A 133,515-nucleotide genomic window follows, 5' to 3' on the forward strand; every position below is an offset into this window, starting at 1 on the left:
ATTTCCTGGCCGAAAAATAGGTGCTCCAGGATTGAACGGGATCCTGAATCCTTCCGAAAAATCAATCAATCAGCCGCCTCAGAATCTTGGTATCTACTTAAAAACGGAAGCATCGTTGCGACTTTCACCAGAGTCCTCCCTCTTTCCAGTGCCTTCATCTGACTTTCCCTTTCCTCGTTTGAAGCATCTGCTGAGCCCGTGACCACCCCCACAACCAGAACACTCATGTTTAAACTTACATGTTGCCCCAAACTTGCACTGCCTTTCGTTAAACTGTCAACAGAAACCTTTCTTTTGGGTCGCCGAAGATCCACTGGCTGAGCTAGAAAAGCCGGCACCCCTCGAAAGGGCTGAGACGCGAGAGCTGCCATCAAATGCATCCATAAGGAGATATCCTTATGATCCCATTGCATGCCAGGTCTCATGGCCTTCTTTTCCCTAAACTTCTCATCATACCTCAGACACGCCAACCCACCGTAAACCCTATAAGTCTCACCTACCGTGTCCATATAACCAAAAAGAGCCGAGCAGTGCTCTGGCTCTTTCTTCCTAATCACACTCACCAAAATTGCAAACGCCTGTAAACAATTTGCAAATGTCCTCAGGATTAAATGACACCAATGTTTTTCCTCCTTGTCCGTTTCCTTTCTTGAATCACTAGGCTTAACCTTATCAAGATTGAATTTTTCTAGAGGCAGTAACAAGTATATTTCCACATATTCCCCTTTCCAAATCTCCCTAACCTCCTTCTTTATATGTGCTCCCAACGGGTCCTCAAAGGATACGTATACCTCACTCCTGGACTTATGGTCCAAACACACAACATCGTCCTCCTTTTCACTAGAACTTTTTACACTACACCTGAAGAACCTCTCTGTTGCTCCACCACCGCAGTATCCTGCGTGACTACCCCAACCTGTCCAACTCCTAGCCCAGAAACAACGGAGTGTACTGATGCCCCTGCCGAAGACCTCAGATCACTAACTACAGCCTACTGAGATGCTAAACCTTGTAACATCCCCAACAACTGACCCCATAAATCAGGCCCTCCCATATTCATCCCTTGACTATCTCTCGCAACTACCCCAGCATTACTAACCCCCAACACACCCTGAGGAACACCCACAACAGGTAAATTGTCAACAATCGACATCTCCTCACCAGGCTACCTCGGAGAGATTCTCAGCTCCGCCTTGACATCCCAGGATGGAACTTGTTTGTTACCAATTCTCCAGTTGAAATCTCGCCTTCTTCCCCAATGGAATCACGGCTCCTCATAATATTGTCTGATCTCAATAAGGTCGCAGAAGGGATCGCATGGCGATACCTACGGTCCACCTCCATGATCATCCCACCTTGCTCATCTTCTTTCACCGTCCATTTCTCTCCCCTGACTGATGGCCTGTGAAGGGCCCTGTGGGACAGCACGCCCCTGTGAGACCTTGCTGTATCCAAGGACTCCTGGAATTCCATTCCTACCTCAGGCACTTCAGCTGACACCTGACTGTAGGAGGACCGCTCATTCTCCTTCAAGAGCCTGGAACTGCCTCCAACTATCACCTCTGCAGTTTTTTCAGCCATGCTAGACTGAAGCCCAGGCCACAACCCTCCCTGCCGGCTGCAGGAAGGATCAACACGCTCTCTCCACCGCTAGGTTCTACCCCACGACACTGCTACTGCTACTCTCCGCAGGCCCTGGCAGGCCGCACTCCCAAAGAGGGCCACAACCCCCCTTGCTGACCTCCGGGGAACTCATCAATGATCTCTCGCCGCTGGGTTCGACCCCCATCCAGCACGTCACCAGGGGTCACCGCTACGCTGGTCCGAGGCCTAGCTGGCCGCAAACCGGAATTAGGGCCCAACTCTGGCACACCCATTTCCAGTAGTCTGCGGCTCCGGTGAGGATTCCTCCTGGGGACTGGAAAAGGAGCCGCAGACTCGTGTTGCACCCCCTGGCCACAAAGGGCCCCCAAGGGGGCTCCTAGAACAGCCGAGACCACAGAGCACGCGCTGTGGGCAACAGTGGGCCCGTGTCTGCAGCAGATGGGGAAGCACAGGCTGCCTGCAGCTGCTACCGCACCAGCCTGGGCCTGTGGATCCCCGTGGCAACCCTCACCAGATCCATCAAGGCTGCAAGGTCCGACATGGCTCTTCCGTCTGTGGTCCTGGATCTGTACAGCTGCGTCCCAGGAAGCAAGAGGAGGTAACTGTCCCATACACCTCCATTTATCCCCTCTTAAATCTTCCCCCAAACCCTCCCCGCCAATCACAAATGCCCACACGTGTCTCTACTTTTCCGATTCAAATTCCTTATTTCTTATTACTCCCCACCCTCTGTATTGTCATGTGGCCTGTACGCCCTATGGGGCTCCTTGGCCTTTCTTACTTGTGGTCTGTTACACACCTGTCCGGGGTCTGGGCTCTGCTCCCCTACACCCAGTTCTGCTAAACTTTCTTGTGCTCCACGTTGGGCTTTGCAAGTTGCCTGGAGCCATGCACGCTCCCATGTGTTGAACGTCTTAGGCCTATGTAAGGCCTGCCAAGACACACACCTGAGTCTTGGTATTAAGACTTTTTAGTAAGATTTTTTAGTTTGTATGTGCACAGTTCCTGTTTTTAGTCTCCATGACGTCGTTTGGCTGCCTCTGGTTTCTAGTCCCTGAGGTACCTGTCTGCGATTGCTGGCTTCAGTCTCCAGGACGTCTCCTGTCTATCAGCAGCTTCCAGGGTCATGGTTCCTTGTCTGCTATGCTCAGGATGAGTCCTGTCTGCCTGTCCATGGTGTTCAGACTTTCTAGTTACTTCAGAGTTTTTTCTACTACCTGTTGCCGGTCTTCTAGGACCTCTGCTATGTGTCCACTTGTGGCTTCCAGGATGTCTTCCAGGATGTCTCCTGTCCACCTGCGGCTTACATGGTATGAAGACTTTCTAGTTACTCCTTAGTTTTGTCTTCAACCTGTCTGCGGTCTCTTGGACATTTTGTGGCTGCCTGCGGCTTCCAGACCCTCAGTTACTTGTCTGCCTGTGCCCTTCAGTACCTCTGCAAGCTATCTGCTTTCTCTAGAAGAACGTCTCCTTGCTGCATGTGGCTTCCAGTCCCTCAGTTAACTGTCTGCGTGCCTCATTCGCCTGAGGCACTAACGCTCATGTGTCCACATGGATCTTAGGCTTAGAGGATCCACATCACCTAGTGAGCCCTTTGTGACACGTGCCCGAAAGTGATGAGTGAGCGTGCTCGTTTAACCCTTTCACCGAGCATGCACGGGTGCTTCCCGAGTATCTCCGGTGTGCTCGTATATTATATTCGAGTGACTGCATCTGCATGATTTATGGCTGTTAGACAGCCTCAACACATGCAGGGATTGCCTGTTTGTTAAAAAATCATCACATGTGTTGAGGCTGTGTAAAAACCATAAATCATGCAGACATAGGGCCTCCAACATATGTCTGCATGATTTATGGTTTTAACACAGCCTCAACACATGTGAGGATTTCTTAACAAACAGGCAATCCCTGCATGTGTTGAGGCTGTCTAACAGCCATAAATCATGCAGACACAGTCACTCGAATATAATGTACGAGCACACCAGAGATACTCGGGAAGCACCTGAGTGTGCTTGGTGAAAGGGCTAAACGAGCACACTCGCTCACCACTAGTGGCCGCTGCTTCAGGCACAGGAGAATCCTTACAGTACGCAGGGAGGAGTCACAAGTATGGAGTCAAATAGTGACTGCAGACTTGTAGGCTAAGGCCAGATGATCCTTTTAATGCTTTCACAACCAGTGACTGACCGCAATGGTCACGTGGTAGGTATGGCACATTATCATTGGAATGATAAAAATAGAAGCTGATACAGGACCAATCTGCACTACAGAAGCTTTGTTCATGCTTTTTATATGTTTTCTTTCTGGTCTTTATTGAGATAGAAATCAGCTCTCCATACACTGAGATGGGATCAAACATAAACATAACAGTCTAGTCTAATAAAGCAGAGCTGTAGTGTAAAGCATGGCAAGAGAAATGTCTGTTATGAGAGAAGCAAGTGTTTTTTTTACTCTAATTATCCATTTCCAGTGTGGCTAAAAATCTACTCTAATGGGGGTTGGCTAAATTGCAGTCAGCATGGATAATCATGGGTAAGTGTAAGGACACTTTCACAAGGGCAAATTTCCCCAGTATTTTGCATCAGTATTTTGAAGCCACAACCAAGAGCTTCTCCACAACATGGAAAAAGTGCAGCTGTTTTCAATAAACCTCCTCTCTATGTAGGTTCCATTATAAATAGTGGACCACTGTCAAGTGAAATGATGCCATGTAGCTGTAGAAATGTGGCAGCAATATGGCAAAAAATGGCAACCAACTGCATTTTGCCACACAGTATCAACAAAAACTAAAACTAAATCAGTCTAGTTTTATATATACACAAAATTGTATGTAAAATGAATACTTTTTATTTCAATCCAATTAAAAAAATAGATTAAAATCCAGGTACTTTCAAGTTCAAAAGTCGACTATCAATCACAGACCTATATCATTTTGGTAAGTTTCCTCATAAATACGATTAACAGTGATAAAATATTGAAATATCAATTTCCATTGCACCAATTCCCTAATAATAAAGTGCTGGTGCAAAAAATGTTTTTAAAGACATGGTTGATTTCAATATTATTATAGCCTAGTATTCAAAAAATATAAAGTGCTAGTGCCAAAAATTATATTTGTGCTATGAATAAGTCTCCCATGTATCATTGGCTATATTCAAACAGTACAATATGAAAAGTCAGGCTTACTTGCTGTACTTTAGCTAAACCCATTCCTATTTTTGCCATCGACTCAACGCCACTTGCACAAAAAGCTGTAATTCAGATTGTATATAATGTAAGACCGAGGGTGATGTCTATTCATGTGAGATAATTCCTTGTTATATCCTGGACTGCCTTCGCCCTCCAATTGTACTTGGTCTTACCCTGGTTGGTGAAACATAATCCGATAGTGGATTGGCAATCCAGAGAGATTATTGAATGGGGAGATTACTGCCGTGACAACTGTTTAACCTTACCTGCGTTTTTGTCTGGTTTTGAGGATGTTGTTTTGGAGAAGGGGTGTCAGGATTTGCCCCCTCATTGTGCATATGACTGTCCTGTTAACCTGCCCCCGGAGCTAAACTACCAAAGTCCAGACTGTATAATCTTTCTGGCTCTGAGAGACAAGCCATGAAGGATTTTGTTGAGGAAAGTCTGGAGAAGGGACATATCAGACCCTCATCTTCACCTGTGGCGGCAGGGTTCTTCTTCGTGAAGGAGAAAGATGGCAGTCTCCGTCTGTTTAGATTTCTGGGAATTTAATCAAATTGCCATCGACTCTTCCTCTCATTCCAGATTTGTTCAGCCAGGTTGTGAGACCTAAGGTGCTCTCCAAGTTGGATTTAAGTGGAGCCTGCAATCTTGTTAGAATCAGAGAAGCGGATGAATGGAAAACAGCATTCAATACCCCTGAGGGGCATTTCGAGAGTTTGGTTATGTCTTTTGGTCTGACCAATGCACCTCCGGTGTTCTAGCATTTCATAAATTATATTTTCCATCATTTGGTGGGCAGGTTTGTGGTGGTCTACCTGGATGATATTTTGGTTTACTCACCTGATTTTGAGACACATTGGGGGCATGTTAAACAGGTGCTTCAGAAACGAAGGGATAACAAACTATATGCCAAACTTTAAAAATGTGTTTTCACCGTCCAAGAGGTGCAGTTTTTGGGGTAACTGTTGTCATCTTCGGGTTTTTGGATGGATTCGGAGAAGATCCGTGCTGTCCTTGATTGGGACTGTCCTGAGAACCTGAAGGCTTTACAGTGTTTTCTGGGCTTTACTAATATTTACCGGAAATTCATCCAAAATTATTCGGTAATTGTGAAACCCCTCACTTACATGACAAGGAAGAGGTCTGATTTTTCTAAATGGTTGAATGACGCCCTGCAGGCTTTTTCCTCCCGAAAGGGTTGTTTTGCCACAGCACCTATACACAGTCAGCCCGATGTTTCTCAATCTTTTATCGCTGAAGTTGATGCGTCGGAGGTGGGGATTGAGGCTGTGTTATCTCAGGGTTCGCCCCCTGGTAAATGGCGTCCATGCGCTTTCTTTTCTAAGAAATTATCTTCAGCTGAGAGAAATTATGACGTGGGTAATAGGGAGCTTTTGGCGATTAAATTGGTGTTCGAAGAATGGTGACATTGGTTGGAGGGGGCTGTCCATCCTATTACTGTTATCACGGACCATAAGAACCTGTCATATCTTCAGTCGGTTAAACATCTCAACCCTAGGCAAGCTGGATGGTCCTTGTTTTTTACTAGGTTAAATTTTGTTGTCAATTTCTGCCCAATGGTCAAAAACGTCAAGGCTGATGCTTTGTCCTGGAGCTTCCCTGGTGGTGGTGACCATGAGAACCCTGAACAGATTTTGCAGAAGGGGGTAGTCATTTTGGCATTGTACCCTGAACTGGAAGATGAGGTGTTGGAGGCTCAGGGGGACGCCCCTGCCTCCTGCCCTTCTGGGAGGTTATTTGTATCATCTAATCTGCACCACAAAGTAATTAGGGAACATCACAACTCTGTGCTTGTTGCTGGTCATCCAGGTGGTAAGGCAACTCCAGACCTCCTTTCTCGTCGTTTGGGTGGCCAGGGTTGCCTCAGTATGTGCTTGAACATGTGTCTGCTTGTAGTATTTGCGCGCATTCTAAAGTATCGCATACCTGTTCGTCTGATAGTCTTCTTCTGCTACCTATTCCTAGCAGGCCATGGACACAGTTGTCCATGGATTTTATTACTGACCTACCGGTATCTGCAGACAAGACTGCTGTTTTCGTAGTTGTAGATAGGTTCAGTAAAATGGTTCACTTCATCGCATTACCGGCGCTTCCGAATGCCAAGACTCTTGCTCAGGTATTTATAAATGAAATTGTGAAGCTTCATGGGGTTCCCTCCGATGTGGTGTCAGATCGGGAGGACCCAGTTTGTTTCTAAGTTCTGGAAAGCTTTCTGTACTCGACTGGGGTGCAGCTGCCCATTTCATCTGTCTTCCATCCTCAGCCGAATGGGCAGACTGAGCGTATTAATCAGAATTTAGAGACTTACCTCAGGTGTTTTATCTCAGAAAACCAGGAGGATCGGGCATCTTACTTACCGTTGGCAGAATTTGCGATTAATAATTATCGCCAATAATCTACCAGCAGGTCAGCGCTCTTTGGTGTATACGGTTTCCATCCACAGTTTGGTAATTTTAGTGGGGGAGGGGCTTCGGGAGTTCCTGAGGAAAAACGTTTTGCTTTGTCGCTCTCCTCTGTGTGGCGGGGGGTTCTGAGTAATTTGAAGTTCATGGAAGACAGGTACAAACGTATGGCTGACAGGAAACTGCTTGCCAGGTCTGGACCTAAGTGTGAATGACTTTGTGTGGTTATCTACCAGAAATATCAAGTTGAAGGTTCCTTCCTGGAAGCTGGGACCTAGATTCATTGGTCAATATAAAATAACCACCGTCATTAACTCAGCAGCATTTCGTCTTGAGCTACCTCAGGCCCTTAAGATCCACAATGTGCTTCACAGGTCTCTGCTCAAGAAATATGTAGAACCTCTTGAGTTGAATTTGGAGTTTCAGATTTTAAGGATTGTGGAGTCTTGCTTCCAGCGTCGTTCCCTACAGTACTTGGTGCACTAGAACGGTTTTGGTCCAGAGGAAAGGATGTGGGTTTCGGCATCAGAGGTGAATGACCCCAGGCTGGTTCGTTCATTCCACACCTCTTATCCACACAAACCTGGTCCTGAGGCCACTTGTAGAAGGGGGGGCACTGTCACAGGTATGTCAGATGTGACAGACAGTCGCTCTGGATTTGACTGTAGAAGGTCACTGCGCTTGGCATTGCAGACACCTTCTTGATCCCCTCATCTATTTAGTACAGTTATAGCCTTCTCCCTTTAGGACCCAGCAGCAACCTCCACCTTCTGCTGCTTATTGACACACCCTTGCTTGGTAGTTAAAAACTCTCAGTTTCTCCAGAGAGTCACCGGTTATAGTTCTATGTACCTCTGTGCAGGCTTGGAGTGCTAGCAGTCTGCTAGTCTCGTCTTTGGTGCCCTTGGAGGACAGTTGGCGTTATCTCTCTGGTGTCTGCTAAAGCTAAGTGTATCCCCTTTATTTGTTTACTTTGTTGTCTTTAGTTTGTAGTGGGGCCTGACTAGTGCTCACCCTCCCAATCTAGGGCCTAGCTCTAGGGACATTCAGGGTTTACGTTCCTGCTCGGCGATAGGTGCAGAACCTATATAGGGACTATAGCGTAGGCAGGGTGATATTAGATCTGCCTAAGGGTCTCCACTCCCCCTTTCCCTAGTTGTTGGTCTCCCTTCCCCCTCTTCCCGTCGTTGTACACTTATTCCTTCCCTCACCTTGCGTGACAGGAGGCAGGAGCCACCTGCTGCAGCCAATGCTGTGTCTGCTGCTAAAGAAGATGAATATTCAGTGCTCCCCATGCATTCTACTTAATAGAACGCACAGTGTCAGCAGCAGCCGCCGGCTCCTGCAGCAGCTCGGCGATCATGTGCGACTGCTTTTAAAGAGCATGAATATTCACTACTCCCCACTCCCATGAGCGCATATACCAGGATAGGGGATATTAGTACAGAATTGGGGGACATTATTCTAGTTATTATAGTGTCAGCAGCAGACCCCCTGCCCCATAACAGTGCATCATGACCACATTTTTTGCTTCAATTTTTTTTTCTATTTTCCTCCTCTAAAACCTATGTGCGTCTTATGGTCCAGTGTGTCTTATAGTCTGAAAAATACGGTAATTTCTCCATCTTCTCCATTGTCTGAGTCCGCGGATGTCGGACTGCACTCATCTGAGTGTCCGTTTCCAGTATGCTTAAAACTAGGTACAGCATAGCACATATTTGTTCTGCTGGCACCATAATAGTCTATGACCCCATTGGCGCATATGTCTGAACCCTGTTTTGCAGGGAGTCTGGATGTAAGCCCCGACAGGGTCATTGAATGGGTGCCTAAATGCAACGTGAAAGCACCCTTAGAATAAACTCATTAATAGCCAGACTGGAAATGTCTTCTCGTTACTATCAAGAAATCAGCACTTTGGCTACAGCATGTTCTTTATTAGTGAACCTGGGCACCGTCATTTTGGCTATATACCTTAGTCTTCAATCTGTCCAATCAGTCCAGCCATTGCTGAAGTGTACAAAGATACAATAATTACAAAAACCCTATAATCCTGGATCAATTACTTTCTATGTCAAGGTTTCTGTGATAAAAAATTGCAGCCGAGTGGAGCTGATGTAGAAGGTTGAGAATGTATGTCACTCGAACAAGTCTGAACCGTTCCCCACATAGCCTCCAGGCAAAAGTCCAAGACATGAAGCAACAAGTGGTGTAACCTCTGCCTAATATGTATATGCAGGAGTTGACGCCAGTTACACTACATTGAAAGGTTTTCCCACGAACTAAAGTTGATTTTAGTCAATACATCTTGGAATAATAATAATTTCCACAATTGGATGTGTTTAAAAAAAATGTTCCTGTGCTGATATAATCTTATAAATGTGCCCCTGCTGTGTATTGTGTAATGGCTGCGTCTGACCGTGCAGGAACATGGTCTGATCATACCACATCTCCTGGGCAGGGGTGGAAGCAAAAGAGAGGATACAGACAGGACAGCATGGGGTCACAGCTGATTCTTTCTGTGAGGTAAAACATTTCACTCTCTGTTTTAAAGAATGTTTTATTTCAAAGAAAGAATCAGCTGTGATCCTGTGCTGTCCTGTCTGTATACTCTTTTGCGTTCTCCCCTGCCCAGGAGCTGTGGTATGATCAGACCATGGTCAGACACAGTCATTGATTAAAATTAACTTATGTTTGTGGGAAAACCCCTTTAAGTAAAATGAATCCTTAAAGAGAGCAGCATTAGAGATCAATTTATGATCTAGATATAATAAGATGCCCAATATGGGACAAGAGTGAAGGGCATATGCTTGTGGTGGGATATACAGTGCATTGAAAAAGTATTCAAACCCCATGACCTTTTCCGTATTTTTTAACGTTACACACACAAATTTAACCCCTTTACTACATCTGCTGTCCGTAGCGGGTTTATGGAGTGGGCTCACGGGATGAGCCCACCCCATACCGGGCAGATGATGGCTGTGTGTTACAGGCAGGACCTGCCTCTAACCACCGCGGGTGGCGCGGAGCTCCGCCCACAATTATTAACCTATTAAATGCTGCTGATAATCTCTTTAACACGTGCCGCAAGGGGCTGCTGATCGGTTGCTATGATGTGATAGCAGGTCACTGATGGATTGTTTTGAAAGCAGGGGGTCTACTGAAGACCCCCCATGCTTGTCATTACAGAGCTTTCTTGATAATCTGTGGTCGGGCTTCACTGAAGACCATGATTTTTACTATATACAGCCATACTGTGGCATTGCTGTATATAGCACAAGCTTTCAGACGATCGCAGCTTCAAGTTCCCTAAGGGGGATAACAAAAACAGTGAAAAGTAAAAAAAGTTTTTATGAAAAAATAAAAAAAAAACATAAGTTCAAATCACCCTTTTCCCTTTTTAAAACTAAAGATAATAAAAAAAAACACGTTGTATAGTCACGTTCAGAAATGTCCAATCTATCAAAATATAAAATAATTAACCCTAATGAAAAATACTGTAAACGGAAAGAATTCAAGGACGACAACATTATTTTTTTTTGATCACTGCAAGTCGACAAAAAAATTCTGTAACATATCTATTCCAAAATGGTATCAATGAAAATGTAATCTCACCCCCCAAAAATAAGTCCTTACACAGCTCCATCGGCCGAAAACCATCAGCCAAAAAATAAAAATGTTACGGGTCTCGGAAAATGGCAACACAACCCCCAAATTTTTTTTTGCAAACTTCTGATTTTTTTTTACCACTAAAACAATAAAAAAATGTTATGTTTGGTATCTCTGTAATTGTACTGATGAGGAGAATAATACTGTGAGGTAATTTTTACCACAAAATGTACATTGTCTATACCAAGGGTGGGCAATTAATTTTCCCGAGGGGCCACAGGAGAGACCGTGACTGTCGTAGAGTGCCGAACCAATAAGCTGAAATTAATTCTGCTCAATATTAACATATTAATTATAATTATTTTATATTAACAGTATCACTTGATATTGAGCAGAATTAAGTAGGCCAACATCCCCCAATATACCATTTGAGCCCCCACATAGCCCACTATATACCATAGGAGCCCCCACACAGCCCTCTACATACAATATGAGCCCCCATATAGCCTCCTATATACCGTAAGGGCCCCAAATAGCCTCCTATATACAGCATGAGCCCCCCCATAGCCTCCCTATATAGACCATGAGTCTCACATAGCCTCCTTATATATAGTTTGAGCCCCACATAGCCTCCCTATATACAGCATGAGCCTCACATAGCCTCCCTATATACTGCATGAGCCCCACATAGCCTCCCTATATACAGCATGAGCTTCAAATAGCCTCCCTACATACAGCATGAGCACCACATACCCTCCCTATGCACAGCATGAGCTCCACATAACCTCCCTATATACAGCATGAGCACCACATACCCTCCCTATACACAGCATGAGCTCCACATAGCCTCCCCATATACAGCATGAGCTCCACATAGCCTCCCCATATACAGCATAAGCCCCACATATCCTCCCCGTGTCCAGTATGAGGCCCCCATAGCCTCCCCGTGTTCAGTGTAAGACCCCATAGCCCCCCTGTGTCCAGGCTGAGACCCTCATAGCCTCCCCGTGTCCAGCATGAGACCCCCACTGCCTCCCCATGTCCAGCATGAGACCCCCATAGCCTTGCTGTGTCCAATATGAGACCCCCACAGCCTCCCCGTGTCCAGCATGATACTCCATAGCCTCCCTGTGTCCAGCATGAGACCCCCATATCCTCCCCATGTCCAGCATGAGACCTTCATAGCCTCCCCATGTCTAGCATGAGACCCCTATAGCCTCCCCGTGTCCAGCATGAGACCTCCATACCCTCCACATGTCCAGCATGAGACCTTCATAGCCTCCCCATGTCTAGCATGAGACCCCCTTAGCCTCCCCATGTCCAGAAAAGAGAACACCACATACTCACCTCCAGGGCCAGCTCCAGGTTTTTCTGGGCCCCGGGCGAAAGAGTCTCTGTGGGCCCCTTTAACACATACACGATTCATGATGCACAGATACCGCAGAGAAATATATATATAGTACACAGGGCCCAGCCTGCCACCTCATCCTTTACATATGCAGACATGCGCACGCGGTATGCAGACATGTGCACGCGGTACGCAGACATGCACACACGGTATGCAGATGTGACACCCCAGGGGTCTGGTTGCCACAGTGATAGAGATATTACGTCTGAGAGCAGGTGGGAGGTCTCTTGGTCAGGGATCCTATGCATGCCACACCTCCTGCCCAGTCCTGGGAGGGGAAGAACTTCCCCTATATAAACCTAGGGCTGAGGCAGGGTTAGGGAGTAGAGAAGAAGTAGAGAAGAGAAGCAGCATAGGAAGAAACAACAGGAGCTCTGTGGGAGCAGTGCTACAAGGAGTCAGGGGCTGGCAGCTGCAGAGCTCGCCCTGACTGAGAAGTTATCACCGGACCCGGAGTCCGAGGCTGTGGGGACTAACTCCTATCCAGCAGCAGAAACCGACAGGCAGGGGATTGCAGGTCCTCTGGCCCAGAAACCCGAAGGCACGGTCACACGCGTGGGACCAGCACCGCCGTCGTGGAGCGAAAGCTACTAGAAGGCCCCGAGTCACCGGCCATACGGGTGAGCACCACACGGTACACTCAGGGACGTGGGCTACTTATACCCGCCTCTAGCAAGGTAGCCAGAAGAGTATCGTTAGTTTGGGAGGCCTACTACTCCGCCTGGCCAGGGGAGATCCCATCTGCTCAAGGACTGACCAGGCCCCAATCGCTAGCCAGTACTCCGGGAGGGTCTATCTTTGTCACCAGTAAAGACCCTGAACTACACCGTACCGTCTCCGAGTGGTTCCTGCTGCCCCCATCATCCACGTCGGCTGCCCTGAGGCCATACCCCTCCCGTTGGGGGTTATACTATCACGCTGCACAATCCTACCACCGGCCTCAGCGGTCTGCCCTGCAGCAGCAGCTCCTTAGCTGTACTCAACGGGTGGCGTAGTCGTCCAACATCTACCGCTGATACAGCGCCACTTAGTCTGACTCCCTGGGCACGGACCGGATCACCGCCACGAGACTACAACCCTCAACAGATCCGGCTCCGGGTAAGCTCCCGCGTGCGCAACGCTGCGCGACACAGGCCCAGGGGCGCGTCAACTTTTGGCGTAGTCGGCAGGATCTCGTGCCCGCAACCACCGGGTACTGCGTGCCTGAAAAAGACTGTTCAAACTTACCTGTGGTGAAGATTCCCGCCATCCGGCGCCATCTTCCGCTTCCTTCCCGCCATCGGTGGAGTTTTCCCGCCATCCGGCGCCATCTTCAGCCTTCTTCCCGCCACACGTGGAGTTTTCCCGCCATTGGACGCCATCTTGAGGACGCTGCGCGGGAAGAAGAGGGGCGTGGACTCCGAAAGCGCGCGAGAACTGAAGCCCCGCCTCACGTCCGGACGTTGCGTAAGGTCCTGGAAGGAGCCCAGCAGACGCCGACGTCACAAGAGCGCGACGGAAGGTCCTCAACCCTGACGATCCACTGCGGAGCCGCGGCCTACGGAAGAGGATCATCGCAAGGTAGGCCACGGTCCACTAGGGGGGAGAAGGATGTCGGATACGGAGGAGAGCTTCACCGCTTCAACCCCCGCCAGCGCCACCGCTGTTGCGGTCATGCCTTTCACCATGCCCTATATCCCGGGGGCAGCCTGGCTACCCCAGTACTCAGGGGAGTCACATACCCTGCATGACTTTAGAGAAAAGCTGGATAGCCTCTTCCAGGTGTACCCCCTCACAGAGGAGCAAAAAGTGAGCATCCTGGTGGCCCAATTGACCGGGGCAGCCCAAAGGGAGGTAAAGTCCTGGCCACCTGGGGGGAGGACTGTCGCAGGGATACTAACCCGGCTGAGGGACACCTTTGATACCCGCACCTCAGCCGAGATCAAGCTTAGATTCTACGGGTGCAAACAGCGGGCACATGAGAGTATAAGGGACTATGCCCTGAACCTACAAGAGGCCCTGAGAGCCATTAAGCAGACCGACCCTGACGGCGTGGGAGACGAGGACAGGCTGTTGACTGAACAATTTATAGAGGGTTTATATTGCAATGCCCACCGAACCCAGTTGCGGGCAATGGCCTTACAGGACCCTCATCTGGGATTTGCACAGTTCAAGGACAGAGCCATCCGGGTGCTTCGAGAACCGGCACCAGGTGGCGTTGTGACCCACAGACGCCCCACTACCACTTACCACCAGGAGGCGGCGCCCTTGTCGGCAGGGCCTGTGGGAGCTGATGCGCAGGCTTTGAACAATGACCCGGCTCCAGACCTGCACCATCAGGTCCAAGAGCTAGCTAAAAGCGTTGCTGCGCTAATCCGAACTGTGCAGTCTTTACAGGTTTCCACTCCAGGGAAGATCCAGCTGGCATCCGGACCGGAGGACATCCCGTGGCGTCGACCAAGGAGGACCCCACCGGCCAGAGGAAGACCCAGCGACCGATACAACGAGGACGGACGACCCATCTGCCGCCGCTGCAATCAACCCGGACATATGGCAAGGTACTGTCCTTTAAACTGGCACAACCTGGGGTAGAGGGCCAACCCCCAGGAAAAAGATCACCAGGCCCATCGAACTGGCGCGACAAATATGTGGGAGGACGTCCAGTCTTACCCGTGGTACTGGATGGCATTCCTATGAGTGCCCTACTGGACACCGGGTCACAGGTCACCACCATCCCGTACGTGCTCTTCAAGCAGTACTGGAATGACTCGGATATCACCCGCTACCCTGACGACGACTTGAGTATCATCGCCAGCAATGGTCAGCCCGTGCCACAGATTGGATTTAAAGAGGTGACCATTAAAATCGGTAGAGTCGAATTGGCAGCACAGGGACTGATCATTGTAGACATTGACAAACACGAGAGTCACCCAAAGATAACTCTAGGAACTAATGTAATTGAAAATTGTCTTGCAGAGGTGATTTTCCTTTTACAGCAGGTTGCCAAGAACGCCAGCTCCGGCCATCAGCGAGTGCTCCAGAAAGAGATCCGGGCACTGATGCGACGGCAACAGCTAGAACTCTCCGATGGTGAGATTGGTAGCGTGCGAATGTGTGACCCTTTCCCTATTGCCATGCCCCCGAAAAGTGAAATGATGATTTGGTGCCGGGCAGCTATTGGTCTGAGAGGTAGAGATTACCAGGCAATGGTAGAACCAGTTTACTCAGACAGTAGGCCCACCATTTTGACAGCACGGGGGGTGGTCAATGTACGCCATGGGAGGGTGCCCGTTCGCATAATAAATATCGGGAAGAGGGAAGTGTACCTGCCCCGGTATGCCACGCTAGCCAAATTGTATACCATCAATCAAGATTCCATACAGTCCGTAGAACCCTTGCCTCCATCTTCCCCGGAGGAAGGTAACGGCTCTAAGAAAACAATGGAGGACTGGTGTCAGCAACTACATTTGGGTACTGACTCCACTCCCTCACACCAGAAACAGGGAGTCTATCGGGTGGTTCAAGAGTACGAGAGAGTGTTTAGTAAACACCCGTTAGACTTCGGGCGAGTCAAGGGGGTAGAACACCACATCCCCACGGGAGACCATCCTCCCATAAAAGAGAGGTATCGAACCGTACCCCCTGCACACTACCAACACGCCAAGGGGATGCTTAGAGACATGAAGGAGGCTGGGGTGATCAGGGATAGCTGTAGCCCCTGGGCAGCTCCACTAGTCTTAGTCAAAAAGAAAGACAACACCATGAGGATGTGTGTAGATTACCGGAAAATCAACCGTATCACACACAAGGATGCGTACCCCTTACCAAGGATAGAGGAGTCTTTGGCTGCTTTAAGATCTGCTAACTTCTTCTCTACCTTGGATCTCACTAGTGGGTACTGGCAGGTTCCTGTAGCAGAGGCGGACCGGGAGAAGACCGCATTCACCACCCCGATGGGACTTAGCGAGTTTACCTGCATGCCGTTCAGACTCTGCAACGCACCAGGAACCTTCCAACGATTAATGGAGTGCTGTCTGGGCCACAGAAACTTCGAGACGGTCTTGTTGTACCTGGACGATGTCATCGTATATTCCAAGACGTATGAGGACCACCTGAAACACCTGGCGGAAGTGTTCGAAGCTCTGGCAAGCTACGGCCTAAAGGTGAAACCCTCCAAGTGTCACCTCCTGAAACCAAAGGTGCAGTACCTGGGACACGTGGTGAGCGCTGATGGAGTGGCTCCCGACCCTGATAAGATCACCGCAATTAAGGAATGGCCAAGTCCCTCCAGTGTAAAGGAAGTGCGGCAGTTCCTCGGGTTGGTAGGCTATTACCGCAGATTCATCCCCGGTTTCACCAAAAAGGCAGCTCCTATGCAGGACCTCCTGATAGGCCAGTCCCGGAAGGCCAAGAACCAGAAGCCACCCTTCAGATGGGAGAAGTTAGAAGAAGAGTCCTTCCGCCAGCTGAAGATGGCCCTCACGGGGGATGAAATCCTGGCGTACCCTGATTACAGCCAGCCCTTTATCCTCTACACCGACGCAAGTAACATCGGGCTAGGAGCCGTGCTGTCCCAGATCCAGCAGGGGAAAGAACGAGTAATCGCTTACGCCAGCCGAAAACTGCGACCCTGAGAATTACAGCTCATTTAAGCTAGAGTTCCTGGCAGTGGTGTGGGCAGTCACCGAACGCTTTAAGCACTACCTCGCTTCTTCCCGGTTCACCGTGTACACGGATAACAACCCGTTGACACACCTGGACACGGCAAGACTCGGTGCCCTAGAGCAGAGATGGATGGCCCGTCTGTCCAACTACGAGTTCACAATCAAATACCGGGCAGGACGCTCCAATACCAACGCGGACGCCCTGTCCAGGATGCCAAACCTACCGGACGTAGGAGAAGATCCAGAGGGACTGGAAGAAGTTGAACTCCCCGCGTTCCACCGTCATGGGACTATCCAGTATTCCCATCGGGTAAGGAGTAAGCAAGCCGCTACGTTTAACCCCTTGCCTCACTACAACTGGGAGGAAACGCAAGACAGTGACCCTGCCGTCCGACTGGTGAAGGAGATGCTGACTCGGCCAGAGGCTCGCCTTGACCCAGACGCTCCGGAGGAAGCCAAGCAACTGTGGGCTGAGAAGAGTCGACTGTTCCTTTACAAGGGGAAGTTGTGCCGCAGAATGGTTAACTCCCGGACGCATGAACTAATCTGGCAAGTAGTGGTGCCACGGAGAGACGCAGCCATGGTGATGGAGGCATACCACGACGGGGCTGGACACTTCGGATGGAAGAAGCTGGAGTTCCTGCTGCGCGGGCGGTTCCACTGGGTAGGCATGAGGGGAACCATCGAGAGGTGGTGCAGAGACTGTGGCCCGTGCAACCTAAGAAGGAAGGACCGTGCCAGTCAGAAGACTCCCCTGCAGTCCATCGTCACCCGGCAGCCGTTGGAACTGGTAGCCTTGGATCATGTAAAACTGACCCCAAGCAGAAGTGGCTACGTTTACGCACTAACCATCGTGGATCACTACTCCCGGTTCTTGGTTGTCGTCCCCGTCAAGGACTTAACAGCTCGAACAGCAGCTAGAGCCTTCCAGCAGCACTTCTGCCGTCCACACGGGTACCCGGACCAAGTGCTGACGGACCAGGGACCTGCCTTTGAAGCGGAGGTCTTCCAGGAATTCTGCAATCTGTATGGCTGCCGGAAGATAAGGACGACACCCTATCATCCGCAAACTAATGGACTTTGTGAGAAAATGAACCAGGTGGTAATGGATCTTCTGAAAACGTTGCCCCTGGAAGAACGCAGTCTGTGGCCTGAGAAGCTGCCCGATCTGGTGGACCTATACAACCACATCCCGGTAGGTTCCACCAACTGTACCCCGGCTTACCTGATGAGGGCAAGGCCTGGTAAGCTACCTGTTGACCTGGAGATGGGAGTCCTGACACCCGAGGACACTTCACCAGAAGCAGACTGGGACACAGAGAGGCAGCAGCAGTACCGGAAAGTACAGGAGAGCGTGGAGCGAAGTCTCTGTCAAGCTAGGGAAAGACAAGAGAAAACTTACAACCAGTATGCTCCCGCTGTTCCCCTGGTACCCGGAGAGCAGGTCTTGAAGAGGAAAAGGCGGCTCCACAAGTTGGACGACCAGTGGGAGAAGGACCCGTACATCGTACTGCCCTCAAGCCACGACAACCCAAAGGTCTGTACCATCAGTAAAGACGGAGGGGAAACCACAACCATTGTATCCCGGGATCACCTGAAGAAGTGTCCCGAACAGCTACGGAACCCTGAAGAGGAACAAGAAGACCCTCGACCCGTAGAGGAAAGGGAAGACATGGTTAGTACTGTGCTCGGAGACTTCCCTCGGTCTTGGACTCAAATCAATGGCGCAGTTGTGGTACCCGTACTCACCTTCCTCCAACCAGCATCCCAAGCACCTACGGAGCAACAGGTAGAGCTGGAAGAACAGCCGGTCCAGGAGGCAGAAGACTCCACACAAGCAGAACAGGAGGATCAACCCTCTGCTTATAGTGAGCCTGCCGTACCCCTAGTGAGCCAAAGAGCCGGTAGACAGCTGCCCAGTTTACCCTTGACAGCTCCTACACCCTGTAGTTCAGGGCTAGACAGTCAGCTCCGTAGGTCCACTAGGGCCACTAGAGGCCAGTTACCCGCACGTTGGAGGATTTAAAATGTATAAATTGTTTTATTTGTGGTTACCTGTTTTTCTTGTTGCTTGTAAATAATTATGTGTTTCTAGTTATTTTTAGGAGTCCTTGGTGGATTTACCGGGAATCCTTGTACAATTAGTTGGAGCGTAACCCAGGATGGACTAAAAGACTGATAAGGACTCGGGGCAGGACAGACCCCTACCTGGTTACGTCTCCCTGTTTTGGTGAAATGGACACCTTTGTTTTCTTCAAAACTGCACCCGGTTGCGGACACGCCGTAACCATCTTTATGTGTTTTTCTTATTGTATTATTATTGTTTATACCTTGTTATGTTTTTCTAAAAATATGTTAGTCCCGGAGTACTAAATTTCACTAGGGGGGAATGTGACACCCCAGGGGTCTGGTTGCCACAGTGATAGAGATATTACGTCTGAGAGCAGGTGGGAGGTCTCTTGGTCAGGGATCCTATGCATGCCACACCTCCTGCCCAGTCCTGGGAGGGGAAGAACTTCCCCTATATAAACCTAGGGCTGAGGCAGGGTTAGGGAGTAGAGAAGAAGTAGAGAAGAGAAGCAGCATAGGAAGAAACAACAGGAGCTCTGTGGGAGCAGTGCTACAAGGAGTCAGGGGCTGGCAGCTGCAGAGCTCGCCCTGACTGAGAAGTTATCACCGGACCCGGAGTCCGAGGCTGTGGGGACTAACTCCTATCCAGCAGCAGAAACCGACAGGCAGGGGATTGCAGGTCCTCTGGCCCAGAAACCCGAAGGCACGGTCACACGCGTGGGACCAGCACCGCCGTCGTGGAGCGAAAGCTACTAGAAGGCCCCGAGTCACTGGCCATACGGGTGAGCACCACACGGTACACTCAGGGACGTGGGCTACTTATACCCGCCTCTAGCAAGGTAGCCAGAAGAGTATCGTTAGTTTGTGAGGCCTACAACTCCGCCTGGCCAGGGGAGATCCCATCTGCTCAAGGACTGACCAGGTCCCAATCGCTAGCCAGTACTCCGGGAGGGTCTATCTTTGTCACCAGTAAAGACCCTGAACTACACCGTACCGTCTCCGAGTGGTTCCTGCTGCCCCCATCATCCACGTCGGCTGCCCTGAGGCCATACCCCTCCCGTTGGGGGTTATACTATCACGCTGCACAATCCTACCACCGGCCTCAGCGGTCTGCCCTGCAGCAGCAGCTCCTTAGCTGTACTCAATGGGTGGCGTAGTCGTCCAACATCTACCGCTGATACAGCGCCACTTAGTCTGACTCCCTGGGCACGGACCGGATCACCGCCACGAGACTACAACCCTCAACAGATCCGGCTCCGGGTAAGCTCCCGCGTGCGCAACGCTGCGCGACACAGGCCCAGGGGCGCGTCACAGACGCATGCACGCACACACGGTACGTAGACATGCACGCACACACGGTACGCAGACACATGCACGCACACACAGTACACAGACACATGCACGCACACATGGTACGCAGACATGCGAACGCACACGGTACGCAGACATGCACACACGGTACGCAGACATGCGCACACACACACACGGTACGCACACACAGTACGCACACACGGTACGCAGACACGGTACGCAGACACATGCACACACACACGGTATGCAGACATGGTACGCAGACACATGCACGCACACACGGTACGCAGACATGGTACGCAGACATGCGCACACACACATGCACGCACACACGGTACACAGATTTGTACACATACAGACATACACACATTTTTACACAAATTCTTAAAGACATATATAAAACAGACAAATATATATACACAGTCATACACACTGACATTCACATACATGCACTCACACAGACCCATTACAAATATTTTTAATATGGGGATTGGGGAAGCCTCACTCACCTGTTTCCGGTCCAGTGTCCTGTCCAGCAGCTCCTCAGGTATGGGGCAGTGCAGGGCCCCCGGCGTGTCACAGACTTCATGGCCCTGGAACATCAGAGGGGCCCACTTGCGGTCGGGTCCGGGCCGCTCCCCCCCATCTGTGCAGGACCTCCGACGGTGTTTGATTGCCGGCACTCCCCCAGACATGCAGCTGTGTCTGCTAGTAATGACGCGGCAGGGGCGACACACAAGCACAATTAAAGGTGCAGTGCCATCGATCCTGCCGTGTCATTACTAGCAGACACAGCACACTGTGCGCGGCCATGTCCGAAGTGCTGGCAATCAAGCAGCGCCTGCGTCACTGAACAGGTGCCGAGGAAGCGGCCAGGGCCCCGACAGTGAGTGGGCGGTGGGCCCCGACAGTGAGTGGGCGGTGGGCCCCTCTGATTTTCCATGGCCCCGGCACTTGCCCGGGTACGCCGGGTGCTGACGCCGGCCCTGCTCACCTCCCTCCCATTCCCCCAGCGCTCTGCTTCTGTTCCTGTCTCTGATGCACTGACTCTCCACAATGCACTGCTGACGCGATGAAATGATGTATAGTGAACATGGTAAATAGAAAACCCAAAAAAACAATTGTAGAATTGCACTTTTTTGCAATTTCAACACACTTGGAACTTTTTGCTGCTTTCCAGTGCATTACAAGCTAAAATAAATGGTTTCATTCAAAAGTACAACTTGTCCCGCAAAAAATAAGCCCTCATACGGCTATGTGGATGAAAAACATAAAAGTTATGCCTCTTGCAAGAAGGGGAGGAAAGAAATAAAAAATATGGAAAATCGCCTGATCATGAAGGAGTATATGGAGGATCTTATTTATAAAAAACAAAAAAAACATTTTCCCCCTTTTTACCTTATATGATTTTAGTGCTTTGTTGTTCACCATGTCTTTTTTTTAATCAGATACATTTTTATTAAACATAACAAAACTTGGAACAGATATTACATGGCAATACTCGTTTTACAATATTACAGTAAGTTCCCACTCTTTCCTTACACCCCCATGGAGACTTTTCTTTCTTTTTTTTATTTTATTCCCCCCCTTCTTTCCTTTCCTTTTCTTCCTTACTTTACTTCTTTACTTTCCTTCCCCTACTCCCTTTCCTTCTCTTCCCCTTTTCTTCTTTCCTTCTTCCCTCTCCACTCCACCATGCAGTTTACCAAGAGTTTTACTCTACAGTAGTATATATAGGTGTACTCTAATTAATCCTATCCAACCATGGCTGCCATAATTTATGGAAGTATTCCTGCTTATTCCTCTTGGTGTAAATACTTTTTTTGAAGTTGAATTATACAGTTCGTTTGGGCAATGAATTCGCGTCTGGACCGGGGCTCCTCTCTAATCCAATATTTTGCAATCAATTTTCTGGCAATAAACAATAATCTCGCAATTGCTATTTTGGTCATGTTGCCTGTTTTTAGTTCCTCAACGTACACTAATATACATGTCAGTGGGTCCCTAGGGACAATACACCTATACACCATTCCAATATGGTTCAACACTACGATCCAAAAGGAGGACAATCTAGGACAATGACAAAGCATATGCAGTATGCCTGCCTGAGATTGCGAGCACCTTGGACTTCAACTCTGCTTTAAATAACATATCAGGGGTTCTATACGCCCTGTGGAGTGGATCACATAGAGCTGTAACATTCTCCCAGGCTCACTCATGGATAACTTGGGTGTTATGCACACGCCCGGGCTAAGCGGCGTGTGCGTGTGATTGGTAGTGATTCCACTGGACCGTGCCGGAGAGTGAATGCCTGGAGGGGCGTGACTAAGTATTCACCCGATCCGACCAGGGTCGCACGACGGCATACGACGCCAGTGCACCAAGGAGGAACCGAGCAGAGGGACCAGGTGCTACTCCAGGACAGACCCCGGACACGGCTGTTGACCCACACAGGGGAATACAGGAACAGGCTGGTAGGCTGGCACACAGACTGGTGGGTATAGGCAGGCACGACTGGTATGCAGGCAGGCGGGTATGCAGGCAGGGGGGTAAAGGCAAGCACAGCTAGAGTGCAGACAGGGAGGCACTAGCAGGTAGGAACACAGGTGGGATAGGACCCAGTACACACCGGGACTCAGGAACAATACAGGCAGAGGGTTACAGGCAAGCACAGCTAGAGTGCAGACAAGGCTGAGCAGGGAGGACAGGGCTCTGTTCACACGGAACAGACAGGAAGGGAAAGACAGAGCCAGATACTCACACAGTACTTGCAGAGACAACAAGCAGGAGTTAGGTACGAGTTCAGACTCTGCAGAAAAAGGAAGGGAACAGACATAGAGGCAAAACAGGTAAAGGACAGGAGAGAGTTCAGACTGGAACTGAGTGTACGGAGGAGACCGACACTGCAGAGGGATACAGGAGCGGGTCTGGGAATACGGCCCCCAGAGAGGCGGAACGAACAGGCAAGGAGCGTGTTCAGACAGGACAGACCAGACACAGGAGCGGGTCTAGGAAATCGGCCACTAGAAGGCGAGAGGAACAGGCTAGGAGCGAGTTCAGACAGGTCAGACAAGATACAGGAACGGGTCTAGGTAATCGGCCCCTAGAAGGCAGGAGGAACAGGCTAGGAGCGTGTTCAGACAGGACAGACAAGAGAACACAGAAAGGACTCAGTTCAGACACGGGAGCTGATACCGCAAGGCAGGAGACATACAGGACTCAGTTCAGACACGGGAACTGATACAAAAAGCAGGAGACAAGAGACGGGACCTGGCACCTTCAGAGTGCAAGCACACACTGAAGGAAACACTATGCTCAGGCAGGGATAGAAGGGAGCTGCTGAGCTATATACCAAGTGACAGACAGCAATAGGCTGAGGACGCACAAGGGGTGTGACCCACAGCAGGTACAAAAGGCAGGAAGTGATCGGGCGCCGCCCTTAAGCAGCAGAAACAGACACAAACAGACAGCATGGAGAGAAGCCAGAGAGACATTCTGGACAGGAGATCAAGTGCGCCCTCTTGCACAGTGGGAGATGGACCACCATGCAAGGACGCCGCCAGGTATGTTACAGTACCTCCCCCCTTACGCCCCCTCTTCTTCAGGCCTGCCAGAATCTTCCGCAGGGAATTCGAGGGCCAGTCGTTCACTGGGTTGGAGGGGGACAGAGACTTAAGGGTAATCTCTGCTTCGAGGTACATCTTGTCAAGCTCACAGGAAGAAATAGACGGGTTATCAGGTACATAATGAGGAAAAGTCACTGTCTCTTTGTTATCTGGTGGTATCCCGGAGGATTCAGGAAACAACTGGAGGTCCTCCGCCGGGTCAGAAGAGTGCAGAGGCTCAGAGAAAACAACTGCTTCAGAGTACACTAGGTCGGACTCACTGGAGGAAGCAGGCGAGGTATCGGGTACCGAGTATAGGAAAGTCTCTGTCCATTCACCACCAGGTGGCACCCCGAAGGGTTCTGGAGACAGCTGGCGGTCCTCCGCCTGGTCAGAGGGGTGTAGAGACTCACGGGTAACCTCTGCTTCAGAGTAAACTAGGTCGGACTCACTGGAGGAAGCAGGCGAGGTATCGGGTACCGAGTATAGGAAAGTCTCTGTCCATTCACCACCAGGTGGCACCCCGAAGGGTTCTGGAGACAGCTGGCGGTCCTCCGCCTGGTCAGAGGGGTGTAGAGACTCACGGGTAACCTCTGCTTCAGAGTACACTAGGTCGGACTCACTGGACGAAGCAAGCGAGGTATCAGATCCAGGATATAGGAAAGTCTCTGTCCATTCACCACCAGGTGGCACCCCGAAGGATTCTGAACACAACTGGAGGTCCTCCGCCTGGTCGGAGGGGTGTAGAGACTCAGGAGTAACCTCTGCTTCGGAGTACACTAGGTTGGACTCACTGGACGAAGCGAGCGAGGTATCAGGTACAGAGTATAGGAGAGTCTCTGTCCTTTCGCTACCAGGTAGCACCCCGAAGGGTTCAGGAGACAACTGGAGATCCTCCGCCTGGTCGGAGGGGTGTAGAGACTCGGAGGTAACTACCACTTTGGGGTACCCATTGTCAGGCTCACAGGACGAAGCGGAGAAAGTATTGAGTACCGGGTATAGAGAAGTCTCTCTCCATTTGTCATCGAGTGGTATCCCGGAGGGTTCAGGAGGCAACAGGGGATCCTCCGCCAGGTAGTAGAGGTGCACAGACTCTGAGGTAACCACAGCTTTGGAGCATCCTTGGACATGCACACCGGTTAAAGAGAAAGAAGCATCTGATGCCGGGTGCAGGAAGTTCTCCTGTGTGGAGTCTGGATGGGCAGAAGTCTCTTCGGCCAGGAGAACTGGTGCACTACCCACGCACATTACCCATTGGGGTTTCTCCGGGATACAGGGAGATGAAGCTTCAGTAGGGACTTCAAGGTTGGGGTCAGGAGGTCTCAGGGAGGACAGACCCTGGCGTGACGGCTTGCCTCTAAGTCTAGCACGTCTGGACTGCCTCTTGAGGTTGAGAGAAGTATTCCGGAAAGCGTAGTCACCCTGTCAGGTTTCTGGGTGGGCAGTAGTCTCATTGGGCTGGAGGACTATTGCGCTACCCACACACATTACCCGTCGGGGCTGCTCCGGGATATTGGGAAGTGAAGCTTCAGCAGGGGCTTCAGAGTTAGGGTCCTCGAAGACCATACGAAAGGCCACCAGGAAGGCCTGCAGGTCAAGGATGACAGGATCCCATGCTTCCCATAGGGGGGTGACCCATTTCAAGGCATCACCCGCTAGGTAGTCAATCATAAAGGCCACTTTAGCCCAATCGGAAGGAAAATAGAGAGGGTAGGCCTTAAAGTGTAGCATGCATTGCTCCACAAATGCATGACACTGTCTTGGATCCCCATAGTAACGTGGCGGATCCGCAGGAACGAGGGCTGATAGATCCATCTGGACGGGTGCGTAATTCGCCTGGAACTCAGCTAAAGGGGGAAAAAAATTTATTTATTTTATTTTAATGCATGTATTCGCTGGAAAAACTTCTCAAAGAGCGAAGGCCGTGGGGCTCAACGGGAACCATGGCCTGAGCATGCTGTTATGCACACGCCCGGGCTAAGCGGCGTGTGCGTGTGATTGGTAGTGATTCCACTGGACCGTGCCGGAGAGTGAATGCCTGGAGGGGCGTGACTAAGTATTCACCCGATCCGACCAGGGTCGCACGACGGCATACGACGCCAGTGCACCAAGGAGGAACCGAGCAGAGGGACCAGGTGCTACTCCAGGACAGACCCCGGACACGGCTGTTGACCCACACAGGGGAATACAGGAACAGGCTGGTAGGCTGGCACACAGACTGGTGGGTATAGGCAGGCACGACTGGTATGCAGGCAGGCGGGTATGCAGGCAGGGGGGTAAAGGCAAGCACAGCTAGAGTGCAGACAGGGAGGCACTAGCAGGTAGGAACACAGGTGGGATAGGACCCAGTACACACCGGGACTCAGGAACAATACAGGCAGAGGGTTACAGGCAAGCACAGCTAGAGTGCAGACAAGGCTGAGCAGGGAGGACAGGGCTCTGTTCACACGGAACAGACAGGAAGGGAAAGACAGAGCCAGATACTCACACAGTACTTGCAGAGACAACAAGCAGGAGTTAGGTACGAGTTCAGACTCTGCAGAAAAAGGAAGGGAACGGACATAGAGGCAAAACAGGTAAAGGACAGGAGAGAGTTCAGACTGGAACTGAGTGTACGGAGGAGACCGACACTGCAGAGGGATACAGGAGCGGGTCTGGGAATACGGCCCCCAGAGAGGCGGAACGAACAGGCAAGGAGCGTGTTCAGACAGGACAGACCAGACACAGGAGCGGGTCTAGGAAATCGGCCACTAAAAGGCGAGAGGAACAGGCTAGGAGCGAGTTCAGACAGGTCAGACAAGATACAGGAACGGGTCTAGGTAATCGGCCCCTAGAAGGCAGGAGGAACAGGCTAGGAGCGTGTTCAGACAGGACAGACAAGAGAACACAGAAAGGACTCAGTTCAGACACGGGAGCTGATACCGCAAGGCAGGAGACATACAGGACTCAGTTCAGACACGGGAACTGATACAAAAAGCAGGAGACAAGAGACGGGACCTGGCACCTTCAGAGTGCAAGCACACACTGAAGGAAACACTATGCTCAGGCAGGGATAGAAGGGAGCTGCTGAGCTATATACCAAGTGACAGACAGCAATAGGCTGAGGACGCACAAGGGGTGTGACCCACAGCAGGTACAAAAAGCAGGAAGTGATCGGGCGCCGCCCTTAAGCAGCAGAAACAGACACAAACAGACAGCATGGAGAGAAGCCAGAGAGACATTCTGGACAGGAGATCAAGTGCGCCCTCTTGCACAGTGGGAGATGGACCACCATGCAAGGACGCCGCCAGGTATGTTACATTGGGTATATATTCTAGAATAGACTCCCACCTATCGTCGTTTATCTCTCCCAAGTCTGTCTCCCACTTCCTTCTAGCTTTGATAGGGTGTCCTCCAAGAAAGGCGTGCAGCAGGTCTCTATACACTTCAGATATTGCCCCTTTTGTTCCTCTGTTTATAAAATCTAACATCAGATCTATTTGGATTCCAATAGGCCCTCTTCTGCTTTGGGTCTGAAATGCGTGCTGAACCTGTCTATACTGAAAGAGGTTTAGCCTTGGGAATTGAAATTCTTCCTGCAACATTTCATATGATTTAAGCTTCCCACTGTAAAACAACTGATAGATCAGGCCAATACCCATTTCTTTCCACTCACCAAACCCCTTCATATTACTGAACTCCTGAAAATAGATGTTATCCCAGATAGGTGAAAACTTAGTGAAGTGAGTTACCCCCCTAATCTGCTTAATTTTCTGCCACATCTTATGTATTAGATTTATGGTATGGTAATGTGATCCCCATTTCTTGAAGATTCCCGCCTCCAGTCTCATACTTAATGGCGAAATCTTAATTAAGTGCTCCAAACTGACAGGTACCTGTCCCTTTCCCATAGTCTCCCCCCATCCCTTGAGGTGTTGGCTTTGTGCAGAAATAAAGTATAACCAGGGATTAGGAAGTTCTAGGCCTCCCTCCTCTTTCGGTCTCTGCAGTGCTTCCTGTATAAGTCTGGGACTCTTCTTACCCCACACTAATTCTCCAAATAGTGATTTTATCCTGCGGAACCTGCTCATTGGGATCCAGATGGGGGAATTATGCAGCACATATAACAGTTGCGGCATCACAATCATTTTGAGGAGATTCACTCTGCCCACCACCGATAAATGTAACTTATTCCACGGTGTGATTTTAGTGCGCAGTCTTTGTAATAAAGGGCATATATTAAGCTCCTCAAATGTTGTCAATGGAAGAGCTATATGAATCCCTAAGTACTTAAATTTTTGGACCACCTTTAATTTGGTGAATAGTTCCACCTCCCCGGTAGAGTCACCCTTTCCATCTATCAGCAGAACACACGACTTATCCCAGTTAATGAGTAGTCCCGATATCTGTCCAAATCCCTCAATTAGTGTCACTACATTTCTCAAGGCTTCCCCAGGATTTTCCAAAAATAGTAGAATATCGTCGGAATGTAATGCTATTTTCTCCTCTGTTTTCCCATATACAAACCCCTTTACATCCTGCGATCTTCTTATTTTGGCAGCTAATGGCTCCACAGCTAGGGCAAATAGCAGCGGGGACAACGGACACCCCTGTCTCGTACCTCTAAACAGAGGGAAGCTTTCCGACAGTTTGTTATTCACTTTAATTCTGGCTGTTGGAGAAGAGTACAACACTTTTACCCATGAGGTAAACACTGACCTGAACCCAAAGCTACTCAGCACCGACCACTGGTAGTTCCATTCCACACTGTCAAAGGCTTTATGTGCATCTAGAGATACCACCACTCTCTTTCCCGCATTTTCAGCTGGAATTTGCATATTTAAGCACAGCCTCCTTAAATTGACAGGAGTGGATTTATTCGCATGAAGCCAGATTGGTCCGAGTGGACTACCTTGTCTATTTCCCGGATTAATCTGTTCGCCAGAGCCTTGGCCAGTATTTTGATATCTGCAGTCAAAAGTGATATTGGTCTATATGACTCTGGCAGCTGTGGATCTTTTTTAGCTTTGGGAATGACCACAACAATGGCCTCCTTCATAGATGCGGGTAACACTCCCCTCTCCAACGCTTCATCAAATACCCCTAACAATTTAGTTATTATTTCCTCATTGAGTTTTTGTATACTTCAGCTGGGATGCCGTCTGCCCCCGGTGCCCTGTCCCCCACCATGGATGCCAATGCCTCTCCCAATTTCTCCACTGAAAGCGGTTCATCTAGCTGTTTTCTGTCTTCATTGCTTAACTTAGGTAGGTGAGCCTCCCCTAGGAAAGCATCAATCTCCCCTTCCACCTGCTGCGACTGCAACTTCCTGTAAAATCCCCTAAAGACTTCCAAAATTTGCTCCCCCTGAGTAACTACACTGCCATTCTCTTGTTTTAATGCATATATATGTGCCGAGTCCCACTGCGCAGAAGCCACCACTGAGAGCAGATGTCCTACTTTTTCACTCGCTGCCTAGAAAGCTTCTTTTTGAAATGCCCTCAACCTTTCTGCCTTGTGCAAATGTAGTTTATTTACCTCTTCCTGAGCAGCCTTCATGCGGTTTTGCGTGTCCTGTGAATTCTGGTTACTCAGCGCTCCCTTCGCTGCCCTCAATTCTTCCATTACTGCTATATCCTTGTTTCTGGATGTAGTCTTATGCCTTGATATGTCTCTGAACAAAATCCCCCTTAAATATGCCTTCATAGTGTCCCAAACAATGTGTTTTTCGTACCCACCATAGATCTGTCAAGGCTACTTCCTTTAAATAGTTACCAAACGCTGTCTCATTCCTCAACAAGGCATGTCTTCTCTTATCCCAGTGGTCATTGACAATATTGTTTACATCACCCACTATAAGCATAGGAACCCCTACCCATCTACCCGATATTTCTAGAATTTCCTGCATCTTTTTCCCCGAGTATGGCGGAGGGATATATACAGACACAATGCATAATAGTCTATTGAAAATCTTACACACTACAAATACTTATTGACCATCTTTGTCTATCGACACCTCTACAAACGGCTTGCTTGAGTGTACCAGTATTGACACCCCTCTAGCGTAGGCTGAGAATGTCGAATGATATGCCTTCATCACCCATCTCTTCTGTAGCACAGCTATTTTTTCACTAATCAGGTGTGTTTCCTGAAAGCATATCACCGAGGGCCTCTGTTGCATAATATATTGCAGTATTGCTGTTTGTCTCGTGTTGTTAGATAGGCCTCTAACATTCCAGCTCAAAATTTTAACTCTTCCTCCCATCATAATCAGTGCTATCAGTATTTCCCCCCCCCATTGGTCTCCATCCCCCCCAGTACCCTCCCTTCTCTAACACCTACCGCCCCTCGATTCCCCATTTTAAAAACTCAACCTAAACTACCCCTCGAACTTCCCCAACCCTTTCCCCACAGGAACTTTATCAGCCTTTTGTTTTAATACCTCTACCACACTCTCTATACAAGAAAGGAGAACGCCTTTCCACAACCTAGCAATTATTAAGGTCTGAGATTTCGGACACTTTACTACTCTTCTAGTTAACTCTCTACCCCTTCGTCTCTCCTGCCCACCGATGACAGAATAAAATGCCTGTTGCACCGCCGAACACAACCATTATAAACATTTTTGTCCCGCAGTACCAAAAGACAATTATCCTATAACCATTCAAATTTTACAATCTTAATAACAATTAACCCTCGAACAACCAGAGCCTTCTTCAACGGGCCACATCTACTCTGATACGTTTGCCATTCTGATCCAGCCAAATTGTTGCCTCCTCAGGGGTCTGAAAAAAGCGTACCCCTCCCAGAGCCACCACCCTTAATTTGGCCGGATATAACATTGTGTAAGCCAAACCCAATCCCCGTAGTCTCCTCTTGACCTCTCCGAATTTCATTCTGAGCTTTTGAACTGCCGCGGAATAGTCTGGGTATATAGATATCCGGTTGCCATCAATAGTTAAGTCTACCATGTCTCTGGCCCTTCTAAGTAGAAGAGCGCGGTCCCGGTAGTTTAGGATTTTTGCCAGGATAGATCTCGGGGCCGACCCTGGGGGTAAGGGTCTTGATGGTACTCGATGAGCCCTCTCCACTGCGAACAATTTTGTAAGGCTGTCTCCTCCCACTTTGGTTTTCAGCCATGATTCGATATAATCTGTGGGGTTGTTTCCTTCTACCTTTTCAGGCACTCCAATTACTCTTAGATTGTTCTTAAGGGAACCTTTTTCAAGATCGTCTGTTTTAAATTCCAGCTCCGAAATGCGCTGGACATATTTTTCTCCCTTTTTAACAGTTCAGCAATCTGATCTTCAGCACTGTCTACACGCTCCTCCACTGCCTCCACCCTCTCCTCAGCTTTCTGCATGGCAGTACTGAATTTAGCCATTTCACCCTTTAAGCCATCAACCTGCAGGGTCAGGGCTGTGAGTGCAGATTTGCAAAATGTCACTACTGAGAATACATCCTTCAGTGTTGGTTCATTCACAGCTGCTTCACATGAGTCTACAGGCTGTTCACTGTGTGCAGGGGCTTGTGAGGTAGCTGAAGTGGGGGATGAGTCACACTTATCCTGTGAACTATCAGCATGCATGGGGATCTGCTGAGTAATGGGGCTGTACTGTGCCTGGGACTGCTCTCTGTTCAACTCCCCTGTGTCCTCTACACCTCCAGCCTCCTCACCTCCAGCTCCCTGCTGCTGCCTCTCTGCTCCCTCCACTCTGGCAAACTTCTCCAGCTTGGAGATCACCTCCATCTTCCTCCTGTATGCAGCACTTGCCTTGGCTGCCTTCTCCTCTGCTGATCGAGCTCCATCTTGGGTTCGGGTACTCCCCTCTGTCCTCAGCTCTTTCTGCCTCCTGCGAGTCATCTGGATCTCAGATGTAGCCTCCAGCAGGTTCCTCAGGCTCACCTCAATCTTGGGAACCAGAGCAGCTATCTCAGGCGTTCGGCGGCGCCTCCGTTCAGCCCTGTATTCGGTATGTGCAGCGGGAGAGCTCCAACACACGTCCTCTCACATGCCCTGCTAGGCCACGCCCGTTGTTCACCATGTCTAATAAAATATTTCACAGATTTTTGCAAACAATGCTGTCTCATATTTTCATTCCTTTTTGGGTTGCTAGTGTCTTTTGCACACCATCCCTTTTCTTGTTACAAGTCCCATATGGGGGCATCTCGGGTGTGTTGAATTTTCTTCCAGGATGTCTGCCTACAAATTTTTTTTGCAGTATGCAAGCTCTGCAGAAACAGCTGTGTAGTTTACATTCTGTCAATGACACCAGTATCTTTTTCTGCCCCTTAGTCCCCTATGCCACACCACAGAACTCTAGCTGCTATGGCATTTAACGACCTCTAGTCCATGCGTTGAATGAGAGGAACAGGCAGCATTTGGACTTGGATGAGATGTGAGCGTGTGTGGGAATTCTTTTCCACGTTGCTAGCTGATATCTCTTTTGCGGTGTGCAGGAGGAAAACAGTGGACATCTTGGCTCAAAAAGACTAGGAACTACGGCTTTTCATCATCACAGGAAGTGGCATCACCTGCTCACATGAGAAAAGCAAATTGGCCAACAATATGAGCAATGCTCAGCTGTCCTACGCCCCCTTCTCTTTTGCACTTTTCTTTCTGGTGGCCAGGCCTCAAATAGTACCGTATCTGTGTCATCATCCTCTGGAATCATATTCCTCCTCTTTCCCTCCTCTGTCGTCTTGTCAGATAGTCATCTCTCACTGTGTGGCTATTACACAGGTATACTCACCCACAGTCATCTGCTTGTGTGCCAACTCAACTCTCACCTGGTCAAGTTGCTGTTGGTGAAGTAGCTGCCGTACCACTTTTAAGCCTCCATTGTCTTTAAAAGCTGTACTTAGTCTCACTGGAAGATACACAGGTGCCATCATTTCTCACAAAAAGGGGAGCCCACAATGTGCTCTCATGTGCAGGAGTATGTGGGCTCCTCACTGTGTCAACCTGACACACTTCAACAAACAAAGACACACTACCGAAACCATTAGGTTCAGTCATTCTTTGACTGTGTCCTTTCTCTAGTAGATACCCTGAGCCCTGACTAAATGGACTTCTTGGCCAGCAGATTCGAATAGTGACAATAACTTTGTGGAATGATTGTAATATGAGAGTGGGTATTCCACATAGCAAGTGGCTTTGTCACCCCCAAGTGTACCAGATTGTCCTCTGTAAGTGTAGAATACTTTACATTTGTCAAAATGAATCAAACATAGATCAGTAAAAATTTTTATTCATCTACGACTAATGTCAATGATTAGATTGGCCATAGAATCAGTCTGTTATGCTGCTGCAAATGCTGATGCCCCTGTCCAGCCAGGCATTTCCTACCCAATCATCATGTTATATCTACACTGTGCTACAGATGGGGCTGCCAGTGTTGGCCCTACACAGACAGACATCTTGCATGTTTTATCATATTCTAAACTGTGCGGCCGCTGTCCATGTGGATAAATAGCCAAAATCTGTCTGTCTAGTGCTGGTCGTACAAAGCCAGGCAGAGAGGGAGCTCGTGAATGGAGCAGGGGGTCTAGGTGGCGGGGATTGAGCGGGCGCATGGAGCGGAGGGCTAGATGGCGGGGAGGGAGCAGGCACATGGAGCGTGGGGCCTGGGGAACCCGAGGGTTGGGCACTAGGGACTTGGGGATGAGCGCTGAGCACAGCAATGAGGGCTTGTAGCCAGAGCTGCAAAGCCTCCATAGCCTGAGCTGAAACCTGCCTTACCATACCGGACAGTGATGGAACCACACTTCCAGGACCCACAGGGGAACAAGCACTTCCAGGACCCACAGAGAGAAAATGAAGGAGGCTGGGTCATCATTAGGTTTTATACTTATGGGATGGCCTGTGCCAGCTGTCCCTTTTATTTTATTGGTCCCTGCGGGGACTTCCCATTACCCAATGGCAAGTAAGGGGTGGTGGAGGGGGACACCAATCGTCAGAGCTGACTGGGGAGGGGCACTGCAATCAGAGGCTCTTTCCTTATTTAGTACAGAGCCTGCCAGACTGCAGCGATCTAAACCAAATGCCGACGCGTGCTTAATCCCCCCACCACTCCTTTACCTCACCAATAATACACAAGGTACAACTTGATGGGTGAAGGTTGGTCACAGCTTTATTAATTATCCATTTACTTTTCCGTTAGAAAGGCAATTAACTTATCAACATGCTCATCGCCAAATGCCCTGTGTCTCATTACAGGCAAGTCAGCCAACATGCGGTACTTTACAACATATCCTTTCTTTATTTCCAGGCCATGGAGGATCCTGCATACTCGTATGCAGGACTCCGACCCCACCCATCGCTTTTAGTGCTTGTTCGATTCCGTCTTGGAGTCCAGACAAGAATATGTCAAGTCCAATGTCCGTGAGGTGCACTCCATCAGGCCTCAGAAGGTTTGCGTTATCCCCTACTAGTTGACAGTGCCGTATCACTACTCCGCCTCTGTCCCTTACGAATTTGGACATCCGTGCATTGATTGTCCGCCTCGTGCGTTCAATGGCCGTGCTGTCTCGTGCTCCTTGACAAATTGTTCTCGGCACGATCTCGGACTACACTATTGAGTTTTGGGAAAAATGCTTTGAAACGCTCCGTATCTAATTTCATCATTGTAACCAATTCTGCGATCTGGTAATGGCAGAGGTCGTTTCCCCTGGCATGTATGACCAGACTGACCGGACCTCTTGCTTCTCTCCCAATATCGATGACCTCCACCTCCATTGTAGGCCTCTTAAGCCTCTCCAATTAAATTTGATTCCCCAAAAAAAAACAAATTCCTCCTTCCTGGGTGGCATTTTGCCCATTGTTCTGCCCAGTATATAAATTATTATTTATTTATATAGCGTCATTGATTCCATGGTGCTGTACATGAGAAGGGGTTACATACAAAATAAAGATATCACTTACAGTAACAAATAAACAAGCCTTGCGGGCTTACATTTTACAGGATGGTGGGGAAGGAGAGAGTAGATAAATGAATGGTTTAATACCCAAACTGTTGGCTTTGTGGCACCTGGAAGAAAATAAACCGCGTTAAGTTAACAAGTCCGGTCTTATGTATCTCGCAAACCATGCAGAGCGCCATCGACGTCCTTTTCTGGCAATCCTGCTTTTGCTGCTTCCGTTGCTGCGCCTATGCGAAATGAGTGTGTCCTTTAATCTTTGGGGTGGGTCCCTGCTGCTGTTAAACATTTATTAAATATTGATTAGAACTGGTACCTCGTTAGTGGAGAGCCGTCGAGGTGGGATAAGAAGAAACTGCCTCGTGGTCTAATGGATAGATAGCTTTTGAACTAATTTGCTGATGCATAGCGCCCCAAGGAAGGCGATCCCAAAGGCAACAGACAGGATTGTCAACTCAAATTGGGAGTGGCATGTTACTGCCGTTAGGGATATGATGTGAGTAAGCAGGCTTATCAGAATGGGGCGTCTACATTCCTTGATGGCTGAGCCCATTTCCACCCTTTTAAGGCTTGTCTAATGATGAATCTTTTTGTCACGTCTTCCCAATTCAGTAATTGGAAATGAAATGCCAATCCAGCCAGCGACTGCCACGCCGACGCCTCTGATATGCCTCTATTCACTAGCTGGTAAAGAAATTCGATGGTGATGTCTAATCTGGCTTGGTCACACCTGTCCACTCACTCGCATACCTGCTGCTAATCGTAGCCACTCTTCCCATACCTTACCATATGCTTGCCATGTAGACGGCGCGATTGAAGCGTGGACTAATGGCATCAGTTGTTTGCCACTAGGTCCCAGAGGGAGGGCAGAGGGAGCCAGATGGATGGGCGTTGGGGAGGAGCTCTCTGAAAACCTGCCAATTAAATTGTGATAGTGTGTTAGCAATGGCATTATTCACTTCCGGGCCATGGCGAGCGCGGATCCATACATTGTGGTTTAAACATAGCAGTGTTAACCGGCGCAGGAGGCCTAGTACTGACAGGGACGACGATGTCATCTTGTTTATGCAGTGCGCCAGGTTGGCGTTTTCTGTTTTGAAAAGAATGTTTTTGTTAGCCAGGTGCGTGCCCCATTGTTTTAGCGCTGCTACTATCAGAAAAGAGTTCTATGGTATGGTTTTTGTCAGTCCTTGCTCTTTCCAGTAGGACAGCCATAGGCCTGTGCTCCACTGGGTGTCTAGTATTGCTGCGTAGCCACCGGATTCTGTCGCCCCGGTGAATAGTTTTAGGTCATGGTTGGATGTTTCTGCTGACATGAAGAATGTGTGACCGCTGAATGACTGAAAGAAGGTTTTCCACACTTCTAAGTCCGCCCGTAGCTACCTGTTGATTCTGATTTTATGGTTTGGATGTGCCTTTTGTTGCGAGTGATAAGCGACGAGAGAAAACTCTGCCGACCGGCATCACCCGACTCACGAACACGAGAAGCCCTAGTAATGCTTGGATCTGCTGTAGCGTTACTTTCCGTACCGTGCAAAATCTTTTGATCAGCTGTATTGTTTTTTGTATTTTTTCCGTCGGGAGGCGGAACAACATCGCCGAGGTGTCAATTTCTATGCTTAAAAATGACAGCTTTATTGGAGACCTATGGTCTTTTCTGGGGAGACTGGAACTCCGAACCGTCGCGAGATGTTTTTAAAGTCGTTCAGTAGTGATTGGCATAGGTTTGAGTTTTTTTGGTCCAACCAATAGGAAATCGTCCAAGTAATGGGTGACGGACGTAGTGCCGGTTTTGTGCCTTAGTACCCACTCCAGGAAGGAACTGAATAGCTCAAAATAATAGCAAGAGATTGAACAACCCATTGGGAGGCAAGTGTCGTAGAATTAGTTGTTGTCCACCTGGCATTGCAACAGGTGGTACCAATCATGGTGTACTGGTAATAGGCGAAAAGCGGATTCTACGTCGGATTTTGCGAGCTGCGCTCCTGGTCCCACGTCCCGTACTAGCGTTACTGCTCTGTCGAAGGACGCGTAGAAGACCGAAGCATCTTCCGACTAATCCCATCGTTCACTGAATCTCCTTTATATAATATATAAGCTTCTTTGGGGTATGATAGATGGTGGATCAGGCGGAATGTACTTGGGTATTTTTTGAGGATAATTTTATTCCTGAGGATTTCGGGGTGTTCCCTTGTGGATTTTAGGTTATTTGCGAAGGTGGGCGATTTATTGAACTTGAAAGGAATAAAAAAAACGTATGTAAAGCCAAAACGTAACTGTCCCACCGCATCCTTCTTAGGATATCGGTCTAACCAGGGGCCCATCGCGGTTACGCACACAGGAGTTATCGGATTCTGACTGTGGGTGTTTGGTAGATAATTTGCTTGTTGGACGAGAACATCCCGCAGGCTGAGCATTTGTGTTTGAATTTGCATTGTCTGAAAAAATGACAGTGTCCCTCGTTATACAGCCAGCAGACCTCGGGTCTACGTACGAACACTGAATTTTGGCCTGCTGTTGTCCAGTAGCCGCTGTTGAAAAGGGGTGGTGGTTTTGCGACAACATAAGTCGCAGCCAAACGTCGGTTGCTTTTACCCCCCAGCCTAATAGAGGTTGCAGGGCCAACCGCCTCTAAAACTCTTCGTTGTAGAGCCATCATGCGGAACCGTCGTGGACTTTGTAGGAGTTGTAAACCATATCTTGGTATATGAATAGTTCTGAACAGCGTTCCAGATGATTTTGGCCCATAATGCAACCCAGCATAGAAAACGCATATGACCAGTTGTTGTTTTTGCGACCTTTTGTCTGTGCTTTTCGAACGGTCTGTCGGCTGTTTTTCTCTGTCGATCGTATGCTGGTCAGCAGATACTAGTGACCACATGTCAATGTACTCATTATTCCATATCTTAATTTTGGTTTACTTTTCTATATGAGAGCCCAATGGGCTAGTCCCGCAAAAGAATGCATCTTTATGCACGCCGGCTAAGGGCAGTGTCACTTTCGTGGCATTGGTTACTGTGCTTCATGGCGCGGATAATTGGTCCACTAGGGCCTTAAGGGCAGTAACCAAGTAGGTGTTACTAATTCCCGTTATATCGCACTCACCCGTGCCTTCGGCTTGAGGAGGGACTCCGACGTATGGAGGAACTCCGGCACCAGTATCGTTTGACGTGTGTGGCGTGCCTCGGCTTGAAGTCCTGGATGATGTTGGTGGCTCGAGCAGGCTGGAAGCATTGGAGGGTGCCCTTGTCTCGCTTCTGTCCCCCGAGGGATGGGATCGACGCCACCGTTTGTCAGTGCTGTCCGATGTGCTCGACATCTCGGATGGTGAAGATGGAGAGCACCACCCCGAGGACCGAGATCTATGACCCCTCCTGTGGGATACCGATCTCCGCTGTGAATGTGAAGACGGCTTCCCTCGCTGGCTTGTGTGCCGGTGTCCGTGACGTATGTGAGAGGATGTGTAAGTAGACTCAGAGGAACTGTGACAAGTGTGCCTGTCATGTCTCTCTCTGTGCTGAAGGGCATCTGTTACGTTAACGGCTATTCTGTTGGGGCTTGTGGGAATTGCGGCGAGGGGGGTTAATAGCTGTAGCCAATTTTGGGCTGTCATGCTGTAGGGCTGTTCTAGTGGGTGCCCTACAGCAATGAGTGCTAGCGCTCGCCCCGTGTGCTAACCCGGCGCTCAAAGTCTCCATAGCCTGAGCTGAAACCTGCCTTTCCATACCGGACAGCGCTGCAACCACACTTCCAGGACCCACAGGGGAACAAGCACTTCCAGGACCCACAGGGGGAAAAGGAAGGAGGCTGGGTCATCATTAGGTTTTATACTTGTGGGATGGCATGTGCCAGCTGTCCCTTTTATTTTATTGGTCCCTGCGGGGACTTCCCATTACCCAATGGCAAGTAAGGAGTGGTGGAGGGGGACACCAATCGTCACAGCTGACTGGGGAGGGGCACCGCAGTCATAGGCTCTTTCCTTATTTAGTACAGTGCCTGCCATACTCTCACTTCTACTGCCGATAACAGCCACACACATCTCCTCCTTGTACATTGTGTTTTCTAGCTTTACTGAACTGTTGCTGGGAACTCTACCTTACACATGGTAAATTAACCTAAATTTTCTCCGAAAATGGGGATCATTTTTATCTGACTTTTTAAGAAGCCATTGCTTTTTCACTTTCTAAACAACAAATCTGTTGCTACTCCCAAAAAAAGGAATACTTTTTTATACAGCTAATTCATTTAAGAAAACAAAAAAACTGTTATTTTCCAAATAGGGATAATTTTTGGACCACCACTTGTCAAAAAGCCATGGCTTCTTCCATCCACACTGTCTGTGTATAAACACTCGCACAGCAGTGGATTCCAAATGGGATCATTTTTTAATAAGTTTTATTTAACATTTTAAAAAGCGTAAAAAGTCAGTGCATTGGCTTTTGGTTATCAGTTTTAACTCATAGACATATCTTTGACAATATTAACCCCTTTCCAACCATGTCAGTAATAGTACGTACAGTAGCTGCGCCCTGGGCCTTATGGACCAGCTACATATTATTACGCGTGATCTTTAATGCGGTCCCGCGACCGAAGTCGCTGTGATCGCATTAAATTTCCGGCGCCATCTTACCTCAGGGTAGATGGCGCCGTCATCCCGGGGTGTCGCCGCCCCCCCGCTACCACGATTGCTGTGATTGGCTGTTCAGCCAATCACAGAATTTCTCACTATTTCCGGCAATCAGATTGCCGGAAACAGTGATGTGCAGCCTAGGATCGGTGCTCCTAAGAGCACCGATCCTAGGCTGTTGCTAGAAGACCCCAGCCCTGGTCCCAGACTGCTATGATCGGTGCGATCGCCGATCACATCGATCGCACCGATCACAGCGGGACCGCGCGGTAACAGGGCGGTGACTGGCTTGTGACCTGCCTGTCACTGCCCCATGACCCCCTGTGATGTCATAGAAGCCCCCAGCCAGCTCTGATTGGAGCGATCGATGATGACATCGATCGCTCCAATCAGAGTACCTGAACACAGGTGACATAGCGGTCACAGGACGGTGACCGGCTTGTGATCTGCCTGTCACCTCCCTGTGGTGTGTGCCCAGGCCCCAGCCATCTCTGATTGGTGCGATCGATGTCATCATCGATCGCACCAATCAGAGTACCTGACCGGGAGGTGACCGGCCTGTTACCTGCCTGTCACCCCCCTGTGACCGCCCTGCAGATCCTCACACTTGGTGAGGATTTCTACAGAGCGGTCACACTGCTGATCTCTCTGTGCTGTGCCTTGTAGTGCCACAGAATCTTCTGTGACACTACAAGACCTTTCTCCTACTTGCTCCAGTCGCTGCTGCTCCGGCGTCCTGCTGCGGTCTCCAGGGTCCTGGATCTCCTGCTCTGGCATCCTGCTGCTGTCTTCAGGGTCCTCGGTCTTCAGCTCCTTATCCTGCTGCTGCACATCCTGCTCCAGAGGCTCTTCCAGAACCTGCTGCGGATCCTGCTGCTGAAAGAAGAACAGAGAAGACTTTGGTAAGTCCATCTCTGTTCTCCCCTCATCCACCCCAACCCCCCTCCCTCCCTTCCCCCCTCATTTTACCCCCACTCACCCCTCTCTTTTTACCGCCCTCGCCATCCTTTTTTTGTGCCACCGAGCGCATCTTTTTTCGTGCGTCCTGCAGCAGTCGAGCGCTGACCAGTGACTACATCACTGATCAACGTCCGTGCTCAGTTTTCCAGGACTTTTTTTGTCACTGTCCATTTTTCTCCCGCCCTCCCACTTTGCACCACCTCCGTGCGTGCATCCAGCAGCCACCGAGAGTTAATCGGTGACACAAATCACCGATCAGCACTCGCGCTTGCTAATTTACACTTTTTTTTCTCCACTAACCTTTTTTGTTTTTGTAGAGAGTGATCGCGCTGTCTGCCGTGCTGTGCGCCGTGCTGTGCCACATACGCCTGTGACACCACAATCGCCGCTCCTGCTACAGAAGACATCTGACAAAAGACATCTGACAGAAGACATCTGAAAGACGACAACTGTAAGTAGGATTTTTTGATCCGTCCTCATCCACCCCAATCCGGCTCTCTCCCCTCTCCTCTTCCCACCTTCCCATCCGCCTTTCTGCCACCAAGTGCTGATCATTACTTGATCAGTACTTGATTGCTCGACTTTTGTCTGCTTTTTTTTTTCGTGCTTTCTGCAGCGGCTGAGCGCTGATTAGTGACCACAGATCACTGATCCACACTCGTGCTCGCAGTTTAGCACTCCCCCTCATTTGCACCACATCCGCGTGCACACCCAGCAGCTGCTGAGAGTTGATTGGTGACATAGTTCACCGATCCGCACTCGTGCTCGATATTTTCACCACCTACGGTTGTTCCTTTTTTTTCCAGATAAAAAAAAAAGTTCACACCAAGCACACTGACACACACACACTCTAAATAAAGTACTGACACACACGCACCACATACACAACAAAAAATGTCCCGCTCATCCCAAACTCGCTATTCAGCGGAGGTGGCATACGCTTTCCTTGCCTCCGACACTGACAGCGAGGGCGAGGATTCCACATTTCTTTACTTTTCTGATTCCTCGTCTTCTTCTTCCTCCTCCTCCTCAGGTGCTGCTGGACCGCCATGAAGACGCCCCAGGATAGAAGATGAACCAGCGTCCCCCATTACTGACCCGTATGGACCTCGCCCCCCGAAAATTATGAGCCCCTGATTCCTGATTTCGTGGCGGAATCAGGAATCAAGTTTGACACCACCGGCCTCACAGAAATAGACTTTTTCAAAGTCTTTTCTCTGAGGATTTCGTAAACCTCATGGTGGGCCAAACTAATTTGTACGCTCAATTTTTGGAACAAAACCCCTCTTCATCATTTTCTAACTGGTCTCCTGTAGATGCAGAAGAAATGACGAAGTTTTGGGGCCTGGTCCTTCATATGGGGATCCTGAATAAAACAGAACTTCGGCAATACTGGAGTGTTGATGTTTTGTATAACTCTCCAGTGTTCCGAATGGTCATGACCCGGAGACGCTTTGAGGCCATCCACAAGTTCTTGCATTACAACGATAATGCAAGGTGTCCTGCACGCGATGACCCGAACTTTGATCGTCTTTTCAAAGTTCGGCCGGTCATCGAACACTTCAACAATAAGTTTGCTGAAGTGCACGTGCCCCAAAGGGACATCTGCGTGGATGAGTCCTTAATCCATTTTAAGGGGCGGCTTGCATTCCGGCAGTACCTGCCCAGTAAAATGTCCAGGTACGGAATCAAGCTGTATAAACTTTGTGAGAGTACTTCAGGGTACACTCACAAGTTTAGAGTTTATGAAGGGAAGGACTCCCGGATTTAACCCCCTGAATGCCCCCTGTCCTCGGAGTGAGTGGGAAAATTGTGTGAGATTTGGCGCACCCACTGCTGAATAAAGGTTATCACCTGTACGTGGATAACTTTTATACAAGTATCCCACTTTTCAAGTCCCTCTCTGCGCGACGTACCGCAGCCTGCGGTACTGTCCGCAAAAATCAGGGAGGCCTCCCTAATTGGGGAGCTGCTCAGAAGGGGTGAGAGCAGAGCCCAATGTAGCGACCACCTGCTGGTGGTCAAGTACAAGGACAAGAGGGATGTCCTTCTCTTGACCACCATACATGGTGATGGCAGCACCCTCAGCACTGTACGAGGTTCCACTACACAGGTAGCCAAACCAGACTGTGTAGTGGGGTACAACAAGTACATGGGGGGAGTTGATCTCTCTGATCAAGTCCTCCAGCCGTACAGTGCTTTGAGAAAGGCCAAGGTATGGTATAAGAAGTTGGCGGTGCACCTTGTACAGATGGCAATGCACAACGCTTTCCTTCTGTCACAATGTGCAGGCCAGAATTCTGCTTCGTACCTTCACTTCCAGGAGACAGTTATCAAGGCCCTGATATTTGCCAGTGGTGACGGAGCGGGCCCCAGTACTTCTGTAACTGAAGGACCGAGAATTGTACCACGCCAGCATTTCCCGGGAGAGGTCCCTCACAGCGGAAAAAAAGGTAAGTCACAAAAGAGGTGCCGAGTGTGTTCCAAAAGGGGAATACGCAAGGACACCACTTACCAATGTGACACCTGCCCCGACAAACCTGGCCTGTGCATGAAAGAATGCTTCAAAAGGTACCATACTTCCATGCACTACTAAATTAATTTCTGACGTATGACAACCTGACGAACACTACACAACTGACGTAGTGTTCGTCAGGTTGTCATATGTCAGTTGTGTAGTGTTCGTCAGGTTGTCCTACACAACTGACGTATAACACTACATTATAAAATTCACAAATCGGGTATCAGTTCCAAAAAGGGGGCACTTATTGGGCATTTCCACTGTTTAGGCACATCAGGGGCTCTGAGAACGTGACATGACGCCTGCAGACCATTCCATGAAAGTCTGCATTCCAAAGCGTCGCTCCTTCCCTTCCGAGCCCTGACATGCGCCCAAACAGTAGTTTACTCCAACACATGGGGTATCAGCGTACGCAGGAGGAATTGGACAACAGATTTTGAGGTCCACTTTCTCCTGTTACCCTTGTGAAAATATTTTTTTTTAACATTTTTGTGGAAAAAATGTGTTTTTTTTTATTTTCACAAGTCAACGTTATAATTTTCTGTGAAGCACCTGGGGGTTCAATGAGCTCACCACACATCTAGATAAATTCAATGAGGGGTCTAGTTTCCAAAATGGGGTCACCTGTGGGGGGTTTCCACTGTTTAGACACATCAGGGGCTCTGAGAACGTGACATGACGCCCACAGACCATTCCATGAAAGTCTGCATTCCAAAGCGTCACTCCTTCCCTTCTGAGCCCTGCCGTGCGCCCAAACAATGACTTTCCCCCACATATGGAGTATCAGCGTACTCGGAAGAAATTGCACAACCACTTTTGGGGTTCAATTTCTCCTGGTACCCTCGTTAAATTAACAAAATTGCGGCTAAAAGATCATTTTTGTGGGAAAAAAATGAATTTTTTTTTCACGCCTCTACGTCATAAAGCTTTGCGAAACACTTGGGGGTTCAAAGTGCTCACCACACATCTAAATAAGTTCTTTAAGGGGTCTAGTTTCCAAAATGGGGTCACTTGTGGGGGGTTTCCACTGTTTAGGCACATCAGGGGCTCTCCAAACGCAACATGGGGTCCGCTGTCAACTCCAGCGAGTTTTGCATTGAAAATGTCAAATGGTGCTCCTTCCCTTCCGAGCCCTGCCGTGCGCCCAAACAATGGCTTTCCCCCACATATGGGGTATCAGCGTACTCAGAAAAAAATTGCACAACAACTTTTGGGGTCCAATTTCTCCTGGTACCCTCGTGAAAATAAGAAATTTGGGGTCTAAAGTAAAATTTTAGTGAAAAAAAGTTAAATGTTCATTTTTTCCTTTCACGTTCAATTAATTGCTGTGAAGCACGTGAAGGGTTAATAAAGTTCTTGAATGTGATTTTGAGCACCTTGAGGGGTGCAGTTTTTAGAATGGTGTCACTTTTGGGTATTTTCTGTCATAAAGACCCCTCAAAGTGACTTCAAATGTGATGTGGACCCTAAAAAAATGGTTTTGTAAATTTAGTTGGAAAAATGAGAAATCGCTGGTCAACTTATAGCGCCCTAACAAAAAAAAATTTTTTTCCGAAATTGTATTGATGTAAAGTAGACATGTAGGAAATGTTATTTATTAACTATTTTGTGTGACATATCTCTCTGATTTAAGGGCATAAAAATAAAAGTTTGAAAATTGTGAAATTTTCAAAATTTTCGCCAATTTTCCATTTTTTTCACAGATAAACGCAAGTGATATCGAAGAAATTTTACCACTATCATGAAGTACAATATGTCACGAAAAAACAATCTCAGAATCAGGGGGATCCATTGAAGCGTTCCAGAGTAATTACCTCATAAAGTGACGGTGGTCAGAATTGTAAAAATTGGCCTGGTCATTAAATTGCAAACCAGCCTCGGGGGTAAAGGGGTTAAGGCTGTGTTTATGTTAATGAGCTTGAAAGGGGTTCATTACAGTCCTAGGAGACTTCAGAGTGTTACTCATGTGCTTTCAGGATTTTTGGGAAAAACTCAAAGAACCTGGCAAACTCAAATTTGAAAAGACTCACTCATCTCTAGTAAATATTAATTCATGTGGTTGGAGCAGAGAAGTTAATTGCAATTTAGTATTACCTTAAGATACAAAGCTAAGTCTATTTGGGGTGGCCAAAGTGTCAACGCACACACGGCTCCACCCCATATACAGTACAGACCAAAAGTTTGGACACACCTTCTCATTTAAAGATTTTTCTGTATTTTCATGACTTTTAAAATTGTACATTCACACTGAAGGCATCAAAACTATGAATTAACACATGTGGAATTATATACTTAACAAAAAAGTGTGAAACAACTGAAAATATGTCTTATATTCTAGGTTCTTCAAAGTAGCCACCTTTTGCTTTGATGACTGCTTTGCACACTCTTGGCATTCTCTTGATGAGCTTCAAGAGGCAGTCACTGGACATGGTCTTCCAACAATCTCGAAGGAGTGTGGTCCCTAGTTATGCCCCTCCTGGCTCTCCTCGCACCATGGAACAGTGGTTTCACCACCTGCCCCGTTACAGTTTGCACAGGCCATGGAATTCGCTGGCTCCCAGGCTCCTTCCATCTCGGACCTATACCAGGAGATCTCCCACCAGAGATCCCAACAGGACACAATCCTGTCCTTTTTGCGGACTGTGAACACCCGCCTGGACTCGCCACCGGCTGCACCCGCCCCATTACAACATCTCCCCTCTCCCTGGCTGTCACCACTCACCTAGCTAAAATATTTAATCTTTCTCTTTCATCTGGTATCTTTCCCTCCACCTTAAAACATGCCACCATACACCAATTACTTAAAGGGAAGTTGCAGCAATTTTTATTTTTGTATTAATAATTATTGATGATATAATCAATTATTTGTAATACAAAATTAAATTTGCTTTTTTAACTTTTTTTTTATTTTTTATTATTTTTTCCCGCATCCACAGGGGGCTGCCATTCGCATTTGCTGGTGTGTAATGACACTTGCACACCTCAAATACACCTCAGCCCTGTACATAAGAGTCTGCGGTCGCTGTCCGACTACATCTCCTGCACTGTGGCTGCCTCTCTCTGAAGGAGGAGATCGGTGCCATTATTCCCCGTCACTGCTCAGCGGGAGCCAAGCGGTGACAGGAGATGTTAGGCTGGGAGTGGGGACAGGAGATGCAGGGAGCAGAGGTGAGCATCTATGAGGTATCGGCAGCGGGGAGCGGTGATTGCAGCCTGAAATCAGCTGATCACCATTCACCACTGTGTTCTGAGCACAGCAGAGAAATCATCATGCTGCTGTGCTCTGATCACACTGACTCAGCTCTGCTATGTCACTGTAAACTGACATAGCAGAGCTGTGCATGTAATGCCCACCATGATGCACTATGAGGGGCCATTATGCTGTATGGTGCCCTAAGTGGGGCACATTATATTGTATTGAGCACTATGTGGGGTGCATTATACTGTATGATGCACTATGTAGGACCGGGCCATTACACTGTATTGAGCACTATGTGAGACCATTATACTGTATTGAGCACTATGTGGGGCCATTATACTGTACTGAGCACTATGTGGGGACATTATACTGTATTGAGCACTATGTGGGGCCATTATACTATATGGTGCACTATGTGGGGCCAGTATACTGTACTGAGCACTATGTGGGGTAATTATACTGTATGAGGCACTCTGTGAGGCAATTATACTGTATGGTGCACTTTGTGGGGCCATTATACTGTACTGAGCACTATGTGGGGCCATTATACTCCATGATGCACTATATGGGACCATTATGTTGTATGGTGCACTATGTGGGGCTAATATACTGTATTGAGCACTATGTGTGGCCATTATTCTGTATGGAGGACTATGTGGGACCCATTATACTGTATGGAGGATTATGTGGGGCCATTATACTATATGGTGCACTATGTGGGTCAATTATACTGTATAAAGCACTATGCGGGGCCATTATACGGCATATCTAATCCCATCCTGTGTGATACATTCTGCTGGGCCCTATATCTAATCCCATAATGTGATGCACTACACTGAGCCCTGTATCTAATCCCAGCATGTGTTACTCTAAGTGTATCTAATCACAGCACACAATACACTCCACGAATATAACCCCAGTTTATGACACAGCGAGCAGCACCAACTAACAGAATCGGTATTGACAGCCATCCTCGATGACACTGTCTATTTGTCAGTATCACTTTGCAGTCACCAACAAAATGGCTCTGCACTGTAATCCTAAACTTCATCATTTCTTATCCTTTTGCAAATAGCCAGAAGGGGGAGGGATGATGTCACAGGCATGTGAGCAGATACCACCCACATACTGCAGTCCTAAAATGAGCTAGCACTCCACTAGGTTTTCATGCCAAATTTCAGCAGCTGCTCCCCCTAGTGTTTAAAAGTGGAAAACATCAAACCCTTTTAAATTATTTTTCAATCTCAATGTTACAAGTGCATTTCCAGAGATCTTGATGTTCCTTTGTCCACAGTGCACAACATAATCAAGAAGTTTACAACCCATAACACTGTAGCTAATCTCCCTGGATGTGGACAGCAGAGAAAAATTGATGAAAGGCTGCAACGCAGGATAGTCTGGATGGTGGATAAGCAGTCCTAATCAAGTTTCAAAGAAATTCATCATGGTGCATCAGTGTCAGCGCAAACTATCCATTGACATTTGAATGTAATGAAACACTATGGCAGGAGACCCAGGAGGACCCCACTACTAACACAGAAACATACAGTGGGTACGGAAATTATTCAGACCCCTTTAAATTTTTCAATCTTTGTTTCATTGCAGCCATTTGGTAAATTCTTAAAAGTTAATTTTTTTCTCATTAAACTACACTCTGCACCCCATCTTGACTTGACATAAATGTAGAAATTTTTGCAAATTTATTAAAAAAGAAAAACTGAAACATCACATGGTCAAAAGTATTCAGACCCTTTGCTCAGACACTCATATTTAAGTCACATGCTGTCCATTTCCTTGTGATCCTCCTTGAGATGGTTCTACACCTTCATTGGAGTCCAGCTGTGTTTAATTAAACTGACAGGACTTGATTTGGAAAGGCACACACCTGTCTATATAAGACCACACAGCTCACAGTGCATGTCTAACCAAATGAGAATCATGAGCTCAAAGGAACTGCCCAAGGAGCTCAGAGACAGAATTGTGGCAAGGCACGGATCTAGCCAAGGTTATAAAAGAATTTCTGCATTACTCAAGGTTCCTAAGAGCACAGTGGCCTCCATAATCCTTAAATGTAAGAAGTTGGGGATCACCAGAAGTCTTCCTAGACCTGGCCGTCCAGCCAAACTGAGCAATCGTGGGAGAATAGCCTTGGTGAGAGAGGTAAAGAAGAACCCCAAGATCACTGTGGCTGAGCTCCAGTGACGCAGTAGGGAGATGGGAGAAAATTCCGCAAAGTCAAAAATCACTGCAGGCCTCCACCAGTCGGGCCTTTATGGCAGAGTGGCCCGACGGAAGCCTCTCCTCAGTGCAAGACATATGAAAGCCCGCATAGAGTTTGCTCAAAAACACATGAAGGACTCCCAGACTACGAGAAATAAGATTCTCTGGTCTGATGAGACGAAGATAGAACTTTTTGGTGATAATTCTAAGCGGTATGTGTGGAGAAAACCAGGAACTGCTCATCACCGGCCCAATACAATCCCAACAGTGAAACATGGTGGTGGCAGCATCATGCTATGGGGTGTTTTTTAGCAACAGGGAAGGACAACTGGTTGCAATTGAAGGAAACTTGAATGCGGCCAGGTACAGAGATATCCTGGATGAAAAGAGTGCTCTGGACTTCAGACTTGGCCGAAGGTTCACTTTCCAACAAGACAATGACCCTAAGTACACAGCTAAAATAACAAAGGAATGGCTTCAGAAAAACTCTGTGACCATTCTTGATTGGCCCAGCCACAGCCCTGACCTAAATCCAATTGATCATCTCTGGAGAGACCTGAAAATGGCTGTCCACCAACATTCACCATCCAACCTGATGGAACTGGAGAGTATCTGCAAGGAAGAACGGCAGAGGATCCCCAAATCCAGGTGTGAAAAACTTGTTGCATCATTCCCAAGAAGACTCATGGCTGTACTAGTTCAAAAGGGTGCCTCTACTCAATACTGAGCAAAGAGTCTGAATACTAATGACCATGTGATATTTCAGTTTTTCTCTTTTAATAGATTTGCACAAATTTTTACATTTCTGTTTTTTTTTTCAGTCAAGATGGGTTGCAGAGTATACATTAATCAAAAAAATGAACTTTAGAATTTACCAAATGGCTGCAATGAAACAAAGAGTGAAAAATTTAAAGCGGTCAGAGTACTTTCCGAACCCACTTTAAAAAGCTAGACTGAAGTTGCCAAAATGTACGTGTCACAACACTGTTTTCGGTGTCCCGGAGCTAGGGGATCCTTCCCTATACCGAAAGCTAGGTACGCCCTAGCTATCCCTGCTTCCCGAATTACTTTCAACGTTGAACCCCTTGGGGCCCAGTGCCTTGCTTGCTGCGCTCCTAAATCAGCCCTTGTCCTTCCTCTCCACCACTAAGGGAAGTGGGGAGTAGTTGTGTATAAGTATACACAAACCAAACTAATACACCTCGTATGCACGCGGCTCCGCTCCGTACACCTCGTACACACGCGGCTCAGCTCCGTACACGTCGTACGCACAGGGCTCCGCTCCGTACACCTCGCACGCACACGGCTCCGCTCCGTACACCTCGTAACACTTGGATCCGCTCCGTACACCTCGTACACACACGGCTCCGCTCCGTACACAGCGTACAGACACGGCTAAGCTCCGTACATCCCGTACATTTGCGGCTCCGCTCCGTACACACGTGACTCCGCTCCATACATCCCGTAAACACGCGACTCCGCTCCGTACATCCTGTACACACACGGCTCCGCTCCGTACACCTCGTACACACACGGCTCTGCTCTGTACACGGTGTACAGACACTGCTCTGCTCCGTACACCTTGTACACACACAGCTCCACTCCGTACGCCTCGTACACGCGCGGCTCCGCTCCGTACGCCTCGTACACATGGCTCTGCTCCGTACGCCTCGTACACGCGCGGCTCCGCTCCATACGCCTCGTACACGCGCGGCTCCGCTCCGTACGCCTCGTACACGCTCGGCTCCGTACAACTCGTACACACACGGCTCCGCTCCGTACACGCTCAGCTCCGCTCCGTACAACTCGTACACACGCGGCTCCGCTCCGTACGCCTCGTACACGCGCGGCTCCGCTCCGTACGCCTCGTCCACGCGTGGCTCCGCACGCCTCGTACACGCGCGGCTCCGCTCCGTACGCCTTGTACACGCGCGGCTCCGCTCCGTACGCCTCGTACACGCGCGGCTCCGCTCCGTACGCCTCGTACATGCGCGGCTCCGCTCCATACACCTGGCTCCGCTCCGTACACCTCGTACACACGCGGCTCCGCTCCATACACCTGGCTCCGCTCCGTACGCCTCGTACACGCGCGGCTCCGCTCCGTACGCCTCGTACACGCGCGGCTCCGCTCCGTACGCCTCGTACACGCGCGGCTCCGCTCCGTACGCCTCGTACACGCGCGGCTCCGCTCCGTACGCCTCGTACACGCGCGGCTCCGCTCCGTACGCCTCGTACACGCGCGGCTCCGCTCCATACACCTGGCTCCGCTCCGTACACCTTGTACACACGCGGCTCTGCTCCGTACAACTCGTACATGCGTGGCTCCGCTCCGTACACCTCGTACACGCGCGGCTCCGCTCCGTACGCCTCGTACACGCGCGGCTCCGCTCCGCACGCCTCGTACACGCGCGGCTCCGCTCCGTACGCCTCGTACACGCGCGGCTCCGCTCGCCTCTTACACGCGCGGGTCCGCTCCGTACGCCTCGTACACGCGCGGCTCCGCTTCGTACGCCTCGTACACGCGCGGCTCCGCTCCATACACCTGGCTCCGCTCCGTACACCTTGTACACACGCGGCTCCGCTCCGTACAACTCGTACACGTGTGGCTCCGCTCCGTACGCCTCGTACACGCGCGGCTCCGCTCCGTACGCCTCGTACACGCGCGGCTCTGCTCCGTACGCCTCGTACACGCGCGGCTCCGCTCCATACGCCTCGTACACGCGCGGCTCCGCTCCGTACGCCTCGTACACGCTCGGCTCCGTACAACTCGTACACACACGGCTCCGCTCCGTACACGCTCAGCTCCGCTCCGTACAACTCGTACACACGCGGCTCCGCTCCGTACGCCTCGTACACGCGCGGCTCCGCTCCGTACGCCTCGTCCACGCGTGGCTCCGCACGCCTCGTACACGCGCGGCTCCGCTCCGTACGCCTTGTACACGCGCGGCTCCGCTCCGTACGCCTCGTACACGCGCGGCTCCGCTCCGTACGCCTCGTACATGCGCGGCTCCGCTCCATACACCTGGCTCCGCTCCGTACACCTCGTACACACGCGGCTCCGCTCCATACACCTGGCTCCGCTCCGTACGCCTCGTACACGCGCGGCTCCGCTCCGTACGCCTCGTACACGCGCGGCTCCGCTCCGTACGCCTCGTACACGCGCGGCTCCGCTCCGTACGCCTCGTACACGCGCGGCTCCGCTCCGTACGCCTCGTACACGCGCGGCTCCGCTCCGTACGCCTCGTACACGCGCGGCTCCGCTCCATACACCTGGCTCCGCTCCGTACACCTTGTACACACGCGGCTCTGCTCCGTACAACTCGTACATGCGTGGCTCCGCTCCGTACACCTCGTACACGCGCGGCTCCGCTCCGTACGCCTCGTACACGCGCGGCTCCGCTCCGCACGCCTCGTACACGCGCGGCTCCGCTCCGTACGCCTCGTACACGCGCGGCTCCGCTCGCCTCTTACACGCGCGGGTCCGCTCCGTACGCCTCGTACACGCGCGGCTCCGCTTCGTACGCCTCGTACACGCGCGGCTCCGCTCCATACACCTGGCTCCGCTCCGTACACCTTGTACACACGCGGCTCCGCTCCGTACAACTCGTACACGTGTGGCTCCGCTCCGTACGCCTCGTACACGCGCGGCTCCGCTCCGTACGCCTCGTACACGCGCGGCTCCGCTCCGTACGCCTCGTACACGCGCGGCTCCGCTCCGTACGCCTCGTACACGCGCGGCTCCGCTCCGTACGCCTCGTACACGCGCGGCTCCGCTCGCCTCATACACGCGCGGCTCCGCTTCGTACGCCTCGTACACGCGCGGCTCCGCTCCTTACGCCTCGTACACGCGCGGCTCCGCTCCTTACGCCTCGTACACGCGCGGCTCCACTCCGTACGCCTCGTACACGCGCAGCTCCGCACGCCTCGTACACGCGCGGCTCCGCTACGTACGCCTCGTACACGCGCGGCTCCGCTACGTACGCCTCGTACACGCGCGGCTCCGCTACGTACGCCTCGTACACGCGCGGCTCCGCTACGTACGCCTCGTACACGCGCGGCTCCGCTACGTACGCCTCGTACACGCGCGGCTCCGCTCCGTACGCCTCGTACACGCGCGGCTCCGCTCCGTACGCCTCGTACACGCGCGGCTCCGCTCCGTACGCCTCGTACACGCGCGGCTCCGCTCCGTACGCCTCGTACACGCGCGGCTCCGCTCCGTACGCCTCGTACACGCGCGGCTCCGCTCCGTACACCTCGTACACGCGCGGCTCCGCTCCGTACACCTCGTACACGCGCGGCTCCGCTCCGTACACCTCGTACACGCGCGGCTCCGCTCCGTACACCTCGTACACGCGCGGCTCCGCTCCGTACACCTCGTACACGCGCGGCTCCGCTCCGTACACCTCGTACACGCGCGGCTCCGCTCCGTACACCTCGTACACGCGCGGCTCCGCTCCGTACACCTCGTACACGCGCGGCTCCGCTCCGTACACCTCGTACACACGCGGCTCCGCTCCGTACACCTCGTACACACGCGGCTCCGCTCCGTACATCTCGTACACACGCGGCTCCGCTCCGTACACCTCGTACACACGCGGCTCCGCTCCGTACACCTCGTACACACGCGGCTCCGCTCCGTACACCTCGTACACGCGCGGCTCCGCTCCGTACACCTCGTACACCCGCGGCTCCGCTCCGTACACCTCGTACACGCGCGGCTCCGCTCCGTACACCTCGTACACGCGCGGCTCCGCTCCGTACATCTCGTACACACGCGGCTCCGCTCCGTACACCTCGTACACACGCGGCTCTGCTCCGTACGCCTCGTACACACGCGGCTCTGCTCCGTACACCTTGTACACACGTGGCTCCGCTCCGTACACCTCGTACACACGGCTCTGCTACATCCACACTGTAAACCCCTCCTGACCCCACACATAACCTTCCCCTCATCCAGCACCATGACAACCAGCACAGCAGACTCCTGCATCCACTGAGGCCCCTGATCATGTGACCCCATGACTCCTCCCCTCCTGTGACCTCATCACAGGTCCTGTGCGCACAGAACAGCCATATATGTGGTGGCGGCTCTGCAGGTGGAGGTATGTGGAGATTCCCCATTACTAAGAATTATAACGCTTTCCTCCCTCTCCTCTGATAGATACATACGACCCAACTATGAAACACCGGAAGTCAGGAAACACATATTGCCCCCATAGTACAGCGCCCCCTGTCCGACACACAGTATAATGTCCCCACAGTTCCCCCATCCCCCACACACACATTCTGATACTACAAGATGCCCCCACAGTACGGTACCCCCCACCCCACTGGCTAATAAATAAATGCCCCCTCTCCCCATTCCTGATACAGAAGACACCGGGACACAGCACCGACCTCCTGGATCAGTTTCCCAGGTCTGGGGATGTGGCTCTGGGCTGTGTGATTTTCATACTTTCAGCCACATTCTGACTAGACGTCTCTGGCCTCGCATAATTCACTTGCATTGAGCACAGCTGCACCCATTTAGTCGGCCCCTGACAGCATGTGTGCAAATCACATACTTGCAGTCACGCTCCTGGTGCCGACACAGTGAACATTGTGGACGATGTGAAGATTCACAAGTCTGCAGTCACATAGAGAGACTGCAGACTTTTAACTGAAGACGGGACAAGCCTATTAATCATTAAAACAAATAAGAAACTTATTCAAATCATTAGCCCCAATTTTTTTATTTTCACAAGGGTAACAGGAAAAATGGCACCCCAAAAGTTGTTGTGAGTACCCCATATGTGGGGGAAAACCACTGTTTAGGCGCACGACAGGGCTCAGAAGGGAAGGAGCGCCATTTGACTTTTTCAATGCAAAACTCGTTGGAATTGAGAGCGGATGCCATGTCACGTTTGGAGAGCCCCTGATGTGCCTAAACAGTGGAAACCCCCTCAAGTGACCCCATTATGGAAACTAGACCCCTTAAGGAACTTATCTAGATGTGTGGTGAGCACCTTGAACCCCCAAGTGTTTCAGAAAAGTTTATAACGTAGAGCTGTGAAAATAAAAAAAACAACATTTTTTTCCACAAAAATGAACTTTTAGCCCCAATTTTTTTTATTTTCACAAGGGTAGCAGGAGAAATTGGACCCCAAAAGTTGTGCAATTTCTCCTGCGTACGCTGATGCCCCATATGTGGGAGAAAACTACTGTTTGGGCGCCTGTCAGGGCTCGGAAAGGAAGGAGTGATGTTTTGGAATGCAGACTTTGATGGAATGGTCTGCAGAGCCTAAACAGTGGTAATGCCTAACAAGTGCCACTTTTTTAAAAACTAGACACCCCCCCCCCCAATGAATTTATCTAGATGTGTGGTGAGCATATTAAACCCCCAGGTGCTTCACAGAAAATTATAACAATGACTTGTGAAAATAAAAAAAATCAAATTTTTTCCACAAAAATGTTATTTTAGCCCCCAAAAAAAATTATTTTCACAAGGGTAACAGGAGAAAGTGGACCCTAAAATTTGTTGTGCAAGGTCTCCTGAGCACGCAGATACCCCATATGTGGTCAAAATTTACTGACACAGCTGACACCTGGTGGTGATCGCGCCCACACAGTCTATGTGCGGGCACGATCGCCTGTGTGTAATAATTCGTACCTGGTCCATAAGGCCAGGACGTATTATTACGCTCAATGTCAGAAAAGGGTTAAAAAACATTGGCTATTTGCCCACTTTTATGCCAGCTCTGCTGCCCAGAACACATTTGGGCTAGGCTGAAGTAGCGGGAATTTGATGCAGGGCATCACTCTGTATGTAATGCTGGTGTGAGATCAGTGGCCCAAAGTCATTTAACTCCTTAAAAACACTAGTTACTTATTCAAATCTGTGAAAATTGGCTATTTACCCACTTTGATGCAAGTTATGATGCCCAGAATCCACTGAAAAATAATCCATTTGGGCCAGGCTAGAGTGACCTGAATTTCATTTGGGGCACCCTGTTCTATGTGTCTAGTGTGTGAGATCAGTGGTCCAAAGTTATTTAACTCTTTCAATAGCGCCCTTCAGTGCCCACTTTGATGCCCATTTTGTGCCAGTTTTATCATTTTTGTAGCTATTTTTAAAGTTATTCACATCAGGGCACCTCGAGGCATTGTATTTTATTATGATATTTTACTTTTGTTATTAAACCTGTAAAAAACAGAAAAAAAATTGGCGAATAAGAAACCAACTTCAGCCCAGAATAAGAAAATGGACGACTAAGAAACTAACTTCATCATTGTAGGCCCGGCTGTCATCGTGATATATTGGGGTGTGTTGATGGGAACAGGCCTCCCCCCTCTGTGCGCCTCCGATGAAATAACAAATAATCACAATTGAGAGTCCTCAGTAGTTGATGCATTTTAATGACTGATTTAGTCAGCTGTTAACCTGTTAAATGCTGCTGTTCATCTTTGACTGCAGCATTTAAAGCATCGGCAGGGGGGCGTGTCATTCCACGGCACGCCCATGACGTGATTTTGGAACGTTGATGGTTTGCCATGACAGCCAGGAATTTGGTGAAACTGCCGTGCTTGTCATGACGATCCTCATGGGAAAGCCGGCGTTTAGCTGACGTACATAGGAGATTGTGATTATTGCTATACAGTGAAGGAAATAATTATTTGATCCCTTGCTGCTTTTGTAAGTTTGCCCACTGACAAAGACATGGACAAGAACAGTCTATAATTTTAAGGGTAGGTTAATTTTAACATTGAGAGATAGAATATCCAAAAAAAAATCAAGAAAATCACATTGTATAAATTACATAATTTTCCTCTGGCAAACCACACTTAATACTTGGTGGCAAAACCCTTGTTTGCAAGCACAGCAGTCAGACGTTTTTTGTAGTTGATGATGAGGTTTGCGCACATGTCAGGAGGAATTTTGGTCCACTCCTCTTTGTAGATCATCTCTAAATCATTCAGATTTTGAGGCTGTCGCTTGGCAACTCGGAGCTTCAACTCCCTCCATAAGTTTTCTATTAGATTAAGGTCTGGAGACTGCGAAGGCCACTCCATGACTTTAATGTGCTTCTTTTTGAGCCACTCCTTTGTTGCCTTGGCTGTATGTTTTGGGTCATTGTCTTGCTGGAAGACCCAGCCATGACCCATTTTTAATGTCCTGGCAGAGGGAAGGAGGTTGTCACTCAGGATTTTACGGTACATGGCTCCATCCATTCTCCCATTGATGCGGTGAAGTAGTCCTGTGCCCTTAGCAGAGAAACACCCCCAAAACATAATGTTTCCACCTCCATGCTTGACAGTGGGGACGGTGTTCTTTCGGTCATAGGCAGCATTTCTCTTCCTCCAAACACGGCGAGTTGAGTTAATGCTAAAGAGCTCAGTATTTGTCTCATCTCACCACAGCACCTTCTCCCAATAACTCACAGAATCATCCAGGTGTTCATTGGCAAACTTCAGGTGGGTTTGCACATGTGCCTTCTTGAGTAGGCTTATCTTGCGGGCACTGCAGGATTTTAAACCTTTAAGGCCTAATGTGTTACCAATGGTTTTCTTGGGTGACTAGTCCCAGCTGCCTTGAGATCATTAACAAGTTCCCCCCGTGTAGTTTTAGGCTGATCTCTCACCTTCCTCATGATCAAGAATACCCCACAAGGTGAGATTTTGCATGGTGCCCCAGATTGATGTCGATTGACAGTCATTTTGCCTTTCTTCCATTTTCTTACTATTGCACCAACAGTTGTCTCCTTCTCACCCAGCATCTTATTTATGGTTTTGTAGCCCATTCCAGCTTTGTGCAGGTCTATGATCTTGTCCCTGACATCCTTAGAAAGGTCTTTGGTCTTTCTCATGTTGTAGAGGTTAGAGTCTGACTGTTTAATTGAGTCTGTGGACAGGAGTCTTTTATACAAGTGACTATGTAAGACAGCTGTATTTAATGCGATTTTCTTGATTTTTTTTTTTTGGGGGGGGGGTATTCTATCTCTTAAAATTACCCTACCCTTAAAATTATAGACTGTTCATGTCTTTGTCAGTGGGCAAACTTACAAAAACAGCAAGGGATCAAATAATTATTTCCTTCACTGTACATAGCAGTGCTGATACACTGCTATGTATAGCACAAACAATCCGATGATTACAGCTTCAAGTCCCCTAAGAGGACTAATAAATACCGTAAAAAATAAAAAAAAATGTTTTTAAAAATATTTTAAAAAAAAAGTCAAATCACCCCTTTTGCCCCATTAAAAATTAAAAAAAATACACATATTTCGTATAGCTGTGATCGTAAAAGTGCTAGCTATGAAAATATAAAATAATCAAAACGTCATAAGAAGAAAAAAATCGAACCGCCAGAATTACGTTTTTTTGGCCGCCGCAACATTGCATTAAAATGTGATAGTGAAGCATCGTATCTACCCCAAAGTGGAATATATAAAAATTACAGCTTAAGGCTGAAAAAATAAACCCTCACACAGCCCCTTATCCCAAAAATTGAAACTGTTACAGGTCTCAGAAAATAGAGAAATATGCAATTTTATTTTTTTTTTCACCACTTAAAAAAAAAAAAAAAAGATACATGTTTGGTATCTGTATAATTGTTCTGGGTAATCATATTGGCAGGTCAGTTTTACAGTATATAGAACATGGTAAATAAATAAAAAAAATTGTGGAATTGCACTTTTTTTTGCAATTTTACCGAACGTGAAGTTTTTCTTACTGCTTTGCAGTACATCACATTATAAAATGAATTGTGTCAGTCAAAAGTACAACTTGTCCAGCAAAAAACGAGCCCTCAAACGACTATATTGACAGAAAAATAAAAAAGTTATGGCTCTTGGAAGAAGGGGAGATAAGAATTGAAAATGGCCATGGCGTGAAGTGTTAACTTTCTTCAACAACCCTCATTATTGCGATCATACTACATACAAGCCTCTGATTATCTTGGTGATGCACTGTACTACTGTAGTGCAGTGTATTATTCCTCCTGTCAGTGTAACACTAATGGCCCCATACACATTAGATAGCTGTCGGCCAAACGATCATGCGACTGACGGCTATTTCTCCTGACTCCCCCATACACACAAACATTCGTACAGGCGGCTGGTGGTGATGTAGTCAGTGACAGACTCTGGCCAGGTATGTTTATAGAGCCTATAGTACATACTAATCATGAGCAGGTAGTGTATATCATACCAAGTGTTTATAAACGTAAAATATTACTATATTCAATACTACCCTATTACTGACATCATAAGACTCCATCACCATAAATTAACGAACCAAAGCTAGAAAAAATGAAAAAGGAGGCCACAGTATTGCAAAAATAATGTATATCAAGATTTATTAATACATAAATTATCAGACAGATACAGGAATCAGTGCGGAAAACTGATGAGGCATTAAAACCCACAACCACCCTCTACACATGGCAAACTCCAATTCAGGACTCAAAAGGTACGAAATTGTATATATATTTAAAATGTCCAAATAATCAAAAGATCATCGCCATACAGAAAATAGTATTGTCTATCCTCTGTATAAAATTTACAGAGAGGGTAATATATAGATACATAATTTCATAGTACAGCGTGTATACTGAACTGCCCACACTGTCCTATGCGTGCTGGGTACAAATTCCCTATCACGTGCTGGATATAACTGTGAGTTACTTGCTGGAGTCACTACTGTATACGTACCAGGGATATCAAACTTCAGCACGGAACAGTCAGGGGATAGTCAGAAGTTTAGAGGTCCGTCTGGGGTCGGCACGTGCAGAGCAGTGATGCCCCGACACGCGTTTCGATGGTTCCCTTCGTCAGGGGGCATGACGAAGGGAACCATCGAAACGCGCGTCGGGGCATCCCTGCTCTGCACGTGCCGACCCCAGACGGACCTCTAAACTTCTGACTATCCCCTGACTGTTCCGTGCTGAAGTTTGATATCCCTGGTACTTATACAGTAGTGACTCCAGCAAGTCATTCACAGTTATATCCAGCACGTGATAGGGAATTTGTACCCAGCACACATAGGATAATGTGGGCAGTTCAGTATACACGCTGTACTATGAAATTATGTATCTATATATTACCCTCTCTGTAAATTTTATAGAGAGGATAGACAATACTATTTTCTGTATGGCGATGATCTTTTGATTATTTGGATATTTTAAATATATATACAATTTCGTACCTTTTGAATCCTGAATTGGAGTTTGCCATGTGTAGAAGGTTGTTCCGGGTTTTAATGCCTCATCCGTTTTCCGCACTGATTCCTGTATCTGTCTGATTATTTATGTATTAATAAATCTTGATATACATTATTTTTGCAATACTGTGGGCTCCTTTTTCGTTTTTTCTTGGTTTGGTTATTATGTTTATAGAGCCGTAGTAAAAAATGAAGATGTCGTCCTCTTCATGTAGTAATTATTTCTCATGTCACGTGTAATGAATATCTCCTGCAGTATTGCTAATGCTGATTCCAGTGTCGGTAACTGGGACATAAATTACCGTTATGGAAGATGAGTCTATGAGAAACATATTCAAATGAAGAGCCCAAGGAAGAAACTGCTTGTTGTGTATGTGGCCTAAAATACACTGCTCAAAAATATAAAGGGAACACTTAAACAACAGAATATAACTCCAAGTAAATCAAACTTCTGTGAAATCAAACTGTCCACTTAGGTTAAGTGCCCACGTAGCGTTTTTGCGGCGTTTTTATGTCTGCGAAAACGCTTGTAAAACAGTATGCCATGCAAAGCAATGTGAATTCTGATGTGCTCTTGACATGATGCGCTGATTTGCGCGCCGAATTCGCATTGCGTTGCAAAATGCAGCATGACCATTTCTACCGCGATTACGCTGCAAATTCGCGGCCATTGAGGAACATTGAAACGCAGCAAACCCGCAGGTATATGTGGATTTGCTGCGTTTCAATTAAATTCAATGGCCGCGAATTTGCAGCGTAATCGCGGTGCGTGTGGTACCCGGTATGAAGAGGAGACTACAACTTCTCTTCATCCCGGCTACCACGCGGTGAAAAAAAGAAATAAAAAAGTTAAAAACAAACAAAACCTGTATATTCACCTCTCCGGCGGCCCCCGGCCACGTCCTCTCTCCTTGGCGTCCCGCGGTGTACTGTCAGGACCTGCGGTGATGTCATTTAGTCACCTGATGGTCACGCGACCGCTGACGTCGGCGCTCAGGTGATGGTCGTCTGACCATCAGCTGACTAAATGACGTCACTGCAGGTCCTGACAGTACACTGCGGGACGCCGAGGAGAGTGGACACAGCCGGGAGCAGACTGGAGGAGACCGGAGAGGTGAGTATACAGTTTTTTTTTTATTTTTAACGTTTTAATACTCTTTTTTTTACTATAGATGCTGCATTTAAAGCATCAGTTGTTCACACATTATAAATCCATGCCGGTTGCATAGATTTATATTGTGTGACCAACTTGTCAAGCACTTTTCCAAGTGATGCTCAAAATCGCTTGGAAAACTGCTTGAAAAAACGCATGCGAAAACGCATGTAAAAACGCTGAAAAAACGCTTCCCTCTGGCAGAAAAAACGCATGTAAATCTGCATGCGTTTTTTTCTGCCAGAGAGAGGTAAAAACGCTCTGCATCAAATCTGCTATGTGGGCACATAGCCTTAGGAAGCAACACTGATTGACAATCAATTTCACATGCTGTTGTGCAAATGGAATAGACAATAGATGGAAATTATTGGCAATTATCAAGACACACACAATAAAGGAGTTGTTCTGCAGGTGGGGACCACAGACCACATCTCAGCACCAATGCTTTCTGGCTGATGTTTTGGTCACTTTTGAATGTTGGTTGTGCTTTCACACTCGTGTTAGCATGAGACGGACTCTACAACCCACAAAAGTTGCTAAGGTAGAGACTCTACCAGGAGACAGGCCAGTACACCAGAAGACGTGGAGGGGGCCATAGGAGGGCAACAACCCAACAGCAGGACTGCTACCTCCACCTTTGTGCAAGGAGGAACAGGAGGAGCACTGCCAGAGCCCTGCAAAATGACCTCCAGCAGGCCACAAATGTGCATGTGTCTGCACAAGCGGTTAGAAACCGACTCCATGAGGGTGGTATGAGGGCCCGAAGTCCACAGATGGGGGTTGTGCTCACAGCCCAACACCGTGCAGGACGCTTGGCATTTGCCACAGAACACCAGGATTGGCAAAGTCGCCACTGGCGCCCTGTGCTCTTCACAGATGAAAGCTGGTTCACACTGAGCACATGTGACAGAAATTACAGAGTCTGGAGATGCCGTGGAGAGCGATCTGCTGCCTGCAACATCCTTCAGCATGACCGGTTTGGCAGTGGGTCAGTAATGGTGTGGGGTGGCATTTCTTTGGTGGGCCGCACAGCTCTCCATGTGCTCGCCAGAGGTAGCCTGACTGCCATTAGGTACCGAGATGAGATCCTCAGACCCCCTGTGAGACCATATGCTGGTGCGGTTGGCCCTGGGTTCCTCCTAATGCAGGACAATGCCAGACCTCATGTGGCTTGAGTGTGTCAGCTGTTCCTGCAAGATGAAGGCATTGAAGCTATGGACTGGCCCCCCAGTTCCCCAGACCTGAATCCGATTGAGCACATCTGGGACATCATGTCTTGCTCCATCCACAGACTGTCCAGGAGTTGACGGATGCTTTAGTCCAGGTCTGGGAGGAGATCCCACAGGAGACCATCCGCAACCTCATCAGGAGCATGCCCAGGCGTTGTAGGGAGGTCATACAGGCACGTGGAGGCCACACACAATACTGAGCCTCATTTTGATTTGTTTTAAGGACATTACATCAAAGTTGGATCAGCCTGTAGTGTGTTTTTCCACTTTGATTTTGGGGGTGACTCTAAATCCAGGCCTGCATTGGTTAATAAATTTGATTTTCATTGATGATTTTTGTGTGATTTTGTTGTCAGCACATTCAACTTTGTACAGAACAAAGTATTCAATGAGAATATTTCATTCATTCAGATCTAGGATGTGTTATTTGAGTGTTCCCTTTATTTTTTTGAGCAGTGTACAGTCATGGCCAAAAGTATTGAGAATGAGACAAATAGTAATTTTTCCAAAGTTTACTGCTTCATTTTTTGTAATGGCAATTTGCATATACTCCTGAATGTCAAAGAGTGATCAGCTTAACAGCAATTACTGTACTTGCAAAGTCAATATTTGCCCAGAAAATGAACTTTAACCCCCAAAACACATTTCAACATCATTGCAGTCCTTCCTTAAAAGGAGCAGCTAACATTGTTTTAGTCATTGATCCATTAACACAGGTGTGGGTGTTGATGAGGACAGGGTTGGCGATCAATCAGTCATGATTAAGTAAGAATGACATCACTGGACACTTTAAAAGGAGGCTGGTTCTTGGTATCATTGTTTCTCTTCAGTTAACCATGGTTATCTCTAAAGAAACACGTGCAGCCATCATTGCACTGCACAAAAATGGCCTAACAGGGAAGAGTATCGCAGCTACAAAGATTGCACCTCAGTCAACAATCTATCGCATCATCAAGAACTTCAAGGAGAGAGCTTCCATTGTTGTCAAAAAGGCTCCAGGGCGCCCAAGAAAGACCAGCAAGCGCCAGGACCGTATCTTAAAACGGTTTCAGCTGCGGGATCGGACTACCAGCAGTGCTGAGCTTGCTCAGGAATGGCAGCAGGCTGGTGTGAGTGCTTCTGCATGCACTGTGAGGCGGAGACTCTTTGAGCAAGGGCTGGTTTCAAGGAGGGCAGCAAAGAAGCCACTTCTCTCCAGAAAAAACATCAGGGACCGACTGATATTCTGCTAAAGGTACAGGGAGTGGACTGCTGAGGACTGGGGCAAAGTCATTTTCTCTGATGAATCCCCTTTTCGATTGTTTGGGACATCTGGAAAACAGCTTATTCGGAGAAGAAGAGGTGAGCGCTACCACCAGTCTTGTCTTATGCCAACTGTAAAGCATCCTGAAACCATTCATGTGTGGGGTTGCTTCTCAGCCAAGGGAATCGGCTCACTCACAGTCTTGCCTAAAAACACAGCCATGAATAAAGAATGGTACCAGAATGTCCTCCAAGAGCAACTTCTCCCAACCGTCCAAGAGCAGTTTGGCGCCCAACAATGCCTTTTCCAGCATGATGGAGCACCTTGCCATAAAGCAAAGGTGATAACTAAATGGCTCATGGAACAAAACATAGAGATTTTGGGTCCATGGCCTGGAAACTCCCCAGATCTTAATCCCATTGAGAACTTGTGGTCACTCATCAAGAGACGGGTGGACAAACAAAAACCAACAAATTCTGGCAAAATGCAAGCATTGATTATGCAAGAATGGACTGCTATCAGTCAGGATTTGGTCCAAAAGTTGATTGAGAGCATGCCAGGGAGAATTACAGAGGTCTTGAAGAAGAAGGGGCAACACTGCAAATATTGACTTGCTGCATTAACTCATTCTAACTGTCAATATAACCTATTGGTACTCATAATATGATTGCAATTATATTTCTGTATGTGATATAAACATCAGACAAACACTAATAAAAACCAGAGGCCAGCAGATCATGTGAAAATATAATTTTGGTGTCATTCTCAAAACTTTTGGCCATGACTGTATATAGGATTTATTAGTAGATAGAAAGAAAAAACTGACTACTGTAAAATAATAAAAATAGTAATAGTCATATTAATGATCCCCCAAAACTCCTGTGCCACCACTGCTTGGGTTCCCCGCCAGTCTCTGTATTTCCTGGTCAGTCTTAACATACATAATCTCTACAGCCAATCAGTGGCTGATGCAATGACCAACATAGCTAGTGATTGGAAGCATGGAGGAGACGTCTTATTCAGCTGATCAACTTATGTTTCATGTTATGAATTGTGATCAAGATCATATAAATCAAAATTCTAAATCACTAAAGCCTCCTCCTCTGTGTGTAGATAAATAAATTAGCGAGTAGCTGATACTTTCTGGAAGAGCAAACCTTTACTCTGTACGTCCTAATTAGCAAATAGGTGCTACATCAAAGATGAAGATAATTGTCCCTGAGGCAGACTGGACGTCTTTAGCATCACATGGCGCAGATCACAAAATACTGATTGAGTAAAAGGGTAATAGCGTAACGTCTAACAAGAAAAACCCTTTGAGTATGACTATAAAATATAATCTTTAATAGTCAAAAATTCCAATGTGACACAAATGTAACATAAAGATGAATACAGTGCAATTAAAAAAAGTGACTCAGTGCAGGTAGGTGTACAGATGTAGACCCTAAGTATGAGATAATTTCCTGGCGCGTGCACAATAGTTACATGGCCAGATCTGCGCTGTGATGGCATCCTGACGCGTGCGCAATAGCACCGTGAGTCGTCTGGGTTGTATCCAGTAGGATTTCCAGACACGCACTGGGGTGAGACCGCATGCACAGTGGCATTGGAAGTGCTATTATGGGCATGGAGCTCCAGACGCTGGTAGGAGGAGGAGACATGCGCAGAATGGATGAGGATACCTCTAGCAATGAGAGCGTTTATGACGCATGCGCAATACGATCAAGGGACAGGAGACTACACCTGCCCCATGGCAACATTTGACCCATGATTAAGGAAGTGTTTTAACCCAAATATGGCGTGGTGAGCCTTTAAATGAAAGGGGATATGAGGAATAAGTGTAGCTCTCTGCAGGATGACTGAATCTTCTCCTGATGAACCATACATTAACGAGGACACGCGTCTAGAAGTATATGGGACACCCCAGCATTTTTGCAAGATAAGTTATCTATTTATGTCTTGGGTTCATTTTTGATTCAGATCTTTCCTTCACTCCTCACATCAAATCACTTGCTCGTTCATGTCATCTACACCTCAAAAACATCTCAAGAATCAGGACTTTTGTCACCATTGACTCAGCAAAAACTCTTACTGTAGCTCTTATGCATTCTCGTCTGGACCACTGCAACTCTCTACTTATCGGGCTCCCTCTTACTAAACTCTCCCCTCTCCAATCCGTCCTTAACGCAGCAGCCAGGATCATATTCCTTGCCAACCGCTACACCGATGCCTCCCTGTGCCAGTCATTGCATTGGTTGCCCATCCAATATAGAGTTCAATTTAAACTTATCACGCTTACCCACAAAGCGCTCCATGCTTCAGTACCCCCCTACATCTCCTCCCTTGTCTCAGTCTACCACCCTACACGTGCCCTCCGTTCTGCCAGTGACTTAAAACTTAAATCCTCCATAATCCGAACTTCCCACTCCCGTCTCCAAGATTTCTCGCTTGCTGCGCCAATTCTATGGAATGCACTACCCAGGACAGTTCGATTAATTCCCAATACCCACAGTTTCAAGCGGACCCTAAAAACCCATTTTTTTAGACTGGCGTATTGCCTAAACACACTATCTGTCCATCCCAGTTTTCCCCCATATTAAAATCTTCTTCAATTTCAGGTTCATACCAACCATGCACTTAATAGCCTCAGTCAGGACTGTACACATACTGGCAGGCGACCAGTCCATGTATTATTATTTATCCTATTTAGTATATCAAGGCTGCATTATACAATATATGTACATTCTACCTTTTGTGTCTCCCCCATTTACTCATAGATTGTAAGCTCGCGAGCAGGGCCCTCACTCCGTTCGATATGAGATATGCTTATTCTGTATTGTCTGTACAAGTCCCCCCTAAAACTTGTAAAGTGCTGCGGAATATGTTGGCGCTATAAAAATAAAAAAATTATTATTATTTATATATGTTTTGCCACCAAAATCAGTTTGAGATATTTATGTGGTAGAAGCATCTGTGGGTTCACTACCTTTTATGACAGTAGCTATATTCAGAACCACAGTATTGCTGCATGTCTGTAGAATATATCGGTATTAAAAGACTGCCATCTATGTATAACTTATTTTTTGGGCTGTGCCCCTGGTATTTATGTGTCTATTATCCATGTAATATAAGTAGGGGGCTGTATCCTTGTGATTTATTAATAATGGATATGACTACGTACCCTCCAACTATTCTTTTTTTTTTTCCAACATCATTTTTATTTGATTTTTCACGACACAAATACATAACATACATCTAATCTGGTACATAGAGAGGTAAGAGTGCCCGTACGCAGACTGGGTCTATAACAACTCTATTCACATATTTAATTGGTATAACAGATATAACAAACAACAAAATGAATTAGTTGACAGCATGTCTTATATCTCCTTGAAGCCATCAAGGATAATTAATGCATTTATATCTATGCCAGAAGTCCTGGCCCATTGATTGTTCTCCTCACCATTCTCTTCATTTTAAGTTAAACGAAGTGGACCTAAGTTATTTTTGAGATCTTCTAGTATATACCATGCTGTAGATGTAAAGGGTTCTACCATTTTCCTTTTGTCCTCTATTGAACAACAATTTATAATAAACTGTTTCCATTTTAGAAGGAATTTGCCTGCTTGCTTCTCTTTATTACATAGGGCGTCCTGTTGTTCTACCTCCATATAATGCTTCATTTGTGCTATTAGTTCCGTAATGGGGGGATATTGGGATCTAGCCAATGTTTTAGGAGCTGTTTTTTCACCAATATAAGCCAGGTATGTAGTAGCTTGGGGGGACTCCCTATTAATTTGTTAGGGTTGTTTGTTAGTCCAAACATGCAGCAGAGCTAAACATGGAGTAAGGACATATCCTGGTCCCCTGGTCCTGGTGATGTTAATCATGTCAGCTACCTGGTCCGAATAGGAAACCGATGCAGGACAAGACCAAATGCCGTGTAGGAGAAAGTGGGTCTTTTTTGGTAGATTAAAGGCGTATATCGCACCATGCATGATTTTGAACTGAGTTTCTCTCCAAGATTCATTCATAATATGTTTCCTGAATAACCTCCAACCCGTTCCAATCTTCTCCGGGATATCTACATCATCAAATTGTTGTTTCCAGTACTTAAAAAAGGTATCTGGGTGTGTTTCCACAAGGTTAGGTTTCATTGATGAATACAGTGTAGATATTGAGGGGGTACCCATTGGAGATGACAGGATATTATATTTCGGGAAGTTTCAAAGGTAGCATCTCTTAAGTTAGCCATGACGGAGAGTTTGATCTGTTCATATTGGAAATAGTGCTGTGGGGGTAGTTCATATTTTCCTAAAGTTTCTGCACATGTTAGCCATCTCTGTTCAATTGAGTGAAGAAGGCGAGATATGTTCACTACACCTGCTTGTTGCCATTTTATAAAGAATTTATTTTAACTACCTTGGGGGAATTCTGGGTTGTGCCACAACGGCAGGTGTTTTGAGATTCTGAATGAAAGGCCGTATTTTTTCCTGACTGCTTTCCATGTAGAGATAGTATCTCTAAAGATCACTGATTTCTTGATTACTAAGGGTAGCGAGGTAAAACGTGAGTGGAGGAGAGCTGTTAAGTTGTAGAGGGATGCGCAGTCAGAATATGTATGTCTTTTATGAAGCCAATCTATTATATATCGAAAAAGGCGAGCTAGGTTGTAATTTCTAATGCATGGAAAGTTGATACCTCCCTCTTCCTTGGAGGCTATCAGTTTATTCATACTTCCAACTATTCTTTTCTGCTGTTTTTAACCAATGGTGGCTTCAGGCCTTAAAGGTGGGTTTGACCTATTGTTATATCTTTAATCATCATAGTCAACCAGTGGCAAGTTACACCCCTCTTAACATGAGATTAGGTTACTTAGGGTCTCCATCTGTACACCTACTTGCACTGAGTCACCTTTTTTAATTGCACTGTATTTGTCTTTATGTTACATTTGTGTCACATTGGAATTTTTGACTTTTAAAGATTATCTTTTATATTCATACTCATCTCATGGCTCAATAGAAATGCAATATTTCGATGCAATATTAATAGTAATCTGATGGCAACACCATCCATGGAAATATCTGTAATCGGGGGACATTATCTCTTCTGAGGGGTTCAACCAACAGGATTTTCAGCCTCGGGAAACTACAGAAATATAATATCAAGTCTTTGGACCATCTTTCTGTGCATACAATTAGCCATCCTCCACTCACCTGAGACCCTTTACAATATCTCCTCTAGAAAAACTCATTGTCAGATCTAGGAGAAACCACATGAATTGTAGATCTGTCCTTATCTTTGTGGTGATTTCCACCGCCAGAAGGTTCAATACGTAAGATGTTTATGTGCTTAACCCTGTCATAGAAAAATTATGATCCATAACATCTCAAGGGAGGGGGCATTAACCCCCACCCCCACCCCCACCCTCAGGCCAAACATCAAGGACATAGAGCTGACACTTGGGACATATGGGGAAGAGGAAGCCAGTTACTGTATGTCTAGAAGAGGAAAAGTAATTAAAGATCATGAAGAGCTAACCATTCAAGTTCCTTTTGAAGCCAGAGACTCCCTGCAGTGCCCAGGGGATTGAAATAGAATATCTATTGTGGGGAACATGATATCTGCTGGGGAAAAGACAGCCAGATTGAAATTTATGTATGCAGTGGGAGGAGAGGTGGAGAGACTGCCTTTGTACAGTAGCATCCTGAGTTGAAATGGTTTGTATGAATCTGCAGCTAGATGGTTCGATTGTGAAATATGAATATTGGGTTCTGTATCAATCCGATATGTACGAGATATAGAATTTTGGTGTCGTAGCGAGGGGACGGATGTGACGCACTCACTCACATCACTGTGGGGGTCACTAGATTCCCTCCAATTGAATAACTGTCTGATAGATGGAGCTATACCTGTCATATTGTAGTATCGGCGTCTCTGCCCCCTGACAGGCAGAGACGCCGTCCCTCTTACCGCCGCGCTCCCCGCCCGGCGTCCTCTGGCGCTCCTGCTTCTGCTTCTGCTGCTGCCGGCGCGCGCAGCTTCCCGGGCACTGTGCTTAGGGCGCGCGCGCTCCCTCCCTCTTAAAGGGTCCGCGCACGCCGTCCTAAGGAGTCACCGGCCAATGGCCGGAGGACCTCTCATATATAAGGCACCTCCTCCAAAATGGAGGTGCCCGTGCAAGGTTGTAGCTTTGTGTGTTAAACTCTGCTTCAGCCCTCAGGTCCCGCTGCTAGCCTGACTACCAGTCCAGCCCGCCGGCCTGACTACCAGTCCAGCCCGCCGGCCTGACTACCGGTCCAGCCCGACGGTCGTTCTATGGGCCCTGCCCGCCTGCCTACCTGGAATCACCTGTCTGTTACCTGCCGTGCCTGCCTGCCCGCTTACCTGGAGGCTCCTGCCTGTTACCTGCCGTGTCTGCCAGTCCGTCTGCCCGAATCACCCGTCAGCCTGCCTGCCGTGCTCATCTGCTGTACCGGTCAGTCCCTGCCTTCTGACCCGTGGGAGTCACCTGCTCTCTTACAAGGTCGGTCCCAGAGTAGCACCTGGTCCCTCTGCTCGGTCCTTCCCTGGTCACGGAGTCGATTGAGCCGCCGTACGACCTTGGTCGGTCCGAGTTGATACCTAGTTATGTCCCTCTGATCCCTCCTTGCACCGCAGCACAGAGGTTCCACCACCCTGATCCGTAACGCATATTTAGGGTCTATGTAATGGTAAAATCATAATAAAAAAGGAGCTTCAGAGTAGAAGATATCTTGTGAGTTAGGAATTTCATAAAATCCAGAAGGGCTGAAATCATCCCACAAATCTGCCTACATGAGGTCATCAAGGGGAGTTGTGTGGGTGTAACTTAGGAGCTAATAAAAAGCAAATGCCAATTATGATATGTGTGCAATGCCGGAAGATACATTGCTGTGTAGGCTTCACCCATGTTTCACCAGACGTTTCTCAATGGAAGCGCTTCCCTTCGCTAAGCTCTGAGCCATTTCTGTGACCAGTGTTTAGTAAGTTTCTTTTGTTAATCCTTTTTATTTTATGCAATTATATATACTGTATTGTTTCATCCCCTTTGTAAAATCTTTGGTATATTTTTATAAACACTGCCTTTCTTTCTGGATTAAATATAAAACTTAATAGTTGTGTTCTTTTTGATTTGTAAACCGCACCTCAAAGCCATACTCTACCTGTAACGAGTCTCCAATCGGCCTGCATAAACGATTAGTAGTGGCAGCGAATAATCGCTTGTGGGTTATTGTAGAGTTGGCAGTGACCGTACCGGGCAATGTATATATTTCAGCCATTGGAATCAGTTGTGTGTGTATACAGGGTTGTCCAAAAGTAGGTGGACAGAAAGTGTAATAAGGTTATGAAGGGGGAGATTTATCAAACATGGTGTAAAGTGAAACTGGCTCAGTTGCCCTTAGCAACCAAACAGATTCCACTTTTCATTCCTCACAGACTCTTTTTTTCAGATAATTCAGATAACACATAATGGCAAATAATTTAAATACAGATCAAAGAAAATGGATTTTAACAGAGTATTGGAAATCTCAAAATTCTGAAACCGTTAGAGCAAATTGGGTTGAAACATTTGGTACTCAAGCCCCAAAGAGACAAACCATTTACCGCATTGGTGACAAATTCAATGCCACTGGCTCAATCCTTAATGCTCCAAAAACTGGTCGACCCAAAACAGTCTGTACAGAAGATAATAAACAACTTGTTGCTGAAACATTTGTCCAGAGTCCAAAAAAGTCCACCAGAAGAGCCTCTTTGGAATTGGGAATTTCACGAGCTTCTATCATGCGAATCCTGAAATCTATTGGGTGGAAAGCTTATCGTCCACGTCTAATTCATGGTTTATTGGAGGATGATCCAGAAAGGCGGCTGCAATTTAGTGAGATTATGCTTAACGAAATTGAAGAAAATCCAGTAATTTTAGATCACATTATGTGGAGTGATGAAGCTTCTTTCAAATTATCCGGTCATATTAACAGACATAATTGTATTTAGTGGTATAATGAGAACATGCATTTAACATTAGAGCAACAACTAAATGAGCCTGGTGTCAATGTTTGGGGTGGTATTTCAAGTTTTGGTGTTTTAGGACCAATATTTTTTGATGGAACTGTCACAGGAGATAAGTATCTCGAAATTCTAATGAATCAAGTTGTTCCCCAGTTACAGCAACAGCCTAATTCAAATGACCTTTATTTCCAACAAGATGGGGCCCCTCCACATTATTCAAGAGTAGTCCGCGAGTATCATGATGAAACATTTCCTAATAAATGGATTGGCCGAAGAGGCCCACTTGATAGGCCGGCACGTTCACCTGACTTGACCCCAATGGATTTTTTCTTTTGGGGAGTACTCAAGGACAAAGTTTATAGTCGAAAACCAAAAAGTGTCAGTGATTTGAAAAATTACATAAGAGATGCATTTCAAGAAATTAATACCCAAAGAGACTTGTGCAAAAAAGTTTGTCGAAGCGTAAGAGGCAGACTTCAAAGCTGTGCAAATTGTAATAGAAAACAGTTTGAGCACCTGTGTTGATAAAATTTAAGGGCTTTTGTATTATTGTTCAGAATAAAATTTAATTGTCAATGTTATGCTTGTGTTAGTAAATATAATTTTATATATAAATCAAAATAAATGTTATTATTTTCTGGCCACCTACTTTTGGAACGCCCTGTATATAAAATACGCTCACTGTGAGTTCCCCAATAAGCGGCCTAGTAGTAGAAACAACCGTGTCCTCCGTTAATCATCAGTCAGTTGCGTAATTGTTCTGACAATAGGCGGCAGCAGAGGGCTGTTTGTGACAAAAAGGTAGCGGGTGGATCTTCCCTTCTCCCCCATGATCCCACTGCTGTGATCATTGACAAATCCTTTAATTGTTGTATGGTTTTTGCCTTGTGTGTAGATCTTGTTAGCATTTCATATTTTTTTCATATTTTTTAAGCACTGTACTTTAATTTATATTTATTAAATCTAAAGTTTAATAAGTTTGTTCCTTGCTGCTCTAAGCGTACCCACAACTTCAAAGAGGACCCTGTGTATGCAAAAGTGTAAGAAAAATACCAATCAGGTGCTTCCATTAGCTAGCAGTGCATGTGTACTAGTGTGTCACCCAGAGCAAGCATCTCGGTGTCCTATCAAAATGGCACGTGGTGGCTGTGAGAATATGGTTGTGAATGTGTGAGCTGGCTGTGGGGTGCACTTAGCTCATTGTCAGTCTATTGTGGAAGTTAAATAGACGAGTGAGTGTGAGAAGCATAGTCCCCCTTTTACCGTCGTATCTGAGTCCCGAGTGCGGAAAGTGGGTGATGTGTATGACATTCCAGTTTATATGATCTGAGAGTACAACATTTACATGTTTGACCGCCCCCCGAGGAAGCCCGTACACGTGAAATGTGCGTCGGGGCGACGATCGTGGACTGATATTTAGCACTCTGCAACCATAGGTAAGTCTTACTTTATATAGACAATTCGAGAGAGGGATTGAGTGTTTACCATATCCCTCCAGTGGAGACACTGCTTCTTTACTATAGTGCACACTTGATATCACATGCCAATTTTTTGTTTGACTTGAGTTCCCTATAGCCACATAGTCCAGAGGATGGACATGGATTAATAGATGATTGTTACTTATGTATCTTTATCATTGTCACTGGACAATTTTTTTGATATACCATGATTGCTGCTTCCGTGTGCGATTTTCTGTATCCTCACCTCATACTTATTCATAATAAGTTACTTGTCAGTCTCTTTTAATGAATTTACAATAAAATTTATAATGTTTTACTTATTGGTTATACAATTCTTTGTTGAGGTTCTAGACTCCAAGCATTTATTGGTTATATGTACTCAGGAAGTAAAACCCCTTTTTTCCCTTATGGGATTATGACATCTATTAATACCCATAGCATTGGTATCGTTTATTTACATGTTATATCTCCTCATATGTTTTCCCATATCTCCTGTAATTATATTATTACACGGGTTTCTTTATAATGTTACATCGGCTCATCTTCCCATTCAGGTGCCTACAATATCAGATCCTCTCTGTGGAGATCTTCTATATAAGAGAATATTCCTGATTGACCCATCAAGGATGGATAGGGACAGGGACAAGATGGTGGAGAGGATATTACACCTCACCCTAGACATCCTCTTCCGGCTTACTGGAGAGGTGAGAGATTCTGATGATGTCACATTACATCATTCTTATCTATGGGAATAACAGATGGACAGAACTGGAGAGGTGAGGACTCTGGAAATATCTGTAGTGAGATTTATTAATGTGTCTCTCCATAACCAGGATTACACAGTAGTGAAGAAGACCTCTAGCGAGCACTGTCAGGCCCCTGTCTCTGAGGGATGGGAAAGGACCCTGAACACAATCACGGGGCCTCCACCTCACCCCCTGATACATGAGGACATTGATGACCAGAAGATCCTAGAACTCACCTACAAGATGATTGAGCTGCTGACTGGAGAGGTGACACTGCTGGGAATGCTGTGAAATTATACAGTAATACTATGAAGGTATCGGGTGGATGACTGTATCATTATATGTGTCAGGTTCCTATAAGGTGTCAGGATGTCGCCGTCTATTTCTCCATGGAGGAGTGGGCGTATTTAGAAGGACACAAGGATCAGTACAAGGACACCATGATGGAGGTTCCCCAGCCACTCACATCACCAGGTAATAGACAGGACTAAATACACACGGCCTATAATTATCTGTATGTAAAGAATGAAATCAGTCCCTGTATGTTTCCTCCAGTTCTATCCAGTAAGAAGACAACACCAGAGAGATGTCCCCGTCCTCTTCTTCCACAGGACTGTAAACCAGAAAATCCCAATGTTCCTGAGGATTACCAGGTAGATGGAGAGAATGTGTTATGAAATCTCCCCTATGATGTGTAGACGGCTATACCTTGTGCTCAGTCTTGTTTTATCAACCTATTATATGTTTTATACTTGTAAAATGAAAATGAGGTATCTGATTCATTAAGGCTTCCATTGCGTTTGCTGGTCTTAATGAAAGGGCTTGCTGGAGTATAGTACACCTAATTTATTACGTTGAGCACTCCACAACCAGAAAAGAGACATAACTTACATAAATTTGATGAATGAGTGTAGTGACGCCCTGCTGCTCCTATGCTATGTCCATATTCGCTTTGCTAGTCAGTGCTGGCGTCTAAGCGCCAAATGTCACAATATTCTTCCGAGTTGCGCAAAAATATTGTGACTTATCAAGGTGCTGTAACAGCTGCAATCGGTACCAGTACTGATCAAAGGTGTTTAATCCCTTAGATGCCGTTGTCAATAGTGACAGCAGTATTTAGAGGGTTATATGAGGGACGGGCTCCCTTTTTGACCTCATAAGCATCCTATCATGGGGATACCGCGACAGAGAAGGGTCAGAAGATTGCGGCGGCTGGCTACACGTGCACCTGCACTGGTTGGATGTGTTTTGCCTTCAAGTTAGCTGTGCAGATTCCTCTGTTCTTGCAAGGATTAAACAGTTCTGTTTGTCTCCTAATGCTCTCTGTCCTGAGTTATCTTAGCTGTTCCGATTTCTCCACTCCCGTCTGGTATAAATACTCACCTCTTAGCTGGAGTAGTTGTCAGTGATGGCTTGCTATAACCTGGTTTGGAGCTGGAGGTATGAGCTGTGTGAAGAGAGGTCATCTAGGCGTAGTCTCTGGAGATATCTGTTTGGAAGTTTGTTTGAGTATCTTCCTTTTCTTTATCTCCTATTTGGTTAGACTCACCTTTTCCTTCCCCTTTCTGTAGTCTGGGAGCATGTTGAGTGATTGCTGTTTCTTTTATCTTTGTCTGTTTCCCTTTGTGTCTTTATGTTAGAGCAGGACCAGCGTTTCTGCTTCCCTATACACTAGTCAGGGTGGGGATAGTCATCTCCCTTCTCCAGGGGGATCCCCAAACATGGGCTTTTCCCCTTCTATCCGTTTCTCAGGCGCTCCGGAAGGTTGAGGAATTTTTTTTTGTGCTCTGGGACGCATTTATGATAAAACTGACCATGTCACCCTGGCTGAATCCAAATTATGTCAGCTTCAGCAGGGAGACCGGTCAGCTGAGGAATTCTGCTCTGAGTTCCGCAAATGGTCCACAGACACCAGGTGGAATGACCTAGCTCTCCGGAGTCAATTTTGTCAAGGTATTTCTGAGAGGGTAAAAGATGCTTTTGTCCTGTATGAAACCTGTTTCTCTGAAGGCCGCCATGTCTCTAGCTAGCTGTGTGGACCACTGTCTCCGAGAAAGACAAAAGGAGACAGCACTATTTGTGCCTTATGAGTCTGAGTCCACTGAGGAACCCTTGCAGTTGGGGGGGGACAAGTTGTTGCACCGGTTCACCAGCGACTCGGCGCAAATGGGGAGTTGTTGTTTTTTGTGATCTTAAGGGGCATTTTGTTGGTACCTGCCCCTCAATACGTAACTGCAAGCAGCAGCAACAAAACTAAGGAGCCCAGGTTGCGTGGAGGATAGTAACCTGGGTGGACATATCTCCTCCGTTGGTAGGTTACAATTCTCTCTGTCCGCCGAGATCCTATTAGGTGGAACAAAGGTGTAAATTTACGCCTTTTTGGATAGTGGGGCGGGGTGTAATATGGTGGACGCCCAGTTCATCCAGGGCCTGTTGTCTAAGGCTATTCCCATAATCGCTATGGATTCTTCATCCCTGAGTCAGCGGTATTTCACTCAGGTCGTTCAGGATTTGCGTCTTCAGGTATGGTCCATGCACACTGAATCCATCAAATGTTATGTGTTAGAGGGTTTGCCCTCTCCGTTGGTTCTTGGCCCTCATTGGCTGATGTTACACAACTCTGTAGTGGATTGACAAGCACGGGAGGTAGTGAGGTGGAGAAATTACTGTCTAAATAACTGAATGAGCACACGTATATCCAGGGTTGATACCAGGTCCCTGTGGGAGTATCTGTCTGATTTTGAGGATGTTTTTTTGGAAAACCATGTGAAATTTGGCACGATCTTCACCGCTTTGACATCATATAAACTTAAAGAACATGGAAGAGGCCGTTAGCCATTTGGTGAGCTGCATTGCATGCTACATGTTCAGACTTACCAGTGGAAAAGCTAAACTTCACTTGCCAGAAATGCAAGCTTGTGTCCCTGTTGGGAGAAAAGTTGCAAAGTCTAGAAGAGAGAATAGCTGCATTGAAAATTATTAAGGAAGGTGAGGAATTCTTAGATACAGCAGAAGTATCTCTTCAGAATACAGAAAGAGAAGAAATTTGTAGTGCACCTGAAGAAACAGAGGAATGGAAGCGTGTGACCCAGAGAAGTAGGAGGATCGGGAGGCAGTCAGCACCCATACTACTCAGGAACCAGTACCAGGCTCTCACACAGAAGAACGATGGTCAAATACATCAAGATAAGACTTTGCCCACAAAGAACAATCTTGTAAGCACTCAGAGTCCTCTTGGATGGAGAAAAAGAAAAATGTTGTGAAGAAGAAACGGAGAGTGGTGGTCATGGGTGATTCCCTGTTGAGAGGAACAGCGGCCTCTATCTGCAGACCTGATATAACCTCAAGAGAAAAAGTGCTGTCTTCCAGGTGCAAAAATCAAAGATGTGTCTGACAGGATATCAGGAGTCTTCAGACCTACAGATGACTACCCATTCTTGCTAATACATGTGGGGACAAATTGACACCGCAAGAAAGGACCTGGAAACCATCTGCAGTGATTTTGAAGACTTAGGCTATGTGCACACGTAGCGTTTTTGATGCGTTTTCCCGCCGCTAAAATGCTTGTTAATAGGTCTGCCAGCTGTAGCAATGGTAATCCTGATGTGCTGTACACATGATGCGGAAATTTCCGCTCAGGATTACCATTGCGGAAAAAAACGCAGCATGGCCATTGTTCGGGCGTTTCCGCCTCAAATTCGCGCCCATTGACTTGCATTGAACCGCAGCAAACCCGCAGGTATAATATCTATACCTGTGGATTCGCTGCTTTTCAATTAAAGCCAACGGGCGTGAATTTTTTGCGCCGGAAACACGGTGCGGGTGGTACCTGGGTCTGTAGAGGAGGACTACTACTCCTCTCATCCGACCGCCGCTCCCGCTGATAACAGCGAGAGCGGCGCTGCTGAGGGGAGCAGTAGTTCTCCTCAGCAGAGACGGCGTGCCCGCTGTTAAAAAAAAAAAGAAAAAACTTAAACTCACCGGTCAGGCGCCCACCGGTATCCTCCTAGTCCCCGGCAACGATTCGAAGCTCCCGGCGGCCAGCAGTACACTGCGGGAGCGCGCTCGCTCCCAGCAGTGTACTGAGCTGCCAGAATCTTTTTAGACGCCCTCCATTACTAACCTGGGCTTCACGTCAGCCACCGATACAAGGCTGACATGAACCCCAACCCCATTAGCCCACTGCCACCGCTACAGGGCAGTGGGAAGAAGAGCGGAGGCCAAGCGCCAGATTTGGCACATCTTAAGGATGCGCCATTTCTGGGACTGCTGAGGGGTGATATTAATAGCCTCGGAGGGGGCCAGAATCCATGGCCCCTTCCCTGGTTATTAATATCAGCCCGCCGCTGTCTGTTTAGCCTTTGCTGGTTAAATTTTATAGGGGGACCCCACTTCAATTTTTTTCTGGGGTTCCCCTGTAATCTAACCAGTAAAGGCTAAACAAACAGCTGTGAGCTGATATTAATGGCCAGGGGACATTGTTGACTAATGGCCCCTTCCGCGGCTACTAATATCAGCCTCCGCTTTCGGCTTTCTCTCTGCTGGTTATAAAAATGACGTGGGACCGCATTCAATGCTTTCTAGTGGTCAGATTTCTGTTGCAGAGACTAGCAACTCCGCAAGAAAATTTGACATGCTGCCGTCCTGAAGGATGTCAGTGTCCACGGGTGATCCGCAGCCTCAGATGCATGCATAGTGGACATGGGATTTCTAGAGAAAGTGCGGCATTAAAACATCGCGTTTTTGGACTCAACAAAAATATGCTGCGTCCAAAGCGCTGCTGAGTGCTGTTCGTGGGGACATTGCGGCTAACGAAACAGAGGTGCATAAATTACATGAATAGAAATGATAATGAAGATTGGGTGAATGGGACTATCTGACACCTAGCTCTTTAGTTTCGTGATGACAGGGTGTCAATCAGACCTTTTCATGACCAAACCTAATTAAAGTAAAGTAAAGAGTTAAATAAACACACAGACACAGAGTAAACACTTTATTTGAAATACAACCGATACATTCTTTAATCATTTAAATTAACCAATATAATCACCCCAGTTCTGATGGTAATCAAATGGTTTAAGCATTGTCCCACCAAATAACTTTATTTAGCTCCAAAAAGCATTCATTGATGTACAAAAAACGCTTAAAAAAACGCATCAAAAACGCGGCAAAATCAAGTGTTTTTTCCGCAGCGTTTTTCCTGCCAAGGAGATGCAGAAACGCTCAGGAAATTTCTGCTTCAAATTCTGATCGTGCGCACATAGCCTTAGGCAAAAAAGTAAAAGAACTGCGAGCACAGGTGGTCTTCTCATCCAACCTCCCACTGGATGGCTAAGGAACAAGGAGGTAGAACAAAATTCTGCACGTACACAACTGGCTACATCTATGGTGCCGTCAGCAAGAATTTGGATTTCTGGATCACAGAGTGAATTACCTATACAATGGACTATTTGCTAGAGATGGTCTGCACCTTACCAAGACAAGAAATCACACATTTGGAAGTTGCCTTGCTACACTCATCAGGAATTTAAATTCGAACATTGTGGGAAGGGAAGCAGAAGGCTAGGGAAAGCCATAAAGTGAAAAAATACTATTGAGAGCTCTGCTATTAGAAGTGGAAAGGGAGAACAAAGACAAAAAAATCAGAATAATAAAATTATTGGAGAAAGAGAAACCAATCACAAACGAAGATGTTTCTATACAAATGCGCAGAGCATGGGCAACAAACAAGGAGAATTGGAGTTATTAACGAAAGAAAAGAAATATGATGTCATTGGCATCACTGAAACTTGGTCCTCATAAATCTTCTGGCTACTCCCCGTTTTTCGGGGCATATGATTTCATCCTCAATTCTGCACCTTTAATGGAAATCTTTCTTCAGGAGTGCCTGGGGAGGAGCGGTTTTCTTCGTCTAATACCTCTGTGTGGTGGTGTGTTCTTAATAATTTAAGGATGATCGGTTCCAAATAAAAATAAGAGTATGGTTGATCAGAAGTACTTGGTTGGTCCAGACCTGTATGTTGATGATTTGGTGTGATTGTCTACTAAGAACATTAAGTTGAAAGTTCCTTCTTGGAAACTGGGAGCCAGGTTAATCGGCCCCTATAAGATAGTTGCCGTAATCAAATGAGTAGCGTTTCACCTTGCCTTGCCACTTGCTTTCAAAAACCATAATATGTTTCACCCATCATTTCTCAAAAATATATTGCTTCCTCAGAACTGGCTCTACCGCCACCTTCCCCGGTCGTTGTTAATGGGAATCTGGAGTTGAAGTCTTTTCATGCGTCACATCCAGATAAACCTGGTCCTGAGGGTCCAGAGTACCCTTTTAGGAGTGGGGGCACTGTCACGGGGATACCGCAACAGAGAGGGGTTGGGAAGATCATGGCGTCTTGGCTACATGTGCACCTGCAGTGGTTGGATATGCTTTGCAATCCAGTTAGCTGTGCAGATTTCCCTTGCTCTGTTGTTGCAAGGGTTAAACTGTTCTGTTTGTCTCCTAGAGCTCTCTGCCCTGAGTTATCTCAGCTGTTTTGATTTCTCCACTCCCCTCTGGTATAAATAGTCACCTCTTGAGTAGTTGCCAGAGATAGCTTGCTATAACCTGCTTTGGAGCTGGAGGTGTGAGCTGTGTGAAGAGGGGTCATCTAAGAGTCATTTCTGGAGATCTCTGTTTGGAAGTTTGAGTGTCTGTGTTTTGCTTATATCCTTTTTGGTTTGCCTCACCTTTTCCTTCCCCTTCCTGTAGTCTGGGAGCGGGTTGAGTGATTGCTGTCTTTGTCTGTTTCCCTTTGTGTGTTTATGTTAGAGCAGGACTAGAGTTCCTGCTGGCCTCTGCACTAGTCAGGGTCAGGCAAGGATAGGAACGTGATCACCACACAGGGTGAAAGAAGCAGTCTAGAGACGCTAGGGAGCGTAAGGTTGCACAAAGCAAGTCTCAGGGGTGCCCCCCTTTAATCTATCCCTATTGGCAGAGGTCCCCTTCTGTCTCTCTGAGCGCCATCTTGCTTTTGTCTAAAGCATGACACAACCCATACCGATACTTTAATCAAAGAACCAATAAACGCAGATAGAGGTTTTTTATAAATAACAACTCTTTATTTCATTCACAATTAAAAACAACACAGAAATAAAAAAGGCATAGAAATACAGCAGTAAAAGGCATCACGTGGCATGACCAAACAGTCAGTTGTATCTTTATTTATAAATAGGATAAATAGTAAGCGAATGCCAAGAACGGTGCCATAATGACAGTAGGCAACAAGTTCCCTTAAATGTAGTAGTGGAAAAATAAACTCTTCATTGCAACTTGTTAAATGCCTTTATCCTCCCATTATTTAGCATATAGATGGTGTCACATGGGCAGTAAACATTAAACATAATGTAACACATCATAATGCAATAGACTCATGCCCAGGAAACATCATCCCCTTACATAGGTTACCATAGATCCTCATAAATTCATTAAATTACTTTTAAAGTATAATTACCAAACAGAGAGCGGTCAGCCACGTGAGAATATCCCCCCTTCAGGAAACCGGCCCGGCGGAAGTTGAGGAATGCTGCGGACCGTGGATACGAGAAGCCTGTGCTCCAGCAGCTGTGAGTTGCCGTGGTGATGGAGCAGAATCGCAGGGCCCTCCATTCCCTGCCTCAGGAACCCGGGGGCGGCAGCAGAAGAGGTGAGATGCTGCGGGGCCGGTGTCTGGCTGGGGCCGGTGGCCTGGCTGGTGTTGGGCCCAGACCTGTGCCTGGCTGAGGCCTGTGGCCTATCTGGGGCCCGGGACCTGTGCTGGCCGTGGCTGGTGTCTGGCGGTGAAGCAGAGGGGCCTGCTGGGGCCTGCACCTGTGTCGGGCTGTAAGCGGCGTCAGGGGGTGCGGCAGAGCAGCGTGTGCGGCTTCTGGTGGCCGCGGCCATTTTCCTAAAGCTGTGATCTACAGGAAAATGGCCGCGGCCACCGGAAGCCGCACACGCTGCTCTGCCACACCGCCCAACGCCGCTCACAGCCTGGCACAAGTCCAGGCCCCGGCCCCTCTGCTTCACCGCCCAACACCAGCCGCGGCCAGCACAGGTACAGGCCCCTGCTCCAGCTGCTCTGCCTAACCGCCGACAGCATCTCACGTCTGACGCCACCGGAGGACCCTGCGTTCCCTCTCAACCACCACCGGTAAAGTAATGTTCAGACCATAAGACACACACCCCATTTTCCTTCCAAATTTGAGGGGGAAAAAGTGCGTCTTATGGTCCGAAAAATACGGTATATAAAAAACATTTTTGGACTATGTGATAATTATGTTTCTGTTCCGTAAGGAAGGTACCGTATTTTTCGGACTATAAGATGCACCGGACCATAAGACGCACCTAGGTTTTAGAGGAGGAAAAAAAAAATAAAAATTTAAGCAAAAAATGTGGTCATGATGCACTTTTAAGGGGGAGTAGGTCTTCTGCTGACACTGATATAGGGGTAATGTCCCCCAATTCTGACAATATCCCCCATCCTGGTATATATGCCGCCCCCCTTCCTTTTATATGTGGTCCCCATCCCCATCCTGGTATGCCTGGCATCCCTCCATCCTGGTATGCATGGCACCCCTCATCATTATCCTGGTATGCATGGCACCCCTCATACCTATCCTGATATGCATGGCTCCCTCATTCTTATCCTGGTATGCATGGCACCCCTCATCCCTGTCCTGGTATGAATGGCACCCCTCATCCCTGTACTGGTATGCATTGCACCTCTAATCCCTGTCCTGGTATGCTTGGCACCCCTAATCCCTGTCCTGGTATGCATGGCACCCCTAATCCCTGTCCTGGTATGCATGGCACCCCTAATCCCTGTCCTAGTATGCATGGTCCCCCTAATCCCCATCAGGCTGCACATTAAAAAAAAATAAACACTCATACTCCCCTCTCTTCTCTCCTCCAGTGCTGCGTCCGGTCTGCCTGCACTGATCTCTCCATGTGAGCCGCGCATGACGTCACTGCCATGAGCGGCTCACATGGAGAGATCAGCTGCTGGAAGTCACTGCTCCCCACGCTGGGTCTGTGTGCGCGGGGAGCAGTGACTTCACTCTCCTTCATAGCCGGCACACAGCGGAGCCGCGCTGCGGCTGCTGCTGCTGCCGGCTATCTCCTGTGCCCGCTTATTAAAGGGCATGAATATTCACCCCCTCCCCACACCCATGGGCATGGAGAGAGGTTGAATATTCATGCCCTTTAACAGCGGGCACAGGAGATAGCCGGCAGCAGCAGGAGCCGCAGCGCGGCTACACTGTATACCGCTATTAAGGAGTATGAATATTCAGTGCTCCCCACGCCTCATGGGAGCAGTGAATATTAATTTTCTTTAGCAGCGTGGACAGTGTAGGAGAGAGGTTGAATATTCATGCCCTTTAACAGCGGGCACAGGAGATAGCCGGCAGCAGCAGGAGCCGCAGCGCGGCTACACTGTATACCGCTATTAAGGAGTATGAATATTCAGTGCTCCCCACGCCTCATGGGAGCAGTGAATATTAATTTTCTTTAGCAGCGTGGACAGTGTAGGCTGCAGCAGGCGGCTGCTGCCTCCTGTGCCCCGCTCCTCCACCGATACCGCTCCCCCCACACCCCACATAAATATACACCCCTCCCCAACATTCGGACTATAAGACGCACCCCCCATTTTCCTCCAAAATTTTGGAGGAAAAAAGTGCGTCTTATGGTCTGAAAAATACGGTATGTCTGTTAATATGGCCGGATAATTTGAAAGAAGCTTCATCACTCCATAACCTAATGTTATCTAAAATTATTGGATTTTGTTTGATAAATTTCCCCCTTCATAACCTTATTTCGCTTTCTGTCCACCTACTTGTGGACCACCCTGTATATACGGGTGCTTCTCACAAAATTAGAATATCATCAAAAAGTTAATTTATTTCAGTTCTTCAATACAAAAAGTCAAACTCCTATATTATACAGAGTCATTACAAACAGAGTGATTGATTTATTTCAAGTGTTTATTTCTGTTAATGTTGATGATTATGGCTTACAACCAATGAAAACACACAATACAAAGTAGTCAAAGTAGTGGACATTGATTGTGGCCCTTAGACCAAGTGCCAAGAAGGCTAAATGCAAAAAATTGGGGTATAATCATAAATCTAACCAAAAACAAGAAAGTAACCCCGTTTAAAATGTAACAATGTATCAATGTCCCAAAGGACAAAAAAACATTAAAAATAGGTGTCATTTGTATTGGGGTAAGGATATTTAAGGAAAATTATTATAGGTAACACACAGACTGACCCTAGGATTCCCTAGTTTGCTGAGAACCTACCTAACAGCGGACGTTTAGCACCCTAGCGATACAGTTTGGTGTCCTCGCTCAACATCGGCTTTCCCTCTTTGACCATATCTGTCCCCTAAACAGACATACAGTGCATATATGATCACGATCAAAAAGTTAAGATCCAGACAGTAGTACAGAGTCAACCACGCTGAGTCCTTTGAAAAGTGGTATTCTCTAGCCTCTCTTAAAAGGTATGAAGGGATGACTGACCATATATAAATAAATGGTAGGCTAAAAACCAACAATAGTATGTGGAGATGACAGTTGCACATACATGTGCAGATGATAGTACAGGTGCTTCTCACAAAATTAGAATATCCTCAAAAATTTAATTTATTTCAGTTCTTCAATACAAAAAAATGAAACTCATATTATATAGAATCATTACAAATAGAGTGATCTATTTCAAGGGTTTCTTTCTGTTAGTGTTGATGATTATGGCGTAGCCAATGAAAACACAAAAATCATTATCTCAGTAAATTAGAATAATTAACAAAAAACACCTGCAAAGGCTTCTTAAGCATTTAAAAAGGTCCCCTAGTCTTTTTCAATAGGCTCCACAATCATGGGGAAGACTGCTGACTTGACAGATGTCCAGAAGGCAGTCATTGACACACTCCACAAGGAGGGTAAGCCACAAAAGGTCATTGCTAAAGAAGCCGGCTGTTCATAGAGTGCTGTATCCAAGCATATTAATGGAAAGTTGAGTGGAAGGAAAAAGTGTGGTAGAAAAAGGTACACAAGCAACTGGGATAACCGCAGCCTTGAAAGGATTGTTAAGAAAAGGCCATTCAGAAATTTGAGGGAGATTCACAAGGAGTGGACTGGTGCTGGAGTCATTGTCCGCACACAGACGTATCCAGGACATGAGCTACAAGAGTTGTATTCCTTGTTTCAAGCCACTCATGACCAATAGACAACGCCAGAAGCGTCTTACCTGGGCCAAGGAGAAAAAGACCTGGACTGTTGCTTGGTGGTCCAAGGTGTTGTTTTCTGATGAAAGTAAATTTTGCATTTCAATTGGAAATCAAGGTCCCAGAGTCTGGAGGAAGAGTGGAGAGGCACACAATCCAAGCTGCTTGAGGTCTAGTGTGAAGTTTCCACAATCAGTGATGGTTTGGGGAGCCATGTCATCTGCTGGTGTAGGTCCACTGTGTTTTATCAAGACCAAAGTCAGCGCAGCCGTCTACTAGGAAATTTTAGAGCACTTCATACTTCCCTCTGCCAACAAGCTTTTTAGAGATGGAAATTTCATTCTCCAGCAGGACTATTGCTTCCTTCTCATTCCCCTCCTCTGCCCATCCACGTAGGAGAGGCGGGACAAAGCTCGTGTGGGTTCTAGCTTCTGTTGCACTAGCAACCAGCTCCTATTCCTCCACCTCATTATTACCCTATTCGCACTGAGCAGATGAGATGAGACTGCGCTGGGTAGTATCTCCCTGTCTCATGTCTTCCTCCATTTCCACCTGGTATGCATGCAAAGCTTCAGCTTCACAGCTTCAACTTTCTTTTTCGCTCCAAGGCCTGAGGTAGGTACAGTTGAACGCTGTGCTGGGACAAGTTTTTTGGAAGTGCCTGATGATAGTGCCTCAGAATGTGCAGGGACAAGTGCATGGTGGGTGGCATCTGCGCCAGTGTCATGTGGATTGGAAAGCACCTAGCACAGGGAAAGAAGCACTAGTATCACCTGCTGGCACCAATGGTGGACCCAGGCGATCGGCCCAACGAGTCGAGTGCTTAGATGGCATGTGCCTAATCATGCTGGTGTTGGTTAGGTTCTTAGTGGTCAGACCCGTGCTGATCTTGGCATGGCATAACCCAAATGAAGCGGTGTAAATTAACAGCGAAACACGCTCAGGGACCTGGGGGGGGGGGAGGGGGGGGGGTTTCCTTCATTTGCTGTCTATTCCATTGGTATCTGCCTTTTATACGTGTTGGGTATCTTCATAGGATGGTACGCCATCCCTCTACACATGTTTGAACACAGGGATAGGTATTTTGTAATTTACTATGTGTGATTACTTATGTGCTAAGTGCTCTTCTGTATATATGTATCCATATCATGTATCACGTTTGCCGCATCCATATGAAGCGATGTTGATTTTTTGTGTTTGGATCATAGACACCTTTGGTCACGCCCAGCCTCACTTGTTTGTTCGTCTCATGTATTTTGTACTATGTGTTATTTGTGATACATGTTTTTAATAAATTATTACTAATAAAAGCTCATTTTACCTTGGGCTATTTAAGGTTCTATTATCCTCTTGGTTTTTTGTATATACAGATGGGGTTACACTGAGGGTCTTCTTGGGGCACTATTCCCCTTTGACTCTCTCAATATGTGCTTGTCGCCATATCTGGGTTTGTGTTTATTTAATTGGCATGGCAAAGGTTGCAAATCACGGGACGACGCTTGTGTGGGTCCTAGCCTCTGTTGTTCTAGCAACCAGCTCCTGTTCCTCCACCCCCTCATTATTACCCAATCCGCGCTGAGCAAATGAGAGAAAGCGGGGCTGGTAGTATTTCCCTGTCTCATGCCTTCCTCCATCTACACCTGGTACACATGCAAAGCTTCAGCTTTAATTGTGAGCAGCGACTGTTTAAGTAGGCACAGAAGCGGGATTGTTGCGATGATTATCGTTGCGTTCACCATCTTTGTGGAGTCCTCAAAGTCTTGGAGAACCGCACAAATGTCAGACATCCATGCCCAATCTTCAGGCATGTTGGAGCTGGTATTCGACAACTGGCCTCTGCTGCTCACAAAGCCTTGCCAGCATTTGTAGTGTGGAGTTTCAGAGCGTTGTGAAATCGCACACCAGTCAGTGAGCTGGATCTTGCATGCGCTTTTGTAGCACTGCCAGAGCGGCGCCATCTGTAGCTGACTTGTAGAAATGGGCGCTGACGCGGCGTACACAAATCTGGGTAGGTTTTCAGAAACTGCTGAACTACCAAGTTTAGTGCATGGACCAAGCATGGTACCTGTGTGAGCATTCCAAGCTTCACAGCCACCATCAGGTTACCGCCATTATCACACACGACAATGCCAGGTTCAGCAGCAAAAGCCACAGATCTGTCTGGTCTGTTATTCTTTTCAATAACTCTGCAGCGGTGTGCAGTTTGTCTTCAGCGGAGCCTGTTGCCACTTTGCTGAGGCAGTGCTGCAAAGTTTCCAGCTTCTGGCTGATGTGGACTACGTGCTCTGAGGTAGCACATCAAAGATGGAGGATGAGGAGGAGCAGGAATGGGTGCAGGAACTGGTGTAGGAGGTGGAGGAAACCTTGATAGAAACAGGACCAGCAATCCTCGGTGTCAGTAGCAGCACATGTGCCATGCCAGGGTGGGACTCAGCCCCTGCCTCCACAATGTTCACCCAGTGTGCCGTCAGAGAAATGTAGTGTCCCTGGCCACAAGCGCTTATTCACGTTCGGTCGTTAAGTGGACAATCCCAGTAAGTGTGTTGGTAAGGGCAAGGGTGATGTTCCTGAACACGTGCTGGTACAAGACAGGGAAAAATAGTGGCGGGTGGGGACCGAGTAATAAGGGACGGCTGCCACCATGAGTTGGCAGAAATCCTCTGTGTCTACAATCTGGAACAGCTACATTTGCGTTGCAAGCAACCTGGAAATGTGCTTGTTTTAGGGCCTGTGGGTGGTTGGGAACTTTCTTTATTTGTTTTGATCCTGAGGTTGGGACCGCTGAACGCTGTGCTGGGAAAAATATTTGCAAGTGCTTGATGATAGTGTCTCAGAATGTGCAAGGACAGTTGCAGGGCGAGAAGCACCTAGAACAGGAGAAGAAGCAGTGGTTTCACCCGCTGGCACCAATGGTGGACCCAGGCATTCGGCCCACCGAGTCAGGTGCTTAGATGGCATGTGCCTGATCATGCTGGTGGTGGTTAGGCACTTAATGGTCAGACTCCTGCTGATCTTGGCATGGCACAGGTTGAAAATGATCATTTTTTTGTCTCAGAACGCTCTTTAAAAAAGTCCCAGACTGGAGAACACCTAACTCTTTGACGGAGAAATTCACGAGTGTCGGTGGTCATCCCTCTGCCTCTTCCTGCCTGTTTCAGTGCTGCCAATTCCTCCCCCTCAGCACTGCTGGCCTTGCTCTGCATGCCAGCTTCCTAGGTTGAATCAGGGACTTTGTCATCCACCACCTCGTCTTCTGCCGCACCTTGGTCCTCCACACTTTGTGTCTTAACAGCAACCTGACTTATCGACAACTGTGTCTCATCATCCTCTACCTCCTTAGACAAAATTTGCCATCCACTACCATCATCTTCTTGTGACCATGGCTGCTCTAAGTTTTGTGCATCACTAAACAGCATTTCCTTCTGTCGCTCTTTTAGCATGCAGGGTGAGAGGCCACAATCAAGAAATTATATTGTAAAGCTCTCCTCAGAGTGTCCTAGTGTGGGATCACTGGTGTCTTGGGACTCATCATGGTGGGAGGAAGAAGGATCAGGGTGAGGATTAAGTGATCCAGACTGTTGCCTAGTGAGACTGGACCGTGTGGAAGACTGGGTGGTGCTGGAAAGCATGCTGGAAGCATTATCTGCTATCAAACCAACCACCTATTCGCACTGGTGTGGCTTCATAAGGGGTGTACCGTGCCTCCCTGCAAAGTGGGACAGGAAGCTATGTCTCGTGGATAGTCACCTCTGCCCCACATCATCGGTGTTTACGTGCACCATCATCAGCACCTCCACTTCCTATCCCTTACCGCACGCTTTACGCATTTTCTAATTGCTAGGTCTCTTGAAACCAAATTTCTTTTATTAATTGAAACTAAAAAATTTTAATGAACCAAAAAAATTTGTTCACTGTAGCGGTTTTTACAAATTTTAAACCACCGTTATTTTACACAGAGCATGTTAAACTCTATGGATCACAAATTGAATCCAGAAAAGCAATTAGAACTTTTTTTTGGACTTTTATATACCACCGTTATGTATCACTTACCACGTTAAACAGTTTGGATGACAATGTAGTAAATTTTTTCACCCCAAAAAAAAGAATGTGCAGCTGCTGTACTGTATATTTAACAATGGACTGCAAAGCCATAAGCCCTGCCTAGAGGCTGTATTCTGCCACTCTCTCTACTCCTGTAACTGTCCCTAGGCTAAATGCAGAATGTATCTGATACAAACAGCACAGCACAGGATTAGCCTTTAGAAGGACTGTTAGTATGATGGTTCACCACCAGCACCAGTATCCCCACTAGAGGACTCTGATTTGTAAAACTGCACACACACGCCTGGATAACTGCTCTCTTCCTCCGATCAAACCTGTCCCTGAGCTGTGCAATGGCATCAGTGTGCCGAGCGTGGCGGCACCCGTCCTTTTATAACCTGTGATGAGGTAATGTGGCCAGCCAATAACAGTAATTCCACTACCAAGATGGCTACGGCATTACAGTGACCGGCAGGTAGTCCCCGCATGTTTATTGACTGTGTAACAGGCGTCAAACATGGGGGTATTCATACTTCACATTCGAGCACCAGCCAATGCTCGTCGAGTGCCGAGCACCCAGATACTCGAGTGATATCTGAGTACTGCCGAGCACGTTCACTCATCCCTAGTCATGACACATCATTCGTGTGTAACTGTAATGTGAAGTTGTGATACAAATCACAGAGGAAATGTTCAGACAAAATATTACATATACACATTCTATCTCATCACCAGTTTCCCCTTATTATCTCCAGTAATTGTATTATTACACTGGAATCTTTATGATGTTACAGCGTTATCTTCTTCCCATTCAGGTCCCTACAATATCGGATCCACTCAGTGGAGATCTTCTATATAAGAGAATTTTCCCTATTGACTCGTCAAGGATGAAGAGGGACCGAGACAAGCTGGCGAAGAGGATATTACACCTCACACTAGAGATCCTCTTCCGGCTTACTGGAGAGGTGAGAGATTCTGATGACGTCACATTACATCATTCTTATCTATGGGAATAACAGATGGACAGAACTGGAGAGGTGAGGACGCTGGAAATGTCTGTAGTGAGATTTATTAATGTGTCTCTCCATAACCAGGATTACACTGTAGTGAAGAAGACCTCTAGTGAGCGCTGTCAGGACCCTGTGTCTGATGGATGGGGAAGACCCTTGAGCCCAATCATGGGGCCTCCACCTCACCCCCTGATACATGACGACCTCAATGAGCAGAAGATCCTAGAACTCGCCTACAAGATGATTGAGCTGCTGACTGGAGAGGTGACACTGCTGGGAATGCTGGGACATTATACAGTAATGCTACAAAGGGATCCGGGAGATGACTGTATCATTGTATGTGTCAGGTTCCTATAAGGTGTCAGGATGTCGCCATCTATTTCTCCATGGAGGAGTGGGAGTATTTAGAAGAACACAAAGATCTGTACAAGGACATCATGATGGAGGCTCCCCAAACCCTCATATCACCAGGTAATAGACAGGACTGAATACACACGGCCTTTAATTATCTGTATCTAAAGAATGAATCCAGTTCCTGTATGTGTTTCCTCCAGTTCTATCCAGTAAGAGGACAGCACCAGAGAGATGTCCCCGTCCTCTTCTTCCACATGACTGTAAACAAGAAAATCCCAATGTTCCTCAGGATCATCAGGTAGATGGAGAGAAGGTGTCATGAGATCTCCCCTATGATGTGTAGACGGCTGTGAAGGTCTTGTGCTCAGTCTTGTTTTATCCACCAGTATTATATGTTTTATACTTGTGTAATGAGAACGGTGGAGATGGCAGGATTAGAGCTGATCATAGATGGGACTTCTCCATCTTTCTGTGACTTTTCCAATATTTGTTTCAGGATAAAGATCTGACCCATATTAATACTACAGAGACATATGTGAGGGGTGATGAGCGACGTAAAGAGGAGATTCCTACATATGACTACCCAGGTGAGTAGTAATCACAAATGCAGAGAATTCACAGATTCTTCTCATTCACCAGATGTTAAAATGTTAGACTTTTGTCTCTCAGTTTTTTAGTTGTATATTTTCTTTTGTTCTGCCAAAATACTAATTAAATCTGGATATAATTGTGATACTGTTACTATTTGCCACAATGTACATTTTTTGTAATTCACTTCTGCATGGATTCAGCAAAATTACGGTTGCTGGCCACCATTTTTCTAAACCATAAAAGGCCTTCAAAATGTTGAAAAACGAAAAAAAAAAGCAAATTACAGTGGGTACGGAAAGTATTCAAACCCCTTTAAATTTTTCACTCTTTGTTTCATTGCAGTCATTTGGTACATTCTAAACAGTTCATTTTTTTCTCATTAAAGTACACACTGCACCCCATCTTGACTGAAAAAAACAGAAATGTAGAAATGTTTGCAAATTTATTAAAAAAGAAAAACTGAAATATCACATGGTCATAAGTATTCAGACCCTTTGCTCAGTATTGAGTAGAAGCACCCTTTTGAGCTAGTACAGCCATGAGTCTTCTTGGGAATGATGCAACAAGTTTTTCACACCTGGATTTGGGGATCCTCTGCCATTCTTCCTTGCAGATCCTCTCCAGTTCCGTCAGGTTGGATGGTGAACGTTGGTGGATAGCCATTTTCAGGTCTCTCCAGAGATGCTCAATTGGTGAACCTTCGGCTAAGTCTGAGGTCCAGAGCACTCTGGAAGAGGTTTTCATTCAGGATATTGTTATGATCTGCAACATAAACTAAGGAAAGAATGGGAAAAGCTGTCCCTACAGTAAGACTAAGCTGAATCCCTACGATGTAGCGGGCAGCCTGTTCCTTGTGAACAGACCCGCCTTCATCCTCGGCTAGTTTGAACGGAGACCTATAGAATAAAGGGAGGGGTCCCTAAAAGAACTAAGGACTGGGACAAAAATGGGACACCTCCTAACAGAAGTTGTTGCAGAGCAAAAAGACAGCCGCAATGCGACCATTACAACATTTATCATAGCACTTCGGACTCCAAGACTTAATCACATTAGTAGACCAGTCCAACAAAGGATTGTGCAGTTTTAACCAAGGCAATCCTAGAACAACTGGAGAGGGCAAATTATCCAAAACAACCAAGTCCAAAATTTCTTGGTGAACGCCATTGATAGTGAGAGGAAATGCAGCAGTCTTGTGAGTAATGCATTTCAAAGGAGTGTTATCAATTGCAACCACAGAAATAGGAGATGACAAAGGTTTGGATTTCAATTTAAGTTTTTCCAAAAACCCTTTATCAATCACATTAAGTGTTGAACCACAATCCACAAATACCTGAAATTCAATCAAATCTCCCTGCAGAGTAGTACACCCAGAAAGGAACACTCCTGCAAAGCGTAAACAAGCTATACGGGCGTAACTGACCTTTTTTTTTTCTTTACTTAAACGACGCTCACAATACTTAATCAAATGATCATCTTTACCACAATAAAGACACAAACCTTCGGCGAATCTCCGATCTCTTTCTTGAGAGCGGAGTGACATCGCCCCAACCTCCATTGGTTCTCCGCTGTCAGAGCAGATTTTCTGGAAACTAGGACCTGAAGTTACAGGAGTTTTTACATCATTGACCCTGGACCTTATTCTCCTGTCCACACGAACAGCTGACTGCATAGCTTCCTGCAGAGTCTCAGGTGCAGGGAATGCAATTAGCAAATCCTTAACCCTTTCACTCAGACCAGCAAGAAATAAACTTTCCAGCGCCGAATCATTCCACTTAACTTCTGAAGCCCATCTCCTGAAGTGTGTGCAATAAATTTCAACATCATCTGACCCCTGATTCAAACGTCTAAGTTCTGATTCAGCAGATGAGATTCGATCAGGATGGTCATATAATAGTCCCATAGCAGAAAAAAATTCCTCAACAGAACTTAAACACGGATCATTCGGTTGGAGAGAAAAGGCCCACCCCTGTGGTTCTTTGCGCAAAAGTGACATAATAAAACCAATGCTCTGTGATTCATTCCCAAAGGACCTCGGTCTCAAACGAAAATATAACAAACAAGCATTTTTAAAGGAAAAAAAATCTTGCTGTTTACCATAAAAAATATCAGGCAGTCCTACCTTCGGTTCCACAAAATGCGCTCCAGGACAGCTACTGACGTGTTGCTGAAGCTCGGCCACCTCCAGAGACAATCCCTGCAGGCGTAGAGCCAACTCCTGGACGGAAACCATATTGATCCCCAAATTTCTTTGCTTTTAGTTTTTTTTTTTTTTTGGCAGGACTTACTGTTATGATCTGCAACATAAACTAAGGAAAGAATGGGAAAAGCTGTCCCTACAGTAAGACTAAGCTGAATCCCTACGATGTAGCGGGCAGCCTGTTCCTTGTGAACAGACCCTCGGCTAGTCTGAACGGAGAACTATAGAATAAAGGGAGGGGTCCCTAAAAGAACTAAGGACTGGGACAAAAATGGGACACCTCCTAACAGAAGTCGTTGCAGAGCAAAAAGACAAACTGACAAAAAGTACTAGAGGTCCCAGAGGACCAAGCAAACTAGAGAGAGATGGGCACCGAAGCACCTGGCTAGAAAGACAGGCAAAAAACACTGAAGTCCAGCAAAGCCAGAAGGGCGGAGCTGGAATATATAGGCAGCTGGTCACGTGACCGCAAAACACAAGATAGCAAAAACTAACAGGAGGGTTCTAACAGATATCTCTGTACTTGGCCGCATTCATGTTTCCTTCAATTGCAATCAGTCATCCTGTCCCTGCAGCTGAAAAACACCCCCATAGCATGATGCTGCCACCAGCATGTTTCACTGTTGGGATTGTATTGGGCAGGTGATGAGCAGTGCCTGGTTTTCTCCACACATACCACTTAGAATTATCACTAAAAAGTTCTATCTTCATCTCATCAGATCAGAGAATCTTCTCTCATAGTCTGGGAGTCCTTCATGTGTTTTTGAGCAAACTCTATGCATGCTTTCATATGTCTTGCACTGAGGAGAGGCTTTCGTCGGGCCACTCTGCCATAAAGGCCATACTGGTGGAGGGCTGCAGTGCTCCCATCTCCCTACTGCATCTCTGGAGCTCAGCCACAGTGATCTTGGGGTTTTTCTTTACCTCTCTCACCAAGGCTCTTCTCCCACGATTGTTTAGTTTGGCTGGACAGCCTGGTCTAGGAAGATTTCTGGTGGTTCTAAAGTCTTCCATTTAAGGCCACTGTGCTCTTAGGAGCCTTGAGTAATGCAGAAATTCTTTTGTAACCATGGCCAGATCTGTGCCTTGCCACAATTCTGTCTCTGAGCTCCTTGGGCAGTTCCTTTGAGCTCATGATTCTCATTTGGTCTGACATGCCCTGTGAGCTGTGAGGTCTTATATAGACAGGTGTGTGCCTTTCCAAATCAAGTCCTATCAGTTTAATTAAACACAGCTGGACTCCAATGAAGGAGTAGAACCATCAAGGAGAATCACAAGGAAATGGACAGCATGTGACTTAAATATGAGTGTCTGAGCAAAGAGTCTGAATACTTATGACCATGTGATATTTCAGTTTTTCTTTTTTTAATAAATTTGCAAAAATTTCTACATTTCTGTTTTTTTTCAGTCAAGATGGGGTGCAGAGTGTACTTCAATGAGAAAAAAAATGAACTTTATTGGCAACAGTGCCAATAAATCAGAAACAAGGGCAGAACAGTAATGTGTCCCCGTCTTAGTTGGTAAATGATACAGAAAATCATGTGAGTCACTAGATAGTGATTAAAGCACAGACATTCAGTTGTCTAAAGAAGTGCTAGAAATATGTGCAAAAAAAAGTGAGATAATGGGACGTGTATTGGCGCCTACTTGAGGCTGCTTGAGGTCTAGTGTGACGTTTCCACAATTAGTGATGGTTTGGGGAGCCATGTCATCTGCTGGTGTAGGTCCACTGTGTTTTATCAAGACCAAAGTCAGCGCAGTCGTTTACCAGGAAATTTTAGAACACTTCATGCTTCCCTCTGCCAACAAGCTATTTGGAGATGGAAATTTCATTCTCCAGCAGGACTTGGCCCCTGTCCACACTGCCAAAAGCACCAATACCTGGTTTACAAACAACAGTATCACTGTGCTTGATTGGCCAGCAAACTCGCCTGACCTTAACCCGTAGGGAATCTATGGGGTATTGTCAAGAGGAAGGTGAGAGACACCAGACCCAACAATGCAGACTAGCTGAAGGATGCTATCAAAACAACCTGGGCTTCCATAACACCTCAGCAGTGCCACAGGCTGATCACCTCCATGCCACGCCGCATTGATGCAGTAATTGATGCAAAAGGAGCCCCGACCAAGTACTGAGTGCATTTACTGAACATACATTTCAGTAGGTCAACATTTCGGATTTTAAAATCATTTTCAAGCTGGTGTTGTAAAGTATTCTAATTTATTGAGATAATGACTTTTGTGTATTCATTGGCTGTAAGCCATAATCATCAACATTAACAGAAATAAACACTTGAAATAGATCACCCTGTGTGTAATGACTCTATATAATATGAGTTTCACTTTTTGTATTGAAGAACTGAAATAAGTTAATTTTTTGAGGATATTCTAATTTTGTGAGAAGCACCTGCACTATCATCTGCACATATATGTGCAACAGTCATCTCCACATACTATTGTTGGCTTTTAGCCTACCATTTATTTATATATGGTCAGTCATCCCTTCATACCTTTTTAAGAGAGGCTAGAGAATACAGCTTTTTAAAGGACTCAGCGTGGTTGACTCTGTACTACTGTCTGGATCTTAAATTTTTGATCCTGATCATATATGTATCTATGTTTAGGGGTCAGATAGGGTCAAAGAGGGAAAGCTGATGTTGAGCGAGGACACCAAACTGTATCGCTAGGGTGCTAAACGTCCGCTGTTAGGTAGGTTCTCAGCAAACTAGGGAATCCTAGGACCAGTCTGTGTATTTTCCTTAAATATCCTTACCCCAATGCATTGACACCTATTTTTAATGGGTTTTTGTCCTTTGGGATATTGATGAATACTTTTAAGTATATTTATTAAAAGTTACATTTTAAACGGGGATACTTTCTTGTTTTTGGTTTGATTTATGATTATACCCCAATTTTTTGTATTTAGCCTTCTTGGCACTTGATCTTTGCTAGGTGGCCTAAGGGCCACAATCAATGTCCACTACTTTGACTACTTTGTATAGCACAACAAATAAGTGGGCATAAGGGGAGGAAGTAGCACTTTCCTTCAGCAAAGTACCCTATAAATCGCTCTACTTAACTGTTGTCACCCTAAGAAGGCACCTAAGATTGGCGCCCCCACTCAGCGTCATATTTCTGGGCGATGCCCGAGAAGCCCTATACCATAATTTAAACACCTTAATGCAAAGATTTCTCCTAAAGGGGGAAAAATAGAAATTGCATCCATACAAAAAATGTAACCAATAGATACCATATAGGACACAATGTAGCAATCTATCACATATGGTGATTATCTATTGATATAAAGTGCTATAGAGAGTCCTTTTTTCCAATATAAAAAGTAAATAGATGGAAAATTACAAATAGCCAGAATCCCACATCTCTACCCGATCCACCACAATAAGGGCAAGATAGGGATCAAATACGAAGAAACCCCACACAGCTACCATATCAACATGACCTTGATGCGTTTCCCCATTTTGATGCTGGTTCATCAGGAGGCATCTAGAAAGTGTTCCATCATATGAGATTTGTCAGCGTAATGACGCATGGATGTCAGCATATGTAGATCAGAAAGATAGACATTAAATTGGACCTTTATTAGCGACGACCATCTGATTGTTCATTGGGTCTCCTTTGGAGCTTCCAACTGCACCAATATGTCATGACCTACATTACACTATGTATTTGTCAAGCTGGTTGGTGTGGACCCACAAGGCCACAGGCCAGGCTTACCCAAGAGGGGCGTAACTAAGCGACCACCTGGTTTTTCACTAGAGCCCCTGATTGTGGGGATAGAGTTGAACCGCAGGTGGTTGCCAGGTACCACTCCCAGGGCAGTGTCCGGTAGTGCAGCAGTTGACCCCAGGGGTAGAGGAAACGAGCTCAGACTAGGAGAGTAAGGCAGGACAGGATCAGGGTCCCGGGATGAATAGATTATGTTGCTGGTTTAGATGGAGTGGCCTCAGGTAGGGCAAGATGGCAGGTACTGACAGGATAACTAGTTAGACAGGACTGGTTCAGGGTCACAGGTAGGACAGGTAATGCAGAACAGGTACAGTAACGGGGACCTGACAATGCACTTGTAGGTTGGGAAATACTCAAGGCACTAAAGTTGCTCAGGCACCTCCCTACAGGGAAAGGTGCCTTAAATACTTGTGCTTCCTAGCTATTGACTGGGAACACATCTGGAGTGCACGCTACACCGGGGACTGTGCATGCCCTAAGCGCGCTGCCAGGAGACCTGCACGGCATGCGCAGGCCCTGGGACAGAGGAGCCGAGGCAGAGGACGCGGCTGTGCAGCTGAGGCATTAAGTATGTCAGCATCAACTCAGCAGATCTTATACTGATTAAAGTTGTTCAAGATGCTTATAATTTGCACTTACTGGAATTAGTTAAAAGATTACTCCAAAAACAATTCTATTTTGATGAAGGTGAGAAAGCGGGACATGTTTTAGCATTGGTAGAAAAGGCGCAGCAAGGATGGGCATATTTTGCTGCACTAAAAAATGGGGATGAAGAGGTGTTTTATGAAACTTCACAAAAAAAAAGCCTCTTTTAGTGTGCGAATGCAGCCAAACATACACTGCTCAAAAAAATAAAGGGAACACTCAAATGACATATCCTAGATCAGAATGAATGAAATATTCTCATTGAATACTTTGTTCTGTACAAAGTTGAATGTGCTGACAACAAAATCACACAAAAATCATCAATGGAAATCAAATTTATTAACCAATGGAGGCCTGGATTTGGAGTCAGACCCAAAATTAAAGTGGAAAAACACACTACAGGCTGATCCAACTTTGATGTAATGTCCTTAAAACAAGTCAAAATGAAGCTCAGTATTGTGTGTGGCCTCCACGTGCCTGTATGACCTCCCTACAACGCCTGGGCATGCTCCTGATGAGGTTGTGGATGGTCTCCTGTGGGATCTCCTCCCAGACCTGGACTAAAGCATCCGCCAACTCCTGGACAGTCTGTGGTGCAATGTGACGTTGGTGGATGGAGCAAGACATGATGTCCCAGATGTGCTCAATCGGATTCAGGTCTGGGGAATGGGCGGGCCAGTCCATAGCTTCAATGCCTTCATTTTGCAGGAACTGCTGACACACTCCAACCACACGAGGTCTGGCATTGTCCTGCATTAGGAGGAACTCGGGGCCAACCATACCAGCATATGGTCTCACAAGGGGTCTGAGGATCTCATCTCGGTATCTAATGGCAGTCAGGCTACCTCTGGCGAGCACATGGAGGGCTGTGCGGCCCTCCAAAGAAATGCCACCCCACACCATTACTGACCCACTGCCAAACCGGTCATGCTGAAGGATGTTGCAGGCAGCAGGTCGCTCTCCATGGCGTCTCCAGACTCTGTTACGTCTCTCACATGTGCTCAATGTGAACCTGCTTTCATCTGTGAAGAACACAGGGCGCCAGTAGCGACTTTGCCAATCCTGGTGTTCTGTGGCAAATGCCAAGCGTCCTGCACGGGGTTGGGCTGTGAGCACAACCCCCATTAGTGGATGTCGGGCCCTCATACCACCCTCATGGAGTCGGTTTCTAACTGTCTGTGCAGACACATGCACATTTGTGGCCTGCTGGAGGTCATTTTGCAGGGCTCTGGCAGTGCTCATCCTGTTCCTCCTTGCACAAAGTCGGAGGTAGCGGTCCTGCTGCTGGGTTGTTGCCCTCCTACGGGCCCCCTCCACATCTCTTGGTGTACTGGCCTGTCTCCTCGTAGCGCCTCCAGCCTCTGGACACTACGCTGACAGATACAGCAAACCTTCTTGCCACAGCTCGCATTGATGTGCCATCCTGGATGAGCTGCACTACCTGAGCAACTTCTGTGGGTTGTGGAGTCCGTCTCATGCTACCACAAGTGTGAAAGCACAACCAACATTCAAAAGTGACCAAAACATCAGTCAGAAAGCATTGGTACTGCGATGTGGTCTGTGGTCCCCACCTGCAGAAACACTCCTTTATTGAGGGTGTCTTGATAATTGCCGTCTATTGTCTATTCCATTTGCACAACAGCATGTGAAATTGATTGTCAATCAGTGTTGCTTCCTAAATGGACAGTTTGATTTCACAGAAGTTTGATTTACTTGGAGTTATATTCTGTTGTTTAAGTGTTCCCTATTTTTTTGAGCAGTGTATAAATTTGATATCGCTTTAATCGCACCAACCCAAAGAATAAAGTCGTCTAATCACTTACTCCGCACGAGGAACAGCATAAAATATAAATAAAAACAATTCTTCACCTGCTGTTGATTTGTTTATTCTGCCTCCCAAAGATCGCAGGAAGGCTCCGCTCACATTTATCCTGCCCTTTACACTGAGCGCTTACACCGGGGTTTCCGTGTAAATCTCTGAAATACGTGATTCAGACGCAAGCCGAGGCAGATGGAGGCACTGTGAACACTGTCTGGAATATGATCTGGCTGTGTCCGTCTTTTTAGGCATGCATAAATGCGCTGTCGGACACAGTTTTGTGCACCTCTGAAAAAAAGGACACCGCTGAACAGATTCCAGAGTAACTCTGCTACCTCATAATAGTGAATGGATCCCTCGGGGTTTCATCTGAATTGCGTCACTCAGAGATTTAAATGGAAACTCCTATATCAGTGCTCAGCATAAACGCAGGATAAATGGGAACATTTTACATAACATTTTGGATCACAATAAAAGCTTCAACTCAATCAAAAAAAAAACAAGTCTCCACTCAGGCCCGTCATCTGTTAATGGAAATATAGGGGGCTTCCACGTTACTGGTAGCACAAAGGTTCTGGAAAAGCGAAATGGCCCTTTCCCCCCAAAAGAAATTCTGCAAATTCTGTGCTCCCAAATCCAAATTCACCCTCCCTTCTGAGCCCCAGTGTGTGCCTAAACCACAGCGGCCACATTTTTGGCATTTCTGAAGCAATGAGCCCACTTAATTTATGGGTGCATGTCTCCAGAAGCATGAGCTGGGCATAACTTACTGGTCACTACAACGTACTGGTCACTACAATGGCAGCTTGCAATTTTCACTCAGCAACATCCGCTCACCATACCTGTAGATAACTTCCAAAGAGGTATAATTTCTAAATTGGGGTCACTTGAGTGGTGATTCTGCTATTCTAGCACTTAGGGGCTCTGTATGTGGAGTCTGCAAACTATTCTAGGAAAATCTGCGCTCCAGGAGGCACAGTCTTGCTGTGTGGCTAAGCAATACTGTACAGCCACATATGGGGTATTTCTACATTCAGCAGAAATTGTGTGACAAATGTTGGTGCCAATTTTACCCATTTCCCAGCTTGAAAATGTAAAATCTGGGGCTAAAACAAAACTTTGGTGGTAAAAATGTAATTATTCTTTCTTAACCGCCCAATGGTGTAAAATTTTTTGAGGCACATGTGGTGTCAACATTCTCACTGCACCCTTAGATTAATTCATTGAGAGGTGTAGTTTGTAAAATGGTGTCTCTTATGGGGGATTCTGCTGTTCTGGCACCTCAGGGGCTTTACCAATGTGACATGGCACTATCAAACCAGTCCATCTAAATATGAACTCCAATATTGTTCTCCTTCCCTTCTGAACTTTCCTATGTGCCTCAAAAGTAGTTTTCGACCACATATGGGGTATGGGCGTACTCAGGAAAAATTGCACAACAAATTTTGGGGTCCAGTTTCTCCTGCTATCCTTGTGAAAATGAAAAAAATTGGGGCTAAAACAACATATTAGTGGGAAAAATATTTTTTTTCCATTTTCACAGATCAACATTGTAAAATTTTGTGAAGCACCTATGGGTTCAAGGTGCTGACAACACATCTAGATAAGTTCCCTGAGGGGTCTAGTTTCCAAAATGGTTCAGTTGTTGGGGATGTCGATTGTTTAGGCACATCAGGGGCTCTCCAAATGCGACATGACACCTGCCGACCATTTCATCAAAGTTTGCATTCCAAACTGTCTCTCCTTTTCTGAGCTTTGCCATGTGTCCAAACAGTAGTTTACCAACACATGGGGTATCTGTGTACTCAGGAGAAACTGCACAACAAATTTTGTTTTCCATTTTCACCTGTTACCATTGTGAAAATAAAAAAATGATGCTAAAAGAACATTTTTGGTTGAAATAAATAAAATTTTATTTTCATGGCTCAATGTCATAAACTTCTGTGAAACACCTGGGGGTTCAATGTGCTCACCACACATCCAGATAAGTTCACTGAGGGGTCTAGTTTCCAAAATGGTGTCACTTGTGGGGGTCTCCTGGCACATCAGGGGCTCTCCAAACACAACATTGCGCTCACTAATTATTCCAGCAAATTTTGCATTCAAAAAGTCAAATGGCACTCCTTCCCATCAGAGCCCTGCCGTGAGTCCAAACTGTGATTTTCCCCCACATATGGAGTATCGGCATGCTCATGAGAAATAGCTAAACAAATTTTGGGGTCCATTTTTTCCTTGAACCCTTGCAAAAATAAAAAAAATTGGGTCTAAAGTAAAAATTTTTGTGAAAAAAGTTAAACGTTCATTTTTTTTCTTCCACCTTCCAAATATTCCTGTGAAGCACCTGAAGGATTGATAAACTTCTTGAATGTGGTTTTGAGCACCTTGAGGGGTGCAGTTTTTAGAATGGTGTCACTTTTGGGTATTTGCTGTCATATAGACCCCTCAAAGTCGCTTCAAATGTGATGTGGTCTCTAAAAAAATGGTTTTGTAAATTTTGTTGTAAAAATGAGAAATTGTTGGTCAAATTTTAACCCTTATAACTTCGTTACAAAAAAAAATTGTTTCAAAAATTGTGCTGATGTAAAGTAGACATGTGGGAAATGTTATTTATTAATTATTTTGTGTGACATATCTCTCTGATTTAAGGGCATAAGAATTCAAAGTTTAAAAATTGCTACATTTTCGCCAAATTTAATTTTTTTTTCACAAATGCAAGTCATATCGAAGAAATTTTACCACAATCATGAAGTACAATATGTCACGAAAAAACATTCTCAGGAGCAGTGGGATCCGTTGAAGCGTTCCAGAGTTATTACCACATAAAGTGACAGTGGTCAGAACTGTTTATATTGCTCTGGACATTAAATCGAGCCTGTTACCCCACTGGGAGTTATCAGACCTCTAATATGGGCATACAGGTTATGTGCAACAATGAGGTTTGGTCCCCACTTCCTCCCGGCATTCTGCTATCTGGGAGGAAGTGGGGACTAAACCTCATTGCTGCGCACGCCGGAGGTCACTGGAGCAGAAGTCACAGTGACTCCTGGCGCCTGCACACTGGAGCAGATAAGTAAAATAGCGCAAGGAGAAAAAAAAAGCGCCTTCAGCTAAAGGCGCATTGTTCAGCTCTCGACTGCATGTCACAGGGCCCTGTCACGTGCAGTGGTGTGGAGGGGGGAATATTTAAATTAGGCACATAGGCGGGCATTTCTAGGGGTCCCCCGGATGCCAAACTCAGGAAAACTGATTTAATAAAAAGATATTTCTCTGGTATCAGACCTCTAATATGGGACATACAGGTAAGTATAGATTTACACTTCTATAACCTGTATGCCCATATTAGAGGTCTGATAACTCCCAGGGGGGTGACAGATTCCCTTTAAGGTGCAAACATCCTGCGGGTGTAAAGGGGTTAAACAGGATAAGAATCCTTTACATCCAGGCTCGTATAAGGCTGTGTGCCCACTATGCATTTTTTAAGCGTTTCCGCAGCGGCAATTCCGCTGCAGAAACGCTTAAAAAACGCTTGGTAGAGGGTCTGCCATGTTCCCCAATGATAATCCGCATGTGCTGTGCACATGCTGTGGAAATTTCCACTGCGGATCATCATTGCGGAAAAATCCGCTGCACTACCAATTATTTTGCGGAAGCGCGGCGTTTTCGCCGCCATTGACACGCATGGAATCCGCATCACTGCATCTGCAGATGCGCATTCCATGCGTTTCAATGTGCGGATGGTTTGGAGAAGAGGAGACTCTCCTCCGGACCCGGGTACGATAGTACCTGTTAAATAAAGAATAAAATAAAAAATATACATTATACTTACCTTCTGATGGCCCCCGGTGTCTTTATACGAAGCGTCCCGGCTTGCCGGCAGCTCGCGATGGTCTGAAAAGGATAAAGACTCCGGGAGCCATCAGAAGGTAAGTATAGATTTATTTTTTACCATTCTTTTGGTCACACTATATAAATCCATGCCGTTTGCATGGATTTATATACTGTGACAAGTTGTCAAGCACTTTCCAAGTGATGCTAAACCCATGTGGAAATGCATGTGAAGAACGCTTCACTTCCGCTTGTCCCTGGCAGGAAAAACGCATGTACAATCCGCATGTACAATCCACATGTACAATCCTCATGCGTTTTTTTCTGCCAGGGAGATGCAGAAACACTCAGGAAAAAATCCGGAGCATTTCTGCATCGTGGGCACATAGATTAAGGCTATATCCCTCTTTACCTCCGATGTAAAGATAAGAGCTAAGTTTTGGCCAACAGACTAGCCAGAGTTATCTCTTCAGTTGTTCATCAGGATCAGTCCAGGTGCCAGGTAGATCGATGGCAACCAGTATACAGCGGTTATATATGAACTTGCAACTACCGATCGATAATTCAGTTGACAAAGTTATTTGCTCCTTAGACGCTGCCAAAGCTTTTGACAGTGTTGAATGGAGTTTCTTGTGGTTAGTTCTACAGGAATTTGGTATAGGATCAAACTTTATAGATTGGGTGAAAATCTTATACTCCAGCCCTACGGCTAGTATAAGGGTGAATGGATCCCTGTCAGAATCTTTTGCTCTGGGAAAAGGTACAAGACCGGGTTGCCCCTTGTCGCCCTTTACTATTTACGTTATTTATTGAACCTTTGGCAATTCTGATATGGAAATACTTGGGGATAGAAGGATTTAGGAGGGCTGGAAAATAAAATTGTGTTATATGCGGTTGACATTTTTACTCTTTTTAGCAAATTCTTCTAAATCTCTACCCTTGGTAATGGAAGTGATTCGATCCTTTGGAAATTACTCTGGTCTCGTCATAACTTAGTCCTAATCGGTACTGATGTCTCTGGATGAGAGAGGGGATTGAGTGATCACTTTGACTCAGGATTACAACAGGTATCAACATTTAAATATCTAGGAGTTGAGATCTCTCTTAATCCTTGTGATTCTGAAAAACTAAATTTAACTCCACCGCTCACTAAGTTATCACGGAAAAGGGACACCTGGTCTAAACTTCCTTTATCAGTTGTGGGGAGAGCTAATTTAATTAAAATGATATGGATGCCTGAGTTACTGTATCTTATTCACAATTCACCAATTTGGATCCCATTCATTTTTTTCAGGCTCTTAATAGTATATTCAGATCCTTGGTGTGGAGGGGAGGGACGATCCATATTAAATTGGAAACTTTACAGAGAGAAAAGTCAGAGGGACGCTTAGCGATACTCAATTCTTGGGTATATTTCTTGGCTGCTCAAGTTCAACACTTGGGCAAGCACTGGTAAAAAAAAAAATGTAAATCTTCTCCTGCAGTAGATGGTATATAGCCGGTCATTGTCCCAAGCCCTGGAAAGTAACAAATTCAAATCTCCATTGAAAAAAGTCCCCACATTATTATTGATGCATAAGATATGATGCAAGATATGAGAACTGCAGCAAATAGAGGAATTTTTGCAATTTACATCAATATGGGAAACACTTCAGTTGGTCAATCTGAAAATTTTGGTTTTGAGAGGTGGAGGAGAAGGAGGTGAGACTGGTAGCTCAGTTAGTTTTTGATAACGTGTTTAAGTCCTTCGAACAATTGCAGTTGGAGTTTGATATTAGCTCTAAAGACTTCTATATATACCTCCAGTTAGGCTATGCATAAAATGCTGATTTCATGGAGACTGGTTTGAAAGTGTATGAACGAAATACTGTTAAACAGTGACTTAGTAAACTTAAAAACACATCTGGAGTTATATCGTTATTATATAGATCTTTGTTAACATTAATGCTAAGTAAATATCCAGTGCATAGTAAGGAGCATTGCTGTGGAGTTGCTAAGCCAAACCTCCGACTCCTCAATTTCCAGGACTCCCGACTCCACAACTCCGACTCCCTCATACATGGCTCATGTTTAAGTGATAAATTTACTGTAGCACAGATTCATCTCAGCTAAAAGTCTAGACCCTTAGATCAGGAATAGGACAGACATTTATAGGACATGTCATAACTTTCCCAAATTCTTATGAAAAAAATATTCCCCACAAACTGCATTGAGCTACTGTACCCAATTTATTATATATTTTAGGAGTCTGAGTCGGTCCATTTTATACCGACTCCACGACTCTGACTCCACAGCCCTGGTAAGGAGAGATGGGAAGAAGAGATTGGTCCAATAGAAGAAGGACAATGGATAGAGATATTGGAAAGGATTCCCCAGTTAGTGAAGCGCATAAAGTTTCTCAACTTTACCCAATACACAATGTGTATAGAACAGGACAAAAAGTTGCCCTAGATGTGGCTCTGATGCTGCATTCTTGCTTCATATGATGTGGTCATGTCCTGAATTGGAGAAATACTGGAGAAAAGTAATAGGGTTGTTTAGACGAATCTTCAAGGTTGTTTCTGAAACAACCCCTTAAGTTTATGTTCTAGGGTATGTGGAAGACGTTCAGGCAACTGAGTCTGGTAAAGTAGCTATAGCGCGTATACTGTACGTAACGAAAAAAACTAATGGCACAACATCGGGTGGATACTAAGAGCCCAACAAAATAGGAATTCATTAATAAAAATAAATTGGTTTCTAAATATGGAAAAAGGAGTATATATGAAAAGAGGTACCATTCATAAATTTGAACAGCTATGGGCTTCATGGATTGATGAGTCAGGGCTAGCATCTAGGGAATTAATGAGACATAGACTAGGCTTGATTTTGAGGATGAATAGGTATTGGACCCGTGTGTACTTTAGGTATATTAGAAATGTATATATTGAAATGACACTCAAAGAGAAATGCTTTTATTTTATGTTTCCTCAGTAATGTGACGACTGTTTGTGTTTTGTTCTTGTCTTTCTTCCCCTCTTCTCCCTTCCCATCCCTTCCCCTTCTATGTAGCCTCTTGATTTAATGTGGCTTTGACTATGCATAATGTATGTTTTAAAAATTTTGGAAAAATTTCAATAAAAATACTTTATTCCAAGCATGTTGGCATGCCTGCCGGGAGGAGGTAGATGAACCATTTTGGCGTTAACAGTATTGAAATAATTTCTAGGGTATAATAATCCTGTAAATTAGATGGAGGTACTGACCTGCTCTGAGCGTCCCATTCTACTTCTTCCCGGAGATGCTCAATGAATTCCAATAGTAGAAGAATGAGGTTCTATCAGGTGCTGTCAGCTTGTATTAATGGGAACCTGTCAGTCGATGCATGCTGCCCAAACCATGAGCATCATGAATCAGAGCCTGGCCACAAAGTTGCAATCAGGAATGTTTTTTACCTGAAATGCTCCATTGTTTCAAAGAAAACATAGTTTGAAGAGTCTTTCGCTAAATACACACACAAGGGAGACCTGTCAATCACCTGGAGCGGGCAGGGAAAAGCTGTCCGGGGGCGGTGCTGGACTATTGTCTGCCTATGGTCGCCTGCTGTTAGACATCCATGCTAAGGAACGATGAGTTTTGCGTTTGTACTTGTTAGTTGGATCAGCGCTGTATTCAGTGGTAGTTTGCTTGTCTTTTTTCATCAGAACAATTTTTGGCAGCCGCTTCTGACCACTCATTGGTAAGGCGTATATCTCCACAGGATCTCCTTTTTCTGGATATTTTTTCTTGATCGTTTGTACTAAGTTTCTAACTTATCCCCTATCCCTTAATGATCCCCGAAGAGCCAAACTCCAGGACGCCTATGATTTAATGGAGGTTGCGCATGATCGCTACACTATCATTGTTTATGGGACTGCCTGACAGAGCCCAACGAATGCTGTACTTGTCTCCTCAAGTACATGTTCAACCTTCGCCCCTTTAGACATACCTCTGCAGAGCCATGTTCTCTGAACAAGTGAGGGTCCGAGCAAATAAAAGGTTATCCAATATCCTTAAATACTTGTTAAAACCCTGTGATAAAGCGACTTGCTCGGCTCTCCGGAGGCAGACACAGGACACACGGTTTGGGTTAGCTTCCTGTTGGTTTATTTTGTGGCATAAACTCCAGCAGTGTCCCGTAAAAATAAACAGGCCCTCTCGGGATTAACGGGAAAAACAAAAGATAAGGTATGACAGAGTCCAATAGTAAGTGAGGCTTTGCCCGCTGCAGGTAGCACAGTGAAGTCTTCAGCAACACCAGTCCTCCGGTTTTGCTCTCTGGTTTCACCCAAACACAGCCTGGAGACTTCAATCTCTAGACCACACACTCCAGAGAAACCAAGCTCACTGAGCATTTAACCCTGTTCAGCCACACCCTGACGGGAGGTAGGGGAATGGCCTCCCACCCTCTTTGCCATTCCCATAAAACCACACCCTTTTGAGAGTTAACCCACCTGTATATAACATGCTGGCAGAAATTCAGGAGGTTTCAGTTCACACAGGAGAGCATCCTGAGTGACACCTACCTCCCCTCGTATATCAGACCAGTGACTGTCACAACCCCTTTATTTGTTATAGTTATATAGATTGAAAAAAGACCTCGGTCCATCAAGTTCAACCTTACTCCACCAATTATATTATACATTTTTGTCACTAAATTATCTAGAACTCAAAATGTTGTGTACTGAGGAAATCATCCAGCCCTTTTTTAAAAGCTGTCATAGTGTCTGCCATTACTACCTCTTTCCTAAGAACTCTTTCCTATTTAGCTGCCAGAATCGCCTTTCTTCCAGCCTTAATGAGTGCCCTCTGGTCCTTAGTATGGTCTTTGGAAGGAATAAGTCATGTGCAAGTCCTTAGTATTGACTATAAATATATTTATACATAAAAATTAGATCTCCCCTGAGACGTCTTTTTTCTAAGCTAAACAAGCCCAACTTTTCCAACCTCTCATCATATGAGAGGCCTTCCATTCCTTGTAATAATCTAGTTGCCCGCCTTTGAACTGACTCTAACTTCTGAATATCCTTTTTAAAATGTGGAGCCAAAACTGGATCTCATATACTAGATGTGGCCTCACAAGTGATTTAAAGAGGGGTAACAATACATTGGGATCATGGGATTTTATCTCTTTTTATACACCCTAAAATCTTGTCTGCTTTTGGCGCTGCTGCTTCACAATGAGTACTACTGCTCAGCTTACTTGTAACCAGAATACCCAAGTCCTTCTACAGTTCTGTAGTCCCGAGTATACTCCCATTTAATGTATATGCAGTGTAGGGATCGTACTCACTTGGGTGCGATAAGAGGCATGTTCCTTTAAATGTCCATAGCGGTTTACTGGCTTCATAAACCGATTAAAAGCAAAATGCAAACAAACAGCCTTTAGTGCAGGCAAAAACAAAGAAAACAGTCCGTTTAGCAAAGTCTCTGGTTAGCCATCGCTGTGCTCACACAGGCTGGCAAGCATCCAGTACACGGCCCTGTCGGGAGACAACCACACACAGGAGGCCTTTTACCTCCAGACACACTGACCATGTGCCAAACAACAGCCTCCATTATATAGGCTGTTAACCACACCTAGAGGTGAGGTATGTGGGTAGCTAGACCCACCCAACTCTCTAAGCTACCCATAACCCGGTCCCAGGTGCACCAAATGATCCTCTTGGTGCTTGTGCACTAGAGAAACACTCCGGTTTACATTACAGAGGACAGCCACCTCCCATCGACTATGCGACCATTAGCCACCTTACAGCAGCAATAGGATTACTCCATCCTATATCCATTACTCTACATTTATCAACATTGAACTCATTTGCCAAGTGTTTGCCCATTAACACATCTTGTATTTTTTGTTTGTTTTTTTTGCTTTTATTGTGGGCCTGAAATAACACATAACACATATCACCTTCTTCAGTGAAATGATGGACAAACCATCTCTTGCTGCAGGAAGATCCAAGCAACTGAAGGAGCAAAATCTTCTTACTTTCACATTTTTTTCAAGATTTCTGTACTTAGTCTTCTGATCTTATGGTGTTCAGAAATCAAAGCCTGGAAAAGTCTAACAGGAACAAAGCTGAGGTCCAGAAAAAAATCAGATCTCTAATGTCCTCCAACTCTTTCAAGTAATATTTTTGTGCACAGTTGGAAACCAGATCCTGAAAAGTTTTTTTACCTTTTATAACTGACGAGTCAAGTAAACGGTTTTTTTTTGGTAAGTGAAGGCTTAAGGATATATTTAAATAATGGTTTTAAATTTCTGACACCATTGGGAAATGCCTTAATAACACAATTACCACTATATTATGTCCCACAGCATTGATCAGGAGGCTGGTATGTCACCTATTATTTTACAGTCTATGAAAATACTTTCAGCAGTATTTAGTGGATTCATGTATACTTCATATTTTTTGGAATTTTAGCAGATGGAAGTGGGATAGGGAGTCTTTTGTAATGATCAGTGACAAGTTGATGAACGTCACCATTCAGCAAGTAATGCTTACTTTAGCATTTTATCACATTCTCTGAAAAATCCCTTTTTTTGACTTGGAGAAAGTCAAGGGTTTAAAAATAGTTGGAACCCAGTATTACGTGTCCTCCAAAGTTATGGCTGCTTCTTTATCCATGAAAATACTGCTCCTTCATTCTGCACAAAAGTGCATACAGCTGTCAAGGATTGTGCTAGACAGATACCACCTAATATTAATGACTGACAGACCCCTTTATAATTCTCCTCTGAGTGTTTTACTGCAAAATAATGGAAAGAGGGACACTGAAACATGGACCTATGAGAATGCTGGCCTTGACTGTGTCAAGCCTAACATCATTATCTACTTGTCCTTGCTCTGCAGCCTTCAGTAAGAAGGGGAAGTGTTTCGTCACCACTGTCTTAGTGAATAATTGCATTTTGCTACGTAACTTGCATGTTAATAGAAATGTTATACTAAATTGTATACAAAAAATATTATGTTGAAGATTGTATTATTGAAAAAGTAATAAAGTTTTATTCTTGGCAGATGACTTTACCGGGCGATTAGAGGGACTTCTGATATCTTCAGATTTGAAATCAGATGATCTTTTTGCCAAACAGGATACACATGAAGAACATTGCATTATCCCAGTTATATCCTCATCCCTTCACAGCAAAGATCCTTTCACTCGGTTTTTATCTTCTGATTTACCACAAATTATTAAGAAAAATATAAGTCACAGAAAGGATATTAAAAATCAAAAAGCTAATGCAGGAAAAAATACATTTACATGTTCTGAAGGTGAAAAATATTTTAACCTGAAGTCAGCTTTTGTTAGATATCAAAAAAGTCACTCAGGGGAGAAGCCATTTTCATGTTCAGAATGTGGGAAATGCTTTAAGCAGAAATCATCTCTTGTTACACATGAGAGAATTCACACGGGGGAGAAGCCATATTCATGTTCAGAATGTGGACAATATTGTATAAGTAAATCACATCTTGTTATACATCAGAGAATTCACACAGGGGAAAAACCATATCTATGTTCAGAATGTGGGAAATGTTTTAAGCGAAAATCTTGTCTTATTATACATCAGAGAAGTCACACAGGGGAGAAGCCATTTTCATGTTCAGAATGTAAGAGATCTTTCCACCAAAAAACACATCTTAATACGCACCAGAAAATTCACACAGGGGAGAAGATATATTCATGTACAGAATGTGGGAAATGTTTTATAGAGAAATCAAGCCTTGTTATACATCAGAGAGTTCACACAGGAGAGAAGGCATTTGCATGTTCAGAATGTGGGAAATGTTTTAAGCAGAAATCATATCTTGTTACACATCAGAGAACCCACATAGGAGAAAAGCCATTTTCATGTTCTGAATGTGGGAAATATTTTAATGTAAAATCAAATCTTGTTGCACATGAGAGAACTCACACAGGGGAGAAGCCATATTCATGTTCAGAATGTGGGAAATGTTTTGCAGTGAAATCAAATTGTGTTACACATCAGAGAAGTCACATAGGGGAGAAGGCATTTGCATGTTCAGAATGTGGGAAATGTTTTAAGCAGAAATCATATCTTGTTACACATCAGAGAAGTCACACAGGGGAGAAACCATTTTCATGTTCAGAATGTAAGAGATCTTTCAGCCAAAAAACACAGCTTAATAGACACCAGAAAATTCACACAGGGGAGAAGCTACATTCATGCACAGAATGTGGGAAATGTTTTACAGATAAATCAAATCTTGTTACACATAAGAGAATTCACACAGGGGAGAAGCCATTTACATGCCTAGAATGTGGGAAACGTTTTACAAGGAAAACAAGGTTTCTTACTCATCAAAACAGTCACATGTGGTAGAAGCCATATCCATAATCAGAATGTGGGAAATGTTTTGTCTTCAAAACAACTCTTGTAAAACATCAACGAGCTCATACAGTGGAGAAGCGTTTTCAAATGTAAAAATAGTTTTATCTGAAAATTAAATTTTTCTTCATCAGAAATGATGCATTGTTTGACTGCTCACTCTTTTGTATGTCCTTATACTCCATTTTGTATGCTTTCAGCTAAATATATTGTCTTTATTAACATAGAGCTTTTCATGGCTAACTTAATGAGTGGAACAGGCTGCCACGAGAGGTGGTGAGTTCCCCTTCAATGGACGTCTTCAAACAGAGGCTGGACAGACATCTGTCTGAGATGATTTAGTGAATCCTGCTTTGAGCAGGGGGTTGGACCAGATGACCCAGGAGGTCCCTTCCAACTCTACCATTCTATGATTCTATGATCTCCCGAGAGATTGCTTAGATTTGGGCCATATTCACAGTGAGAATTAGGCTAGGGCTACACAGATTTTCTGTCACTGGTTACAAGTCACAGGCAACACGTTTGCCATAGACTTCAATACAATTTTCACGCAAAATCCAACCTGCATGCGAGGTTGTCTGCAAGAATGCGGTTTTACTTACATCCAGTAGCGTAGTTACCACTTGGGGGGCGCAAAAGATTGCGGGGGCTATTTTATAGTTTAAGAGCTAATGTTGGGGCCATTATACAGTTTGGAGGCTATTACGGAAGCTAATGTGGGGCCATTATACAGTTTGGGGGCTAATGCGGGGCCATTATACAGCGTGTGAGCTTAATGCAGTGGCCATTATCCAGTTTGGGGGCTAATTCCGGGGCCATGATACAGCATAGAAGCTAATGCAGTGGCCATTATACAGTTTGAGGGCCATTATATAGTTTGGGGGCTAATGCGGAGGCCATTATTCAGCGTAGATGCTAATGTGGTGTCACATCAGGTGTGGGAAAGACCTAGTCTGGTCTAGTGTCATCCTGTTTCAACTACTGTCCCTATATTGGCTCTTCAGAAATCGCCGCACCTGTGCCTCGCCCTGACTTTCCCTGGCGTATGGCTAAGGCTAGGGAGGAGATGAGCACTAGTCGATCTCCACTAAACTCTATAGATAACAAGGGTAGACAAACAGGGGGAAATTGCTTAGCTTTAGACAACTCCAAATGTGCACACAGCCTCAAGCTCCAGAGAGGACGAAGTACTGGTCTTGCTAAGCCTCACAAGTAGAAATTAATATTGCCGGCACCTCCCTCTCAGATGCACCAGGTATTTATACACCCAGTCCAGAGAGCTAATTATCTACAGGGAGGTAGCCACTGGGTCCTAAAGACAGCCTCTCTTCTAAGAAGATGTCTGTCATGCCAAAGGTAGAGCATCTCCTGCAGCCAACTGCAGGGCGACTGTTTGTCACCTCTGACACACCCGTGACATGTGGAGGCCATTATACAGTTTGGGGGCTAATGTGAAGCCATTATACAGTTTGGGGGCTAATTTAGGGTCCATTATACAGTTTGGGGGCTAATGAAGGGGCCAATATACAGCATAGAAGCTAATGCAATGGCCATTATAAAGTTTGAGGCTAGTGCGGGGACTACTGTAGAGGCTATTATACAGTGTGGGTTCTACTGTGGGGTCATTATACAGTGTGAGGGCTTCTGCGGGGGTCATTCAACTTTTGGGGGACCAGTGGGGACATCATACTATGTATGGAGGAGCTGTGGGCCCATTATACTGTATATGGTGGAGCTATGGGGGACATCATTATCTGAATAAAAGAGCAGTTGGCCCATCATACTGTGTATAGAGGAGCTGTACATTGGGGACTTAGTGGACATTATTAAATGTTAAGTGGGCAATTAAGAAGCATTATTGTATAGGGGCACTGAGAGTATTGTGGCTGTCAAAGGGGCAAAATGTGGACACTGTTTTCTAGGGCATTTGCACAGGGCATTAATATTTTCTAGGGAGCAATTTTACCATCTAGATGGCACAAAGGAGGCATTATTACTACGTAAGGAACACAGTAGTTGGCATTGTTTTGTGGGGCACTAAGAGGAGCACTGTTATTGTGCCAATCAGCAAGTGCAGTAATAGGGACATACTGTATGTGGCAGCAGAGTCTCAGAATTGGGGTATCAGTAGGATAAGGAGTTTGGTGCAGGTTGGGAATAGATGGGGGACAGTGCTGAAAATGTGAGCAGTCAAATGTGTCCTTGAAATCTCTGTAGCCAAGCCTAGCTGGAAGAAGTTGTCATGTCGGCCTGGGCCAGAAGGAAAAGACAAGAAAAATTAACTACATCAGAAAGAAAGTCAGCTGTAAGTTACTATATATAACTGTACTGTAGTCACTTGTATGTTCTGCAGGATTCGTATTTACTACTCTCTGATCACCATATGGCGTTAATATCAGTGTGCCACCATTGTTGTAAGCAGGCTTATTGGTTAGGGGCCTACACAGATGTTTCGCCCCTTCTTGAGCTGAACCCCTTAGCTACGACTCTGCTTACCGCAAACCACAGCTTTAAAATAGTTTTGCGACCAGAAGGCATGGTTAAATCGCACACATGTAGCCCAATCCTTATTTTAACTCTGTCTACAGGCTTGCTTGCGTGGGACTGTTTGAATAGCTAAATAAGTAGATTCACTAATTAAAGTTGATTTTTTTTTTCATTTGCGCATTATGAAATTCCCTTTGTGACATCTTTTCTATATAAACTTGTGTAACTCAAAAATTTAGAGAGCACCTTACATTTATGCCTCACGCGTGTGTGTGAGTGCTCGTTTCTCCAGTTTCAAACGCTGTCTATTTACAAGGAAGAGGTAATTTAAAGAAGGATACTCCGACAGTTCACAGAGGTCCCATCAAGATGCCCAGATAACTAGCTCCTACTTGATCAATCCAGAGGCTCTAAAAGACGCCAAATAAAGAAAAATGTGCCATGATTACATTATTTTCTTTATTTTATTTTCAATCTTCTATGTGGCACCTGTGGGATAGGTCTTTATGGATCTCCCATGTGTATGAGTGCTTGTGTTAACATCCACCTGGAAATGGAGGTCATCCATATGAAGTAAGAGGTCTTATAAGGATAAATTGGGAACACAATTCCGAGTTATCCTGTTCTAGGACATTCATGCGAGGTCTGCACCCAAGAGATAGATTAAAGTGATGGGTACCCAGTCCCACTCAATGAGTCAGGAAAGGGACATCTGCAGTTCTCTATGGTGGCTGTTAGCAGTGACGGGAGTCAGGGACTGCTTTATGTTATGTTTTAAAGTATGTTTTTTTCTGAAACATCAGTGTTTCAGAGTCAGACATGCATAGCTGGAATAATGCAGCCAGTGTCTAATAAAGTACATGCTGCCCTTGGATTGGGCATCATGTATCAGCTTTCTGGTTCTCTTTAAATGCTAAGGCTGACCCCTCAAATGTAAACTTAACTTTTACATTTGCCTGTAAGAAATGCTCATGTCCTTTTTGCATGAATAGCCATCCCAACTGTACTTGTAAGCAAAGTAGAGTTTAACATTTCCTCTATATGTGTTTCCTATAGAAACAAATTTTGCATTCTGACAGACCAGATAGACTTAAAGTACTCCCATTTATTATTTGTATCATTATCACTATAGGACAGTAAGAGAGGAAAATGGATTGAACTCTGGAGCCACCGATTGCATGTAACAATCCTTAAATCACTTTAACATGCTTTGCAACATGACTTAGGAAAAGAAGTCAAACCAGACCCTCCATGTTTTGGGGTGTTTACCCCTTATCAGTAAAAAGTAGGAGATCTGATTCATCAAAATTTCCCATCAGTAGAACTGAGGGTTTTTGACCAATCCCTGAAAGTCAACCCCATAGCATTATCCCATCTTGAGCAAACTTTACAGTTTCCACAATACAGTCAGGCAGGTAACTGTGAAGCTTGTCAATACTCACAGACAAGCTGTGAGGTGGTGTCAGAAGTGACAGTCACCCTGCAGTTGGTTGCAGGAGATCTCTACGTTTGGCATTACAGACATCTTCTTAGAGGCTGTCTCTAGGACAAAGTGGCTACCTTCCTCTGGCTAATTAACTCCCTGGCCTGGATGTATAAATACCTGGTGTGTTCTAGAGGGAGGTGCCGGCGATATTTATTACTACTTGTGAATGCTTTAGCAAGAGCAGTACTTTGTCCTCTCTGGAGCTTGAGGACGTGTGCGCATTTGTCTGGAGTCGTCTAGAGCTATGCAATTTCCCCCTGTTTGTCCTTCCTTGTTGTCTATAGTGTTTAGTGGAGATCGAATAGTGCTCATCTCCTCCCTTCCTTAGCCTAAGCCAAATGCCAGGGAAAGACAGCGCAACATATGCGTGCGGCGATTGGTGAAGAGCCAATACACGGACGTTAGGGGAGACAGGGTGACGCTTGCTCAACCTAGGAGGCCTCCACTCCCCCCCCCCCCCTTTCCCTAGAGTCTGGGCTCCCTTTCCCTCTTCCCTTTGTGTTGCACTAAGTCTTTCCCACACCTTTGTGACATTATCACCGGCCGAGCACACTTTGAAAAGAAAAAAAAAAACTGACACTTTGTTTTCTTTTAATCTGTGTTTTTGGGCGTGGACCATTTTTTAATTTTTCCTTTCTCCTTTGGTATGGGTCCAGATGCAGAGCGGCTGCACAGCCTGTCTCTGGAGGTAAATGACCTTCCCTGTGAGGTTCAGCAACAGCGGCTACAGGTCGCCAATGTGGGGGTCTCTGCAGGTGGCCTGTCAGCAGAGGTGGTGCTAGAGAGCAAAACTGCGAAAATTTCTGTGTTTGTTGATAGTGGAGCTGGAGTCAGCATGGTTGAGGCTGAGCTTGTGAAAACTTATGGTCTTGCTTGCTGTGCTTTAGCTGAATCTATTTCCATCTTTGCCATCGACTCGGTGCCACTTGCACAGAAAACATTTACTCAGATTGTACGTAATATAAAACTGAGGGTGGGGTCAGTTCATTGTGAAATAATCACTTGCTATGTCCTGGACAATCTTCCCACACCTATTCTTTTGGGTATTCCTTGGCTTGTTAAACATAATCCGTTGGTGGATTGGCAAGCTGGGAAGATTACACTGTGTACAGAATTATTAGGCAAATGAGTATTTTGATCACATGATACTTTTTATACATGTTGTCCTACTCCAAGCTGCATAGGCTTGAGAGCCAACTCCCAATTAAGTAAATCTGGTGATGTGCATCTCTGTAATGAGGAGGGGTGTTGACTAATGACATCAAAATCCTATATAAGGTGTGCTTAATTATTAAGCAACTTCATTTCCTTTGGCAAAATGGGTCAGAAGAGAGATTTGACTGGCTCTGAAAAGTCCAAAATTGTGAGATGTCTTGCAGAGGGATGCAGCAGTCTTGAAATGTCCAAACTTTTGAAGCTTGATCACCGAACAATCAAGCATTTCATGGCAAATAGCCAACAGGGTCGCAAGAAGCGTGTTGGCCAAAAAAGGCGCAAAATAACTGCCCATGAATTGAGGAAAATCAAGCGTGAAGGTGCCAAGATGCCATTCGCCACCAGTTTTACCATATTTCAGAGCTGCAACGTTACTGGGGTATCAAAAAGCACAAGGTGTGCGATACTCAGGGACATGACCAAGGTAAGGAAGGCTGAAAAACGACCACCTTTGAACAAGAAACATAAGATAAAACTTAAAGAATGGGCCAAGAAATATCTTAAGACTGATTTTTCAAAAGTTTTATGGACTGATGAAATGAGTGACTCTTGATGGGCCAGAGGCTGGATCAGTAAAGGGCAGAGAGCTCCACTCCGACTCAGACGCCAGCAAGGTGGAGATGGGGTACTGGTATGGGCTGGTATCATCAAAGATAAACTTGTGGGACCTTTTCGGGTTGAGGATGGAGTGACGCTCAACTCCCAGACCTACTGCCAGTTTCTGGAAGACAACTTCAAGCAGTGGTACAGGAAAAAGTCGGTATCGTTCAAGAAAAACATGATTTTCATGCAGGACAATGCTCCATTACATGCATCCAACTACTCCACAGCATGGCTGGCCAGTAAAGGTCTAAAAGAAGAAAAAATAATGACATGGCCCCCTTATTCACCTAATCTGAACCCCATAGAGAACCTATTGTCCATCATAAAATGTGAGATCTACAGGGAGGGAAAACAGTACACCTCTCGGAACAGTGTCTGGGAGGCTGTGGTGACTACTGCACACAATGTTGATGGAAAACAGATCAAGCAACTGACAGAATCTATGGATGGAAGGCTGTTGAGTGTCATCATAAAGAAAGGTGGCTATAAAGATCACTAATTTTTTGGGTTTTGGCTTTTGCATGTCAGAAATGTTTTTCTAAATTTTGTGCACTGATATTGGTTTACCTGGTGAAAATAAACAAGTGAGATGGGATTATATTTGGTTTTTATTAAGTTGCCTAATAATTCGGCACAGTAATAGTTACCTGCACCAACAGATATCCTCCTAAAATAGCCAAATCTAAAAAAAAAAACACTCCAACTTCCAAAAATATTAAGCTTGGATATTTGAGTCTTTTGAGTTGATTGAGAACATAGTTGTTGATCAATAATAAAAATAATCCTCTAAAATACAACTTGCCTAATAATTCTGCACACAGTGTATTAAATGGGGAGATTACTGCCATAAGAACTGTTTAGATATTTCCCTTGCTGCTGTCTCTATGGAAATATTACCTCCTTTTCTGGCTGGCTTTAAGGACGTTTTTTCTGAGAAGGGGTGTCAAGATTTCCCTCCTCATCGTGCTTATGACTGTCCTATTAACCTGACCCCTGGAGCTAAGCTACCGAAGTCCAGACTGTGCAATCTTTCTGGCCTTGAGAGACAACTCATGAAGGATTTCATTGCTGAAAGTCTGGAGAATGGACATATCAGGCCCTCATCTTTGCCCGTGGTGGCAGGGTTCTTCTTTGTGAAGCAAAAAGATGACCATCTACGTCCCTGTTTAGATTTCCGAGAATTAAATCAAATTACCATCCGTGATCCATACCCTCTTCCTCTGATTTCTGATTTGTTCAGGCAGGTTGTATGAGCTATGTTATTCTGCAAGTTGGATTTAAGGGGAGCCTACAATCTGGTTAGAATCAGAGAAGGGGACGAATGGAAAACAGCGTTCAGTACCCCGGAAGGATATTTCGAGAGTCTGGTTATGCCTTTTGGTTTGACCAATGCACCTTCGGTATTCCAGCATTTTGTAAATGATTTTTTCCATCATTTGATGGCGAGGTTTGTGGTGATCTATCTGGATAATATTTTGGTTTACTCACCTGATTTTGAGACTCAACAGGGGCATGTTAAGCAGGTGCTCCAGATATTAAGGGATAACAAACTTTATGCCAAACTGGAAAAATGTGTTTTCGCTGTTCAGGAGGTGCAGTTTTTGGGGTACTGGTTGTGATTTTCGGATGGATCCGGAGAAGCTCCGTGCAGTCCTTGATTGGGAACGTCCCAAGAACCTGAAGGCTCTACAATGTTTTCTGGGCTTTACTAATTTTTACCGGAAAGATGGGGTCTTATTTTTCCAAATGATCAGATGCTTCCCTCCAGGCTTTTTCTTCTTTTAAGAATCAGTTTGCCACTGCACCTATACTCAGTCAACCCGATGTTTCCCAACCCTTTATTGTGGAGGTTGATGCGTCAAATGTCGGGGTTGGGGCTGTGTTGTCTCAGGGTCCGTCCCCTGGTAAATGGCGTCCATGCGCCTTCTTTTCTAAAAAAATGTCTTAGGCTGAGAGAAATTATGACGTGTGTAACAGGGAACATTTGACGATCAAAATAGCGTTCGAAGAATGGCGACATGCGTTGGAGGGGGCTGTCCATCCTATTATTGTTATCACTGACCATAAGAACCTGTCATATCTCCAGTCAGCTAAACGTCTCAACCCTAGGCAAGCCAGATAGTCTCTTACTAGGTTCAGTTTTGTTGTCACTTTTCGTCCAGGGGTCAAAAATGTCAAGGCTGATGTTTAGTCCCGGAGCTTCCCTGGTGGTGGTAACCTTGAGAACGAACCCTGCCCCGGTATTACAGAAAGGGGTAGTCATTTCGGCACTGTATCCTGAACTGCAGGTTGGAGGCTCAAGGGGACGCCCCTGCCTCCTGCCCTCCAGGAAGGTTATTTGTACTATCCAATCTGAGTTGCAAAGTAATTAAGGAACATCATAAGTCTGTGCTTGCTGGGCATCCAGGTGGTAAGGCAACCGCAGACCTCCTCTCTCTTCATTTTTGGTGGCCGGGGTTGCATCGGGATGTGATTGAACACGGAGCTGCTTGCAGCATTTGCGCACGTTCTAAGGTTTCACATACCAGTCCGTCTGGTACTCTTCTTCCGCTTCCTATACCTTGTAGGCCATGGACACACTTGTCCATGGATTTTATTACTGACCTACCGGTTTCTGCAGGCAAAACTGTGATTTGGTGGTAGTAGATAGGTTCAGTAAAATGGTTCACTTCGTCGCATTGCGTGCACTTCCAAATGCCAAGACATTTGCTCAGGTGTTCATAAATGAGATTGTGAAGCTTCACGGAGTTTCCTCCGATGTGGTGTCAGATCGGGGGACCCAGTTTGTTTCCAAGTTCTAGAAGGCATTCTGCTCTCAACTGGGGGTGCAGCTGTCATTTTTCTCTGCCTTCCACCCTCAGTCGAATGGACAGACCAAGCGTGTCAATCAGAATTTGGAGACCTACCTCAGGTGTTTCATCTCCGAAAATCAGGAGGATTGGGCATCCTACTTACCGCTGGTAGAATTTGCCATTAATAATCATCGTCAAGAATCCACTGGCGGGTCACCGTTCTTCAGTGCATACGGTTTAGTGGAGATCGACTAGTGCTCATCTCCTCCCTTCCCTAGCCTGAAAGACAGAGCGAGGTACGTGTGTGGCGATTGGTGAAGAGCCAATACAGGGACGTTAGGGCAGGCAGGGTGACGCTACATTAACTTAGGAGGTCTCTACCCCCTTCCCCTTTCCTTAAAGTCTGGGCTCCCATTCCCTCTTCCCTTTGTGGTGCACTAAGTCTTTCCCACACCTTGCGTGACAGGTGGGGAAGTCAAGGAGTCCAAGGTCAAAAACCAGTAGTGTATGTCATAAAGGGGTGAGGCTAAGGCGTAGTCCAGTCTCAGTTTGGGGTTAGAATTCCAAGAAGGTAGCGGATCAAGGCAAAGGAGCTAGGCAAATGGATGGTCAAAGGCAAATCCAATCTTGGACAACAAAGATCCGAACACTAGAAATTAAAGCACAGAGTAGACACACACCACTTGAGCAGAGCTCCAAGCAGACAGACAGCTAAATAGCCTGTGAATCACTCCAAACACTAGACACTTGTAGGATACACAGCTCGCCCTGGCCCTGATTGGGTAACTGGACGTTCAGTCACCACATATTGGACTGCTGAGCTGTCTATCACAATACTGACAGCTCATTACGCCCCTGTCCCAGATTGGATAGTTGAGCTGCCACTCGCCACACTGAGTGGAGGAATTGTGACAGTACAACCTCTTCTAGAGAAGGCTACCAGACCCTCAGGCTTAGTAGGAAAGCTAGAATGGAATATTTTGACCAGGCAATCGGCCCTCACAGCTTAAGCTGAAACTCAGGATTCTCCCCTCTAGTCCGTATCCCTTTGAATGGCTGAGATACTGGAGGGAATTACGGACTTTCCAAGACTCCACAATTTTTTGTATCGTATACTCTAAACTGTCATTGACAGAAACCGGAGGAGGTGGAGGAGGATGAGGGAGAGAAAATTTAAGGGACAAACTCCTTTAACAGAAATTTATGGAAGATGTTAGGGCTGCAAAGGAATGGATGAAGCTTTAACCTAAAAGCCATTGTATTGACCACTTCCAGAATCTCACAGTGACCAATGAACTTCGGCCCCATCTTCGCTGACGGTACTTTAAGTTTAATATTTTTGGATGACAGCCAAACCATATCACCTATTTTAAAGACAGAAAATGTTCACCGTGTTCTATCAGCCTTCCATTTTTGGCAAATCTGAGCGGCCCCAATATTCCTTTGAACTTCCCTCCAGACATCCCCAAGTTTCTGTATTGCAACCTCCACTCAAGCCATTCCGAATTGATCCTAGAAAATTTACCAAAGCGGGGGTGAAAACCAAAATTGCAAAAAAAGGCAAAGTCCCAGTGGACAGATTAGACCGACTGTTAAAGGCGAACTCAGCAAGAGGTAGAAATGAAGACCAGTCCTCCTGCTGAGCAACAACACACCTTAAAATTTGTTCCAAAGATTGATTTGTCCTTTCTGCCAGAGAGTTGGTTTCAGGGTGGTAGGCAGAGGAAAATGACAAGTCAATCCCCAGTTTCTTACAAAAAGCTCTCCAGAATTTGGAGGCAAATTGCACTCCCCTATCAGACACAATGTTAAGATGAATTCCATGCCATCTCACACCATGATAAACAACCGTGAGAGTGTTTCCGCATTAGGTAACCCTGATAAAGGAACAAAATGAGCCTGTTCACTAAATCAGTCAACCACCACCCAAATAAGTTTTCCCACCAGACAGAGGCAAGTCCATGATGAAATTCATGGACAGATGAGTCCACGGTCTTTCTGGAATTGGCAATGGAACCCGTTTCCCGGCCGGTCATAAGACTTTAGCGCGTGTGCAAACTTCACAGGCGGATACAAAATTTTTAATATTATTAATCATAGGTGTATAAAGAAAAAAAAAGGAAAATTTCAGCCTACCATACATATGCCATAATGGTCCACTGGTGCACGGAAATCCTGGGTAGCAAATCCAGGGATGAGAAGCAGTAAGAAGTAAATTAGAAAAACTCCAGCACCTTCTGGAGTTTTCAGGTGATTGATATGGAGAGGGTGCTGGAGTTTTTCTAATCTACTTCTTACCGTTATTAATCATAGATGGCCACCAAAAAAGCCTAGCAATAGCTTTTCGCCTAGCCGTGACCTCAGGATGACCACTCAAGATGGAATCATTAAACTCCTGCAATAGAAGCTATCTTAGGTAGACAGGTCCAATAATTTAGACCCTGGAGTGGCGGAAGAAACCAACAACTGGACTTTACGGATTGCCCCATCCAACTCCGAGGATACCATCTAAACCACAATGCCCTTTTGGAGGATGGAGGTTCTGGAGAAGAAACTGAACTAAGGCTATGTGCACACAAAGCGTTTTTGATGCGTTTTCGCGGCGGTTTTCCCATCGCGGAAACACTGCGAAGATGCTTGTCAATAGGTCTGCCAGCTATAGCAATGGTAATCCTGATGTGCTGTGCACATGATACAGGAATTTCCGCTCAGGATTACCATTGCGGAAAAAAAACACAGAATGGCCATTGTTCGGACGTTTCTTCCGCAAATTCCCACCCATTTACTTGAATTGAACCGCAGCAAACCTGCAGGTACATTTTCTATACTTGCGGATTTGCTGTGTTTCAATTAAAGCTAATAGGTGCAAATTTGCACCGGAAATGCAGTGCGGGTGGTACCCAAGTCAGGATAGGAGGTGCAAATTTGCACCGGAAATGCAGTGCGGGTGGTACCCAAGGCAGGATAGGAGTGATTGCTGATGTCACTGCTGTAGTAGTGACATGGATCATCGTGGGACACTCGTTGGCGGTGATCATATACTACTTCGTTGACGGTGGACAGGTGAGGAATATGGTTGTTTGTTTTTTTACTTTTTTTTCCAGAATATCGAGGGACTCTGGGACAAGGCGTACAATACATTTTTTTTCAAAACTGTGTTTTTTATTTCATTAAAATAATTTATTCTGGCCGTGTCTTTTATTGAACAAGCTGCGACCACTTTACTACACCCTTAGTAATGGGGGAGTCTTATAGATGCCCTCCATTACTAACCTGGGCTTCACGTCAGCCACAAGTACAAGGCTGACGTGAACCCCAACCCCATTGCTACAGTGCAGTAGGAACAGCGGAGGCTAAGCGCCAGATTTGGTGCATCTTATGGATGCGCGATTTCTGGGACTGCTGAGGGGTGATATTAATAGCCGCAGAGGGGGCTAGTATTCATGGCCCCTTCCCTAGCTATTAATATCAAACTGCAGCTGTCTGTTTAGCCTTTTCTGGTTACATTTTATAGGGGGACCCCACGTCAATTCTTTTCTGGGGTCCCCCTGTAATCTAGCCACTAAAGGCTAAACAAATAGCTGTGGGCTGATATTAATAGCCAGGGAACATTTTTGGCTAATGGCCCCTTTCCCGGCTACTACATTGTGTTCCAAATTATTATGCAAATAATATTTTCTCAGATTTTCCCAAATTACCTATATGAATTGCAGTCATTGTAATTTTCCAGTCAAATAACTATTAGAGTACAATTGAAAGGTTTTTGTACAAATTGCCTATGATAACAGTATATTTAAAAAAAAATAAAAAACTCAAACTGCACTCAAAATGCATGTTCCAAATTATTATGCACAGCAGAGTTTTCAACCTTTTCATTTTAATAAAGAACAAAAAAAATGGTCATTTTTGAAATTATAAGCATTAGCAGGTTATTACAAACTGAAATCAAACAGTTTTCAACTCAAAACTTTATTCTAGGTGATGTTACATTTGCACATAGGACCCCTTGTTCGAAAGGAGCTTCTGAACTCTCTCGTCCATTGAATTTGTCAGGTTTTGGATGGTTTCTGCTTTAATTGTTTTGCATGAGGAAAGAATACCCTCCCAGAGCTGTTGCTTAGATGTGAACTGCCTCCCGCCATCATAGAAACTCCTTTTGATGATGCTCCAGAGGTTCTCAATGGGGTTGAGGTCAGGGGAGCATGGGTGCCACACCATAAGTTTGTCTCCTTTTATGCCCATAGCAGCCAGAGATGCAGATGTGTTATGTGCAGCATGAGACGGGGCTACGTTTAGGTTCAGACAAATCGTAAAGGCGAGCTCTAGGTGGTTTGGCATAAGGGACAAGATCAATAGCACAATCATAAGTACGATGAGGAGGTAATATCTCTGCTTCTTTTTCCGAAAACACATCTCCGAAGTCTTTCAGGTATTCTGGCAGATCCTCCAGACTAGCGGAGCATATTTTTACAGAACGACATTTCTTATGACAATTGAGGTTCCACTTAACAATCTGATTCTGACACCAATCAATAACAGGATTGTGAATAAGTATCCATGGAAACCTCAGAAACACCCCAGTAGGTAAATCATCCAAGACAAAACAGGAAATGGATTTAGAGTGACGTACTCCCATGTAAAGCATGAACTCCACCTTTACCAGTTTAACAAAGTTCTGAAGTATCGGTGTTTTGTCAATAGCAAAAATTTGAATGGGTTTTTCTAGACTAACTGTCCCTAATCCTAATTTCAGAACAAGTCCCGAATCAATAAAGTTGGCTGCAGAGCTACAGTCAATGAAAGCCAATGCTGGCAAGACCTGGTTCTTGAAGAAAAAAACAATATTAAGCAGTACTTTATCTGAGGAGAAAAAAGGTACCTCGAAGTCTTTGTGACCTCCTTGACAATCATTCAGGTAGAGACGTTTTCCTGATAGCTTGTCTGATTGAAAGCACGTTGGACAGTCCTTAAAAAAAAGCCCTGTGAGACCACAGTATAGACATAGTCCAAGATCATGTCTATGTCCACAAAACTAAAACGGGCAACTCCCACCTCCAATGGCTCCACCTCCCGTAAATGGACCTGCTCCGGAAGAATATAACAGGTACTATGCTGCTCACAGCCTCTCTCACGGATTCTGCGGTCCATCTACTGTATATAGCCTGGGTCATTGCCTCCATCAGAATACTAGGATAATCATGAAAAAACAGAGTCACAGACCTGAAGAGAACTTGCACCTGAGAGCTGCATAATTCCACAGAACATCAGTGGACATTGCCGGAACTCAGTGTAGTAATTCTCAGCCGTGCGGTCCCCCTGTACAAAGATCATGACCTTTGCCTCAGCAATCTGGATCCTGTAGCAGGCTGAGATCATATTCTGTAGACAGATCCAGAATCATCTGAGTCAGATCACCACCTGGTCTCAGAGCTTGTGAACAGGATCCATACTGGCAAAAAAAGACAAATGTATAGGCCAGTTGCATATGGGAAAGTCAAGGAGTCCGAGGTTGAAAGCTAGGAGGGTACACCATAAACAGGGATGAGGTGAAGGCGTAGTCAGGTCACAGTCTGGGGTTAGAATTCCAAGAAGGTAGCGGATCAAGACAAAAGGGCTAAGTAAACTGATGGTCAAAGGCAAATCCAAAGTAGGGCACAAAGATCAGAATACTAGAACTTAAAGCACAAAGCATTAGAGGCAGACAGCCAGCTAAATAGTCTAGGAATCACTTCGAACATGAGATACCTGTAGGAAACTTAGCACGCCCCAGTCCTGATTAGGCGGCTGGACTATCACTCACCACACTAACAGCTGAGCACATCCAAACCTCAGATTGGACTGCTGAGCAGTCTTTCACAATACTGACAGTTCAGCATACCCCTGCCCCAGATTGGACGGCTGAGCAGCCACTCACCACGCTGTGTGGAGGAATTGTGACAGTAACTTTCTCCTGGAATTCACAAAAACTCATACTAATCTATACTAATCTATCAGCCAGTCAAATAGATCATGTTTCCTCTACTTCTGAGTCCAATGTGCTTTATACCACTCCATCTGACGCTCAACATTGTGCAGCTGCTCAGCCATGGACACAGATTTCATTAAATTTTTAGTGCAAAGGTTTTTTTGCTGATGCTAATGCCAGAGGAGGCTTGGTCTTCTGCAGCTTTGAGTTGGCAACTTCACTGGTGCCATTTGTTTTTTTTTTTCACTATGGACAACTTTTTAATCACTTATATTCCATTTCTATATGTAGGAGGTTAAAGAAATAGCAATTTTGGCACTGAATTTTGTATTTTGTTTTATTATTTAACAGCTTTCAGCCTCATCTCGAGCCATGGCAACTTGATGGATGAACTATCTGTAGGAAGATCGAACGTGTGCAAGAATAGATAAGTCCACCAGGGTTGCGGCTCCACTCTGTGCATTTATTCATACCAAGTTTAAGAACAGTTTTCTGTTCGAAACGCGTCTGGTAGTCGTTCATTCATTCCCTGTGTTCCCCATTTTTCATCCTGCTTAATTGTTATATGTCACATAATTTTTTAAGTATTTACAATAAAGAAATTTTGTTTTTAACATTTGGAGTCTGTGGAGCTGGATCACCGTCGTCCCCGGCTCCACTCTGTACACGTCTTACACACACACGGCTCCACTCTGCACACGTCGTACACACGCGGCTCACTCCATACACGTACGCCTCCGCCCTGTACATGTAAGTTGTCCTGGGCGGTAGGCGTGGGCAAGATGCTGCTTCTCCACATCCTGGTACCCCACAAACAGTGTCTCAGTTCATATATGTTATGCTGAAAAGCTTTCTTTGCATTCACTTGGAGGCCGGAGGCCTTTGCTACATCCATGCCCTCAGTTTCATGATCAGCCGCACACACATTTGTGGACACCTGGTTTACTTTAACAAGTTCTACTTTACTGGACAATTCAAATACATCAGTCTTTAACACAGTGTCGGGCATAGCACCCTCCGGTTCCAGTCCATCAACACAGTACATCTCAAGCATTTGCTTATGCTGAGCTCGGACTATCCCTACGCTTGATCCTTTTGTCATTTCTCGTCCAGCCCCACAGCACTCCCGAGATCTGTTACATCTTCCTCTCGTGGATCCTCATCTGTCTTCCTCTGTATGGAAGGGATTAAGGCACACACCTCAGTGCCTAGTTCGGGCCATAGGCACGGACGTTACAGGAAGGTCCGCAGGAAATTTGGTATGACCTCATGTTGCCAGAACGATATGTACTCCACATGCCTCCAGCCCATTGCAGCTTGAACTTGAAATGAACTTCACACACTATCTCTAACTAAACCATGAAGTGATTCCCCTTTTTACTTGGCCTTTTTCAACCCCCTTCCATGCTGGGCAGGTCTCAAACATTTAACTGGAATATACACTGTTCCTATTACTGTACACTAATAAGGTGCATCACTGCCTTATCTATCCTAAAGTACGCACTAAACTATGTTCTATTCTTTCCCTACTCCTGAGCTGAGTGTTCCAGGTTACCTTAGGCATTACGAATACAGTACCCACACAGCAGCATCAGTACCTATAACACTCTATGCATTTTACATTACATTTTATACATTTCACATCATACAAAAAAACGCACTAAAACCCAACTCAATATTCACACTACAACTGTTGTCTTCAGGGGCAAAGATAAGACAGTCTCTGTCACACCCTTACATACACTTCTTACACACACAGCTAAGTTCCGTACACATCGTACACACATGGCTCTGCTCCGTACATCTCCTACACACACAGCTCCGCTCCATACACGTCATACAAACACGGCTCCGCTCCGTACACCTCGTGCACATGCGGCTCTGCTCCGTACACCTCCTACACACACAGCTCCGCTCCATGCACGTCGTACAAACACGGCTCCGCACACCTCGTACACACGCGGCTCCGCTCCGTACGCCTAGTACTCGCGCGGCTGCGCTCCGTACGCCTCGTACACGCGCGGCTCCGCTCCGTACGCCTCGTACACGCGCGGCTCCGCTCCGTACGCCTCGTACACGCGCGGCTCCGGTCCGTACGCCTCGTACATGCGCGGCTCCGCTCCGTACGCCTCGTACACGCGCGGCTCCGCTCCGTACGCCTCGTACACGCGCGGCTCCGCTCCGTACGCCTCGTACACGCGCGGCTCCGCTCCGCACACCTCGCACACGCGCGGCTCCGCTCCGTACACGCGCGGCTCCGCTCCGTACACCTCGTACACGCGCTGCTCTGCTCCGTACACTTCGTACACACGCGGCTCCGCTCCGTACACCTCGTACACACGCGCGGCTCCGCTCCGTACACCTCGTACATGCGCGGCTCCGCTCCGCACACCTCGTACACGCGCGGCTCCGTACACCTCGTACACGCGCGGCTCCGTACACCTCGTACACGCGCGGCTCCGTACACCTCGTACACACGCGCGGCTCCGCTCCATACACCTCGTACACGCGCGGCTCCGTACACCTCGTACACGCGCGGCTCCGCTCCGTACACCTCGTACACGCGCGGCTCCGCTCCGTACACCTCGTACACGCGCGCCTCTGCTCCGTACACCTTGTACACGCGCGGTTCCGCTCCGTACACCTCGTACGCGCGCGGCTCCGCTCCGTACACCTTGTACACATATGGCTCCGCTCCGTACACCTCGTACACACGTGGCTCTGCTCCGTACACACACGGCTCCGCTCCGTACACCTCGTACACACGCGGCTCCGCTCCGTAAACCTCGTACACACGCGGCTCCGCTCCGTACACCTCGTACACGCGCGGCTCTGCTCCGTACACCTCGTACACGCGCGGCTCTGCTCCGTACACCTCGTACACGCACGGCTCTGCTCCGTACACCTCGTACCCTCGCGGCTCTGCTCCATACACCTCGTACACGCGCGGCGCTGCTCCGTACACTTCGTACACGCGCGGCTCCGCTCCATACACCTCGTACACACGCGGCTCCGCTCCATACGCCTCGTACACACGCTGCTCCGCTCCGTACGCCTCGTACACACGCGGCTCCGCTCCGTACGCCTCGTACACGCGCGGCTCTGCTCCGTACGCCTCGTACACGCGCGGCTCTGCTCCGTACACCTCGTACACGGGCGGCTCCGTACACCTCGTACACACGCGGCTCTGCTCCGTACACCTCGTACACACACGGCTCCTCTCCGTACACCTCGTACACATTGCTCTGCTCCGTACACCTCGTACACGCGCGGCTCCGCTCCGTACGCCTAGTACTCGCGCGGCTGCGCTCCGTACGCCTCGTACACGCGCGGCTCCGCTCCGTACGCCTCGTACACGCGCGGCTCCGCTCCGTACGCCTCGTACACGCGCGGCTCCGGTCCGTACGCCTCGTACACGCGCGGCTCCGCTCCGTACGCCTCGTACACGCGCGGCTCCGCTCCGTACGCCTCGTACACGCGCGGCTCCGCTCCGTACGCCTCGTACACGCGCGGCTCCGCTCCGTACGCCTCGTACACGCGCGGCTCCGCTCCGCACACCTCGCACACGCGCGGCTCCGCTCCGTACACGCGCGGCTCCGCTCCGTACACCTCGTACACGCGCTGCTCTGCTCCGTACACTTCGTACACACGCGGCTCCGCTCCGTACACCTCGTACACACGGGCGGCTCCGCTCCGTACACCTCGTACATGCGCGGCTCCGCTCCGCACACCTCGTACACGCGCGGCTCCGTACACCTCGTACACGCGCGGCTCCGTACACCTCGTACACGCGCGGCTCCGTACACCTCGTACACACGTGCGGCTCCGCTCCATACACCTCGTACACGCGCGGCTCCGTACACCTCGTACACGCGCGGCTCCGCTCCGTACACCTCGTACACGCGCGGCTCCGCTCCGTACACCTCGTACACGCGCGCCTCTGCTCCGTACACCTTGTACACGCGCGGCTCCGCTCCGTACACCTCGTACGCGCGCGGCTCCGCTCCGTACACCTTGTACACATATGGCTCCGCTCCGTACACCTCGTACACACGTGGCTCTGCTCCGTACACACACGGCTCCGCTCCGTACACCTCGTACACACGCGGCTCCGCTCCGTAAACCTCGTACACACGCGGCTCCGCTCCGTACACCTCGTACACGCGCGGCTCTGCTCCGTACACCTCGTACACGCGCGGCTCTGCTCCGTACACCTCGTACACGCACGGCTCTGCTCCGTACACCTCGTACACTCGCGGCTCTGCTCCGTACACCTCGTACACGCGCGGCGCTGCTCCGTACACTTCGTACACGCGCGGCTCCGCTCCATACACCTCGTACACACGCGGCTCCGCTCCGTACGCCTCGTACACACGCTGCTCCGCTCCGTGCGCCTCGTACACACGCGGCTCCGCTCCGTACGCCTCGTACACGCGCGGCTCTGCTCCGTACGCCTCGTACACGCGCGGCTCTGCTCCGTACACCTCGTACACGCGTGGCTCCGCTCCGTACACCTCGTACACGCGCGGCTCCGCTCCGTACACCTCGTACACGCGCGGCTCCGCTCCGTACACCTCGTACACGCGCAGCTCGGCTCCGTACACCTCGTACACGCGCGGCTCCGTACACCTCGTACACGCGCGGCTCCGTACACCTCGTACACACGCGCGGCTCCGCTCCATACACCTCGTACACGCGCGGCTCCGTACACCTCGTACACGGGCGGCTCCGTACACCTCGTACACGCGCGGCTCTGCTCCGTACGCCTCGTACACGGGCGGCTCTGCTCCGTACGCCTCGTACACACGCGGCTCTGCTCCGTACACCTCGTACACGCGCGGCTCCGCTCCGTAAACCTCGTACACGCGCGGCTCCGCTCCGTACACCTCGTACACGCGCGCCTCTGCTCCGTACACCTTGTACACGCGCGGCTCCGCTCCGTACACCTCGTACGCGCGCGGCTCCGCTCCGTACACCTTGTACACATATGGCTCCGCTCCGTACACCTCGTACACACGTGGCTCTGCTCCGTACACACACGGCTCCGCTCCGTACACCTCGTACACACGCGGCTCCGCTCCGTAAACCTCGTACACACGCGGCTCCGCTCCGTACACCTCGTACACGCGCGGCTCTGCTCCGTACACCTCGTACACGCGCGGCTCTGCTCCGTACACCTCGTACACGCACGGCTCTGCTCCGTACACCTCGTACACTCGCGGCTCTGCTCCGTACACCTCGTACACGCGCGGCTCCGCTCCGTACACCTCGTACACGCGCGCCTCTGCTCCGTACACCTTGTACACGCGCGGCTCCGCTCCGTACACCTCGTACGCGCGCGGCTCCGCTCCGTACACCTTGTACACATATGGCTCCGCTCCGTACACCTCGTACACACGTGGCTCTGCTCCGTACACACACGGCTCCGCTCCGTACACCTCGTACACACGCGGCTCCGCTCCGTAAACCTCGTACACACGCGGCTCCGCTCCGTACACCTCGTACACGCGCGGCTCTGCTCCGTACACCTCGTACACACGCGGCTCTGCTCCGTACACCTCGTACACGCGCGGCTCCGCTCCGTAAACCTCGTACACGCGCGGCTCCGCTCCGTACACCTCGTACACGCGCGCCTCTGCTCCGTACACCTTGTACACGCGCGGCTCCGCTCCGTACACCTCGTACGCGCGCGGCTCCGCTCCGTACACCTTGTACACATATGGCTCCGCTCCGTACACCTCGTACACACGTGGCTCTGCTCCGTACACACACGGCTCCGCTCCGTACACCTCGTACACACGCGGCTCCGCTCCGTAAACCTCGTACACACGCGGCTCCGCTCCGTACACCTCGTACACGCGCGGCTCTGCTCCGTACACCTCGTACACGCGCGGCTCTGCTCCGTACACCTCGTACACGCGCGGCTCTGCTCCGTACACCTCGTACACGCACGGCTCTGCTCCGTACACCTCGTACACTCGCGGCTCTGCTCCGTACACCTCGTACACGCGCGGCTCCGCTCCGTACACCTCGTACACGCGCGCCTCTGCTCCGTACACCTTGTACACGCGCGGCTCCGCTCCGTACACCTCGTACGCGCGCGGCTCCGCTCCGTACACCTTGTACACATATGGCTCCGCTCCGTACACCTCGTACACACGTGGCTCTGCTCCGTACACACACGGCTCCGCTCCGTACACCTCGTACACACGCGGCTCCGCTCCGTAAACCTCGTACACACGCGGCTCCGCTCCGTACACCTCGTACACGCGCGGCTCTGCTCCGTACACCTCGTACACGCGCGGCTCTGCTCCGTACACCTCGTACACGCACGGCTCTGCTCCGTACACCTCGTACACTCGCGGCTCTGCTCCGTACACCTCGTACACGCGCGGCGCTGCTCCGTACACTTCGTACACGCGCGGCTCCGCTCCATACACCTCGTACACACGCGGCTCCGCTCCGTACGCCTCGTACACACGCTGCTCCGCTCCGTACGCCTCGTACACACGCGGCTCCGCTCCGTACGCCTCGTACACGCGCGGCTCTGCTCCGTACGCCTCGTACACGCGCGGCTCTGCTCCGTACACCTCGTACACGCGCGGCTCCGCTCCGTACACCTCGTACACGCGCGGCTCCGCTCCGTACACCTCGTACATGCGCGGCTCCGCTCCGTACACCTCGTACACGCGCAGCTCGGCTCCGTACACCTCGTACACGCGCGGCTCCGTACACCTCGTACACGCGCGGCTCCGTACACCTCGTACACACGCGCGGCTCCGCTCCATACACCTCGTACACGCGCGGCTCCGTACACCTCGTACACGGGCGGCTCCGTACACCTCGTACACGCGCGGCTCTGCTCCGTACGCCTCGTACACGGGCGGCTCTGCTCCGTACGCCTCGTACACACGCGGCTCTGCTCCGTACACCTCGTACACGCGCGGCTCCGCTCCGTAAACCTCGTACACACGCGGCTCCGCTCCGTACACCTCGTACACGCGCGGCTCTGCTCCGTACACCTCGTACGTGCGCGGCTCTGCTCCGTACACCTCGTACACGCACGGCTCTGCTCCGTACACCTCGTACACGCGCGGCTCTGCTCCGTACACCTCGTACACGCGCGGCGCTGCTCCGTACACTTCGTACACGCGCGGCTCCGCTCCATACACCTCGTACACACGCGGCTCCGCTCCGTACGCCTCGTACACACGCGGCTCCGCTCCGTACGCCTCGTACACACGCGGCTCCGCTCCGTACGCCTCGTACACGCGCGGCTCCGCTCCGTACGCCTCGTACACGCGCGGCTCCGCTCCGTACGCCTCGTACACGCGCGGCTGTGCTCCGTACACCTCGTACATGCGCGGCTCCGCTCCGTACACCTCGTACACGCGCGGCTCCGCTCCGTACACCTCGTACACGCGCGGCTCCGCTCCGTACGCCTCGTACACGCGCGGCTCTGCTCCGTACGCCTCGTACACGCGCGGCTCTGCACCGTACGCCTCGTACACACGCGGCTCCGCTCCGTACGCCTCGTACACGCGCGGCTCCGCTCCGTACGCCTCGTACACGCGCGGCTCCGCTCCGTACGCCTCGTACACGCGCGGCTCCGCTCCGTACGCCTCGTACACACGCGGCTCCGCTCCGTACGCCTCGTACACGCGCGGCTCCGCTCCGTACGCCTCGTACACGCACGGCTCCGCTCCGTACACCTCGTACACGCGCGGCTCTGCTCCGTACACCTCGTACACGCGCGGCTCTGCTCCGTACACCTCGTACACGCG

At 47.0% G+C, this 133,515-nt stretch overlaps 1 protein-coding gene across 1 annotated transcript; it reads left to right on the forward strand.

The window, feature by feature from the left end:
• The first annotated feature begins 53,307 nt into the window (after positions 1–53,307).
• On the forward strand, positions 53,308–111,259 carry LOC141270623 (uncharacterized). Its single transcript, XM_073680695.1, has 11 exons — positions 53,308–53,391; positions 73,153–73,302; positions 73,432–73,611; positions 73,695–73,818; positions 73,900–73,997; positions 89,446–89,595; positions 89,725–89,904; positions 89,988–90,111; positions 90,195–90,292; positions 90,491–90,581; positions 109,853–111,259. Exons 2-11 carry the CDS (start codon positions 73,225–73,227, stop codon positions 111,175–111,177), a joined length of 2,448 nt encoding a protein of 815 aa, XP_073536796.1. The 5' UTR covers positions 53,308–53,391; positions 73,153–73,224; the 3' UTR covers positions 111,178–111,259.
• Positions 111,260–133,515: the final 22,256 nt, after the last annotated feature.

The sequence above is a fragment of the Phyllobates terribilis genome, unplaced genomic scaffold (assembly GCF_046119375.1).
Source record: "Phyllobates terribilis strain yellow unplaced genomic scaffold, ASM4611937v1 Scaffold_5__5_contigs__length_657084704, whole genome shotgun sequence".
Classification (NCBI taxonomy): Eukaryota; Metazoa; Chordata; class Amphibia; order Anura; family Dendrobatidae; genus Phyllobates; species Phyllobates terribilis.

What these genes read in the sequence shown, in the direction of transcription:
- LOC141270623 (XM_073680695.1), top strand. Translation starts at nt 73,225, where the DNA reads ATGGATAGGGACAGGGACAAGATGGTGGAGAGGATATTACACCTCACC. An exon ending in TCTTCCGGCTTACTGGAGAG is followed by an intron (nt 89,596 to 89,724) that starts GTGAGAGATTCT and finishes CTCCATAACCAG; the next exon opens with GATTACACTGTAGTGAAGAA. An exon ending in ATGTTCCTCAGGATCATCAG is followed by an intron (nt 90,293 to 90,490) that starts GTAGATGGAGAG and finishes TATTTGTTTCAG; the next exon opens with GATAAAGATCTGACCCATAT.